Raw genomic sequence first — 144179 nt, forward strand, 5'->3', positions numbered from 1 at the left:
ACCACACAAAACGGCGTGAGGCATGATGTACCAGGTACAGACAGCACCCAAGCAGCCCACAACCAGACACACTGGTTGAGTTCGTTTGTGCCGCCTTACTCAAACTAGGCACACGACAGGGCAACAATGCGGGGTCAAATCTCATTATTCTATGGGAACTGGCCACCAAATTGCTGTCCTGCGGGCAATCTGCAACCCATCTCAAACAGCAGATTAACAAGCTCAAATAAAAAGCTTGGGAAAATACTGAGATCATGTACTTGAAAATACTGCAGTGGAATGTCAACGGCCTGAGGTCAAACGGCCACGAACTCAAAGCCCTAGTTCAGCAAAAGGCACTGACACCCCACGTTATACTAATTCAAGAAGCGAAACTGGGGAAGAGAACAAACTTTAACATGCCTGGCTTCATACAATACCGCAAAGATAGAACGGGGCGGACAGGTGGTGGACTGGTTACTTTTGTCACCGACAATTGCACATCCAGTGTGGTCGTATCAGAGGTGGGAAGCCTTAAAACCCAAGTCATCGCGGTCACGTTGGCAAATAGCAAAGAAACTAAAATCGCAAATGTCTATCACAGGACTGCCGAACCCACCAACATCCATGAGCTTAACAAACTCATCGACCTGGTCGGGCATTCAGGCCTAATCCTCGACGACTTCAACGCCCACAGCCCGCTGTGGGACGAGGGAGCCAAACACTCAGACTGCTTCGGCAGGATGGTGGAGCACTGGGTAGAGTCACGAGGACTCATAATTCTGAATGACGGCTCTCCAACCAGACATTGTCCTATCAGGGGCGGATGGACAGGCCTAGATAATGCGATTGCCACAAACGACCTAGCCCACGATTGCCAATGGCAGGTCCATGATGACCACAAGAAAAAAAATGGTGATTTACAAAAATTTACAAAATGTAAATGTCATATTTACAAACATTTACAACGATTGTAAATTTAGGAAAGATTTTACCACTACTTCTTTCAATTTTGCCATTTCTCCAAAATCCCCATGACTCTGTAAACTTAGTGTTCTTAGTGTTGATATGCATAATGGATCTTGCATGAGACATATTTATTCATGAAAACTGATGGAATAAGCCATATTTTGTATAGTCCATTTGTGCTTTATATCAATGCAACTGCGTCTGGTGCGTGAAGACATGAAAGTTGATGTGTACGGCCAGCATTGATCTATATATCAAATACTTGTGCCTATTAAAACAGATGTCTTCGAGATCATCATCCCAATCTCATTCCAGTGATTTTACCACTCTACTCCAGGGGAACTATATGCATTCTCTAAATAACACCTGTCACTAGACCATTTATGTTGGTGATCATTAACGGTGTTATGCAATTGGTGTATTCACGAAATCTCATAAAGATGTCAATAGGTAATTGGTTGTGTTGTCAGTATGTGTGGATTGGAGCAAATACTCAAATGAATTAACAAATCATTGTGTAACAAGGATTATATAATCATTTACAACAAGTATGTTACAGAATATTTAAATGGTGCGTGCCGGTCTATCATTTGTTTGTTTATGTTCGGCGTACATAAATTTTATCATTCATACATAAAACATAACTTACATAACTGTACACTGTAAATATAAGAAATTCTTAAAGTGCTACACAATCATACATCATCAGTGTCAACAGTGATAGTTCATTTCATACACAACTGATTCGAAAAGATGGGGAAAAACTGTTCCATACTCTGTCATGGTCTTCCTTTCTGCTTGAAGATGTTTTTTGTCTTAAGTCTATGGTTAAGTCGGTGAGCATCCACAATTTTACCATCAAGACACCAAAAGTAATTATCTTACCAATAACATTCTCATAAATGCTCTACATTGATACATGCCAATTAGTTTGTATGTGTGGAATCTTTAGAAGGGGAAAGTCAGATGTAATACACATATATATATATGGTTAAAACATATTTAAACGTGCAGTCGAAATTGGATTGGCAAACAAGCTAGAAGCTTATGTTAATACCTCTCTAATGCACTTTACAAAGGTAAATAAACCAAAATTCTGATACAAGATTATCATATGACAAACCACGAGCTTAATTCTTCAATCATATGTATTATCAAATCTAAAAGAAGCAGTGACGAAGAGGTAGGCAGGTCTTAAGATGGACAGATTATTAAGATCAGATAATTCACTATTTCCGTATAAGATTGTCTTCAAGCATTACCCATGTTTGTCATTCAAATTTATATGCATATGTGACAGCAAATACTGCATTAAAATTTTGTATTGTATGTTGTATGGTACCGGTGTTGATATAAACTGTAAAGCTGTTCACAATCCCATTTCATTTTATCAATGAAAAACAAACACAATAAATAAGCACAAACAATGGAGATGTGTGAATCATTCCCTCTGCTGGTGATAGCTGTGTGGGATTAGTTCAGTCCACTGGCAAAGAGGATACCACTAGTGGGATTATTTGGCTGATTTGGGTTAGTGTTTTGATAACGCTTAGTCTTGATGAAAGATCTATTTCAACAACATGGTCAATTGGTAAACTTCGTGTTAAAGTGACATACCTTTATTTACATGTTTCACAAACCGTTGTGTACACATGCACTGTCCATTGTATTTCTTGTACCAAAGCATACAATAGGAATACTACTAGCTCGTGACATGCGTTAACAAGAATTAATGATGTAGACTCACACGGATATGTATGCTGGTGAATCTAAGCATTTTGAGAAAGGGGTTTTAAGTAGTAACATCCCGGCTGTTAACAGGTAATTCAAGGCAGATGAAATCAGCAGAAAAAAGTATCTGTGTGTCTGTCTGAAATCAGCAGAAAGTTGGAGAAGTTACAGAGAGGAAGAGTAACTCAAGTAATTTGATGACCTCTTGAGATCTAAATAAATATATGAACTACCGATGGGAAAATGCAGCTGATCATTGCACACCAACATACGGACATTTTTGCTGTCGTGAATTTGAGACTTTACATCTACAAAGCCGTTCAGAATGTCTGTCAGCGATATTTCTTCAGAGGGCACATTCAGCTCAGGTGAGTATATTGCAGATGAAGCAAGTATATTATTTGTAAAATCAGTATGGCAATCCTGATGACGCCATGTGTTCCTTCAGCAGCATGGTTGTTGAGAAATCTTACACTCAAGACTACCATATCGTTTAGCAGGGAGCTCAATGCACGTAGAGTCGTAGAGTATCCCTGCCATTCAGTAAGTGTTTAGTATATTGAATCACGATATGAGAACAACAGCCCGACTAATTGCCTGATCAAAGGTTTACTTCATGTCATAAATATCCTTCCTGGGACTTAATCAGGCTATGGGGGTGGAATATATTCCCCAGGTAACACCAGCCTTTTTTTGTGGTTGAGCTGAAGGATTACCTGTTGCATGTAATTTCAATTATATTGTATAATTAGTATAAAACTGATTTTGGACGTATTCTTACAGACGTAAAACGTTCTGTTTTATGTTTTAAGACATAGGTTTCATCAAAAACAACAATGACGGAGCAATACAGACTAATCCCATTATTTATGCATATACGTATTTTGGGTTCCAATATCACACGTCATTATATGGATGGAATAGTGACCTTAATAGATATATCCTTTTCATAATCGCTGAGGCATTTCAAAATCAAATTTAACACAAATATATTTTAAAAACTAAATTGATTGTTTGTTTCTTTGTAAATGTTTGTAACGTTTTCAGACAGGAAATTCTTGTACGATGTTGTATTAGCAGTAATTCGACTTTGTTTAAGACTGTAGTTGTAATACCTGCTAGTCATTTTGTTAGGTTTTTCAAAATGCTAATTGCATTTTTCCCATGAATTTACTTTCACAGACAACTGTGAGGCAGGCTCCACGGAATGCTGAGTCTGTAAGAGGAATGACCCTAAATCCACAACAGATGTAAGAATATAATTTAATATGATTTAAATACAGTAACTGCAAGAGTTTCAATGCATTAAACCATTCAACAAGTAAAACATCTGGTGTTTCAACAATAACCTCGACATGAATTTGTCTTCATTGTGCAATAAATTTTGAATTGTATTTTTTCAGGTTGGAAACAGGACAGAATAAGGACGCTAAGGCAGCTCTCCCTGTTATTCCGCAAGCTGAGTTTCAAGGTATTGCAGTTCTGTTTAATGCTCTGTCCTATATGCATCAGTGCACAGCAAAAAATGAGCACAACCTACTGTCATATAAATAAGAATGCTCATTTCTTGAGCTCCAAACGTGACTTTTGTTGCACAATAAAATTATGCAACAAAATGTGATGTTCAAGGGCGATCTTGTTCAACCGTTTGAATCGGTTGCATATGTTTGGTGACGACTTCTTGTTATAATTCTGTAATCACTCTATAATATACGTCAGTTTTATTGAAACATAAAGTTTCTGTCAGGGTATTGTATCTTGTTTGTTGCAGTGGCTATGACAAGATGTTTGCAGACAAAAAAGGAAAGCGTCTCAAGAAAGAAAAACAACCAAAACAAACACAGTGATGTCATGAGAAAATGTTCCAGAAAAACTACAGTAAGTAAACATGAAAACCAATTTAACTAGCTTTCGGGAATCAAGAATTAGATGAAACTGTTTTAAGAGGATGCACTATGTAACTTAGCTTACCATCAATTAACAAGGAAGAAGGCATGTTAATTGATGAATCTCAACTGAGATGATATCAAGGCATTAGGTCTTGTTAATTAATGAACCCTTACTGGCATTAGCTGCTCATCAATGAACAAGGGATTAGGCCTTGTTATGTGTTGAGGCTTTGTTCAAGGCTGGGAGATACAGTAACAATCACCTCACAGTATTAATCCTAGTCTGTCGTACAGACCCTGAAGTATATATATCCAAGAAAGCCCACGCAAGTCTAGAAAATGTCGCAAGTCTAGATTTCCTTAGCTTCAGAAAATGAAGAAAGTCTCAGGGTTCCATTTCATTATTTTTTTCACTATGAACGTTTTTCACTAAAATATGTTCATTTCAGAGACTAGCTGTTAGTCTATATTATTCCGTGTGATCTTTCAAAGGAGAAAAAAGGTTGTACCATACAACACCTGTGTTCTAATGCACTAAATACGCAAGTATCAATAATACTTGCTATGAGATTATGAGAATAACCATTGATTCTATTTTCACATTGGTTTACCATTCACTTGATGCAAGTATAATCATATTGACTGTTTTCTTCAGAAATCGAGTCGAAGGGATGCGACAGGCAGACCTCCCGAGCCATAAGAAAGCAAAATATGAACCAGTATTAAAGAATGCACAACTACAATGCTACCCCATTGTTTTTTATTGTATATTTGATAATAATGTGTAACATGTTTTCCGTAAATTTGTAAATGGAATGTGTTTGTATGAAATTTAATCTTCCTCTTTCTTGTTGTAATCTGTAAATAAACATCTAGTGTAAGCTTGACACTGTCTATTTGTTTTGGGGTAATTTCATTCGCATGAAAGACATATGTATTATAAAAGTGAAACAAATTCCGCATTATAGAATACTATTTCCATCAACACTGCAGTATTGACCACGGAGCACTAGCAAGCGAACATCAAATTTATTTCAATGTTATGATATGCTAAATTCCTTGTTCACGCGTCATGAAACAAATTCAGCACATTACAACTTTCACCACCTAAACAACCCACTCCTCGGCGCATTAGCGTGATGATGACACTGCAACATGTCAAACCAGCCTACAACTCAGCAGAAACAATTTCAAAATGTTTTTTTATCCAATTTTTTATCCAAGAAAGATGCAGTAGAGTTGCGGGGGAAATGGAAGCAGTGTGACTAGCCACACCTCAAATATGGTTCCTATGCCATATGAATAAAATGACAATGCACAAAGCCGAACGAAGGCCATTCTGTGTATTTTACAGGCACAAGGTGGATAAGAACTTACTAGTATTGATCACGAGATAAAAAAAACCCCCAAAACATATGGAATATCAACATGCCAAATATTCCACCACTATAAGTACTAGTACTAGTAACATATAGTCTGGTTCATAATTATTGAGAATTTTTCTTCTTACTTTGAGCTATCCTAACACCTCAACTGATTCACTGATACTTAAAACTAAGTAATGGTATAAGGGAGGTAACTCATCTTGGCCTACTGAGTATAGTACAATTAGAGTTACCTCCCCTGAATTTGTAGCAGACGTCATTTTCCTCAGCACTGTCAACAATGTCTGCTGAAGATAAAAGAAGGTTGGTTTTTGAGTTGTGTAATCAAGGAATTGATGATGTAAATACATTGGCAGAGAGAACAGGAACTCCTCTTTCTACTGTGTATAGGATTAGGAAGAATTTTAAAGAGGGAAAGGATTTTGGGCACCAGAAAGGAGCAGGGAGACCCAGAAAATTGGACTTCTCAGATCGCGTCCGGCTGGGAATTTTAGCGTCTAAAAAGCAAAGGGCAAGCATCTCCAACATCAGGTATGAAATGATAGAAAGGGGATCAACTGTTGTATCAAAATCTACAGTTAGAAGAAATTTGATTGATCTTGGATGGGAGAAAAAGACTGGAATTCCTTCTCCTCTCATGAAACAAGAACATAAAGACAGGCGTGTTGAGTGGTGTTTGGCACATGAAAACTTTGACTGGGAAAATGTGATTTTTACTGATGAAAGCTCAATATGGGTATATCTCAATAATGTGAAAATATGGACAGTCTGCGTCAGCACCGTTGTATCGACGACCTAAATACAGCCCAAAGTTTCTTGTATGGGTAGGGATATCCTTATTAGGAACGACCCCGCTGTGTGTGTTTGAGGGAAATCTGACAAGTCAACGCTACACTAACATATTAGATAATTTTCTCCTTCCAAGTGCACATGTGTTTTATGGAAATGACTGGATTTTGCAGCAAGATAATGATCCTAAACACACCGCAAAACATGCCAAGCAGTGGTTTCAGGAGAAAAATGTGACTGCATTACCATTTCCTGCATATAGTCCTGACTTAAATCCCATTGAGAACATTTGGGGGATGATGAAGGAATGTGTGAATCAAAAGGGGTTGACAAAAATTGAAGACATGAAGAGAGAAGTGGTCCAATACTGGGACAGCATAACTCACGAGACACTAACCTCTCTGATAGGAAGTATGCCTACCCGTCTTAGACTGTGCCGTGAAGCTCAAGGAGACTTGATAAAATATTAAATTGTTACCTACACAACATGAAAAGGTCAGTTCTCTTTCACAATACATTCAATTTTATCTGATTTGTTCTCGTTTAATAATATGAAATGCTTTAGCTATTCTCAATAATTTTGAACCATACTGTATATTCCATTATATCAGTTCTGCTGTAAATAAATAAAATTACAAGCGTACAATCACGATTCAGAAGTGCAATATGTTGTACCAGGGAGCCTATATAGAGTATTGTAGAGTATCCCTGGTTGTACTTGGACTTACGTCCCTCGTAAGGAAGCCCGCGGGAGACCAAACCCAGTCATAGCTGGTGGATGTGCACTCAAGTGTAACGACGGCAACCGATTGTCTGCTTCATTTGCTGATACGCCGAGCGCTCATAAGGTGGGGCCCATAATGTGCTCAGAAAGATGTATTTGATGGGCATTTTAGAAGTATGGCGAGTCACAAGAAAGTAAGATTCTTTGTGGATATCAACTTTTTGTATTGTATATGATGCATCGTTTCAGTATGGATTGATATACCGTTGTCAAACAAAATCATATACACTATGTTGTTATCCCTATAGAATGTATGTAGAGATGTTGGGTTTTGTAAATCTCTGAATTTGCGTTCGATCCAATCAAAAATCATCTCAGTAGAGATGGTGAACTACTGGAAACTGTCATTCGTCCAAGTACAAAGCAGGACTTGAAACTGACAAGCGTTTGCACCAGTTTCCGTGAGATCCAGTCATCCATGAAAAACGGATGTAGTTTGTTTGCAACCCAGAGACATAAAAAACATGTAATATGTGCAAGTATCACACCTGCTTTATTGCATAATGTGGCTGAGACAGGACTCGGGTGCATGTCATCAATCAATTTATTTTGTTTATGGCGTATAGCCTGATAGGTGTTAAGTTTAAATGGCATGTGGTCAATAATTGAAGCTGTGTATTGCATATTGTCTTTAGCAGACAGGCAGCCATACATATAGGTGTCAATAAACCAGACATTAAGCTTTCTCTGTGATAGAGGCTGCTTACCACAATCAACATGTTTTTTTATGTAACGAGTAGATTATGTACTTGTTTGTGTACACAACCAAGATTAGACTACTGCTCACGACCTCATACTCCGGGCATGCATACTGTTTCAAGCTCTGCGAACCTATTCACTGCGCATGAGTTATGGGCGCAGCGCAGCACAACTGTTGAAACAACTTCTTCCCCCAGCGCTGGGTGAAATTTAGTGAATCGCTTGAACTCCGAATTCGCGGATTTTTTTTCCATCACGGTTTTCTTTCTTTATAGGCTGAATTGGCATTTTCTATGATTTGTTTCGGTAACTGCATACCGAAAGGTATCAGAATCTGCAAAGTTGTGTTTTCCTTTTTTATGTGATCTTTTAGAAAGTTTCGTTCCATGAGATACCCTGTCTAAATAATACAACATATCAATAATGCCCTATGTTCCAGGGTGGGCAGTTCTCTCTGGAGGTCTTGATCTTTCTTTTACTTTGGGACAGTGTCTGGCCAGCACTATGTTGTACCATGTTCAGTTTATTAATTTGCGTTCCCAGTCCAACATGAAATTTATCACCTCGAAAACGTTGGGATGGGTTTTTCGAACAAGTTACTTTAACCTCCCATGCCAGCCTCTTACCTGTTATTTGTCCAGGGCACATTTCTGTCATGGAGTTCTATTCCTGAAGGTTGTTGTTTAATTATGTTAAATATAGCAGTATGTGTTAACTGCAACTAGCCCGTGTACAACAGGTGTAGTCCCACGACGCCTAAAATTATTCAGTTCACTCGGCTTATTGGACTTCATGCCTCAATGAATTTATGGGATTATGGTGGATTGTTGCTTGACTGACCACAGAAAGGAAAAATCAACAGAAACAACAGAAATCAAATATGATTGTAAAGTATTTCAAAAGGTGACCTATCCCATCTGTATCACTGGTACTATTGGTAAAGGTTGGATCGACCACATGATTCATAGCAACATATACTGTCATGTGTTATGTTATCACAACACAATCTCTACCATTTAGCATATTATCACAGGTGACAAGGTGATATTGTTTATGGTATTGTTATTCACTGTTCCCAAACACAAAATAAGGTGGATACTGAGTCAGAATTCTTTTCTAAACAGCTTGCGCATAGTGAAAGAAACACCCATGCATCTTCACTCCACCGAACACTGTGGTAAGAGCATCAGTATCCTACCCGTAACAGAGTGACCACTCTCCACTGAACAGTGGTCTGTCCCACTCTCATTTCACGCCCCAATTATCTCATTAATTATGTCCAGGGGTCAAACTGTAATTAGCCTTTGGGATTTATTAGGTGTGAATTTGAGGCCTTGCGGACCGTTTTACCATCACCCACCAGTTATCTCCCCTTGTGGATCTTTACAAGTTGTAAATGTCTTGTAAACATCATCTTTCCAAGCTTGTAAATGTCTTGTAAACATCATCTTTACAAGAGATTTACAAGCTTGTAAAGGTGGACTTTTTTTCCAGTGGACAGTATGGGAAGTGATCACTATCCGTGCATCACACACCTTGGCACACCTCCTCTATGCGACCACCACGTAAATCCTAGAGAGCGGTGGAACTTCTCCAAAGCAGATTGGTCCCTATTCAGTACGGAATGCAATAAAATCGACCCGTCTGAAATCATCTCTGATGATATTGAAACCTTCTGCCTCAACCTAACGTCAGCTAGATACAAAGTGGCCTGGGCTTCAATACCTCTCACCCAGCCAAAATACGGCTCCCGTGCCGTTCCATGGTGGAATGAGGAAATAGCCAAAGCTAGACGCATTAGGAAAAAGGCTCTAAACAGGTTACAAAGGGACAAATCTGCCGTAGGACAAGTCCGAGAAGCCAGGAAAAAAGATCTCAGTGATCAGGCCAGAGCTGACTGGCAAATGTTCTGTGGATCGCTCAACCACAAAACAAACAGTAAACAAGTCTGGCAAAAGATACATGCTATCAGAGGGAAACGCAAGTCCGCTTGCAATCCCAAGATAACAGGGGCTTCATCCATACCGGAAAAAGCCAGTATCTTAGCCACCCACTTTGCCTCTGTCAGTAGCAGCAACAACTTCTCTGAAGAGTTTACAAAGTCAGAGAAGCCACCGCCACGGCCCAAACAGCCCCCAGGCGAACAGCACGCCTATAATCAATGCTTCAGTGTGGGGGAGTTCAGAACTGCTACACACCACAAAAAAGGTACTAGTCCCGGAGAGGACATGGTCAGCTATGAGATGCTAAAAGGGTTGCCTGACAGCGTAGCCAAAGTCGTCGTACAATTGTACAATCTGATATGGGATAAGGGGGAGGTACCTGCAGCATGGAAACATGCGGCAGTCATACCTCTGCTCAAACCAGGAAAGGAGAAGGCGTCCGCCAACTCATATTGCCCACTATCCCTAACATCAAATCTGTGCATGAGTATGGAGGCAATGGTGAACATACGCCTAAAACATCACCTTGAAACAAACGGACACTTATCTCATGACCAAAGCGGGTATAGATCAAACCGCTCATGTCTTGACCACATTTTCCGGCTGGAAAATGATATAAGATTAGCCCAAGTCAAGAAAGAGTACCTAGCTGCTGTCTTCCTAGACTTCAGCAAAGCGTTTGACGTGGTATGGCACGATCGACTCCTCCTTAAACTAGAGAATGTTGGTGTACGAGGGAAAATGGCAAATTATGTTCAAAGTTTCTTGCAAGAAAGGTCGATATCAGTCCTCCTCGAGGACCACCTGTCTGAGCGACACAGGTTAGATAATGGCACGCCGCAAGGAAGCATTATCAGTCCCACGCTATTCAATATCATGACTGACGATCTATTTGAACACGTCCCATGGGGACAGCTACACCAACACCTCTAAGTTCGTCGATGACGGGGCTGTATGGGTCAGACATCGAGAGCTATCCAAGATCAAGGCTCAACTCAGGGAAGCTCTCGATGGGGTGGAACAATGGTGCGACAAATGGGGTTGCACTATCTCACCTGAGAAAACAGTAGGAGGGTTGCCGTGTAAGCCACACACCCTGTCTAAAACTCAAGGGCAAAGAGGTCAAATTTGAGAAATCAGCCAAGTTTCTCGGGGTAATCTTCGATCAACATCTCACCTGGGCCAAACACATAGACAATATCAACCAGAGTTGTCAGAAGGACCTCAACGCAATGAGAGCTGTATCCGGCAGCTCATGTGGAGCGAATTGCGAAACACTCTTGACCCTCTATAAGTCCCTAATCAGGAGTAAAATAGACTATGGGTGCGAAGCCTACCACAGCGCTTCCCACTCGGCCCTGAGCCGGCTTGAAAACATTCAATACCAAGCTCTTAAACTGGTCACAGGTGCGGCGACCTGTACCTCCCACCAAGCCCAAGCCCTATTAGTGGAAACTGGGGAGCTACCACTCCATCTCAGGCGAGAGAAACTGCCATTGAACTATTGGAGTCGCTGCTCCAATCCACTCGTCACTAGGTTGTGGAAGGAGAAACTGTACTCTGGTAGAACCAAAGCGTGGCTTAAAAAGAGACCCAACACAACGCCAGGTGGGCTCAGGGTCATCCAGCTAAGGCGAGAGCATGGATGCGACCAGGTAGAACCTCCAACCCAACCAATGACAGTGCAATGTCCCCCATGGAGACTCCGGTCCCCAAATGTCGACACCACTCTCACAAATGAACCGCCTAAAAGTGAGAATCCAACGCTACTACGTGTCAGAGCGCTCAGTAGGATTGACACGGTTTACGAGTACTCGGCGCACATATACTGACGGATCAAAAGATCCCGCGAGAAACAGAACCGCCTACGGTATCCTCATCCACACAGCCACCTCCAACCACACAATCTCGGCACGCCTGCCGGACGGTCAATCGGTCTACACTGCAGAGCTGGAAGCCATACACCATGCACTTAGGTATTGTCGCAACCTACATGAGAAAGAGTGGTTATCCTCTCAGACTCTCTCAGTGCAATCCAGTCACGCAACTAAGCACTCCAGTAGTAGACCCGACACCATCTATGAGATCCTGGCTCTCATTCAGAAACTAAGACAGGAAAATGAGGAGGAGGTCATGCTGTGCTGGATACCATCTCACGTTTGTATACCAGGCAATGAGAGAGCAGACAAACTAGCAAGACAGGCGCTAGAATTGAATGTGTCACTGGAACATCCCTATTCAAAGAGCGAAATCCGAAGTATGATCCAGAATTCAATCACTAGCAAGTGGCAGAGGCTATGGGACACCTCAGACAAAGGCAGATGGTTACATCAATTCCGCCCCAGTGTGAAAGGGAAGCTACTAGGCCCCTCACAAAACAGGCGAGTTGATATCATGATCACACGCCGGAGGCTAGGTACCACCAAAACCTCTTATAAAATCTAGATAGACCAAGCTAGATACATTGACAGCAAAGCAGTTGCTGGCTCATACGGAGCACCACTCAATGTATAAGCCACTAGCAAACTTTTATTCTGGACAGTGAACTATGTCAGTATATATAGAGGAATTATATCAATCAGCCAGTCCACCGGTTTGTTACATACACAGGGATATTATTGCACCCAAGCTCCCATCCCCAAAGGTCTCAACCCAACCGCACTATGGCTGGAAATCTCTCCACCCACGCAGTTAACAACCACATGAGTCCCAAGGAGGGACAAAAACAGCACAAGGTAAACACAGGTAACTACAATGGAGAGGCCATATCCACTCCAGAAGCAGGTATGGGAGGGAGTGGCCGTGTCTACTCCCCGGCAGAGAGCGAGGGGAGCGGCCGTGCCCACCCCCAGGGTGAAGTTGGGGAGTAGCCGTGTCTACTCCCCTGCAGATAGCGAGGGGAGCGGCTGTGCCCACTCCCAGGGTGAAATTGGGGAGTAGCCATGTCTACTCCCCTGCGGAAAAAAAAATCCCAAGGTGGGACACGTCCACGAACGCCGGCCCATGCGTCCCAAGGCGGGACACCCCCAGCCACTGGCAGCCACAACCACGTCCACAACCATGCGTCCCATGCGTCCCAAAGAGGGACACCCCACGCATCCCAAGGAGAGATAGGTCTGCCGACATGCCAACCGGCGAAGGCGACCTCAAAAGCACCAAACTGAACGAACGAACGAACGATCAGTAATCAGTCCGTATTATGATCAGCAGCTGGTTGGAGCTTCCTACATTCTGTGTAAGATCAAAACCCTTTCTCCCTCTTACTATGCTTATTTAATAATGAAGTTTTACATAATTTGGGGTTGTAAAGGCCATGCAGGACAGGGTGAGTGTATTCATCGTTGCCGTCATAGTTTCTCCTTGCATCCCGTTTTTCTCTAGAGAACGGCATCGGTTAGGAACGATTAGGAAATTAAATAGAAGTCCCTTGTGCGTTGTTAGCCAGATATTTTGGGGTTTGGGGAGGTTTGCATGCACATTTTTGTTTCATCGCGCATTGCAGTTACTGCAGAATCTAGTCGAGTTGACATCAGATGACATCTTTATACCATTTGTGAGACGTTGTCCCACCTTGTTCTATTGTAGAAGTGAATACGTTTACTGCAAAATCTTGTTAAAGAATATCATTTATGAGATGTTGTGACAGATCGTTGATTTGTGAATTAGATCTACTTCACGACCTAGTCGAGTTGGTATCAGATGTGAGATAGGTTGGCACTTGTGAAACGTCGTCCAAGTTTGTTGTTTTGTAGCAGTGAAATGTGTTTTGCAGAAACTAGTGAAGTTGACATCGCATGTGAGATGTTTATGTTAACTCGTTAGACAGTGATCTTTTTGTACTCCTCGTAATGTATTACAATAATACAAACACTAAGAACCATATCCATCCAGAATAGTGAAGCATTATTGTGTCAAATAAATGGATTTATCTATGTTATGTTATCAGAATGAATATTCTTCGTTAAACTGTTTTGTCTTCAACTGTCGTTCATCCCGCAGCAGAGAATGGAAGGAACCTGTACATCGAGTCTGGCCATTGAAGTTGTCCACTGATAGCTAGACTCCTCATTACAGTTGTATGTGAAGACATTGTACATTTATAACCATAATCAGTATTCCTAACCACCTGTGTAATGGGCAGACATGTTTTACATTATCGTAATTTACTTTATGGTAATTGTGTGTAAAACGATACTGCTGCTCAGACATTCCCTGACGGATCCAGGATCCGGCTAAACACGTGTTTAACAACACCATACACACGCGTAGCGAGATTTCAGTCAGGTTTGGGCAGACATGGATCAGCTAGATACAACAGGGAATGAGATCACACCAGCACACTGCAGATAAATCTGGTGACGCGTGTATTCAACGAGGGAAGTGTGTTCTTTGACACAGAAGATTCAACACTGACGAGGAACCCAAGTGTAAACCCAAGTTCCTACACCTTTTGTACAGTTCGAGGGGTTGTGTGCATAACGTTTCATGTAAGTGGTGACCACAAGGATTAGTTAATGTTCGGGCTATTTCACGGGTACTACAATATAACAATAGAATGATGCCACAAGAATGTTTATTCAATGATGTAAGCATATGGTGCGTGTGTCAGCTCGGGATACACATTAGCAGAGGGAGGTGAGATGCATGCAGTAACTCAGTTTACCATTGGCAATCTCCTGTATTTACCTTGTTTTTTCCGCGGGTGTAATGGAATAGAAGTGAGCCATCTGCATCCATTTGATGAAACTGTTTGATTCTTCACTCTGGCAGTGAGCCGATTTGGTACTAAAGGATCCCACAACATATAAAATATGGTGGAGTATCAAGTTAAGGCTTAATGCAGGCCTAAACAGCCTACAGTATGACGGGAAACCGTGGAACATGTTAAACCCGGATAAAACTGGGAGGCTCCTTACTTCAGTCTTAATATATACTACTCAAAAGAATGAGGAATATTCAATAGACAGGTGTCTTGACTATTAATATATACTACGCAAAGGAATGAGGAATATTCAATAGACAGGTGTCTTGACTATTAATATATACTACTCCAAAGAATGAGGAATATTCAATAGACAGGTGTCTTGACTATTAATATATACTACTCAAAGGAATGAGGAATATTCAATAGACAGGTGTCTTGACTATTAATATATACTACTCCAAAGAATGAGGAATATTCAATAGACAGGTGTCTTGACTATTAATATATACTACTCCAAAGAATGAGGAATATTCAATAGACAGGTGTCTTGACTATTAATATATACTACTCCAAAGAATGAGGAATATTCAATAGACAGGTGTCTTGACTATTAATATATACTACTCCAAAGAATGAGGAATATTCAATAGACAGGTGTCTTGACTATTAATATATACTACTCCAAAGAATGAGGAATATTCAATAGACAGGTGTCTTGACTATTAATATATACTACTCCAAAGAATGAGGAATATTCAATAGACAGGTGTCTTGACTATTAATATATACTACTCAAAGGAATGAGGAATATTCAATAGACAGGTGTCTTGACTATTAATATATACTACTCAAAAGAATGAGGAATATTCAATAGACAGGTGTCTTGACTATTAATATTTAATATTTCGTAATGTGTTGATTCCTAACTTAAAACGAAACGTTTAACTTCGACTCTGTCCAAGAAGGCGCGAGATGTTGAAACCAACAAACAATAAAGGAATGTGACGTTATCAAAAATTGTATTCTAACCTGTCAAAATTCACGAAGTTAACACTAAGGTAGTACAGACAGAGTGGCAGTACACATTCACGGGTATTATGACAGAAGAACGGTAATCAGAGTAATAACGACAATTGTAGTAATATTGACCTCACACTAACAGAAATTAAAGCAATTCCGACAGAGGTGGTAATGTTGACCTAACACTAACTGTAATTACAACAGTGTGAACAATGATAGCAATATTTACCTCCCACAACAACAATTATAGAAATATAGACAATGACTGTAACATTCAACTGACATCCACATAAATTTATTTAGAAACGACAATTCCCCTTTCCGCCAGAATATCGAATATGCAAATGGAAAGATCAATAATAATTCATACACTGGTGATTTTAACTGACAGGTAGGTTTCTTTAATCAGCTGGTGGTGCCACCACAATGATAAACATATGCTGTCACACACTCCGAGGATATTCCCTTGCCTTGCACTGCACAGATTGAGAGAATATCTGTAATGATCTATTATTAGATACTAGTTCAGTGAAGAAATTATTTCACTAACACATCTTCTTTGTTCATACCTTAAATATTTATTAGATTACAACGCCTTACCCTAAAGCACAGATGACTGTACAATACTTACTATGGTATATTACGACATTTCTTGTCTTACCCTAAAGCACAGACGACTGTACAATACTTACTATGGTATATTACGACATTTTTTGTCTTACCCTAAAGCACAGACGACTGTACAATACTTACTATGGTATATTGCGACATTTCTTCCCTTACCCTAAAGCACAGATGACTGTACAATACTTACTATGGTATATTGCGACATTTCTTCCCTTACCCTAAAGCACAGATGACTGTACAATACTTACTATGGTATATTGCGACATTTCTTCCCTTACCCTAAAGCACAGATGACTGTACAATACTTACTATGGTATATTGCGACATTTCTTCTCTTACACTAAAGCACAGATGACTGTACAATACTTACTATGGTATATTGCGACATTTCTTCCCTTACCCTAAAGCACAGATGACTGTACAATACTTACTATGGTATATTGCGACATTTCTTGTCTTACCCTAAAGCACAGATGACTGTACAATACTTACTATGGTATATTGCGACATTTCTTGTCTTACCCTAAAGCACAGATGACTGTACAATACTTACTATGGTATATTGCGACATTTCTTCCCTTACCCTAAAGCACAGATGACTGTACAATACTTACTATGGTATATTGCGACATTTCTTCCCTTACCCTAAAGCACAGATGACTGTACAATACTTACTATGGTATATTGCGACATTTCTTGTCTTACCCTAAAGCACAGATGACTGTACAATACTTACTATGGTATATTGCGACATTTCTTGTCTTACCCTAAAGCACAGACGACTGTACAATACTTACTATGGTATATTGCGACATTTCTTCTCTTACACTAAAGCACAGACGACTGTACAATACTTACTATGGTATATTGCGACATTTCTTCTCTTACACTAAAGCACAGACGACTACAATACTTACTATGGTATATTGCGACATTGTTTGGTACAACACATGACAAGTGATTAAGAATACGGCACCTAGGAATTAGAAATTTAGACTGATAATAGCATAAGTATATCTGTGCGACGTTTACAGATGCTGATATGCGACATCACATTTGTCATATTCCTCGGTGTCTCGGGGATAGCTAACAGCATCTTAAGGAGACTGGGAGGATTAACCCCATGACACTTATCATATTCAACAATATCTAGAACAATTGTAATAATACCCAAGTACAGTTAGAAAGGTAAAATAAATTGATGTATGGCCCGATTAATGAGTAAATCACATTCAAATATCTTCTCTCTTTCCAGAATGTCATTCATGGAACCCTTCCGCATTAAGACTGTAGAACACTTGCCAAACATAACCAGGGAAGAACGATTGAAAATTCTCCATGAAAGCGGTTACAATCCATTCCAGATCAAGGACAGATACGTCACCTTTGACCTGTGGACTGATTCCGGCACGACAGCAATGAGCCAACACCAATGGGCGGCAATGTTAGAAACAAGCGAAGGCTGCATCAATCCAGAAAGCTTCGACACTTTTGCTGATAGCATTAAACGTTTAACAGGATTTCCCCACGTCCTACCCGTTCCCCAGGGCAGAGCAGCAGAACATATTCTCTTCTCGGTTATAGCTAAACCAGGTTTTACTGTATTCAGCAACACAATGTATATCACAGGGCGTACAAATGCCGAGCTCGCCGGAGCCCTAGTTGTTGATGTTCCCTGCAAACAAGTAGAAGGTGGAGACTTCAATGGAGATCTGGACTGTGCTCGACTTCAAGAAGAACTCAGGAGGGTGGATGTCGGTAAGGCTATGGCTGTCTTGACCTTGACCAGTAATTTTCAAGCAGGACAGCCAGTGTCCATGGCAAACATCAAAGATGTTTCTGAAATATGCAAGATGCATGATGTCTCCCTTTTTATGGACGGATGTCGTTTTGCTGAAAATGCATATTTCATCAAAACTCGAACCAAGATGTATCAGGATGTTTCAGCGAGAGATATAGCTCTGGAGATGTTTTCTTACTTCGACGGAATGTATATGTCTGCAAAAAAGGATGGGCTGTGTAACGTTGGTGGGTTTTTCGCCACTCGCCACTCTGATTTATATAGACAATTGAAAAGACGAATGACCTACACTGTGGGCAATCCGAGCTATGGTGGGCTATCTAGCAGGGACCTGGAAGCTGTGGCTGTAGGCCTCTGGGAAGGAACTGATGACAGATATTTGAAGTACAGAATTGAAAGTTTGTCCATGTTTGGTGACATCTTGAAGAAAGCCGGTGTCCCTATAGTTGAGCCAGTAGGAAGCGCCATCTACATCAACGCAGCTAGATGTTTACCCCACATTCCCACAGAGCAATATCCGGCGTGGGCCCTACACTGTGCCCTGTACATAGAGGGCGGTATACGGTGTTCACATCTTCATGATGTCTTGAAAGTCGACAACAAATGTGAGGCTCCACAACAACAGCACTTCATCCGACTCAGTATTCCAAGAAGAACGTACACTTTGTCCCATCTTATTCATATGGGAGATGTCTTCAAGAACGTCCTAGAGAAAAGAGGAAGTATTTCTGGTTTTTGTATCAAGAGTTCTTCTGACCACTATTTCTCAGCTGTTATGGAGCCCGTTAGGAAATGTGTTGTTGGTTAACTTTGTTTTCATTTATGAAGTTAGTAAGTGAATAATGGATCTTACACATTTATGGATACCAAGGTGTTTTGACTGTATAGAACGACGTTTGGTGTTGATTGTTACACCGTTAATGACATCAACCAAGTCATATGTGATAAAGATCAGAAAAACATTAACAAGGCCATGTTATTGAAGTGACATACAGATGGATGGAAGAAGTAATAGCCACACAGAGAACGGACCCTGAAGCTCATCTGCACAAGGGATTACGTAGAAGTACAATATTCACCAGTTTATATGCATAACAATATCTTTCATTTCGTGGATGCGACATTTCGATACATATTCTTGTACAGATGTCAATCCATTTCGATACAGATTTTTATGCAGTAATGCAGTCATCACTGCATGACAATGGCACAAACCAGATTTTACATCGAAACGTAGCGCTGGCTAACGAATATTAACACAGAAGAAAAACAGATTTTGTTAATATTGTACATTAAATGTAATTGAAAATGAGTACCAGTTTTGTTAGTGAGCTTTTACTGCATTGGGATAGGTCATACACATCTGCCGCATTATTACCATACATATCCAAATATACGTGTACATCTTTTCATTAAATGAATACTAATCATACAAATGATATTCGTAAATGCTGTGTGCGTTTGTATACACATCAAAACGTTTGCGACTACATAACAAATTTATAGTTGTGAACGTTACAGGAATGTATCACGAAAGCTGTGGCTGATTTGTGGCTCATTGTTCATGGAAAGCCCAATCATGTCGGAACAAAACTTTGGATATTTATGACATGATTGCTGATGAAAACCTGGACATCCTTGTGATAACTGAATCATTTTACACAGTACAGGAGAGGAAGTCAAGATTTCTGAAATGACCCCTCCATCATATTGTCTAATGCACTGCCCAAGACTTGGCCCCCAGTGTATGGACTTATATGTCATTACACAATTTTAATTTGAAAAAGGTTTACTTTTGGACTTGGCTCATTTGTTTATATCAAATGTTAAAAATTTTTCAATATGATGTTTGACTTTGCCTAGAGTCTTATGCCCAGTAGGCGGTGGCTCATGGGCCATTCTGGTGGATGTGTTATTTATACCTCTTCTGCTGGCGTTTATCATCCGAGTATCCTTGGTGCTGCAAGTTAGAGGCCCACCTGTTTTTAACATTGTCCTTGTGATACTCCGTGGTGGGTGGGGAGCTCGGATGATGAAAATATAAACATTAAACTCGGCTTATGAAACACCAACTAAGAAAACCAAACGTCCTCTTGAAACTGATCCTACTGATGATGACATCCGACCGTCCAATTCAGTTGATTTCTGGGCACGTTTTCTAGTGATTGAAACTATTGACAAGACACCTTTCAAGTTGAACCCTTTTGCAATATCTAAGGGTATTCAGGGTATTGCTGGAGAAGTAAAAAACATAGGAAAGTTACGTTCAGGTGCGCAGTTGTTTGAATGCTCTAAAAGACAGCAATCAGCCAACTTTATGAGTACCGACTCATTCGTTGGCGTTCCAGTTACTGTCTCTGCCCATAAGACCTCAAATACAAGCAAAGGCATCGTCAGAAACCGGACTTACAGTACCTTTGCTACCTACATGGACCCTATTTGGATTTACACCATCCCTTCAGCCGCTGGCGAGTGTACAATATGCTAGCCAAAATTAAAACAACAGGAATACTACGATTAAAAACCCTGGTAGACTTAAATTTACTATGAATGTTTTTGGACTTACGTACCCTCTCAGGAGGAGAATAATTTTACAATATTTCAACCCCCTTTGAGGGTACAGCCACTAACAATTCTAGTTACAAATCCAAACTACCAATTATTAAAATACATCTTTTTACAGAAACATATAGCTCACAATTCAATCAAAAAATGAATTTCTATTAAACAACCAATAATTAAATGAAAACTAACGCTGCTAAAAAGATCCTTCATTGTTTTAACTGTAAAATACATATCACTTGTGAATATGCTTGACCGTGACTCTCTCATCACAAGGGATACAAAACGGAGGATCCTCACCTTTTAACAGGTATGAATGAGTATATCTAGTGTGTCCAATACGACATCGTCTTAAAATTACATCTTCAAATCTCGACTAACAACCCTATAGGGTATAACCAATGTAAGGTTTTATCTCATGTAATTTATTTATACCCACTTGGGTGTCCCACTTCTTCTGCATTAGATCACGGATCTAAGATCTAATGTTAGCTTTATAATCAGTGTATGGAATAAGAAGTGGTGTCACAGATTTGTTGAGTGTTGCCTTGTCAGCAAGATCTGCCATTGCGTTACCAGAAATGCCCACGTGGCTGGGTAACCAACAAAAGACGATGTCGTATTGGCCAGTAGTAAGATTATTATACAATTCAATAATTTCAATTAAAAGTGGATGTTTACAAGAAATATTTTTAATAGACCGAAGGCAAGAAAGAGAGTCGGAATAGATTATATATCGTTTACGTTTAGGGTGTCTTTGGATATATTTAAGAGCTGTTAATATGGCGTTAGCTTCTGCTGTAAAAATAGAACTATCATCTGGTAATCTAGAAGATATTGTTCTGGATCCAATGACAGTGGCACAAGCCACTGCGCCACCGTCCTTGGATCCATCTGTAAATAAGGGTTTGTAATTGCTATATTGATGTTTTAACTGATGATATTCTTGTTTATATTGTAAGTCATTTGTGTCTGAATTTTTAAATGATGTTAATGTTAGGTCAACTTGTCAACTCCTAACCAATTGCCAAGGAGGAGAATAGAGAAGACGGGAAGGCGATATACTTTCCAGCTCAATGCCGGCAGAAGAAATAAATGGTTTAATTCTGTGCCCAAGAGGTGGAACAAGAGAAGACTTTTTGTTATACAAATCCTCATAAAGCGGATTGAACACACAGTGATAGGCAGGGTTAGATTCGTTAGAATATAATTTAGTAATGTATTGTAAAGACAATTTTATACGACGTTGAGTAAGAGATGGTTCATCGGCCTCAACGTGGAGACTATCAATAGGTGAAGTTCTGAAAGACCCAAGACACAGTCTTAGACCTTGATGGTGGACAGAATCAAGAAGTTTAAGGTTGCTTTTACAGGCTCCATCATATACGATGGAGCCATAATCGAGTTTCGAACGGACCAGTGATCGATATAGGTGTAAGAGGGTTGCTTGATCCCCTGTGGCGGCCGGGACTCAACCTTTCAATAAACCTTGTCAGTCTTGTTTTCAGGAAACACTTCTTTTCAATGAATAAATAGCTGTTTATTCATGGGTATAAATATTTTTTCAGCACAATGCTCTTTTTCACTAAGTAGATCCCTCTCAAGCTTAAGGTTTATGTGCATGGACCAGTGTTAGGGCAATAAAAGTATGACCTATGGCTTCAGTGGTAGTCACTGTTATGTAGATATAGTGATGGCTTTATTACTTGGTAATCTGAATAACTCGATGGTTATTAAGATAATAATTTGTGTCTCTGTTCGAAAAGTGCAGTCTATTTATAACTTATAGCGTCAGCTATTATAATTGTAAGGACAAGGGGAACTTTCGGGCTGAATTATCTGCCCTTAGTTTGAGACTGACCTGTAGACTGCCAAAGGCAGAATGACCCAACCTGGATCGCATCATATTTATAGGTGCGAGAAAATGGTCACATGTCAGTTCTAGACCAATCAAATCACGAGATATTACGTCCCGTTACGTCCTTATTCTTTTGAGGGATCTACTTTCACAACATGAAACCAGTGAAATAAAGAGGAAGACGCATTACCTCAGAAGGTAATCTGGTACAAAAATGACCACCATTTTTACCAACCAATTACTTACGCGTAATTAATTCATTAAATGCCCTCCAGTATCATAAGATCAACAATTTCGTCTCTCTACGTCCTGCTACGTCCTTGGTGCCTGCTCAGGGGGTCGCAATAACAACGAGCGACGTCGACTGGGAACAATGATGGACAATTCAAAGGGGAAGATTACAGATGTCAGGAGGCAATTGGAGCTATTCTGACACATACGATGTTTAACAACAAGACTCAGTCGCTCATGCAATTTGACAGTAGCACTGGAAGTCGTATTCATAGAGAACATGTTCATAAATAATAATGCTGAACATCGCGTGTGAATACAACAGTGGGAATCACATAGTTCCCGTTGTCAGAATTAACATCGGCTTTGCAACATGACCTGACATATCATCAAATACAATTCTGGATTATCTGTTCGTAATTCACAAGATTGCGTAAACTTATAATGCAAAACAGTAATCTGAGTCAAAAGTAGCGGTAACCCCTTTGCGACATAGGCTGGCTGTCACAAAGTTAAAATGGCGGGCGTCACAGAAACACGTAGCTCGGCCCAGATCACAAATTCACCAAAGAATAGTTAATTAACAAGTGTCACAGGGATTATGTCACAGTTTGTCGAAGGACAAGGTAAGATTAATCCATATCTGATAGTCAGTTTTCGAAATTGGATGCTTAGAACAAGGAAATATAAAAAAAGTGCGGTCAATTCAAAAGTGCTTGAAAATGTAAACAAAATCGTTTTGATAGGAGACGTTGACATTGACTCTCACAAAGTACAACTGTGTTCTAAACCAATAGCGTAATGTGATGGTAATAGCTTATGATATTTTACGAATGGCAATACATTATAATGCTTGAAACAACATGCTACGATCTTTGACAGATTTCTTACCAAAAAGAGATTTCAAAACACCGAATTACGTGAAAACGAGGTTGCCAATAATATTAGTATATACTCGCAAAACTAATTACATGATAATTATGGTAATAATTTCTGCACTGCCATTAACTATAAAAATTACAGAAGGGAAATACATAAAAAGATATCTCGTAATGACTAATCATTTACAAGCATTTGTATCTTATGAATTTTGCAATTTAACTTGAAAAAATAATTTCTCAATCTTCGTGATGGCCATCACACCCCTCCCCACTTTGAGTTGGAAACAACTTTGAACAAGTCAAGAGCCTTCAGGCATTTAGTTTTAAGAGACTTAATATGAGGCAGAAATGTTAAATGGGAGTCAAAGATTAGGCCCAAGAACTTGGCCTCCTTTACAACTTTGATGGGAGTGCCATCTAGAGATAGTTCAGGGTCCTTATGTGGCTTATATTTTCTGCAAAAATGTATACAATTAGTTTTGGATTTAGAAAATGTAAAGCCGTTTTGAAGACACCATTTATTAATTTTGTTTAAACAAAGCTTCAGTTGCCGTTCAATAGTATGCATATTTTTCCCACGACAAGAAATATTAAAAAACAAATAACGATCCATCAATTGAATCGTTTAAAACTTTTGATAAACTATTTATCTTGATGCTAAAAAGTGTGACAGACAAAATACTGCACTGTGGAACATCCTGATTGTAATGATCAGACAGGGTAAAACCCATTCGAACTTGAAACTGTCTGTTATTTAAATAGTTAGCTATGATTCAGGTAAACGACCTCGCAAGCCGAAGTCATGTGAGTCTCATAAAATACCATATTTCCAGGTTGTGTCATATGCTTTTTCGAGATCAAAAAAGATAGACACAGCATGTTGTTTATTAATTAGTGCATTTTTAACAAATGATTCTAAACGAATTAAGTGATCGACAGTGCTTCTGTTTTTCCGGAAACCACACTGTATATCAGTTATAAGGTTATTTGTTTCCAAGTACCAAACAAGTCGATTATTTATCATGCGTTCCATGGTCTTGCAAACACAGCTTGTTAATGAAATCGGACGATAATTGGACAGATCGGTATGATCACGTCCAGGTTTAGGTATTGGTACTACTATGGCATCACGCCATGAAGAAGGAAATTTCCCGGAAGTCCAAATATCATCAAATATATACAAGAGCGTCTCTGAACAGGATTCTGGTGAGTGCTTCAGGAGTTGATAATATATGTAGCAGTATCATGAGCTTGATCAAGAGCAGTATGGAGCTCATGAATAGAAAAAGTTTCATTATAATCTTCCCCATTATCTGAGTTGAAATTAATAGTTTTCTTTTCTTGTTGTTTTTGATACTGCTGGAATTTAGGTAAATAATTAGAAGAGGAAGAGTGTTTACCGAGGGTTTCGCCCAGTTTATTTGCGATATCTGATTTATCAGTAAGTAACTGATCTCCATGTTTAACATGATGGACAGTAGATTTAGTACCTTTGCCTTTACTTTTTTGGACCATGTTCCATACCTTGGACATGGGTGTCCGAGAATTTATTTTAGATACATAATTTTGCCAAGATTGGCTTTTGTTCTGTTTAAAAGTACGCCGTGCTTTAGCATTTAAAATTTTAAATTTATTTAAAGTATGAACCATAGGATGGCGACGGAAATAATGTTCTGCTTTTTTCCTTGCCTTCCTAGCTTGTTTGCACTCATCGTTGAACCATGGTTTTCTTATGTGTGGAACTGCAGAGGACTTTGGTATACACTCATCAGCTATGGAATTCAGTTCATCAGAAAAGCATTTAATAGCATCGGGAACGTCAATAAAACCTTCAGGTTTAAGTTTTTCAACACACAGTGTTTCATATAAAGCCCAGTTAGCTTTTTTAAAATTCGTCTTGATGATGGAGGAACATCAGATGGAGTTACAGCTTTTAATATAGTAGGAGAATGGTCACTTCCACAGAGGTCATCGTGGACTGACCATTCGAATTCATTAAGTAGTTCTGAATTTGTCAATGACAAGTCAAGAGCAGAATAGGTCCCTGTCCCAGGGTGTAAATATGTGCTGGAACCATCATTATAAATACATAAATCATTGTCAGAACAAAAGTCCTCCAACAACTTACCTTTAGTGTTTGTAGTTACACTACCCCAGAGTGGGTTATGCCCATTTAAATCTCCCATTATAATACAGGGCTTCGGGAGTTGGTCATACAGGGCTTGAAGATCAGTTTTGGCAAATGTCAAAGACGGCGAAATATAGAGTAAGCATAGTGTAAACGCTACATGTAAAGTAATTCTCACAGCAACAGCCTGCATATTAGTATTTAGTGAAACAGAGCTTTGAATAACGTTTTGTCTGACTAGAACGGATGACCCGCCAGTGGCTCTATCACCCGGAGGTGAAAACCAATGATATGCATTAAAATGACGAAGGTCAAATGTATCTGTTTGTTATAAAATATGTCTCTTGGAGACATATCGCTGAAGGTGTAAAATCTTGGACTAATAGCTGTAATTCATGTAAGTTAGTCCTCAATCCTCTAGTTCCACTGTAAAATATTATTGGAATAAACTATCTTTGGGGGGAATTTATTGGGGATCTACCCCGCACTCTTTTGGAGGGCGACAAGCTATGTGCCCTAGAATGGACGTTTTCAGAAATGTCCATGTCTTCAAAAGACCCATACTTATTGTGCAACTGAATTTTATTTTGTGATCCTTTAGGAGCTCTGCCACTTTGTTGTTTTGAAGCATCAGGCTTTGGCTTCGGTTTACTTTTCACCGTTTGTTGACTATCAGCTGTCGATTGAGACTTTGAGTGTAACTGAGATGATGATGATTTGTGATCAGAAGAAGACTTTGATGTACTAGGAAGTGATTCCTCAGTCTGAGATGACATAGCAGGGTATAAAAGCTGTGGAGAATCGCAATTTATCCAAGTCGAGGTAGTTTGGCATCCTGTGGATGATTTTGTTATTTTTGAGGTAGACTCCGATGATGTTTTTGCTACTGTAGCGTAACTTTCTGGAAGATCAGACCTTTTAACCAGTTTTGTTTTGCCTCAGAAAAGGAAATATTTTGAGTAAACTTTATTCTGTTTATCTCCATTTGTTCTTTCCGATTAGGACACTGTTTTGAAAATGAGGAATGGTCGCCTGAGCAGTTGGTGCATTTTTTGACGTTACTGTCACATTCTTCTGTTGTGTGTGTCTTTTCACTGCAGTGAGCACACACAACAGACAATGTGCAAGTATTGACACCGTGGCCGAACTTTTGGCATTTGAAACACCGAAGGGGATTCGGAATGTACTTTTCCACACTGATATTACAGTATCTAACTTTAAGTGATGTTGGAGCAGTAGGTGATGAGAATGAAAACAGATAGGTATTGGTTTAAATAGTTGTGTTGTTTTTATGGTTTGTGAAACGTTTGACAAATAATACACCCTGGTCTTGTATTTCGGAAGCGATATCAAGTTCAGACATGTCTGCCAGGAAGCGATCTCGATGACGTACGATTCCCTTCCTCGTGTTCAGTGTTTTGTGGGCCGTGACAGTAACCGGAGTGCCAACGAAAGTATCAGTGTTCAAAAGGTTCGTTGACTGTTGCCTTTTGGCGCACTCGATCAACAGAGCACCAGAACGTAATTTTCTAATGTTCTTTACATCACCGGCAATACCTTGGATACCCTTAGACACCGCAAAAGAGTTTAACTTTAAAGGTGCATTATCTTTGGTCTCAATGACAATAAAACGTGGCCAGTAGTCAATGTGTTTAGACGGTCTGAGGTCATCAACAGGGTCATTTTCAAGAGGACGTTTGCTCTTTTTAGTGGGGGTTTCATAAGCCATGGTGAGTTATTTGGGTTTCATCATCCGAGCTCCCCACCCACCACGGAGTATCACAAGGACAATGCTAAAGCAAGCGGGCCTCCAGCCTGCAGCACCAAGGATACCCGGATGATATACTCCAGTAGAAGAATTATGAATAATTGATCCACCCGATTGGCCCATGAACCATCGCCTTCTGGGTATAAGACTCTAGGCAAAGTTCTAAACGTCATAATTCAAATCAAACATGTTTATAAAAATATAACGAAGACCAAAATTACATCAATTTCAAATTGTACTTGTGCAATGATAAATATATATAGATTCCATGCACAGGGCTTGGCATGACGAGCCGGTTGGTTGAACCGGGCCCATTCAACCTCCCGTCTAGGTGAAGTAAGGGTCGAAGGGGTGTGTTGAGCAAAGGGAACGCAGTCACAGGTAACCATTGCCCTCAACCCCCAGACTTCCTCCACCGACACAGGGCCGCAACCCACGGCAAACGGGTTGGTGGACCAAATATCACCCCGGGTCCACTACGGGAGTGTCGGCGAGCTTTTGGCGTTACCCAACACCCACCACGAGGAGGTGGCTCGCCACGGGTGCCACGAGCATAATGGAGTGATGGAGGAAATCTGAAGGCCTTGTCTTCAAGCTTTGTCATGTATATCTCACTGATGATAGGTTAGAGACGAAATGGTTAAAATTACCGTGACAAAAGATGTAAGAATTCCCCTCAGAACAAGCTAAATTTAACTCTGAGAAGTCTGATATTTTCAGCAACATTATATTGAACACACAAAGGCAAGACCCCAGAGATTCACAAGAGATGTTTCATGTACAATGCCACTGATTCAAATCTAAACTAATGGGTCACAAATATAATGTCAACTCTTGATGTGAGAGTGAGAAACAGTTATGCAGAATGTAACACAGCGGGCGGTCAGGCAGCGGTTATGTAGGTCAAACGTGGACGGAGATTGGCAGGTTAATTTACTCCTGTTAATCTGTGTGTGTGTTCGTTTACCAACAAAATAACCAGCATTTATATACAAAGTTTTAAGGACTCAGTTTTAAAGCCAAAACTTTAACTTCTTGGTAGAGAAACTTGACTATCATAGGTCTTGGTTGGCCTAGGTACCCCTTCAACCGGTGTGCGGCAAGGATACAGTCACTAGTTTTATCATTGTCACCATCTGTGTTATGTCTCTTCAAGATGTTACACACATATTTCCTACATACAGAGACGTACAGAGACATACAGAGACATACAGAATGACGTTGCAGCGTCTACTGTATTGTTCTTGCTACACTTGCTTGTACTATATGCTGTCTAGTTTATCAGTAACAATGGTTACATTGTCGTTGCTTGGCGACATCACTAGACAATCTAGCCTATCTGCAACTTCGTCAACATCAGCACGTAGAATTTCCTGTCTATATATCAAATCTGCAAGCTCAGAGCTTATGTTTCCTAGCGTGTTAATCATCTTCCTCAAATCAGGTCTCTTATTTCCGAGGTAATATTCTGTTTCATCGTTTGAAATGCTGATAGTATTTCTTCACGAAATGAAACAACGTTATCAACAGGTACTGACCTTAGGTTCGATGTCACCAGATAATATGAGAAGCGCACTTGGGTAGATCTGAGTAAGCACCGGTATTGTTTGTTCACCTTTTCGTTGTTAGATCTGAGATGTGAAATCCTTCATGAACATCCATTGTGAGAATAGATCGCAATATCCCGATAGAGCTGTGTGAATGTACAGCATACCGTCACAAACGTCACACTAACAGTCTTGTGTCCATGTTGGGTGACCATCGGCTGGTGGGGGTGTAGTGGTCACTGTCATGACTGTCACTTCGGCTGGAACTGAGCTTGGGTCGGTGATAAAAAGTCCCAATTCTAGATCTCCTTAGTTCGGTCGAGATACCCATATTCTCGGACTCAGTCGTTCAATCAATTTAGCTACAGAATGAAGCATATATTATTTTTCTTTGACCTAATAAAATCTTGTCTTGTCTATATTGAGGGTAGAAGCGAAGTTATTGATGAATTATCAACATGAAATGCTCAGACCGATGTTTCGCACAACCGCTCACTCAGGGGACGTAACTCAGGGGACATAACTCTACCATGTTATCAACATCAGTATGATCAACATCAGTATAATCAACATCATCATTATCAACGTCAGTTTTACCAGCGTGATCATCAACATGAACAGTATCAATATGTTCATCATTTCCTTGATCACCACCAGCCTGGTTGGCATCACTGTGTTTAACATTAACATGTTCAGGTTGAATAACGTAAACATCAACAGGATCACCATCAATATATTCAACATCATCACTGTAATAAACATCGATTCGTTCAACACTAACTTGTTCAACATAAAATATGTTTAATATCAACATGACAAGTATCATTGTGATCAGCTTCAATGTGTTCATCATTAAGTTGTTAAGACCAGACCACTGCACACACCTATTACCTATTAGTGAAGAATAGGATAGTCTACACTCATTACAGGCACAGAAAGAGAAGGCAACACAATTGATTAGCACTACATATGTTTGTTTGTTTTTTTCATTTTATATGCATTTGTTTGCAAACTGATTCAGCTTAGCACACAGAGTTCACTTAACATGAGTCTCAGCCAAACTTAATCAAAGTCCCGTGGCATCAAGGAAGTCAAGTGATGTGCTGGTACTCTGGTAAAACGTCATGGTAGACCTTCAGTCTCTGGATTCTGGGACCCGTTTCACAAAGCCCAACCTCGTAAAGCAGGTCGTAGACCACCTCTTACTTTTTAACCCGTTTCACAAAGACCTTGTACATTTACACTGTGTCGTAAACAGCCCCAAATTTAGTACCCCGACTGACCTGTCGTAAATGCTTCAGGAGGTCGTAAACACTACTAGTACAAAGATGGCGTCAACGACTATGGTAAAGCAAGTGATTAAAACACGGTAACTGAAAAGGTCTGAGAAGTTTTGAGACAGTTCGAACGTGCTCGACACTCTGGATGATCTTGACATGATGTTTTCTAACTGTGCAGCATGTTCCAAGAGACCAACAATTTTTGACACAATACGAAATGATGATTCACAGCATTATTTGGTGTACAGTATGATTACAAATGCGAAAATCGGATAATTACTATGATTATTTAATTTAAAAAATAACATGCAAACGATCCCTGATATCAGTTTTTCATGTTATTTCCAATGATAAATCTGAAACGCAGCCGATAAACCTAGAATCGGTTGGGATGCTTTTGAAATTATACTAAGTAATTGTCAAAATTTTCCTGCAGCGTGACGCCATAACAGAAGCAAAGTCACGCAGAACAGCGGAATTTATCATATTTCTGGCTTCTTACAGTGAAAACGGTGAAAACATAAAACAACACACAGATAGTCAGAGTCATCCTGATTACTTACATATCATATTTATGCATAAACGATCCCAGAAATGAGGGAAGAGTCCTCGCAAAATCCTGTGTACCCATGTTAGTGAAGCCGCCATTTCGTAAGAAATTGGTCATTGGTTGTGATGTCATACGTCAACTTTGTTGTACATATTAGACAATTTCTAGGAGGTGAAGGTCGGATGGACAAGAGTAAACAAAAAAGTTTCCGATAACACTTTCAGTACTAATGTATGTTTTGCGTATGGTCCAGATATGTTTTCATGAAACTAGTATCTACCTTTAGCCTTGTTCAATATCACATCATACGTGGATATAAGTTACACGGCGTTATTCTTTTAACATTTTTAATTGATTGAATAAATGTTACGAAAGAAGTTGACACATTTAGTGTAACGGACCACTGGTTAATCCTTTACACAACACTAGTGTTATTAGATCAAACGTAGACATAACGGCAACGTGGTTAATGGACAGCGATTAATTCAAACCTTATACTGAAACTGCTAATATTAATGCAACTGATTTATGCATTTTATCATGTAATTTGTTAATGGAATTTAGTGAGACAATAAAATCATTACGATATGATAATCTGTGCTATCAATCTGGTATTGAAACTGTGTTTCTATTTTGAAATACTTCGGGAATAACAGGATACGCAGGTGCCTGTTTGGTCTCTCTGTATGCGTTGCTATGCAACAAAGTACCTCTTAAACGATGTACGACATGGATGTAGGACCCCGTGGTACGACATGGATGTAGGACCCCGTGGTACGACATGGATACAACGTCTTTGTGAAAAGGTCGTAAAGGAGGTGGGAAGAGGGTGGGAAGAGGGTCGTAAACAAGGTCGTATGGGCTTTTGTGAAACGCAGCCCGTTCTCCAATTCCCTGTCCACTCGCTTTCTGGTAGGAGGAGCTGCACAGACGTCCATCTGAGACAGCTTGAATGTAAATATTAAATGCTAACTACAAATATCTTTAATCAAACAAAATGTCTTATGTAGATTGGGCTAGTCCATTATTGTTGCAGGTATGGCAGCAATTAACGCCCAACCTGAATGTATAACAGCAGGCGAATGTAACTAGTGGGAGACAACTTGTGGCAGTGTTGCTCTTAATATCAGCTACATCTTTGCATGGACATGGTACCTACTGGGTTGAATACTGTGCTTGTGGAGTTGCACGTCCTGGGCGTTGTACAGGGGTGCAGACAACTTGTAGGGAATCTCCGGGAAGGTGGGCGATACTTAGGAGATAAACACCATGTGTTGGCCAATTTCCGGGTGTTATTGAGTATTTGAAGCACGGGAATGCATTTGGAACCGACGTTTCAAATGAAATATTCCCGTGCTTCAAATACTCAATAACACCCGGAAATTGGCCAACACATGGTGTTTATCGACATTGTAAACACAAAAGTAAATCAAAGGGTTTTACTGTCTGCACTCGTTTTCATCGAGTAGGGGTACAGCAGTGAAGTGTCATCAGCTGGCCGTTTAAGCTGGTTCCCATGGTAGCATCTGGAGTTGCTCATTTGTGACGTCATTCTAACTTTACGTCACAATATGATTTGAATGACGTCACCACTGTTGACGACGCAACAAAACAATTGTTTGCGAGGTTTCTACGTGTCAGTACGCAGTAAATAGTCTTGCAGTTTCCCGGAATCTAATACCATTTGATCATGTTTTTCAACCAATCAGATTACAGAACACAGTGACTTTTAGTTTACAATCCCGGGTGTAGTTGTTATTGTCCAAGGCGGCGGCCATTTTTGACGTCGCACCGATCACTATCTGGTGTGATAAGCAACTTCCTCATACTCAGGATAGGTATTATATGTTTTAAAACTTTTTTACTGATTAATGCTAGGATTTGAAGTGAAAATATCTCAGAGATTCAAGATGTCTTCACACATGCTCAGTTCTGTCACTGGTATCTACTTCATGTGCTATCTACAGTGTTGCTCCCGACAGAACACCAAGCACCTGGAACGATTTCTATTTTTAGATCCGGCACCAGTTAGAGACATACATTATTACCCATGACGACACCACGTTTGCACGTTTACATAGGCAATTCGAAGAGTAAAACGTGATTCGTTGCTAACGCAAGCCTGTTCCATCGGCGCTGGGTCTAAGGCAAGAGCAGATGTAGCTAAGCGTAGACTTTCATTACGGTTTACCCGTGTCCCAAGATATCGGACCAGCCAAACGACGCCTGGTATTAAGATGAGCAGTCAGCGGGTAGTTGGGTATGGTCTGGGCAGTTACGCCAACCCTAAACAGTTACTCGTTGTCATAAACGATTACAAAACTGACGTAGCCGATTGTCTTCGGCCGTTCTGACCTGGCGCCATCATATGTCGTACACGTTTGATGCTCACTTGTCCTCAGGTTGTAAATTTTCCCTCAGCTGCATCTCATGAGAACTGTTTAGATGTCAAGAATTTTTAATGCATTTTTTTCTGAGCACCTGCAGATTCTGCACACACATGATGGTGACTACGAACATGGAATTGTGGTCATGTGATCCCTCATCTTCACTGACGAGCTTTAATTGCGTAACATGTTTTGGATCACTTATACCTGTGTAAAAAATGAAAGAAGGCTGAGGTATTTCATTGGCATTCCAGAACTAGCGAATCAATAATGAAGCATACACTTTTATGAAATTATAACTTCTTTTTTATTGCTCAGAGAGAGGTTTAGGTGTAGATTCTTACATCGTTATCAAGCTGAAAGTATCCAAAGTAGTTAAGCGTGAAATGTCAAATAGAAATTGTCCCATTGTCCCATACTGGGGTATTAGACTTTTGAATGCATGCACTCGTGAAGCGGTTCATACTCCAAAACGTCGTATACATCACAATAAAGAAATTGACATCCATAAACATTCTTGCCTTTATATATCTGTGATGCATGCTTGACAACATATCATGGAACATCTGAGAACCTGACAACATGTTATGTCATTGCATTATTGTCTTTGATGCGTGTCTATTTTTCATTTCACAACAACCTCCCGTAATATATTCGGTGGTGCTGGTGGGGGTCTAAACAAGTTAGTCCATGTTGAAAAAGCGACTCACTCACTCAGTTTGTTTTGCCTTAGACGAATGAAAAAAAACCCCGTCATTTTGACGGAGACATTACCATACAGACTGAAAAGGAGTTCCAGTGAATGGAGTTCTCAAATCTAGAATTGCTTCATTTCAGGCTATAGCATTACACTATGGGCAGGTTATTGTGGAGGGACTGTGAGAGTGATGAAACGGGTATAATGTGACACACGTATTTGTGCAGTCGTGTATGAAAGTCCTGATGTTAGAGGCATGTCAAATGCATATCAGGCATCGCTCTGCAGCACAGTATCACGACCTCCTTCACGAGAAGCAGCGTCTTCAGTGTTGGCGTCTTGTCTAGGTGATACTGCAGGGATGCTGTCATAGAAGGTACTGTGTTTGTGTAATGTATAGCACCATTGAACTTGGGATAGAGTTATATCGACATAGTGCTGCCTTATTACGCATTTGCAATCTTTACATGCTAACACCGTTTTGAAGCAAGTGGTTACAGTACAGTTGGTGAATAAAATAATATTTATTGATGTTTACATAACATGGTTATCTACATAATACGGAGAATGTCAGAAAATAATAATAAGAAAAGTCAGTAATGTGAGGGACAAGGTGAAAACTGAAGGATGAGTGGTGACTTGATAGCAGGCTCCAGGGAATTGAGAGGAATACACAAAAATATGTGAATATGAACAATGCCAGAGCAAATTAGTATCCCACCAGAAGAAATTACTATCCCCTCGGAATAAATGTCTCAGCCAGTTGTCAAATATAGAGATTGTATGACCCAGCACTCACGACGACATCTCTACCACCCATCGACAGGTAACATTGGCTAGTTTCATCCTCATACTCACAATCAAGCATCATTTTCTCATCATCAGAATCTTGTGCCATGTCTTGTGAACGCCTGCCTCAGTTCGTGCAGTTTGTGTACAGGGGGGTCTCTAGGTCGCACCCAAAGGTGCTCGAATGGGTTCATATGGGGCCTACCTCCTGGTCATGACGATGATGGCGATAAGGTCTAGCGTTGTTATCATGGAATACCGGTCGACGTGTATACTCCCATGGTATTTTATACCATTTGTATTCATTGGTAGAGATTTGGACTCTGCAGGGATCGATATGAACGTCCAGCTTGCCGTCGCGTGCACCCCTGTGTTGGTTTAGGATGGAAGTCTTCCGGGATGACTGTTCCCCTGCCCAAGACACTATTTTGACCAGATAGAGCTAAACCAGGTTTTACTGAATGAATGAATGAATGAATGAATGAATGAATGAATGAATGAATGAATGAATGTCTTTGTTTCTTGCAAAACCTATCCGAAGATTAAGCATTTATAATATCAGTCAGTTACATATTTACATATGATATGTACAAGGCACGGGTATTTACAACACATGGATATTTACAACAATGGTAGTTTAGAAAGTATACATGAAAGGGTCCTTTAAAGAATAGACAGAGTTCGAAAAGTGTAATATGATAGTTTGCAGTGATGTTTCATGAGGGCCAGGGATGTTTCGTGAGGGCCAGGGATCTGAGATTGGCACCACAAAAGAGTACAAGGGCATCTTCATCAACAAGCATTTCAATTAGTATATACACATCTATATTAGTATATATACATCTATATCTAAATATAATATGTCAAGTAGTGTCACATAAAAATGATGTCTTTGGCTCAATACAGATTCACAATGTGAAATAAGGTGGATAACGTGGTCATGGTAGTACAAAAGCATACATTCCTTGGAGAATTTGGCTTTAGAGCCGACTAGTACAGTAAGTTGTATACGGGCTTTATAGTCTGGGTACAAATACATTAGAGTGTAAAGTCTATGTGGACTCAATGTTTGCTGTATTACAGTATTTGTGGACATATCTTCTTTTATGGAGAGTCTCAATTCCCATTGAACTTCTTCATAAGAGAAGATAGAACAACTATTCTGCTCCAAACTGTCTTTGCCAGAATACTACCAGTTTGCACATAAGTTACCACGTATTGCAGTAGATTTTACCCTCATACAGTACATATCAAAGTGTTGCAAATACTGCATGAGTTGTATTTAAATGAACACATCTGTAGTTTTAGTGTATGGCTAAATGTGTCTAAATTACTAACAGCTGAGGGGATGATGTAAATGAAGCTAGGATCCATGCAGGAAGCACATGTACTATAAATCTGCCATAGTCCATCGTACGGTGATCTACCTTGAGTTGTTGGCGATCTATAACCTGTGTACTTTTATCTTGGCGCATTTATGATGATACATACTTCGATACCTCACAATAATCTCTCTGGTTATCAGACTGAGGGTAGGTTTAAAATATAACAGGTATTTGTATTATTGGGTTTATGGAGTTCTTCGAATTTTCTGTATGTACGTACGTGAGGTTCATCGCGCACCATCTCTTTTGATCTTCTCAAACGACTGTTACAATTTCGAGGAATCATGGTTAAAATTCTGTAACTTACACAGAGTACACTAAATCCGTTTGAAGGACAACGATAAAAGTATTACCGATGTTGTAGAAGGCCCTCCACTTACAGAGATATTACATTTCTGTGGGAACGATATTTTCAGCCCCTGCCAGATCTCAACTTGAACATGTCAGGATGTAGGCCTGCAAGATGTTACACTCAGAGAACGCACCCGCCTGTGCCATCCGGTCATAATCGCTACACGCTAACCTCCCCCCCCCCCCCCCCCCCCCCCAAAAAAAAAAAAAAAAAAAAATAGAAAATAAAAAATAAAAACAAAATAAAAAACGTTAAAGTAGTGTGGCGCTGACTGAAAAGACTTTACGTGTGGTGTATTTGGCTGTGATCCAGGAGAGATAATGTGCTATTCTCTTGGAACAGGTAGGACACTTGCGAAGACAAAGGGGCAACTCATCTCCGTTTCTTCACCTCTGAAACATGTCCTTCAGAAGATTTGTCAACACCACATGGCGTAACTAATACTGATAGTATGAGCGAGTGCAGCTAAATAGGGCGTGTTAGTTTTCGTAATACTGTGGTCTTTGTCAGGCTCTTTTGCTGATAAGGATAATGAGGTCATGTGAATGTTGATTTCAGACGTACAAAAAGGAAATGAAAATGAAATCACTCAAACAAGTTATTCACATGATGGAAACGTATGATCACCGTGTGCACAGGTAACATAAACATGCATGAACCCTTTATATACATGCCCCTGAAATTCGATATGATACATAAATATTCAACGTGTGTAAACGTTTGCAAATTTGAAAATTTACGTGTGTTCCCGCACCCAAGTACATTTATATGTAAATTCACCCTCGTAAACTTAGAACGAAATCGGAAATTTCAGCACCCACAGCAATTCAAAGGAATGCAGTGGAAATACTGTATGGTCATGTATTTCCCTGGGTATCTGTTTTGTAATTCATGTTGCAATTCAAAATCCCTGACAGTACGGCCAGGGCAAACATGAACGCGGTGCTTGTGCATGAGCATATGTTTCAAAGGTAATGATTTGTATGAAATATATGCTCGAACTTAGGAAATACCTGCAAACGTGAAAATCCGGTCATAGCGTATATTTCCTACTTGCGTTTATTTCAATGGTGTATTATCCGGCTTTGGTCATGTTAAGAAGACGAGAAGACCTGCAGTAGGGTGCAAACCTGGAATTTCACTTAACACAAACTGTTCACACTAACTTACAAATATATCATACAAAAATGCATTGACCTGCATCAGGTAAACGAATGTAATCAACAGTTGTTAACGTTTGCGTGCAGCTACCTTCTCTCTTTTCAGAATGTCATTCATGGAACCCTTCCGCATTAAGACTGTAGAACACTTGCCAAACACAACCAGGGAAGAACGACTGAAAATTCTCCATGAAAGCGGTTACAATCCATTCCAGATCAAGGACAGATACGTCACCTTTGACCTGTGGACTGATTCCGGCACGACAACAATGAGCCAACACCAGTGGGCTGCAATGTTAGAAACAAGCGAAGACTGCATCAATCCATAAAGCTTCGACACTTTTGCTGATAGCATTAAACGTTTAACAGGATTTCCCCACGTCCTACCCGTTCCCCAGGGCAGAGCAGCAGAACATATTCTCTTCTCGGTTATAGCTAAATCAGGTTTTACTGTATTCACCAACATAATGTATATCACAGGGCGTACAAATGCCGAGCTCGCCGGAGCCCTAGTTGTTGATGCTCCCTGAAAACAAGTAGAAGGTGGAGACTTCAATGGAGATCTGGACTGTGCTCGACTTCAAGAAGAACTCAGGAGGGTGGATGTCGGCAAGGCTATGGTTGTCTTGACCTTGACCAGTACTATTCAAGCAGGACAGCCAGTGTCCATGGCAAACCTCAAACATGCTTCTGAAATATGCAAGATGCATGATGTCTCCCTTTTTATGGACGGGTGTCGTTTTGCAGAAAATACATATTTCATCAAAACACGAACCAAGATGTATCAGGATGTTTCAGCGAGAGATATAGCTCTGGAGATGTTTTCTTACTTCGACGGAATGTATATGTCTGCAAAAAAGGATGGGCTATGTAACGTTGGTGGGTTTTTCGCCACTCGCCACTCTGATTTATATAGACAATTGAAAAGACGAATGACCTACACTGTGGGCAATCCGAGCAATGGTGGGCTATCTAGCAGGGACCTGGAAGCTGTGGCTGTAGGCCTCTGGGAAGGAACGGATGACAGATATTTGAAGTACAGAATTGAAAGTTTGTCCACGTTTGGTGACATCTTGAAGAAAGCCGGTGTCCCTATAGTTGAGCCAGTAGGAAGCGCCATCTACATCAACGCAGCTAGATGTTTACCCCACATTCCCACAGAGCAGTATCCGGCGTGGGCCCTACACTGTGCCCTGTACATAGAGGGCGGTATACGATGTAAAAATCTCCATGATGTCTTGAAAGTCGACAATACGAACGAACGTGAGGATCCTCAACCACACCACTTCATCCGACTCAGTATTCCAAGAAGAACGTACACTTTGTCTCATCTCATACATATAGGGGGCATCTTCAAGAATGTCCTGGAGAAAAGAGGAAGTATTTCTGGTATTTGTATCAAGGGTTCTTCTGACCACTATTTCTCAGCTGTCATGGAGCCCGTGACGACTTCTGGTGCTTGATGAGTTACCTGTTAACATAACAGCAAGTGTCATGTATGTTATTGGTCACAAGCAAAAAGGTCACATTAATCGCCACTGTTCGTCATCTTTCTTGTGAAATTCCTTCATTATTATTTTGTAGCTGCATGTTGAATTTTGTGAATTGTGACTGGGAATTATACTATATGTTGTTTCAGGGTGTCTACCCTAGGCATCTTCTGTCGATACTGCCTGACACAATGTTGAGAAAGATACATGAGAAAAAATACGCTTTCGAAATATATTTAAAGGCAAATACTGTTATAATGCTATCGATTACAAATGTAAATTTGAAGCGTGACATTTTCATGCTCATTGTAACTTGTTGGACAATGTCCGCATGTCTGGTCATCTACATGTGTCACGAGGGTGGCCAAAATGACACGTTGTGTAGCCTCTAATTATGTCTGTCGTGCGTCTAATGTAAACAGTATGTAGCAGAATAACAGTATCATCAGACATGCTTCATCCACATATAGAGTTACAATGTTATACTTTCAAAATTATACTTTTTGTACACCGTTGTATTGGTATTCCATTTCTGATGTATATTGCAGTTTTGTACTACTAATATTTACTATGTTTAGAATAACAATGAAGACATCATACCAAGTAATGAAACCAAGGAAACCAACTATCTCAATGTTTAGTACAGTACAAACTTCTGTTTGACTAGCCTGCAGTGAAATCAGAAAAACAACAGAACACAGCACTGCAGCCACCATTACTACTTAATGTCACCAGCCATGTATATTTGGTCTGCCTCTTCAACAACTCGCGTCCTCCTGTTGTCACTGCACTATTACATTGTTCATTCCTATTCTATTGTTGTTGTTGCTAATCCCTTAGATGTATTCCCTATTGTGGGCTTACATTCATATTGACATCCAACAATTGGTCTCCAAGGGCCATCTGTGGATTTTACTCGCGCTTTATACAACAATTCTGGATGCACGAACTTGGAACGGACACAGATTGTTCCAGAGAGAATCAGCTGACTGAACGGAATTCACATCTAAAAGAGAGGTGGGTAAGCGATTGTGAGAAGAATGCTTTTTTTTATTTATTAAATTATGCATTAAAATGCAAATGTCTGACAGATTCACATGTTCGTAAACTAGAGCCGTGTGCAAACGCAACTGCATTACACCTGTGTAAGTTTAAACAATAGTTTGTGTGAAACTGCACCAAGAAAAGGGGGAAAAACCCCAGCAGAATAGTCGTGCAAGAGCTGACAAATACACACAGTTTACACTTTCAATACCTAATTGCGCATGCTATCAAATTACATATGATTATAATAGTTTAATATACATAAGATCTTTCACAACAGAACAAATTTCACCTTGTTGTTACTACAAGCATGTGAACTTGTCATATCAAACTGACGGACAGATACACACAGACTGAAAACACTAGTAGACATCATCAACCTGACGGACTGATACACACAGACTGAAAACACTAGTAGACATCATCAACCTGACGGACTGATACACACAGACTGAAAACACTAGTAGACATCATCAACCTGACGGACTGATACACACAGACTGAAAACACTAGTAGACATCATCAACCTGACGGACTGATACACACAGACTGAAAACACTAGTAGACATCATCAATCTGACGGACTGATATACACAGACTGAAAACACTAGTAGACATCATCAACCTGACGGACTGATACACACAGACTGAAAACACTAGTAGACATCATCAACCTGACGGACTGATACGCACACACTGAAGGCACCATAATACATTACAGTACATAGTGTCACACACGGCTATCTGGACTGATTTGCAGGCATCAAATATAATTTTACATACATTATTTAGAAATGTCAAATATAGTTTACAGAACTTTTGTTACTAGAGCATCCATTCAGTTTACAAATACTGTACATATTAATACATGTACAAAGCAATATAAGAGCATGGATAGTTAAGATATTAGATGACTGTTTGTCTGTGTGCTGTTTGTCTGTGTCTCATGTAGAGATGATACAGGGTAAACACAACATACAGTTTAACGATGTATGACAGTAGTTTGGCCGACTGACATGCAGCTTCAATTCTGGGCATTGGGCAATAAGTAGGTCACATATTGCTATAGCTGATCATACAAATGAACTGTTGACAAAACTGCTTACAATAAAAGTACGTATGTAAAGTCATAGATACAAATGTAAACAAATATATACGTGAAAACACGAAAGTCACACTGTGGATTCGTGCTTTCTTATGGAATCCTTTTTAAAAGAAAACAAACGAATTTGTTGAGACCCTTGAAATTCGCATCTTTATAATCACGAGTTAATTACATGAATGCCATATTGACACATATTTCTCTGTTTCTCAATATCCGAACGTCTGTAATTTCGCCAACAATTATATCGGCGGACGAGTCCGTAGGATCTACCGACTGTTCTTTAAAAAGCTTCCTTTCTTGTTTAGCGCTTAGCAGACGGACAGAGGACAAGTGAAATTCCACAAGAAGACTAAGCCCTAGGTATTTCTAAACAAAACACTTACTAACACATACTTTTAAAGAAAAGTAATGGAACTTCATTTTCTTAGTTTTCGATTGAAAACATTCGGAGATGTTTCGTATTTAATCGACGTTGACATGATTATAATGAATGTTTTGAGAATACTGTGCTTCCATATGACCATAGTTGTGCGTATCGCTCTTGAGGGATGATAAGTGTGAACCGACAAACTTGCATGTGTATGGTCTTCATTTTCAAACATGAACACGGCTAGAAACAAGCACTAACAGCTGTGTGATGCCTGATGATTGGCAAACATGAACACGGCTAGAAACAAGCACTAACAGCTGTGTGATGCCTGATGATTGGCAAACATGAAAACGGCTAGAAACAAGCACTAACAGCTGTGTGATGCCTGATGATTGGCAAACATGAACACGGCTAGAAACAAGCACTAACAGCTGTGTGATGCCTGATGATTGGCAAACATGAACACGGCTAGAAACAAGCACTAACAGCTGTGTGATACCTGATGATTGGCAAAATTTAACGGTAAGTATTGTTTATCCTGAATATCAGCTAAAGCGCAAATATTAGTCTTTGTCAATCTCTTAGAGATGAAGATTTTCCCTATCCGCTCGTAAAGCGGAATACCAAATTTTACCAGCGTTAGAACCAACTTTAGATCACTGTAGCAACGACGTAAAATATATAGGTAGAATATACACTGGGGTTTTTCCGGTTTTATTTTTGTTTCAGTGATTTTTAATTGGGATTTTCCCGGCACTGAGTAAGATCATCATACACATGAAAACGTGAATGGTTAAGAGTTTTATTGAACCGTTACCGCTCTACAGATAATGAGACGCGATGGATTTGCTCGTCTGAGACGGGCTACATTTCTGATGGATTTCCATACATCTCCAAATTTGAAAAAAAATATTTCTCTGAGAATGATTGTTATAAAAAGGCTGTTATACAGTAGATACATGTCTTTGGTTCATTGAGTTACACATTGCATCTAAAAAATTAGCTATTTTCTTCGGATTGTCTCTTCTGTTTAAATCCATTTTGAAGTTACAAACCCTGATGTCTGATGGGTCTTATTTAATACACCCTTCAGCATTGTTGTTTGTCCGATATCGGGTGTTGGTGGAGTGATTCCAGGCCAACACTCCTTGAAACAAAGTGAAGTTTTGACTGAAGTTAGAAATTTTACTGAATTTGAGAACATGCATTTCCCAGAATGAACTGAAATTGATATTAAACTCATACTCAGACATTTGAGTAAAACGTAAGTGTGTTTCGAGAAATCGGGTTCGGAACTCAGGAAGGTACTGTTGACCTTTAACCCACGTTGCAGTGACGTAGTCCATAAAGGCACGGATCCTGGACCCTGCAGAACTAGACATCAGTCAGGCGTCTACCACGGCGCCAAATACACAGCATGTATTGGAAGACATATCCTCTTATTAGAGTATTGGGGAAAATAACACAGATAGCATTGTTGGCAGCTAGGTCAAAATTTATAAAGATTTTGAGTTCAGGACAAATGTCCCAACACGGGTTTTCTCGGCCATTTTCGTCATTTCCGTAACGATCATGTCTTCACGTGCGCAAACAGGAGTAACGAAGGCGGTTTTCAATCATGGACGCTCAACTAAGTTACGGTACTTTAATGTTTTCTTTGCAACCACCTTTTTTATTCTTTCTCGACAATATCCAACAGAACCAGGTTTGACGCTTTACCGAGTATACTACAGACTGATATGGAGCTTCGCGGGGTTTTCTCAGTGACAAACGGTAAACAGGATTGTCCTATCGTGACTGTTCAGTGAGAACCCTGTATACAAGGGTGTTCCTCATCACGTGTCTCTGCGACTTACATGTACCACGCCCACCTGGACCCCCCACTCACACATAAATTGCAAGTAAGACATATTCAAAAGGAACACGCTCTGTGCTTGACCCATGATACGCGGTATGACGTGTACATTTATGCATATCTGGATGTGGTTAATAAGACTTGTATCGCACGGAGAGATGTAAGGTTTCACCTATTCCTCCAGTACCACACTGGGGATTGGATGGTTGTACTTAGTGGTGGTGGTGCTGTGTCTCTCCCGTGGATGTCCAGTGCATGAACGACACAAGTCTGTCTCGGGTCCACAACTCTTTATTCACATTTACACACACTGTAGGCTACAGAGTCTCGCTCCCTTCTCCCCGACCCTATTGTCAGAGCCGTTATATATGCCCAGGGTTGGTCAGTCTTGGTCTTTGCTCTAGCTCTTCCCCCTTAGCTCCTGGTCAGTGATGGGTTATCGGTAATTATCTTAATTTGGCCCCTAATTACTAATTGGCCAGTATGTGCACTGCAGATGGTGTCTTGACGTGATTGCTTTTGTTTATACCAGGGTGGTTAACGCCTGTAAGGACTTGGTCTTTCTATCTGTGCTATTTTTGGCGGCCAGCACGTGTATGGGGGTGGGGGTTGGGGGGTTGACTTAATGTATGGGGGACCAGCTAGCTTCTTGATAATGTGCTTTGGATACTTGGCATTGCTTGGGGAGGTACAGCCAATCTTTCCTTATTCTTCGCTGAATTGTGATAGTAATACGGCCATGTGTCATAGAGAGTCCTGGTAGGGCCTTAGACCCTGGATTGATTTAGGTCTTATGCATTGAAGGGAGGACAAGGCAGCAGGGAAGTATTGGGGTTCGAGGGCTGTAACACTGACTAAGCAGGTGGCATGAGTTACAGGAGCGAGACACGGGTCTACAAATCTACAGGAATTATCTCCCTTACACCGTTATTCAATGCATTCCAATACGGCGGCGAAACGCGTATCGAAAAGCTCCGTGAACACATGGATTTATGTTTCCAATTACGTTTTTTCAAACTTCTGATAGAATAAGTAACCGATGCCTCATTAATAGAACCATTATTTTGTTTTCTTCGAACAGCTTTTGTGTTAATATTATACTGTTTGTAAGTTGGTTTATCCTGTGTATAACGGCTGTGTTACATCTGCCCGAACACTGGGGTGTACAGATCACAAGTGTATAGAAAACTCATAGCATTCCATTGTTGGGGTGCATTTTATGTGACGCTCTGTTTAGTTCAGAGTATTTTTCATATTTGTATATTGATATTATTGTGCTGGTGGGTGCCCAGTGCATGTTTAACAAAATATGTAAACCGTAATTCCTAAAACGTGTTGGAGAATATGTCCCAGGTGACATTGAGACGGAGATACTAGGAGGGAGACAAGTGCTTTGTTCTCAGTGTGCCTGTGTTGGTGTAACATTCTGAAAAGCTTACGTTTTGGCACAGTAATTTATCTTTAGATTTGAATTGTGAATTATTTTCTTTTCAGAATTACTGATATAGGATTCAAAGAAGATACATCAAGTTTCTGTGTAAACAGGATTTTGGCAACGTGTGCTATTTGGTCTAGTAAAATAACCCTCTGAAATTTTTGCCTTTTGTTAGAAAGTAATTTTAATGAGCACATTCTGTCTTAATGCCTCAGTATTCTTAATGCCTCAGTTTATTGATTTAGTTCTACAGTGACAGTTATAACTGTTGAGTTTCTGACTATGTACGATTTGACGCCCACTGTAGGGTGTGCCCCAAACACGGATGCAAATGTCTGTACACACACTAGCTGCCTCCTGTATAGGGGGGAGGTGTGTGTGTGTGTGTGTGTGTGGGGGGGGGGGGGGGGGGGGGGTTCATTTGCATTCGACAGTGCGCTGGCATTCTAAACATGGAGTAGCCCCATGCCAAAAAACACACGAAGCGCCCGGGGGGTAAAAACATGAAAATATGTAGACAGTCTAAAAACAGTTAACAGTACCATCGACCACACACAGCACGTGGTATTCCTGATCGCGTAAATGTTGGCCGATTAATAAATCACAAAAGAGCGCATTGAATTAGTTCTGATTTGCCTTGATATGATTAGATGAAAAAAAACAAAACACCATTGACCGTTTTCTCATAAATCATCGCATTAAGTCGTCCAGTTTGTCATGTGCATGTACAGAAGTCTCCTGCGGGCAATATTGTTGTGTAACTTAGTTTGATCATGATGAATATAGTATGTTGTAATCAGCGATAGGGGAGAGCACGGGTTTAACTTGTTTGAATAGATCTGTAATAATAGTAGCGTGGAATGACTAATTCCATTTGAAACTGTATCATATATTTACGTATGAGTTTCGAAATATCTTTATTAAAATATGTAGCTGTTTAATGCCCGTCAGGGTTTCATGTCAGTGCCCGGGCCACACTCCAGTCCTGTTATTCAAGTCTACTGATCTGTAAACTGGGTCTGTAATCTTGTCTTATCTAACTGCTGGACAATGAAACCTGTGCGGGGCAGATTAATTGCTCCGGGAGGCAATGCATTTTTTTCTCTGAATCTTCATTAATTATCGTCACAACTACAACATCGTGGTGAATGAACTAATTTATGTTCCCTATTAATGTAATTCGGACTAAAGTTCAACAAAGACGAAGAAAAAAACCCCAACTTTTTATGTTAAAATAAATCTTATCCTCCTCGAATTAGCCAGCGCGCCGTATCGGTGGTACATACAATGGCTGTTGTTGAATGACGACGCTGGCACCTGCAGGAATATTTTCTGCATTTTTTTATCTTTTTTTTTAATCTTTGCTTTTTTTTTTTTTTTTGTTATACTCTATCTGATTTACATTTAGTCACTATTAAACGGCCCATACACATAAAGATACCACCATCGAAGCTTTTATCGCCCGATAATTATCCATAACACAGACGTAAATGTGACTGGGGTGTGCGCCCATGCATTCAGTAGCTGCCAATTAAACACGACTAACGTCCCTGTAGCACATACCACGTACTCGAGGGCTACACGGTCACGCTCATGGATAATCACGTGGATCTTACTTGACTAACGTGCACACTAAAGTTCTTTTGTTTATTTTATTTTCAGATTTCAGTCATCTCTAAACATTTTCGATATGGTCTGTTACTACATGATGACTACATCGATGTCGACTTCATCGTTACAACTTCACGTGTCGTCATGTTTAAGTACTCACATCTACAAACCCCGTTTGATATATTTACTGTTTAGTGTTCGTTAATGTTGCAAAGAGAAGATTCCGTAGAGACACTATTTTTTCTTCTTTTAAACAATTTTCTGTTGATTCTTGTTCTGTATGAAGGAATATGGACAGGAAAGATTAGTCTGAAGAATGACTTTCTCTTCTACCCCGGTCAACCAGCAAGTCTACTTCAGGCTGTCGAGATGGCCTGACAAGATATAGCTGCCTAGTGTTAACAAGTGAGCATCGATCTACAGAAATGCCGGCTTTGTGGAATACTTACAACAATTTAAGTATGGTAAGTACCGCTCAGCAATCAGTGTCTATGTCATTACTACAGTGTCCGATCACACTTGGACTACCTGTCCACTACAGTGTCTGATCACACTGAGACCACATGACTACTACAGTGTCTGATCACACTTAGACTACCTGACTACTACAGTGTCTGATCACACTTAGACTACTTGACTACTGCAGTGTCTGATCACACTTAGACTACCTGACTACTACAGTGTCTGATCACACTGAGACTACCTGACTACTACAGTGTCCGATCACACGTAGATCACTTCACTACTATGGTGTTTAATCAGTGCTGGCTCCCTAGTGCTGAGGGGTGTTGCCACCGGCCTCGATATATAATAAGAAAACAATATGCCAAATGACTTTGTCATAACACATTTACTCCAGTACCAATCAGCAGCTATCATCATGATTGCCGTCTAGAAAACTTAAACCGTATTACATACGTCAGGTTGGAGTGTTCAACAGTCCAGTGCCAGTGCATACTGCATCACTCTATGTAGATGATGATGATGATGATGAACCACAGTTTACACCGCTTAAGGAAAGCGCACCAATAACTAACGGTCGCAGCGGATCTGTGCCGGAATGTACTAGTATTTTGACAGCATGGAACATGTGATATATAGTTATAAGAATGAAACCAGAAACACTTCCGTCTTGAATGCATGCGATGAACACTTTATGTAGAGTTTTTAGATGTAGGCTGGACACGCAGATGTGTTGTATATATAGCGTGTATGAAGGAAGGAAGGATGTTATAACGGCCTCATTGTGCGTAGTCAGTACACATCATCAACATCAGTGGTCTGTCTCCACATGACATGCTACAACACACACTCTGGTAGCGTGTTTATGTACACAACTCAAACGTCAAGCTTTTTGTATAACGTTTATCCCTTGTTGCACTGTGTTTGTTCCTGAATGATATTTTACGGCATGTAAGGATATATACATTATGATGGCTAAAGTCCTGGGGACAGTTCAATGGACATCTGTGAGCGCACTTGTGAGGGCGTCTGTGCCGCCCAGTCGTATGGCTGTGAAGAAGCTGGATTCCACGTTGATGGTGCCTGTGACGTTGAGCAACAATTTGATTGGTTCACATCCAGCCTCGTTCTCGCACTGATCACATGACAATGCCGCGCCATTGTGTTGATCCAAGAGGCTGCTGAGCATCTCTTGTTTCTCGTTGAATAACCTGATGTATTCCTTCTCCAACTCTTCTTTCAACCGTTCTTGTTTTTGCAACTCCTGAAAAATAAAAGATTTATTAATATGTGTAATTGTTACAGGACTGGAGGCGTGAGTGAATGAGTTTAGTTTTCGCCGCACTCGGCAATATTCCACCGATATGGTGACGGTCTGCAAATAATCGAGTACTGTTTGTGTGGTTGTCTGTGTGTTCTGCAACGTCCACGTGAACACAAAGACTCCACATCATGGGCACTCCAAGATTCGGTGTTCATACCATCGACCTCAGGTTTGCATGGCTCAGTAACGAGTAGTCACCGTGAACTCACCAGGATTTTAAACTTCATAAAGAAGTAACACTCACTTCAACAATGTTCAACATTTTGGACTTCGTCTTGAGGCGGTGTTTGCGCGCGGCAATTTTGTTCTGCATTTTCCGTTTCTCGCGTTTCTCTATCTCTGCCGGGGTGAGCTGGAACAACAGACAGAAGTGTCAGTACCGTTAGCATTAGGGCGTCTTCCACGACCAGTGGCCGAATTAAATGACCAGTATTATACCCTTATATACAGTTATATCGTATGAGCCAGTGAGTCTGTAATATGGCAGCTAGTCCCTGCAAGAAAACAGTTCACCTGACCGAAATATCCAAACTGGACAAAAGGAAAGCAGCATCACCCTACCACTGAAATGTTGCAACTGAAGTTATCTGTTGGTGCTTACGTCATATGATTGGGGTTGAGGAAAGTTGACTTGAATGTCTTCCTTTCCCTCGGCAAACCTCTTTGTTAAGATTGACAGACGCAACTCTTCCTTAAGGAGCGGCGTTATTTGTTTGGTCTCCATGGCAACAGACATTGCACGCTCCAGTCTGGGGTCATAGATGTCTCTGAATGTAATCGTCGGTGCCTGGAAGTCGCCATAGTCCTCCGTTCTTTCATCCACAACCTGCATCTGAAACAACGATCATCAGAGATCGGTGATACTACGCCTGTTTGTTTCAGCTACAGAGTTCACAGAGCTATTGGTTCACAGAAAGTAGCTAGGTGTTCAGGGGTAGCTCAGTGTTCACAGAGGGTTAGTTCGGTGTTCACCGAGGGGTTGCTAGGTGTTCATGAGGAAATAAGATTGGTGTATAAAAGAGAGAAAGCCGATGTTAACGTGGGTTGGGGCCGGGGTAGTTAGGTGTTCAGAACGGAAGTTAGGTGTTCACATAGGGGTAGCTAAGTGTTCACAGAGGTATAGTTAGGTGTTCTCAGATGTGTAGCTAGGTGTTTACAGAGGGGTAGATAGATGCTCACGAAGGAAATGATTGGTGTTCACACAGGGAAAGATAGGTGTTCGCAGATGGTAGCTAGGTGTTCACAGGGGTGTAGCTAGGTGTTCCCTGGGGGGTAGCTATATGTTCACAGAGTGGTAACTTGGTGCTAATTGAGAGGTAGCTGTGTGGTCAGAGAGTAGCCATGTGTTGACACGGGTTAGAAAGGTGTTCACAGTGATCTAGCTAGGTTTCACAGAGGAGCAGTGTTGTGTTAATAAATGAGTAGAGAGGAGTTCGCAGAGGGGGTGCTAGTTGTTCACAGAGGGGTAGCTAGATGTTCACACTGGGGTCGTCAGGTGTTCACAGTGAGCTAGCTGAGTTTTTTTTTAACCTTTACTGATCTTCAGTAACCAATGCTTGTCGCAACAGGCGACTAACGGGATCGGCTGGTCAGGCTCGCTGACGTGGTTGACACACGTGATCTATCCCAGTCGCTTGTTCTGATAACGGATAGGGTGAGTGAGTGAGTTTAGTTTTACGCCGCACTCAACAATTTTCCAGCTATATGGCGGCGGTCTGTAAATAATCGAGTCTGGACCAGACAATCCAGTGATCAACAACGAGCATCGATCTGCGCAATAGGGAACCTATGACATATGTCAACCAAGTCAGCGAGTCTGACCACCCGATCCCGTTAGTCGCCTCTTACGACAAGCACAGTCACCTTTTATGGCAAGCATGGTTTGCTGAAGGCCTATTCTACCCCGGGACCTTCATGGGTAGACAACGGATAGGGAGCTTGGTGTTCACTAATGACTGTCAGAGATATTAGGACATGGATGCAGTCATATGAACTGAAATAAAACTGCATTTCCAGATCCACGTGTCTTTGACTTTACTTTTAGAAAATCACGACGGAGTTGTAAAATAGCAGATTGATGTAATGTTGTTGAACACGCCTGACGTCCACTGCCGAGTGTACACATTCACTGTGCGCGTTATCTCCCTTACACCACTCTACAATGACAGCGAGTATCGACAACTGCACGGGATGAACGTTCTGATCGAGGTTCCCTGGGGAGGCCATAGCGGCGTCACACACAAGATCTTCACATTTGCACCTCTTTCCCCACACTCTCTCGTTACGTGTACAATACAGAATGTACATCACTAGCCATGATGATTACTAGGCGGTGACTAAAAGCACGTTTTATGTTATAAATATCACCATGGGAAGTGAACATTGACTAACTGATTAACGTATTTTGACACAATGTTTAGTCTTCTATCGTAAACAATTATAACAAAAGTCATGTAAACGTAATAAACTGTCTTTGATTGGTTTCTTAAGTCAAAATGAAGAGACATGCAAAGATTGATATATTTTAAAGCTAAGTGTACTGATGGTGGTTGAACACGTCCCGCGTAATGTTGACCTCGCATATGGACACATTTATGTCTTCACGAGTCATTAAAACTTGTTAAATATCACCTGGAAATGTTCTTTTACGACAAGTTGGATATAAATAAAATGATTCTGTTTGGATAATATAAAAACAGTTTGGCCACAAAGTTATTACTGCCGTATTATGCCAGTACTGTTACAGGCACATTGCGTGGTGTTTGTAGGAAGTAAGCGGAGGTTGTAATTGGAAGGGGAGGACGCGACTGAATTGTTGCTGCATATTTTTACAATCTGCTGGCACTAAAGTGATGGGATGTGCACATGTCCATCACACCCAGCTCTACTACCCTGACCGTGTCTGGCACCCTCCACCCCCACCCCGACGACCACACCCTACCCCGCAGACTTTACATACGTCAACAGAAACATCAGCAACATTCATTGTCTCTGGTTAAATACAGAAGCCGTCAATCATGGCACTTGTTTCTTATGCAAGGCGAAACTAACAATATGACGGGAAATGTTGTTCATTATGCAGTTGTGGGGAAATTATGTCCTGTCCTCGGATTAATGTAATTCATTCCTCATTTGAGGTAAGTACTATAAATAGTTTATGCATCATCATGACCCATTCCTACAACCGGGCGCCCGGAGAGCTCACACAGGGGCTGTTATACCGTTTTGTATATCTTCATAAAAACCTATATTTGTTTGTTATATATTCTGTTTACTATTGGTCGACAACGTGCTCACATTGTTGTAAGATAAAGCTAGCTGTCGGTTCGACTAATATGCAACAAGAACGGATATGTTCTTTATGTGTGCTATAGAGTGTGTTAAATATTAACAAAATTTTTTTAATACAATTACTAATTCGCATGAAATATTTGATGAAAATGCATGCAATTTTTCGTGTTTCGGGAAACGTGCTCAATTCGTGTAAGGGTACACTCGTACTTGCACGCTGGAGCACCGAACGTGACAGTGTCAGTTAGATTATGTACAGGGTGAGGTAACTCGTCCTATTCGAAAAACGTATAATAGGTTCAGAAACAGTGTTGTCTTAGCAATCCACAATACTAACACAGCATCACCAGGCGCCATGATGCAAACATCAAGGGTGACAACACGGCATGTCAAGCTGCATAATGTTTTAAGAGCTGTGTCTTTGTAATCTGGTACTATCACAGCAATCACATTGCACTGTAAGTAAATGTCTTCAAAAATTCTTTCAATTGATACTTAGTATTTTTTTTAATGCACAAGAAATTGTTGATACCTGGACCAAAATAATAATTTGCATCGTCCGACAAATTAACACTCCCTCGAGAATTACAATATGATACTATTTGCACTTACCTTTCCTTGATTTCTATAAACTTTCGTGCTGTCCAGCATCCGTACAAAGACTAGATGCATGTGACTGGCGAGTTTCTAACTTTAATGTGATAACATGACTGAACATGAAACAAGGGAGGTAATCCTGTGTCTGAATAATCCGCGGGAAAGCGCAAACGCCCCGCCCACCTGAAATACTATTTTACATTTCAAGTTTGAATAACCTTATTTTCGCGTTTCTACATGTGTTTCATTTGTTATTGACATTTGAAATGATCTACGTGGAGTTAACCTTATTGTAACTCGGTGTTCTGATTGTCGGAAATCTGCGGTAATTGACTACCTCGTGCCTGAAGCGTGGGACTGCTGCACTTCCGTTTGACCTGACGCCATGTCTTTAAATAGATGGGGTTTCCCCAGACCGAAACACGTGGAAGAGTAGATGTATAAAAATAGCAATAGCCGAAGCACGGTCCATTCCGTCCACAAATATCCTCACCGCAACTGGCTGCACATCATCCCTCGGTACCCTGTCATTAGATCGGTAATGTACTTCCTTATGGATCCAAGACAGATAGTAATTTTTATGAACCAGCGGTTTTTTTTGGGTTTTTTCGTATACAACCTTGTAAAAATTATGTGTTCATAATTTCTGGATACAATTTGATTTTTCTTAAAATTGTTTCACCACTTAAGTGAAGTGGCGAATATTGCATTAACGTAGTGTCGTGCATACACGCACGTGTGTGTGTGTGCGTTTATGTGTGAGACACAGTATACAGTCTCCGAGCTGACCAGCATTTGCACAATTCCCTCAGTGACGAGGGCCAGGAGGATTGTGACAGTCACCGCTTGGGGCAGTCATGTGTGACTGCATTGTGCCGCACCTCTTGGTAACATTCACCTTCAACTGACCAGTCACTAGCTTACCTACAAAACATTCCATTACACTGAGGTGCAGTAAAACACCGGAATACAAGTAAGGGACCTCTGCGTTTAACAATACAGTTAGTCCATGGGGCACGCCCCTGAAGTGGGGGTGATCGGTACCACTCGGGACTAATTGAAATGGTGTTTTGTTGTATAATAATATCATGCACTATGATAGACTTCTGTGAATTCAGAGTTTTCTTGGAATAAGGTGTGAAGCAGAGGTACCCATTTTTCATCCAAAATGTGATGAAAAACGAAAAACTAACTTCCTGTGATGGAGTTAATTTTTTCACATTCATCAGAGAAGCTTATATTAATCTTGTAAGATACGCCAGTAAAAGACAGCGAAATGAATAAAAATATTTTTTAAAGAAGAAATCGTCAAGTTAGACTATTATGAGATGAGAAGAAGATATAGGTTCAGAAATTACATTTTGAATTGGTGCCTTTGCTTTTCAGGAATATCTAGAGGTTTTATGCTGTTCATGTTTCCAGTATCAGATAATTTATGCGGAGATCGAGCTGAAAACGGATGTGTTTGCTTCTGTGTATCTGAAGAATTGATATTTTCCCTGATGTCCACGATTTCAAGTGTACAGCTTTCACCTTTAGGTAGGTCACTCATGCTGGCTTGCCATTTAGACGCCGAACGCTCATAGTCGTTTTCATCACAATTCGAATATATTTCCAGCGTCACTTAGAGCTTTTTTTTCATTTTCTATAGTGTACATAAGTACATTTTTACGTAAACAGTTTTATCTGCACTGTTGTTACTCAGGGACTCTTTCAAATATACTGACTGACAAACCAAACTTTGCACTAAATTGTAAGACTATAATAACCGAATTTAAAACAATAGAAGTTTGAAGTGTCTTTCTGAAGGGCAGCACAGGCCTATAGTACACATGCAAATGTGATGTTGATGTGAATAATTGCATATATTTACATAACAGAGCTGAAACATCATTTGTCAGCTGACATGGCAAGATTTCGTAATATATATATTGGTTTTTATTGCTATTAGAGATTTTTGTGATATGGACACAGCAGTTGTAGCGGAGGAATGCACAGTGGAAGTCTTTATTTTAAAAAGAATGTCTGAAAAGAAATTCACCAAACTAAACGAACTGAAAGGGTCCTAGAAACTATGTGCAAGTAAAAAATAAACTGGGTGGCTTTAGGTAATATTTCAATCTTGGGCCAAAACTAAATTAAATAATATTTACAGTGAAAACCAACTAAACGAACTGAAGGGACCCAGAAATTAATTTAGCAGGAAATGTATTCACAAAATGCAGTACATTTCAGGCATGTTTGAAATATGCTCAGCTAAGGTTTAAACGTGTTAATAACTAAATTTCTAAATACTAAATGTTCTAACAATTGGGCTCAGTAAACTAACATTCTCCCAATACTATCGATGCAAGTTTTCACAATGAAACTTCAGTCCCAACAACTAAACTGACCACATGTGTTTTTCTCTCCTACGTCCCATTCGGAGCACGTGCCTTTTGTGATGTGTGCCCTTCGGTGAGTTTGGGTGTCGCGTTTAATGATATGTACATGAACAATTTCACACATGGATGCATTTTGGAGAAACCCTTCTGAACATTTCCCCCCTCCATGATAACATACTGTTTATCATGAGATAACTATTTACAGAACTATGCCAACAAAACTATTTTCATTTGAGACTATTTACAGCAAAAGAATGTTCATGAAACTCACTCAGGATTCTTTATTCACCATTCCATTCTAATGGACAGATTTTGGTGATTGGTCTGGTGAACCTCGTCTTTCCCACCTGGACATCCACCACTCACCAACCATTGCTGGTTGGCATGGCGACAGTGCCCTGTCTTTGATCAATCTCTGTTTTAAGCAAAGTACCGTCGTTGTTTTCCAGTATTTGATCAGATGACTTCCTAATAAAAGCATCCAAAAGCTTTACAGCCATCAATACCACAAGTCTCATTCATACTACGTGCTTTCCCGACATGATTTGGCCCCAAACAACGAAAACAGAGTCTTAGTTGTTTGGCCTTAGCCTAACGACTGGCGACATCTAAAGTTTTGAATTTCACACAGTTTTGTGCAGTATGATTCGTGGCCTGGCATATGTGACGACGAAAGGTGACGACCTTTGGGTCAGCACCAAAGAAGGAATCAGATTTTGACAAACCCTTATTCTCAGATCGTGACTTTTCAGAAAATCCATGTTTTGTTTCACTGGCAATTGTGAAAAACTCAAATTCCTGCGGCACCGATTCTCTGAGAGTTTCAACAGACTCTTGTCTTTGTTGTTCAAAAATGAACCTTTGGTACTGCACGAGCATCGATTCAGTCGTCTTTTGCTTTAAAATTACATACAAACAGCCGTGGCTGAGTTCCTCCATTTTGTCATTTCCCCTAAGGTTAACAACCATAACATCTACCATATCAGTTGAAGTTAAGCACCGTCGGGCTCGGACAGTCCTTGGATGGGTGGCCGTGTTTGGTAGTTTGACTCCTGAGAGTTTCTAGGATGTCGGTCCTGCCCCACAACGAAGCACATGTGAAACATGTGGTCTCACTTTAGGCAAGTGAATTTGTTCAAGAATTGCCTCTGTTCACCCAGCAGAAAATGGGTACCCGGTGAGATAAAGTCATGTGGCTATAACCTTCTAGCGCCTAACAGGCAGCTTGGGTTATCTGGGGTAATAATAAAGATGTTCAGTGTATGCGCTTAGAGCATGTCCCTTAGTGATGTGGATGAGGCGCCATATAAGTACTCTTATTATTATCTGCAAATTTCTCAAAGTCTTTAATCTTACCTGGACGTATTGGTCTGAAATTTGCAATATCCTCCAGCTTCAAAGATATCTGCCTACGTTTACCCCCATACTTTCTATCAAGTTTTTCCAGGGCAATATTATAAGCAGATGAACTATGACCTAACTTTGAGACGAGTTCTGCTGCTTCGCCTGACAAATACTGTTTTAATTGGAGGAGTTTGTACTCATTTTTGCAGGTGCACGGTCTACTCATGCCATAAATGCAGCACGCCAACTGTTATACATCCATAAGTCCTGCCCAATCAGTGGACTCTTATTACCAACATCTAATTCTTGGTCTAATTGAACAGGAACAGCGGTTTTCTGGTGAGTTACATTTGTAGGATTTACGTTTGCAATATCTACTTTGCTTAGTAAAGGTTGACTACCTTGCTTTACTTGCATTGGAACTGTTTCATCCTTGAACGAATTTGCAACACCAGAATAGCCACTGTGTGTGGAAACAGTAGAACTAAGAGTGTTGTTTAAAAACACTTGTCCTTTAGTGACCATTTCATCAATAGTCTCTTCAACTGTATCTATCTCTTTGTTTGGTTTCTTAAAGTTTTCAAGATCTCCAGCTGAGTGGTAGACAAGAGCTAGATCACAGATAATGTTTACGACTTTATTTTGTAAGGAACAAACCTGATCTATTGCTCTCCTAACAGTCTTGCGACTGGGATACTCTTGTTCTAACAAGCCTGACAGTTTGTTTGTTGCCTTAGTTAAAGCCGTTTTAACAGCCCTCTTTTTCTTTTTAAGGTCGGCTATCTTCGAATCAGATTCAAGTTTACTAACTGACACTTCTTCTTTAGTGTCCATTTTATCGGTTACATTTATTGAAAACTTCACAAAAAGTGATGATATGATAACGGACTTCAGTTTGACGATTAGGCAGAATTCTGATTTTATGTATTCGGTCACAGACAAATGGCATCGAGTCATTAGTTTTAAACTAAAGATTCAAAATAACACCATCTGAATGGACAAAACAAAGCAGAACATCTTCTACTGAGCATATGGAGATGAGTTGCTCGTGTTCCATTTTATTCGAATTTAACCATTATAGTGGATTTGATTTAAATCGATTTAATTAAAATGACTAATTAAATTCTTAATTTTGAATTTTAAACATGATTACACCAGAGTGAACAGAGTGAATGGAACAAATTATCATGCTTCACATACTGTGTGAGAGTTTTAAGTTTAGGCCCAAGAGATGACGGCACCGTTAACCATAAATTCTTAATGAAAGATTTTCAAAATATGTATAAAAGTGAGACTTGTGTTCTGCTGGTGCAGAGATGAACTCAACTTATTTGGCTAAGTGGGTAGCGATGTATGGCTTCAAAAATCAAAACCAAACGTGACAGGGTCTGAAAAACTTTGAGTCGACCTTGTTTGCAGAACTTTTCAGTATTGATACAAAATGAATTGGCCACTTAACAACAAATGGAAATAACAAGTATGCTTCGACATAAGATAAAGAAGCAAAGATGAATGGGTGAGTATAGTTACATGTCGATCTCAGCAATGTTCCAGCTATGGCGGCGGTCTGTAAGTAATCGAGTCTGGTCCAGATAATCCAGTGATCAACAGCATGAACATCAACGTACGCAATTGAGAAGTGATTATATGTACCATGACAACCCAAACCCATTAGTCGCCCCTAGGAACAAGCATGGGTTACTGAAGATCACTTCTAGTCGGGATCTTCTCGGGTGCAAACGTAACAATTCACACCTACGTGTAGTTGCACCATGAGATATATTTTCCACAGGCATTTGGGGAACATTCTGACACACTGTGATCGAGGGTAAAATAATGCGGCAGCCGATATACTGCACATTAGCCGGTATGTAAGTTCATTATAAAAATAATGCATTTGGGCAAAAACTGGCATTTTTTCCCGAAAATTTAGCAATAAAATAAGAAACAAATATGAAAATGAATAACTCAAACAACATGTGTTGAATATTTACTCAGCAATTCTATGTATTTTGTTTTATGTATTTGTCACTCTCTTCAAGTAATGGTTTCAATTCCATGATTTTTGGTGAGTGTTCAGGTGCATGTGCGCTAACATGACCTACAAGTAAAGGCTGAAGTTTTCAAAAATCTATCATATCAGAATATATTTCTGTAAAGATAAGCTACATAAACAATATAATGACTGTTAGACCCTGAGGTGGTACCGATCACCCTTCCTGGGCCATGGACTATAAGTTACTGATAAGTTACACAACAAATCGCTTTCTAATTATAAAATACACAGAAAAACAATTATCACAAAAATCGTTTAATCAAAGAGTATAACAATCATATCAAAATAATCACCGGATATGTGCCAGCGATATCCATGACCCGCCCATGATATCACAGCAGTCATGTCACTGCGACTGTATAGAGCCACGCCCATATAAATTTAGCAATACGCAACCGAGGTATGTAAACAGTACCTCCCCATCACAACTCGTCAGCTTCAACTCATACAGACACTAGTGCCTGGGTTTCTCCGCTACCCCACCCACACCTCTCCACCCACACATCCAGAACCACATCGGTGCACTGTGTCAAACAACACAACAGTAAACTTATTGTAAGTTTACATTTGACATCATGCGTAGCTGCAGTCGCACGATAAATGTTTATGAGTATAAGACAAGCTTAGATGTTGTCACCAAAAGCCTCACGCTTTCAACAGAACCAGAGCATAATGTGATATAGACACATTGTGTGACAAGACATCATAGCTGATATCACAATGAACACATTTTACACAGTAACAAATAGTCAGTATGTCCATATAATTGTGCATATATTGCCTCAACAGTGGTATCATGTGTCCACGTGACTGCTCAATAAATCTCATTCAGTTGTGAGTTTACTGTACACAACTACTGAATAATGTGAGAAAACATAAATACATTCAAGACTGCATAAATAACTGATATGATCGAACTCACATCACCTAGCTGATATGATCAAACTGATATCACTCAACCGGCATGATCGAACTGATATCACCCACCTAATATCACCTATAACTGATATGTTGACGATACAGCAAGCAGGACACATCCCAGTGAGCTATTACACATTCTCTGTCCAACAATCTGAGCGAGATGACTGGGATCAGTGCCATCTCCAGCAATACTTTCACCTACATCCGCCCATTAGCAACCCAGGGCCGAGGACCTGGCACATACATAAATCACGTGGACTGTAATGGAGGACCACGGAATGCCCACGACCACTGGCTGTGATAAAGGCATCAGATACCTATCACAGTACATTTATCTCCATTCTACCATAAACGAGTTAGTAAGGTCTTAAAACACATACTGTATTGAAAAATCAGGGGTATATAAAGTGATTGTATACCTCCGAATGACTTTGATTAACCAATCACAAGTCCGTATTTACTGAAGTCATGTCAGAATTTCCTTTGAACACATCGTGGTACCTTCAGTAGTTTGGAGTGTGTCAGTTTTGTATTGGGGAATTACACGTATGTAAATAAATAAATACATTAACATGCTAGACCATGAAACTATTTCAAACTTTCGTCTTCCTTCCTTCCTTCCTTCCAAACCAAGCACACGTCTCGACCTGATTGTGAGCAGCAGTGTTGGCACAGTGCGTGGTCACTACCCACACTTACAATGCTCATGACACGTTGTCAATTGCGGTGTGTGGGTAAGTACCTGGAGAGATCTATGTTTGCTGGAATCAGCTGTTCCAGTGAAATGTTGTCCAATGACGGGATACCGATTTCCCCTAAAGGCCTACATTCCGCTTCCTGTTCCACGGGGTCACTGGTCTGGGTCGTGGAGTAACGGCTGACATTGTCGTGCGGACTATATAGGGTGTCTCTGTTGACACCCGCATTGAGCCAAGCGTCATCCCTGAAGATCCCACCCGACGTGATTCTGTCTGTGTGCTGTCTACTGTAGATCTGGGCACGGAAGTCTACTTGGCAACTCGGACGAGCGTCACATCCGTCGACCTTGAGTCCGGGGTATCCAGGCTCGTCCATACTTGATGGGACTCCTACGGAGTAGGGTTCTAGATTCCTTGCTGTGGTCATCCACTGGCTGTCCATCATATCGGTCAGCTGGGGGTCAGGGCAGGGACTACCACAACTGTCGCTTATTGGGCTGTAGGCGTGATGACTGGCCTGTTCCGCTATGTATTGGTCAGGGAGTCCTGCATTGGGAGTGTCTTCGTGGTTGTCAGGACGCTCACCCACGTAGCCGGTCGTACATTGGTCAGTGTGCAGGTGGAGTCCTGGCTGAGAGGCTAACCGCTGACCTTGGCGATAACGGACACACTGGCCAGACATGATGTGGTCTTCTTCAATTCTCTTGAGATTCTCCACAGTCCGTTTGAGTCGCTCTACCTCAGCCTGAAGCGCGGAGTTGGCCTTCATCAAGGTATCCAGTTCCTGAAACAGTTCGCTATAAATAGATTGACTGGGTACTGTGGGGGTACACAAACAGGGGTACACAACGTCCGCGATCTAGACTACCAGTTGTTTTATTGTGGAAACGGGTTGAGCGAGTAGATTTTGTGTGCTGGTGATTAGGTTCCTGACTCAGATGGTGTAGGTTCGAATCCCGAATGTGGCTTAAAAATATGTACTAGAATCTGTACTGCACTAAGAAAGTGTAACCCAAAGTATATCACATGTTGTACTATGGCTTGGATAAACAAGACTGAGGTGCATCGTGATAGAATGTATATATGAGACGGGGAGAGATCATTTGTACGGTTATGTTGCGACGGCTAATCGATTAAACTAGCATTTATTCCAAGAAATAATTACTTAAATTTGAACTACGTTTCGCCAAGAACAAATAGATCGCAGTGATAACATTGCCAGTCTTTAATGAAACATACAACGTTTTGGATTACAACTTCTTGTTTATTGCGGTAAGCGACCTTACGATGTAGAATCAATAAATAAGAAGTTATAATTCATAAAATTGTATGTTTCAGTGTTGACTTACCAACTTCTAGAATTAAACAGTTATGCCAGTCATTGTATACCTGAGCTGGACACATATTATAACTACAGAGAGTGGCTACCTACCGCATCAGTCAAACACAGGCCTCGCTTCTTCTTCAGTCGACTCCTGTGTTGGGCTTCCCTGTTCTGTCTCTTCCTCCGGTCCCTCTTCTCCTCCTCCTCCTCCGTCAGCTGAGGAAACGTCGGTTTGACATTAATAGATAAATGGCACTTGCAACTGTCATGGTTAGGTTGGGAACATAGTAGTGTCTACTACCGAGATTCCAAGATACAGGGCAAGTTTATCACGTGTCGAGGAATATGTGACACTTGTTTACTTGAAATCCAATGAATAATTTCACTGCAGTAAACATATTTCAATCACGCTGGACAGAACGCTACCCATCAACCCCCATCCCCAATATAATACTGTGTAACACCCCCCCCCCCCCCCCCCCCCCCAACAACGACATTCACGATGTCCTTTATGATGTGGTAAGTCCCTCCAGACTCGAACCCACTATCTCTACGGACTCACTATACATGTGCTGTCTAAACATACTGATACTTTAAATTTTACCTCATGTTTTACCGGCGTGGTGAATTCCACTTTGATGTCCCCCTCACCACGGGCTCTCCTGTCACTCATAACCTTGTGTCGTACCGCACAGAGTACGTGAGAGGACAAAGGCACCCGCTGTTCCGTCTGAAGTGACCCCGCCTCCAAGCTGGGCCCGCCCATATGACTGAGGGGAGGAGGGGTTGAATACGGTGATCGTGTCTCCACGCTGGGCTCTCCCATACGAATGAGGGGAGGAGGGGTTGAATACGGTGATCGTGTCTCCACCCTGGACCCGCCCATATCACAGAGGGGAGGAGGGGTAGAATACGGTGAACATGTCTCCACGCTGGGCCCGCCCATATCACAGAGGAGAGGAGGGGTAGAATACGGTGATCGTGTCTCCACGCTGGGCTCGCCCTTATCACAGAGGGGAGGAGGGGTAGAATACGGTGATCGTGTCTCCACGCTGGATCCGCCCATATCACAGAGGGGAGGAGGGGTAGAGTACGGTGAACGTTTCTCCACGCTGGGCCCACCCATATGACAGAGGAGAGGAGGGGTAGAATACGGTGATCGTGTCTTCACGCTGGGCCAGCCCATATCCCTGAGGGGAGGAGGGGTAGAATACGGTGACCGCACCTCCAAACTGGGTCCGCCCATATCGTCGAGGAGAGGTGGGGTCTCTACCTCGCACTTTTGATTTCCCGTCTTCCAGAGAGACTGAGAAGCTGAATGACAATAGTCCAAAGAGGTGGCTCTTAACACACTGTCAAATTTGTTGTCTCGTGCCATGATATTCATCCCTGAAAATAACGAAACAAAACAATGGATATTAGAACTAAGATTCAGTGAATGATATAACATAACGTGTACTAAGATTCAATGAATAGTTTAACATGTGGTGTACTAAGATTCAGTGAATAGTTTAACATGTGGTGTACTAAGATTCAGTGAATAGTTTAATATGGCGTGTACTACAACCTAGACATTTACATCGGTGTATTATAAGAAGCGGCCAAATATAATTAGAAATAATGTACCACAAGAAACAGTCGACAATAAAATATAATAAAACCCAAGTCTAAGAGGCCGTCGGTATATTAAAACCTAATGTATCACAAGAATGGAACAGTATCTGTGGACCATACACATGACGACGCTGTGTTTTGATATGTATTCCCATTGTCTTCATTAATATTCTCAGCCTTCTTGTGTTCATCCACGTCAGACACAACACTCAATATTTCAAATGTCTGAAGAAACTCCGTATATTTCGGTAACTTTAATTTTCATCCAGTTACTTACAAAGGAATATCAGTTTATCTGGCAAACACAACAGCCATCCGGCGTTGTGTGTAGTGGTGTCCTCTCGCTCAGCCAAATTCTGCCAAAACCTTTCTCTCACCTAGTGATTTGACCGACTGGGTTTAGTGTTTTGATAACACTTAGTCCAGATGAGCTATAGTTTGTTTCAATGCTCAGTTAGCGAGATACGCCAGATACACGGACAGTGATAATGGTATTACCTGAGTATCTTTTGGGGATTTGAGGAAATGCTCCGTTGGTAACTTGAGTGACATTTGTATCAAAGTTAGATACATCATTTAACTGATTATATTACTGAAGTGGTTTTAACTAGTCCAAGATTATTTATGCGAAAAAATATCATTCCGAGCACAAACATCTATGCTTTAATCAGTTTTTATATGTTTCCTTGCAGAAGTAAAGCATTTTCGCTGTATGTCTATAGTAATGTATATTCTATCCTAAATGTCATTTATGATACCATGTACTTTTGTAATTATGTTATGAAATGCAAGTCACATACATGTTGTTGTGTCTGGAGAGATATAAATGTTATATTTTGTAAACCGAAATGTATTAATACAGTCATAAAAACGAAGAGGCATTTACATAATAATTATATCTTAAGTCATGTCGCATTGTACATATAGACTATAGCCCGTGCTAATTACCTTGCTCGCATCTCTCACCTCTCCGCTGTCTTAACAAGACCTATATGGTCAGGCTGTGTATAGGTGAGAGTGAACCTGTGTATATGTGAGAGTGAACCTGTGTATAGATGAGAGTAAACCTGCGTGTTTAGGTGAGAGTGAACCCGTGTATAGGTGAGAGTGAACCTGTGTATAGGTGAGAGTAAACCTGCGTGTTTAGGTGAGAGTGAACCCGTGTATAGGTGAGAGTGAACCTGTGTATAGGTGAGAGTAAACCTGCGTGTTTAGGTGAGAGTGAACCCGTGTATAGGTGAGAGTGAACCTGTGTATAGGTGAGAGTGAACCTGCGTGTTTAGGTGAGAGTGAACCTGTGTATAGGTGAGAGTGAACCTGTGTATAGGTGAGAGTGAACCCGTGTATAGGTGAGAGTGAACCCGTGTATAGGTGAGAGTGAACCTGTGCATAGGTGAGAGTGAACCCGTGTATAGGTGAGAGTAAACTCGTGTATAGGTGAGAGTAAACTCGTGTATAGGTGAGAGTGAACCTGCGTGTTTAGGTGAGAGTGAACCTGTGTATAGGTGAGAGTGAACCTGTGTATAGGTGAGAGTGAACCCGTGTATAGGTGAGAGTAAACTCGTGTATAGGTGAGAGTAAACTCGTGTTTAGGTGAGAGTGAACCCGTGTATAGGTGAGAGTGAACTTGTGTATAGGTGAGAGTAAACCTGCGTGTTTAGGTGAGAGTGAACCCGTGTATAGGTGAGAGTGAACCTGTGTATAGGTGAGAGTGAACCTGCGTGTTTAGGTGAGAGTGAACCTGCGTGTTTAGGTGAGAGTGAACCTGTGTATAGGTGAGAGTGAACCCGTGTATAGGTGAGAGTAAACTCGTGTATAGGTGAGAGTGAACCTGTGTATAGGTGAGAGTGAACTCGTGTATAGGTGAGAGTGAACCTGCGTGTTTAGGTGAGAGTGAACCCGTGTATAGGTGAGAGTGAACCTGTGTATAGGTGAGAGTGAACCTGTGTATAGGTGAGAGTGAACCTGCGTGTTTAGGTGAGAGTGAACCTGTGTATAGGCGAGAGTGAACCTGTGTATAGGTGAGAGTGAACCTAGTTCTCTGTTTGTATGTAAACTATGGAGGAAACCGTACAGGTTCATATCGACATATGACGCAGGGATTGACTTGGGCCGCGATATAGCGGTTGCTTTAAAATTGCACTCAAATCTATCTGCAGCGATTTAAAATCGCATCCTGTATGACAGGAAGCTTTTAAATCTGTTTTACTGAGAAAGGATTTGTCGTTATTTTGTCCTGTCAAAGATATTCCCGTTGCTTTCTACCTATTTTTAATCTTCGAAACATAACTTCTGGTATGGAACATCGAACATCGTTACACAGTGCTGCACAAAATGAGCTGCACTGCAAGGAGCATGGCAAACTCTGAACCTCGCAGTACTGTGTTGTTAATGCACTGTGCGACGGTGTACAGAGTTCGCATTCGAAAGTTGTGTTCTGCAACGTCACACAAAGGGCGGCTACTAACGAAACCATCTTATTCGACATAAAAATCTTTAAATTCTTAAAAACTACGAATGAAAAGGAAGAAACAATTTGACCCATTCAACACCGTAGGCCGAAAAATTGGCCAAGACATCGCCAGTCCCCAGGAGCTGTAGGTCGAAAAAACGACCAGTCAGTAGTTGCATCAAAATGATTTGTACTTTTCGGAACCTAACTAACATACGATTCATTTATCAAATCTATCACTCTTCATAATGCCTGTCAACACTTATTACATTTCAGATGGCCATATTTTATCGACAAGGTTAGAATTGTAAACTATTTTCCGCAATGTTATTGAAAAAAAAACTGTTCTCACACACATGCTTCGGCAACGGGTCCACATCCGAGTTCTCAGTGAGCAAATCAACAATGCGTAGAGGATATAATTTAACAAATCACATAAACTGAAGAACAAAATCAACAACAGTATTCATAGAAATTGTCTAATGAACATTATTACTTACTATTTCAAACTTTATTGCGCGATCGTGTCATGTCATTCTTTCTCGTTTGTGGGGGGTGGGGGTGAAACAGTATCCATTGCTGTTATCTGATTGGCTGACTTAGGTCACTTGTCTGATTTTGACCAATCACGATCTTTACTGCCGACTGAGGCTAAAAGGCGTCATTAGAAACCAATGTTTATCCAATAAAACCGCTTCTTACAACAATGAAAATACTCTTGGCAAGGATACAGCCATTTTGTTGATGTTCAGAGCTTTCGAATGATACCTGCCATCAAACGATATCGCCTCACATGTTGTTCATTATCAGACAAAGATTTTAAAACGGTGGTTTTTCACGCTGTTGTATCACGTTACCAAGCGAGTACATATTGCTGCTGAAATCTTTCTAGAATAATTTTCTGATCGTGTATAAATGAACATATGAAAGAGAAAGTGAAGGGGATGTCATGACTTGCTACAAATAGAAGAAAACGCTCCAGGTTTTTCTTCCTCCGTGGTTCATATAGACATATAAATGTCTATGCCTGCACTTTCATTACAAATTAACTTATTTAAGTTGTAGTCGTATTACGTGAAACATATGATAAAAATAACTTTCATATTTATAAACAGTAAGATTAGTCCTTTCAACTGGTGTATGATATGCAGTAGCAATAATGATTTATAAGTTGATATTATCTCTTGATAAACATAAACTTCATCTATGACCTCAGAGTTGCTAGGAACTGGGTGTCATGGCAGTATATGCCGCTGGTTGACTGGTGTTGAAAGAGTTGAGTCGTTGACGTTGATGACAACCAGAATGCAGACACCAATGGTGATACTAGTAGATCTACAGACTATTGATTCATTGTAACTCAGGATGAAGTTGACTTGAAATTGATTATGACAATGTCTTATTTGTCTCGTATTCTTTTTCTTCTGAACAATCATGAACAGTTGAATCTCATAAGATTTGAAACAATCACATGTTTTTGATCCCATGTGAGATTTTATCTCACATGTTTTCTGAGCCAGGTTTATCCCTGATTACGAAACCTTGAACGAGTAAGGTGTAATATTAAAGAACATGTTTAGAAATACATATCAAAGAATATCGAAGGAAAAAATCTACGGATAAAATCACAGACTCACAGACTTTTAATAACGTAATAACGTATACTCCTGTTTAAAGAATACGAAAGCGTTATATTTATTTTATTCTGTCGACAACACAAAATCCACATATGGATGTGGATATGCGTCTACTAGGTTCCAGTAACACGTTTGAACACCAACGACAGATTCAAGGGGTTCATTTTTTTTTTTTTAAAAAAAAAGCCACTTGCCTCAGGGCACGTGACTTGAAGAAAGTAAGGTGTCCTGACTAACTTTCAACTTGCCCTGATTTCATTACATAATCAAGAGTGACAAATAGCAAAGTGACATAACTCTGCTTTATCATTACTGCGAAATTTATTAGCTACATTTTGAGCAGATATTAAATGAAATCCAAGTATATTTGCAGTTTGAAACCGTAAGTGGAAACTATCTAGTAGCCCACGGACAAGAAAGATATCGTTATTTGATCGCCCGAACTGAAAACTGACTTGTCCCGGACATCGGACGATGGGATTTTTTAACCCCTGTCAGATGTGTCATAAATCATACCGAAGATACATCTTACTGTTCCACCTGTCTTTTAAATATATACTACACAACTATATATAAACTAGTCCTATTATTCATTAGTACATCCTCCTGCCCATAAGAATATGCATGTTAAAGTAACATATAATGCGTAGTTCATATTATCGCAGTGAATGTTGAACTGAATATAACAGTATTACAATTGTAACATAATACAATCTTCATATGACTCTGCACCCATACCGCCGAGCCGTTCCTATACTTTCATAGACTTGTATCAAGCAGGCTGTGACACAGGAATACACAAGAACAATGTCTAGCAAGGTTATCATTCATGTGATTGAAATATCATAAACAGTTTACCATGTGGCACGTCAGACAGCTGTCAAACAAAACGTACTGCGTTCTGATTACACAGATCAAAGGTTAATACTTGACAGCCATACACGCTTAACCTGACATCGCCCGTACCATCAGCTGATATTATCACTTCAAGGTATTCCGTGAAAACACAACGTTGCCTAATATCAGTGACGCAACGTAGACTGACATGTTCTGCGCTGAACCGAAATTACAACGTCCCCACTACGCAGTAGGCCAGTCCCCGTCTATTTGGGAGTCGTGCTACAATACAATCACTCGCTGGTAGCCTTTTATGGTCTATCACAAGCGCAGGATCAATAATGAGAAATCGATCTCCGTGGTATGAAATTCTCCTCGGGAATGTTCGATTCAGTGAAAGCGATTCCTGTAGCAGCGGGAGTAATGACCAATCACAGCGCGTGGAATCGGGGCAGGCGCGCTGACCAATCGACCGTGTCTCTGAAAAACTGCACCCGTAGATTCGGGAACATTCGCTGTTGCTGGTTATGGTGAAACCCCGTGATCTGAATGACGGAGGGGTTCTATGACCACCACATGACTTCCGTATGTTTGACAAAACTGACGTGTGTTTAAAAATACCCGTATCATACACGTGACGAGACACTGCCCACCCAGGACTACCGGGAAAGTAGGGGCGCTCTTCTGGAACTCATGGGACAAATGGATATAGCCTCTAGTTATTTTTTTCTGTGATTTTTTTCTGAAACCCGTCGTAAGCAGTGGTGATTACCTAACCTAGTTGAGCCGGGAGGCAAATCCTGTAGTAGTAGTAGTAGTAGTAGTAGTAGTAGTAGTAGTAGTAAGTTTAAACTTCATATCATCATCATCATTATCACTGCTTCTGTTTTTGATATTGATGGAATATTGCTAAAAACGCCCTAAAACCAAATCACTCCCTAACAATATTGTAAGTAAAAATGTGATATTATTTTCATCATTATTATTAAAGACGACAACAAAAATAATTTTTATAATAAAACCAATGGTCGTCAAAGAGGTAATGGTTATTTCAGCAGAAGTTTTCACCGGTTTGTGGGGCCGGTAGGAGACACGACTGAGGAAAATGCTCCAGCGGTGTTATCTACGCATTCTTTTGATTGAAGTCATTCTGTTATGATGACATTACTTCCTGGGTCACTAGCTTGTATCCGTCACCCAACACAAACATGACATGGGGGCAAGATGTGAACGAGAGTTTTTTTCATACAAAAGACCGCACACAATATTCAATGTCTAGGTACATGACAGTCCAGATCAATACAATACACAATTTTTAATGCCCTGAAATATGGAATGTGATAAATAACTTGAACTATTTATAAAACTGTAACTTGTGAACATTTTCAGGAAAAGACTACTAGAGAATCGGCTTCCCAGTTCACACACTGGCTCCATCAACAGACCATAGGCATAAACGTCACGCCCTGAAATAAATGTGTGTATAGTGTTGATTATTCTAATATAATTGCTGAGCTCAGTATCGTGGGATTGTACAACACCTTGCCGTAGACACAGTAATGTAAGGATGTTCCCGACCCCGAGATGAGAGTTTTAGTAACGGTAACGGTATGTACAATATTGGGGTTACGTCAGATGTCCCACCGGGTATATCAGCAATTACTCCTAAAAAGGAGAAACGAAGTACTTATAACTTCTGTCAAACGGTTTTTACTCAGACAGTCTCATGACGAGCTGACGAATCGGCAATGATAAATAACGGAAACAGAAAGTAATAGGATCAGAACTTCAGAGTTATCGTTTAACCAAGAGACACGGGTACGTCGGCGTTAGGCCACTGACTAAACTCAATGTTAACACAGATAATATACATTCTTTAGAAATACAAACATACCCATCACGCTGTAACTTGGCAACACAGAGAATACATGTGGTTCTTACCATGATTCAAGGAACATGTAGATATAGGAATCCAGTATAAACGTCACAAATGATTCGCGTGTCAGGTACGCGGGGCTCCACACTTCAACTGTCACTGCTCCCGTGTTGGCTGTGCGTGCGAATCATCAGGGGAAGTAACTCCGGTGGGTTTGTCAGTGATGATAATATAATGTATGGTTGCATACAAAGAGCTGTATTAAACTTCCTCGTTAAAACGGGGAAGTGTGACACAATTTAACTGACCATAAATGTAACAGTTTCTTAAGTGTTGGGCGCATATAGGCCTTAAAGGTCCAAGGTCGCCCTATAACTTACTTACCTGCCAACTTCAGTCTGGCCACGCCTTGAACAGTCAAACGACAACAAACTCCATGGAAGCATCTGATTTGTGATTCACCACGCGTAGGTCATAATCCAATCGACATTACCTTTCTGGATGCTCTATAACTGTCACAATGTGCAGAATATTTTCCACAAAATTGTTGGTTGACAAAAATGTACGTGTATTTCTGTAACGCTCCTTTGTAACCCGTGAATAACGACTCTAGGAAAAAAGTCCTCGGTCAGATAGTCTTTACCAGTTGAAAAGTGCTTGGTAAAAAGTCCTTTTGTAGTAAAAAACTGATGTAGTTATTTATTTGAAAAGACTGACATCGGAACACCCCCCACCCCCCACCCATGCGTCATTATGTCATAAGACCTTTACTTTTGTTGTATGTGTGATAAAAAAATCATGATTTTTCTATATATTTTTTGGTCAGAAAATGTATAGGGGACTTTTAACGTAAGCATATTTAAGACTTTTTAAGCGGTGTAAACGTCCCTATGGTCCTGGTAACTTCACTTTGCTTATATCTGTCTCTTGATAAAATTGTTTTCTTGTATTCACTTGTCTTCGGATCATTTATCTATACTGGGTGGAAATTAGTGATATGTTGTATTTCATCAGCTCTATATGCGGGCAACCGACGTTGTGTATTCGTCAGTCGTATTTTCATTTGTACATAACCGTCTGTGTTTTACATCACGTCTGGTTTGCATCAATTCTTTTTTTGCATGTCACATACCCGTGCTGTATCTACCCGTTACAACTGTACGTACCCGTGTCGTATAAATCCCTTTAAAGCCCGTGTCAGGTATACATATCTATACATTACATCACAACGTGATCTAGCTGTTTACTGTCAGTCCAAATGAATGGTGTTTTTACGTCTAGAGAGAGACGAGGAGGGCGAGGTGTATTTTCCTTTCGACGAGCGCGTGTTGTCAAAGTGACTGACAGATGACAGTTATTCTGTCCGTTGTTGTATCCAAATGTACACTTGATAACAGATAAACTGGTGACTTACCATTACTAGACATACATGCAAAGCTTCAGTAAATCCCGTCCTGGCTACCGAAATACACTTCCATACAGAGTTTCCGAGTATACAGGCTTTACCGGGGTTTGCGACCATTTAATTCTACAAAACAGGTCCAGACATGACATCACGGGAGATAACTCTTGTCTGATCACTTATATTGTAATCATACATATTGCCTCAAAATGACGAAATCGCCGAATGTGACCTTATTGTGGTCACTCGTTTACTTAAAGTTGTATTTCTTTGAGCTAAGACAAATCGCTCATTTAAATTATACCCACATCATTTTACAAATAAGAACGAGCAGTTGAGACGCAATTTCTCCCCTCGCACGAAATCTCCGTGCGTAATCGAGGCGAGGGACCCGCCAATCACGATCAGTTGTCATGTGGTGTTGTAAATATCAGACTGCCAGTCACCACCTTTACATGTATGTCATATATACTCTGATCGATAGCAGCTGCATGCGATGATATGAACACCTGGCATTTGCATAAGCTTCAGACTCGGGACGTCGCTCACTGGGGCTTTGGTTGACGATGTCCTCATATTTGCTAAACATGGCTGATTATGTAGGTTTCGCAATGAAACCATGATTAAAAGGCAAACATTCTGTCTATATTTCATACGAGCTTAAGTTAAATGCAATGTTTGTGACAGTTTTTCTGGAGTAACTTCAGAGCTGATTATTGTTGTATTGTTCATTTTCACAAGAACAAGGAAGTATTTATATATTTCTGTAAAAACATAAATAGGTTAAATCTAACTTGCAATGCGATAGTTGAGTACACATTTAGACAGCAGTTCAATACATGGTCGTTTAGATCTTTAAGTGATTGAACCTCTGATGTAATACATTTCTTCTTTTTGAAAAGATACGTGATAACATGAAGTCAAGGCGTTTCACGGTTGTATACATGCTACAAAACATCACTGTCATCAGCTGTCAGTGTGTCTCACAGCGTTCTCTATACGTGTGGTGCTCTCGTTGAGAGCCAAATAATTTTGTGTCTACTATTGAAAATTAAGCAAGAAAATATGCACGTGATGTAAATAAGTACACGGACTTCACTTCACAACATCAACTGTAGACTGTCAACTGCCGGTTTCCATATCCTAGAAATCAAGCATAATTTATTAAAAAGATCGAAAGAGTATAAATATGAAATGTCACCCATCACAAGGCACCTATCTAAATCACAAAACAATGTGAATCTCCAAATCTACCTATGCTGATGTACCCAGACAACTGTGGTTATCATTATGAGGATCGGGTTTACCTTGTATACACCAAGTAATGGGATGGTTTGGTTGTCTGAAGGTGTGAGAGACAAATAGTTATCTCTCTATCAATTTACAAATGTTGCTGAAAGTATGTTCTTCCAAACTTTAGACACTACAACATGCTCAAATATAGAATGAACGGAACGTTTCCTAAAATCTGACCAACAAAGTATATTCAAACATTAACATGGATCAAAGCGAAAAAATGCATTTTGAATAAAATCCGGATTGCTAAGACTGAAAATGACAGACAGAGTATTGTACATGCAATGTAGGTGCAGAAGAATACCTTCCCACTGGCGGCTGTAGCAACCCAACTGTGTACAAAACTTTAAACGCCTACGATTTAAAAAAATGAAATTGTTGCTACACGCCTGTCTAAATATTTGTATTGTGCATAGAAGAAACGATAATCGTCGTTTAATTTGGAATGTTAAACTATATCAACTGATATGCCAATGTAACCCATTATGACTGACTGCCGTATATAGCTTTGATTTGTTGTAACAGCGGTAGAAATATCTATGACTTATATCGCTGGCAATGAGACTCAAATGCAGCGTGAATCAATCTCCAGGCTGCTTACACGTTGCGGTCATTTTTTTCGGAATAGATAAGTTCACTGTGTTAGTCCAGGAAGTCTTTTCTGTTACTTTTGAGTAGGGGAATCACCTATACTGACTCCTCGCTGGCTATATTGCATGAGACATTAACCCGATACACGCTGGTATATTTCCTGGAATAAGTAGCACCGCGCAAACATCTGATCAACACAAATACTGCTTCTAAAGATTCTCGGTGTGAGGTTTTCCACAGGTGTGTGTGTGGAGAGGGGGCGGGGTTATTTTATGTAGACGGTGGCGCTTTGGAGGTGGAGGGAGGATGCAGCGAGGTACGAGTGCACCACAGGCGCGTCTGCAACACAGCCACATTAACTTGAGCTCAGTAAATCAATACGTATACGTCCCAGTTACATAGCAAATAACCAGCTAATTGTTTCCACAGACGACCTGGTAGGCTCAGATTTCGCTGTACATGTTATGTACACTAATATTTACTCTAATAGATGGTCAATATAATTTCCTTCATTGTCCACCGTTTTATGTTGCGGAAGTTTTGATCTTCAAAAATTATTCAAATGAAAAACTTGCAAGATTGCTTGTCCACGGTGCTGTGTTTAGCCTATGTGATCCTTGTGTGGGGATGGAGATTCGTAAATTTACGAATTCATGTTGAAACAAATAAATGTAAAATTTCTGACAACATTACTTTGTCTCAGAATTCCAGACGAATGCATATAGTGTATATGTAAATATGTGCGTTAGGGTGATAAAGTAAAGCAAAGGACATGTAGACAATTATAATCTGTATATACTGTGTGTACTACTTCATCACAGCGCCCCGATGGAGACATTGGATTCAGTATATTAAAATATTCATGATTATGTGGGTCTTCCGTATGTCTTCAGTGTCATATATAGCTTCATATATACCGTCACATTCCCTTTCCAGGGTAAGACTATTTCTATCTACTAAATGAAAGACTATAGATAGGCAGATAATATGGCAATCGAATATATGCAATCACAATCAAAATGTAAAACATATTCAGTATTTTAGGATACAGTTTGCATGAAAGATTGCCACTGGAAACACTGTTATGTAATATCTATCATCATTCCTTATGACTGAAACAGACAGCAGATTGAACCTATGGCTATTGGACATGAAAGTTTTGGAGCGACACGAATAGGGCGAAGTGTTTCTGTGTTTACATGCGATCAGTTTTAACTGAAAGACTATCTTTACTCTAATATTATATTGTAAGATCTAGCATGATAAAACTACACACGTTATTTTACACCCATAAACTTCAACGTTTACACTACTAATTGTATTATATCATTAACGGCTCATGCTCATGAAAATTCTATTTGTAGTTTTGAACATATCTGCCCACACAACGCTGCATTTTTTTCTACCGTGCATTATGTTTTCTGATGTGCAATGATCCCCTGTGAACCTCTTGTCCTGCAGGTAGTGCCCAAGATGAAGATCCAGTCATGTGTGGCTACAGGCAATCACTGTCTTCTGGTTGTAAGATCCACTGTGGTGTGGATAAGTATGCTTATCCTGTATGTGTGTGTGTGTTTATACTGTGCGTGTTTCGGCTGAGTTCACAAAGTCTTCCACACTGAACGCGTGGTATATATGCTGTATGGTTATGTATCTTGTCAATGTCTATATGCAGTCCATGTCACTCACTGCCTGACAAACAGTCTCTGTGCGTGTTTCTATACTGACGTAAGGCAGTAGCAGCATTCACTCTGTGAGGAGGGACTGGGCGTGTCCTCGGGGGATGGGGACATAGGGTGGCATTTCTGGAGGAGATGCAATGGGTCGTCTGAGGAAAGTGATGGTGTCTTGGAGTGTATAGGGTGTTTTACGGTCGGTTGATGATGATGTCGTGACATGGTTGGGATTGTTTCAGGAGAAAGTGTCAAAGGAGTACATGTACACTAGTCAAGTGAAGTAGTTTATTTGTATGAATGACATTGACCCATATACACAAAGTATGATTATATCGAGCATTAATTACACACAATGTACATGAATATTTTATATATGTGACAGATTTCAAACATATTGTTCTCTTAAGGTTAAGCTTTGGCAAACATATCTACATACATTATTTAATACATGACTACACTTTGAATTCATTGTAGCCGTCTCAGTTCATGAGTATTTACATTGTGGTGATACGTACATGGTAGATAAGGCTGTCTTACATTGCCATAGTGTTTACATACAAGGATAAAATCATACTCATCTTCGGTTCCATTGTTACACAATTGACATAATCGCTGATTTCTTTTCAATTCAGTTCCCATCCGACCTTCCCTAGTTAACTTTTAATTTTAAAATCCCACATTTAAGTATAGTGTATACAGACCATACAAGAACCTACTAGAACCAGAAAAGTATCCCTCTCTATTAACAAGTACACTAGTCGACATTATCCACACCCTACCGTCGCAGTCTTCGCCAAACTCATTGACATTAACATGGCCAAGTGAGGACATTGGTCCATATGCACGGAGTCCCCAGTCGGCCCCCGTATCTCAGTGATTAAAGCATTAAAATCGACTAACCCATCCCAGCATATCATGTTGATATTAAACTTTGGCATATTATGTGATACACGGTGGGTTCCATCAGTCGTGCTCTCCCACCATCACTCGATCACTGACTTACATGCTGTATAGCTGAAACATCTCCGAGCTGACGTTAATTTTACCTCACGTACTCACTCAATCACCCATGCATCAACTCACTTACTCGATCGCCACTATACACCAACAAGTGTCTAGACATTGATTGACAGACATATTGGGGAAATAAGCATGCCACAGTGAGGGACAATCACATGTTTCGTTGGCAGCTATCCAACTTCCTTGTCGACGTTTACCTGCTAACATTATAAATTATACAGGTACAGGGCCTATCTACGACAAATACAGGCCGGGATTCAGCATGCACTATGACTGCAGAATAGCATCGATTCTGTTTGACTTAATCGTTACTGGCCGACTGTAGATGCATACTGAAGAAAATGGCGTCTACAGTACTCGTCACGCAATCAAGTGGTACAGTTATTATCACTGATGGTGATGGTGCAACAAGGTGTTAGATGTAAACATATCGGACATAGCGCAGCAGTTCAAGTAGGGATGGTTGGGTGTAACTCCACTTTGATGAATGTTTAAATTACGACACAAAGGGTCTGCCTGCTGTATTGGTCGCAGATACAGAGAGACGGGTCAAAGTTCACTAGGTAGTGAATATCAACGATGACACCGACAGATTAAAGAGCATATATGTAACCTACACATATTTAACTAGCACATACATACTTAGTATCTTTTATGAAACACAATCCCTCGGGAAACAGTAAGAAAAGTATTCTGGTCCACAGTTATCGTTACTTGTTGTAGGTATTGAAAGTGGACAGGGCCAAATCCTTACCCGGGTGTCAGACCTTAAGATTCGAAATAAACATTTTGACATTGTGATATGGCGCGAGTGATTGCAGTAAAAAAACATCCACACCTGCACAGGTAACACTGGTAGGACATGAAATCAAAAGTTTTTTCATATATTTCATAGTTATAAATCAATAAATCTGTCTGCACTGATTTTGCGCCAGGCAAGATCGATATACGGCGTCGAACACGTGACTCAGCGACAGTTCCGACTCTGTGGAATAAGTCTGTGTGTACGTCAGATGGGTGTACGTCAAGTTGGAGTAAGGCAGGTGGGTATAGGTCAGATGGATGTACGTCACGTTGGAGTAAGGTAATGGGTGTACGTCATGTGGGAATACATCAGGTTGGTGTATGTATGTACGTCATGTGGGTGTACGTCAGGTGGGAGTACGTCAGGTTGAAGTAAGATAACTGGGTGTACCTCATATGGGTTACCTCAAGTTGGAGTACGATAGCTGGGTGTACCTCATATGGGTTACGTCAGGTTGAAGTAAGATAGCTGGGTGTACCTCATATGGGTTACCTCAGGTTGGAGTAAGATAGCTGGGTGTACCTCATATGGGTTACGTCAGGTTGAAGTAAGATAGCTGGGTGTACCTCATATGGGTTACGTCAGGTTGGAGTAAGATAACTGGGTGTACCTCATATGGGTTACGTCAGGTTGGAGTAAGATAACTGGGTGTACCTCATATGGGTTACGTCAGGTTGGAGTAAGATAACTGGGTGTACGTCGGATGGGTTACGTCAGGTTGGAGTAAGATAACTGGGTGTACGTCGGATGGGTTACGTCAGGTTGGAGTAAGATAGCTGGGTGTATGTCGGATGGGTGTACTCCAGATGAGTGTACGTCAGCTGGGTGGAGTACGGTAGCTCAGTGTACGTCATGTGGGAATATGTCAGGTTGGAGTAAGTCTGTATGTACGTCAGACGGGTGTACGTCAGGTTGGAGTAAGGCAGGTTGATACACGTCAGACGGGTGTACATAAGGTTGGAGTAAGGCAGGTTGATACACGTCAGACGGGTGTACGTCAGGTTGGAGTAAGGCAGGTTGATACACGTCAGACGGGTGTACGTCAGGTTGGAGTAAGGCAGGTTGATACACGTCAGACGGGTGTACGTCAGGTTGGAGTAAGGCAGGTTGATACACGTCAGACGGGTGTACGTCAGGTTGGAGTAAGGCAGGTTGATACACGTCAGACGGGTGTACGTCAGGTTGGAGTAAGACAGGTTGATACACGTCAGACGGGTGTATGTCAGGCTGGATTATAGCAGCTCGGGAGTACATCAGGCTGGAGTACGCGTGTCTGTTGCAGAACGTTGTCATAACGATACTTACTGAAATTCCTTCTTAAATTTCCGGGGGCACAGTTATAGTCTCGCTGCAAAGTGATAGCGTGTTTATAATGGGCTTATGCCATGTGCATGTATTTGTCACAAGAGAATGTGAAGGGGCGTCGAATAGATAGCCAGTAATTTTATTATTTTATAATACCCAACAAGGAAATAACCCAAGGCCATTTGCAATCACGAGCTTTCCTAATTTCTGTGGTCACTGTATAATCCCTGCTTCGTGATGGATACACCATTCGCTGTATTGCTCATTCTGGGACATGTCTATATCGGTCACATTATTCAACCTAGGACATGTCTATATCGGCCACATTATTCAACCTAGGACATGTCTATATCGGTCACATTATTCAACCTAGGACATGTCTATATCGGTCACATTATTCAACCTAGGACATGTCTATATCGGTCACATTATTCAACCTAGGACATGTCTATATCGGTCACATTATTCAACCTAGGACATGTCTATATCGGTCACATTATTCAACCTAGGACATGTCTATATCGGTCACATTATTCAACCTAGGACATGTCTATATCGGTCACATTATTCAACCTAGGACATGTCTATATCGGTCACATTATTCAACCTAGGACATGTCTATATCGGTCAAAGTATTCAAAGTATGTGATATTATATATACACATGAAACAATATTTCGGCCCACTTCGTGTTCGTGGTCTTATGTCCTACTCTGTAGACATTTGTTATGCGAGAGAAAATGTGTATAGTCTCACTTTCTGTGCATAACCATATAATACTAAAATTGTGTTGAATTTTAAAAGTACGGACACTACCCATTAGGCTATGAGAGACTAACAAAACTAGTGAACACATTATTTATGCACAACATGTAGAAACATACGAACATATACTTGTAAAGTTAACTGAAGAGGTAGAGATATGCATACATGCAGACACACACACACACACACACACACACACACACAAACACACTCACGTACATACAAACACATATATACATTTATAGATTAGTTATGCATAAGAAGGGACGCAGCGCAGGTTTTCTAGAGCACAGGTGTCATAGAACAAGGTGATCAGAGTGACCTGGGGAGCGAACAGCTAACTGACTGACAGAGTTAAGTCACATTCGAGATTAATAATTAATAATGAAATGTGATCTGCTATTTTTTTTGCACTAAATTTGACCACCTTTCCAATTTAAATAAGAAGTGTTTGCTATTTGATCGACTGTAGCCGGGGAAACAGAGCAACAGAAGCTTCTCATTGTACTTATGGAGTGTGTGTGGTGTACATGTCAAGTTATCGCTGAAAAACGGTAAACTGTGCATACAGCCACGTTCCGATCGCGTGCTGCGGTTAAACGCACATGAATGTATAAATATTTCCACGGCTTGTACCTTACTCGTTTGGGAATCAGGATAATATTACATCTCTTCTTGCTGATCATAGACGCAGTATTGACATGACGCTAATGCACAACACTATAAAGTCTTGTACGTGTATTGTGTTTTAGAGTTAAAAGTTTTGATAACAGATGAGTGTGTACCCAGAACCCTTCTACAACACTGGGTAGCAGCGCGTTGCGTTCTACACATAGCATTTCTGCAAACAGCGCTTCAAGGAAAATGTTATATGGGCTGTGAGTAGAGGGGAAGTTAGGACCCCGGGTTGACGATGAGCTGACCGTCTTCGACGGTGCAAAGATCACCCGGATCCACTCTGCTGCACTGTACCATCTGCACAACACAATGAAAGAACGGAATGGAACCCAGCTTATTGTATACTGTATTAATATCTGCACATTAGTCTAGACACTACCTGCCTCACCTCAAGTGTTTAACGTGTTCTGTTTACAACCAAACACCCTAAGGCCACCTGTCGCCTGATTTGACTTTATTAAGTGAATGTTTCATAAATTGAAATGATTTTTGTGCAGGTGTAGTTCTATCATATATATGTATGTCCACAACTGTCCAGAACTGACACCTTTACGGTATCCTTGTATGACGGTGTTATCTTGGTATCAACACATCTGCTGTGTCCCGTTGTGGTGAAATACAAACATCGTTGACAGCTTGTAGAGCAATGTACAACAGACTTGAAGCAGAGGATACAAAACACATGAAATACAATATGCAACAAACATGATATACAATACACCACTAATACATTTATCAAATACAATGTACAACAAACATGAAATACAGTATATAAACATGAAATACAATGCGCAACAAGTATAAAATACAATACAAAAAACATGACACGCAAAGTACATAACCCATTAAATACAGTGTACAACAAAGAAGAAATACAGTATACAACAGACATGAAATACACTACACAACAAACAGGAAATACAATGTACAACAAACATGAAATGCAGTATACAACAGACACGAAATACACTACGCAACAAACAGGAAATACAATGTACAACAAACATGAAATGCAGTATACAACAGACATGAAATACACTACACAACAAACAGGAAATACAATGTACAACAAACATGAAATGCAGTATACAACAGACACGAAATACACTACGCAACAAACAGGAAATACAATGTACAACAAACATGAAATGCAGTATACAACAGACATGAAATACACTACACAACAAACAGGAAATACAATGTAAAATAAACATGAAATGCAGTATACAGCAGACATGAAATACACTACACAACAAACAGGAAATACAATGTACAACAAACACGAAATGCAGTATCCAGCAGACATGAAATACACTACACAACAAACAGGAAATACAATGTAAAATAAACATGAAATGCAGTATACAGCAGACATGAAATACAAAAAATGAATATAAAACAAACATGAAACACAATATAAAACAAATATCGAATACAGTGTAGAACAAACATAAACATGCTAACCTAACACCAAGTCAAAGCTTTCTTAACTGATCAATCAAAAGCACTTTGTACTAACTTTTGTTAAAGGTATTTTGATGAAGGTGACAGATCTGCTTTAAATTCGCGCTGATGTCGGTTTTACTTTCATTGTTTGCACAGCATCGTTTCATCCTCGTCGGAAGTGAGAAGTCAAAACAGGCATCTTGAAAGTAGCATTTTATTTCTTTGATATTTTATAACAATTAATGTTTAAACAAACACGCCCCATGTTTGCCTGGAGCCAAGGACAACGCGTCGCAGTGTGGACGACAGGGCGTGGTGCAATATATCAAAATTGAACAATTGCCAAATTCCACATCGACCTTGAATTATCTTTCCTACGAGATTAGTTTAGAAAGTTCCAGATACATTAAGTACAAGATCAGGTGTATTCTGTCTGGTGATATAGCTAAAACCATTACTCATCGTTAAATATAGCTACCCTGGTCTGACGCAAGAGTGGGTTAGTGAAATAGACAAGGTGGTGTTGCAGCATGAATGTCGACACAAGGTCACCCGAACCATACAAACTTGGAATCTGAAAAAAATGATTGAAATACGCATGTCGCACGTCAGTCATCATGTATGCATATAGAAAAGTTGCCTCCACAGTCAGTCTTTTCAGTTTAGTTTAGTTTAGTTTAGTTTAGTTTAGTTTAGTTTAGTAATAAAATCACTGTTTTTGTAGCATAACGTACTATGATTATTGTCACTATTTTATTCTATGACTATTGCTGTTTGTATGCATGTTCAAACTGAACTGACCCGTGGGGCTGTGTACAATCAAACCATGTTGACATACTAGCTGTATAAATAATGTAGAAATTGGTTATATCATGTATTAGATATTGACTAACACCGTATATAAAAGCGATGAGCATTAACGACTGTGATGATAGTAGAGCCTGTGTTGGAGTGACGAAGTGTGTGTGCGTGGAACCAACGTCACGTACATATGTGACGTGGCACAACCTCATAAGGCATAATATAGTTTGAGATTAAAAAGACGGACACGCGCGATGAGCGTGATAGATTATACCAGACGACGGGTTATTTGCTTCAATCACTATCAATAGCCCTTTCCGTATTATTTTGAGCTCCCTATATTGAGCAGATTATGCAACACCAACAATTACCGCTGTACATGGCGCATATCTGGGGTAGCTAAAATATGCTTTGAAGGAGAATAGTGACATTTATCGCCCTTTGTGCTGGGCTCACGGCAGTGACGTCATGTCATACAGTAGAAAGGTGGGTCTGTTTCAGATGCAGGCGACATTAGAAAATCGATTTTGGGAACACAAGACAAGATGACGGCGCCGCTCTATGATGCATGCATAATTAAACAACATTTTGTGTTGTTTTTTTTCTATTGGGAATTCCGCTGATTGTTTACCTTTCGCAACAAAACATTCCTGGACTTTGTATGAAATAATCCATGATTATCTGCTATCAGTTACAGTATGGCTATGTCACATACAACTGATCTGACGTCACAAGCGACGTGACCATCTTGTCACTACACACGAACTGCCACACGATCACACCTGATAGGACGTAGGGCTGACACATGTGTCCAGCTAATATTGTGGATGTGTATGACAGCTGTAACAGACAATACACACCTGGGTATATAGCAATATTTGACTGTCAGTCTCATAGTATTTCCACAAAGCACAATAGCGATCAGCTTCTGAAAATCCACAGAGCCAGAAGTATATAAATACACAGTTTGTAGGCTTGACGCTAGCGGTGTTGTTGATGAGGTTTGTATGTATTGCTTAATAAACATATCACGTTTCTGATGTATTGATGCAAAAAAGATTGACTGTTTTCGTAAAACATGTATATTCCGTTAGATATGAAAATGCGAAACAACTTCACGCTGCTAACTCGCAATGAAGCAGAACAGGAAGTACAATTGTCCAAACACCGTCTCAAACGACCGATTTCAGTCGAAGCCTGAATAACACTGCACACCATCCTAGCAACTGTGGGGGCTAATAACACTGCACACCATCCCAACAACGGCAGGTGCAATAACACTGCATACCATCCCAACAACGGTAGGTGTAATAACACCGTAACGATTTTGAAACCAGGCAACAATACTGAAACTAGGTCGAGGCATTTAAATCTGGCAACGATATTAAAACCAGCCGATGACATTGAAACGCGACATTTCCACCAGGTAAAAATATTAAAGCTACGTAACAATACTGAAACCAGGTAACAATATTGAATCCAGGTAACGATATTGAATCCAGGTAACGATATTAAAACCAGGCAATGGTACTGAAACAGGGTAACGATATTGAAGTTCGGAAGCCAGGTAAAGATATTAGACCCAAGTAACGATATTGAAACCAGGTAACAGTATTTAAACCAGTTAACGATACTGAAACCAGGTAACGAACGATATTGAAACTAGGCAACGGTACTGCCTAGGAAAGCAGGTTAAAATATGGAAGCGTTGTCGTGAAATTGATATCAGGCAACGATATTGACACTAGGTCGCAACATTTACACTAGATAACGACAGACAGACAGACAGGCAGACAGACAGACAGACAGACAGGCAGGCAGGCAGGCAGGCAGGCAGGCAGGCAGGCAGGCAGGCAGGCAGGCAGGCAGGCAGATTTCATTCGGTATATGGCATTTGGCGCAAATGAAAGAGAGATTTAGGGTTACAAAATATCCCTGCGCATTGAACATATTTGTATAAAGTACAACAGCTTGACATAAATATATTATCTCAAATAGATAACGATATTGAAACCAGGTAACCAATATTGAAACCAGGCAACAACATTGGAACCAGGCAACAATATTGGAACCAGGCAACGATGTTGAAACTAGGCAACAATACTGAAACTAGCTCGCGACATTTAAACCAAGTAACGATATTGAAACGGGTAGCAAAACAAAATTCGGAAGCTATTTTCTTACAATAAAACAAGATAATGACATTTAAACCAGGTAGCGATACTGAAATCAGGTAACAATGTTGAAGTTAGGTCGCAACTTTTAATCGAGGTAATAACACTGTAAACACGTACGATACTGAAACTTGGTCGCGACATTTAAACCAGGTAACAATATTGAAAGCAGGGTAAAGAAAATGGCGCCAGGTTATGATATTGGAACCAGGTAGCCAGTCTGAAGGAATCTGCCCACACTGAAGAAATATTAGTGAGTGAGTGAGTGGGTGAGTGGACTATGGCGGTGTGGATGGAATTAAAGGTCACATGCAACCCAAAATTCGAACATAATTAAAACACAATTATCAAATTATAAGCGTACAATCGCGATTCAAAAGTGCAATATTTTGTACTTGGGCTTACTTCTCCCGAAACGAAGACCTCGGGAGACCGAGCCCAGTCAGTGCTCTCAAGTGTAACGATGGCTTCCGATTGGTTGGTTCATTTTCTGATACGCTGAGGGCTCATTGTGTGTACAGAAAGATGATCTGTTTGATGGGCATTTTAGAAGTATGGTGAGTCACAAGAAAGTAAGATTCTTTATGGATAACAACTTCTTTTATTGTACACTGACCCAAAAAAGAAACGCATAGCTGAAATCTCATTTTTAAAGTAGATTTTTTCGGAAAATATGGAATGGAATGACAATTAATGTAAATATTAAGTGTTTTTATAGTCAATACAACCAAAACAGACAAACAAACACAACCTCTGGTGATTATTCGCCACACCACAGCACCTTGAAAACGCTTTGTATAATCTGCACGTGGGAAAATCTGAAAGCATTATGCACGTGCAAATGCAGGATCTCAATCTTGATTATGATGGCTATAAAAGGGGACAGGTCCTGTTGCGATTCATTTTTCGAATTTCTTTCTATGCGACGCGAAAAATGCCAAGGTTAAATGAAGAAAACAGAAATAGAGCCATTGGACGTCTGGAAGCTGGGGAAAGTCAGTCATCAGTTGCCAGACGTCTGAATGTGAGGCAGAGCACGATTTCCCGTCTCTGGCAACGATACACGCAACACAACTCGACCAGAGACCGTCCAAGGAGTGGGAGACCAAGGGTGACAACTCCAGCACAAGACCGCTACATCCGGGTGCTTCATCTGCGTAATCGGGCCGTCACTGCTACGTATACCGCTGATCACGTTCCTGGGCTGCGTAGAGTCTCTCCACAAACCATCAGGAATCGCCTAAGAGAGCATGGAATTCGACCTATGCGACCTCATGCAGGACTTGTTCTGCATCCCCATCACCGTCGTGCACGTCTTCAGTGGTGCAGGAACGTTCGGGCATGGAACCTCTTGAATTGGAGGAGGATCTGGTTCAGCGATGAGTCACGTTTTCTGCTGTACAGACATGATGGAAGGATGCGTGTTTACAGACGTCGAAATGAGAGATATGCTCGACAGTGCGTTCGTGAGGTCAACAGACACGGTGATGGAGGTGTAATGATGTGGGGAGGCATATCTATGAACGGCAGGACACAGTTGGTGCATGTGCAAGGGAATCTCAATGCTGTACGCTACCGGGATGAAATTCTGAACCGTCATGTTGTTCCTACAATTGACGCTAGAAGGGAAATTTTCCAGCACGACAATGCAAGACCGCACACAGCACGCATTACCACGGATTTCCTTGCCAACAACAACATTACAGTTCTTCCATGGCCCTCAAAATCGCCGGATTTGAACCCAATTGAACATTTATGGGACCAATTGGGTAAACGGTTACGACGTCGACAGCCGCAGCCACGTAGACACGTCTACAGTTGGTGAATGCGTTGCGAGATGAGTGGAGAAGAATCCCACAAAGGCGGATACGACGTCTTATACAGTCAATGCCCAGGCGATGCAGAGCAGTGATTGATGCCCGTGGTGGTCACACCAGATACTGACTTTCTCACTATGCCATGGAAAATAGAGACGCTTAATACCACTGTGAATGATTGTATATGTCTTGACACACATTTGTTAATACCCGTGTGAATTATCATTGCTCAAGTTCCATTACTTTTTGTGCAATTTAAGTTAATAAATCATCTCTCATAACATTGGATTTTCACCCATGCGTTTCTTTTTTGGGCCAGTGTACTTGATAAGTCGTTTCAGCGTGGATTCATATACCGTTGTCAAACAAAATCATATACACTAGAAGAAGTTATTGTCCGTAAAGAATGTATATAGAGATGTTTGGTTTTGTAAATACATGTTATGTGAATTTGCGTTCGATCCAATAAAAAAGCATGTCAGTAGAGATGGTAAACTACTGCGTGGCTGGAAACTGTCATACGTCCAAGTACAAAGCCCGACTTGAAAGAGTTTGCACCAGGCCAGTTTGTGTCAGATCCAGTCATCCGAGAAAGATGGATGTAGTTTCTTTGCAACCCACAGACATGCGAACATGTCATGTGTACAAGTATATATCACACCTGCTTAATTACATTATGTGGCAGAAACAGGACTCAGGTGCACGAGTCATAAATCAATATATTTTAGTTTATGGCGTATAGCCTGATAGCTGTTAAGTTCAATGATTGAAGCTGTGTATTGCATACTGCCTTAAGCAGACAGGCAGGCAGACATGTAGGTGTCAATCACCCAGACATTGAGCTTTCTCTGTGACAGAGGCTGCTTATCACAATCAACATTTTTTATGTAACGAGTAGAATATTTGTTGAAACCACTTTTCCCCCCAAGGCTTGGGGGAAATTTAGTGAAACGTTTGAACTTCGATTTCACGGGCTTTTTTCATCGCGTTGTTTTTTGTTTGATGATTTGTTTCGGTAGGTGCATACCGAAAGGTATCAGAATCTGCAAAGTTGTGTTTTACGTTGCATGTGACCTTTAACTTTATCTGGCGCCGCGTCCACTTACTGTGGGAAGAACGCCGGTGGTGTCAAACCTTGGAGTTTTGAGTTCGAATCCGCTACCACTGGAGATAGTTTGAATCCAATGATGCATCTTTGCACAGGGGATTTCCGCGCCTCATGCCACCGTGTCTGGATGAGGATGCTGATGAGAGGCATTTCAAGACACACAACGAAAACGAAGACAAACCCCCACCCAGTACTGTCTATATCAGTTTAGGTGAACGACGCGGGGTGACACAACTGTTGCAGATGTTGCAGCATAAACTGGGAGGGCAGTGCATGGTGCCACCAACGTCAACGTTCAACCAGTTGAGTCTCACTTGAGCACTTATCTATTGTGGACGGCCTCATACAAAAGAAACGACAACAGCAACTCTCTGTATTTTCCAAATTTTATTTTTAATGCTGGTAAGAAAATATTTACCATTTCATAAAATTTAAAACAAAATATGGAAATGAGATATTGATTTGTAAAACATATATAGACAGATTTGTAAAGCTTACACAGATGAAATATACAGCGACAGAGCACTTCGTGAAGACAATATCAACACATTTAGGAAGCAAAATCATTGTGACAAAATACTAGACAATATACAACAAATATCCGGGCACTGCATATATGCATCAGATTGTTGTAAATACATCTGCATATACAAACATTATATCTAAATACATTCACATTCAATTTACATTGCATAAAGATTTTCCATGAAACGAAATCCACATATTCCATTTTGCAAACGGGACTAGTACTACGCGCTACCCTCAGGGCTGTATTCATCACTTGGTGAAATATTTATCACGAATGCTATATGGCATGTATATGTTATTCGTTGTCATTCGCTTTGAAAACACAACATGATATAAACCTCACTAACTTATAATTACAAAGTTTGATTGGTTCTGAAATCGGGAGGAAATGTCCAACATGTTGACGACTAGTAGTTGTGTGGATGATATATGTAAACATGAACACATTTCGTTTTTGAGATCTTAATACATGGAATATTACATTCAACATACGATTTTTTCTCAAAAGACGGTGTTTGGAAACGTGATGTGAAGTTGAATCTATGGCTGAACACATTTCGGGTATCTTCCTGTGTAGTTTACAACATATCGACATCTCACATTACACTGACTAAACAAACTATATACACATACAGGATACATACGATGTATATCGCATATACTTGATGATGATACAGCACTTAACGGCCTACTACAGATGGGGTGGCCTGGGATTGTAATACGCAATTTCTTTCTGACGAGACATATTTGTTCAGAACATCCAAACTTTCAACCGAGCAATTTATTGTTCAAAGGAAGACGAATAAATAAATAAATAAATAAATAAATAAATAAATAAATAAATATCTAAATAAATAAATATCGTTCTTGAACAAAATATTTCTTTAGAAAAGTCCCAATCAATTCGACACCACCCCAGTGTCACGCGGTCTGCTTTATGCATACTGCATTGTTCAGGAAATATGCAGCGCTGAAACTTGACATAGTGTGAATTTTAGTTGGGAATGTTTTTGTGAACTGTTTTGACTGATGGCGATGTAAATTCCGGTTGTTTGGGTCGCGGTGATGTTTTGAACTTGCACAAGTGAAAACCAAGAAATGCTTTGATTTACCTGTATTGCGAAAGTGTGACCCACACGGACTATCAGATCGGATGAGTGATAATTGATTTAGGCGAGAGTGAAAATTGTGAATGGAATGAACATGTCAAAACTGGACGATTTTCAAGGAAATAATATTTACAAAAGCGAGACTTCGCGATATGGGGTTGAGAAGAGCAAAATCTGTTGTTAACTTCTTAATTTTGTTAAATGTCAATTTGATGATGGTTTGAAACTGACAGTTTGAAACAATTGTACGTTACCTTCATGCTACAGTAACTAATCGATTGTTTCAACCCAGAATAACTCGTCTCATGGCCGATAACACCATTCGTGTCTCTCTTGGAAAAACATATGAATCCACTGTGATATATCGTCATAATAAACACGGTAAAGTGTTGTATCACAAATGGGAGTTATCAGCATGGAAGACAGAAGTGGTCTTGAAGTCTGTACCCCGGAAGTGTGTGTATCGGGGAAGTGGCGGACAAGGAGTGTCCCGGCGTCTGGTCGTTCGTTGTTCATTGCGTGGTACTGGTCGTTGTGGTTGCGAAGATTCTCACGGCTCGTTCGGATCTAACGAATTTAGATCCAAGAATGTATCCCCTTGTATGACGAAAGGGTCCTGGGTCCACGTGTCCGTCATCAGATCAAATAGAGTCGCGTCTGTCGTCTTCTTGGCAACAACCTGGTCATTGTCGTAAAACACGTCATCACTGGCCGAGGGATCCATTGCATCGAAGATAGCTTCTGGTAGAGTGTCCGAAGGGGTGACATCATCAGAGGCACCAGACCAGGTTCTAGTCGTTACATTGTCACTGCGCATGTCTGAAATAGCAGAAGCGAACTGGAAGATATCTTGATCTCTTGGTGAAGGAGAAACGGCTTCAAGAAACGTCTCGGAGAACGACGGTAGGGAGTTTACCGGCGGTCCTCCGTTTACAACGGGGAGTGTCTCAACGTTTCCGAAACCCTCAACTGGGAGCACAATAACATCGGCTTTAATGTACGGGTTCAGGGGTTCAGCACATGCAGTCTCGAGTTCCAGTTTGACATGGCGGCAGCAACCAGATGAGATGTGGTCGTTGAGTATATCTTGGAGGCTGGTCTTCTCTTGGCGGAGCTGCTTGACCTGCTCGTGGAGCTGACTGTTCTGGTCAATGATGTTGGAGAAAAACTGCAACACAAAGCACAATATGAAACATCAGTATCGATGAAAAACAATTGTAATAACATTAGTGCATTATTAATACACATGGAAATACTTTAATGAGAATCATTAAATGTAATTTATCGTTGGAAAGGTATTTGAAATGTGTTTGATTATCTGATTCCCACATATCTTATTCGCTTAAAATTGATTATGAACAAATTCACAGATTGTGTTGTCCCATATTGAAATTTAGAAAAGAATAAACCTTCCTGAAAGTGAGAAGTAAAAATCTCACCTGACTTTTCCCGCATTGTTGTAACTTTTTTTTCTCCCGGCATCTACGAGCGGCTCTTCTATTTTGCTCCCTTCGCCTCTCGCGTTTCTGTTTCTCGTAAGGCGTGAGCTGGAAATAAAACAGTTGTTCAAGCAGGCTGCGGCGACACATCAAATATCAGATAAATAAATAAATAAATAAATAAATAAATAAATAAATAAATAAATAAATAAATAAATAAATAAATAAATAAATAAATAAATAAATAAATAAATAAATAAATAAATAAATAAATAAATAAATAAATAAATAGTTGAACTGTTTGAAATTCGAAATAAAATTTCGAAATAAACAATTTAAATTTCAAAAGCTTTATAACAATAAACGAACATTTATCACGTTAATCACCTATCCATCTGTTAAATTGGAAAGGTTGTTCCCCATCTACATTGTAAACAAACAGAGCTCCTACATTTGGTCTTTGCAAATAAATAAATAAATAAATAAATAAATAAATACATAAATAAATAAATAAATAAATAAATAAATACGTTTCTACATGCCCTATTTAGTTTCTAAGATGGTTTCATATCGGAGCCAAAATGAATAAATACTATTTGCTAGTAAGGCGTAATTAATTGAAGGGCGTGGTTTTAAAATCTAAATATATTAAGACTACACGTATATCTATAAAAAGTAATTGGGTAGTCAAAAATGACACGGGGTATATATTTGACGCTTACCTCATGCTTCTCTGCCTCTTTGAATTCAACCTTTATGTCTTCTTGACCACTAGCGTGCCGTTTCTTTATGATTGACAGACGTAACTCCTCCTTGATTAATGGAGTCATCTGGTTTGTCTCCATGGAAACCTGAGTTGCCAATTGCAATCGAGCCTCATCGTCGCGATCGGCGAGCATGTTTCGTTTGATGATCTGGAAATAAACGACAGCCGTGTATGGCTAATGAATGTGCATTGAAAAAAAAATATATAAAATAAAACAATACTTAACTGACAATACCCTTTATCTACAGGGCAGAAAGATAAGCTGATAATTCCATGATTAAAAATGTGTGAAATAATGAAGAGATTACTAATGTGTAGAAATAAATTTACTTAAGAATATTTTATGTACTGTAAGGCTGATGTTACGTAAACTAGCTAGCCCTGAACTTTTGGACAATAAACACATTTACAAACGTAACTTCAACATTTTATAAATACACAAAGAGCGATGACAGGAGTGCAGTATACCTGCCGCAAGGCACTGTAGCGCCTTAATAAGCCGCCTCAACACATGACTAAATTACATCCACAAAAACACAATAATACAAATAATTATAACAAGAATACCAACGAGTTATTGTATTGAAATTAAAAATTATTATCCGACTACTACTACTACTACTACTACTACTACTACTACTACTACTACTACTACTACTACTACTACTACTACTACTACTACCTTTGTTGCTAACTTGAATTAATCAAGAAGTGGTTCCCATATATTGTTCAAAATATTGTTTAGACTTATGTAATGTTTCGGTGGTTCGTTGTGAGGCCACGGCGGTTTGTATCCCCAGATCACCTTCTGTCCACACCATCTGCATCAGCCAGCTGTGCAACCCAAAACCTCTAGATCACCATGGCCGACACATGATTGACAGGGTGTTTACATAGGGCTCCTCCAAACACGAAATCCCGTGCTGTTTTGACTTACAAAACTATGAGTGTCGAGACTGTGTGAGCTCAGAGTTTGATCAGTCTAACACTGATACGGTGGTTCGATACGTATGTCCTCTGTATCTATGCGTCATGTCCAGCGCGGTGATTAGTGGCCATGTGACACAGTTGTGTGAATATGACAGTCGGTCGAACGACGCAGTCAGTGGGTGTGAAAATTAATAAGCAATATTGGCATCATATAAAGAGTCTTCGGATTGTGACAGAGTTCAGACGAATCACGTGACAAGGTGACAGTGTATGTGGGCTCATAAACGTGTAACAGATCAGTACTGTGGGGAATACATGGGCTTTTTCTAATCTATTGATCAAAGTACCACAGATCAAACTCTACGACGATAGTCTTTCTTTCACAGTGACCGTATAAAAAATATGTTCTCTAGACATCTTATGAACTATATGCCTGAAAACCGTTTAAAACAAATCTCTTAATAGCAGTTGCTAAACTTCATCGACAATACCTGACAAAAATCAGCTGATTGTTTGACGAGGGTTGCCTCCCTTCCTACACTGACGGGACAGGCGGACTGACTTGACACACATCGACAAATCAGAAATAAACAACACATGTGGTTGACGCAGTCGCTGACAAACACTCACCGTGGTGTAATGTACAACCGTCCGTGAGAATGAAATATGTCACCGCGAAGGTCTCGATCAGCTGAGCTCGTGCTCGCGTGCTGAAATATACACAGACGGAAACTGCGTGAGGGACCGACTTCACCTGTACTGTGTCTGGCTTTGACAGCAGGGGCAAGCTATTACGAGTATTCATAGTAAAAACACCGCTGCATTGGGGCACGCGGGCACGTGACTTATCATCCAATCGGATTTATCACGTGACAATGCAAATGAGCCTTGGCAACATAACAGTAAAGAGCTGGTACTCGCGAGAAAGCAATTTGATAACGTTGCCTTTAACATTAAAACTATTGGTTGGTACTGAACCTCTGCTCCTGGCGCCAAACAGAGGCTGTCGGGTGACGTATTCATATGGGGCAGATTGCCTAAGTTACTATTTTCGTCTGGTTTTACCAGGTGTGGCACTCGAAATAAGTACCGTATTGTACCTACCAATCTGTGCTATCCAGCTGTGAATTCTGGATATATATATATTTACAACGCTTTGTTTGAGCATGTGTTGTAATATTTTGGTGATTATCACTAAGACCGCATTAAGCGCGTTTTCAGTTTGCCGGCACTAAAATAGGCGCACCACAGCCAACTGCGACGTGAGATCCGCTTCCACGAATCTCGCCTGGAGTTGTTAACAATTCCTGTAAAAATATAAGTAACTACAAGGAAGATTCGTCAAACTGATCACTGGACTGCATGTGAAATACTAGGAATTCCCTGATAAAAAATACCTATCATTCCACTTTACTTTACTTCAACGAAAACCGTTATCATGTTGCCAGGTTTTCATAAATAATACATACCCCCTGATGGCAACACATGGACGGGCTCTGTACTAGATTGTAGATATATTGCAGCGTCAGTGCCTGTATGTTGTCAGTAAACGACCCGCCGTAGTTACACCTATAATTACACATGTAATGCACACGGGTAAATGGCTGATGGTTGTATATCAGGCTTTCTCCGTGTTGGTGGTGAGGGTGAGGTGTTAATGTGTATCAGGCTTTCCCCGTGTTGGTGGTGGGGGTGCTGTGTAAATGTGGCGGATACAAACTGATGTCTCTCGAGCGTTTGATTTACTTTACGAAATTATCAGATCGTTGGAAATAGAACCCCACTCCATTTGTTGTATTGATGTTGTGTTGTGTTGGTACCCTCTCCTTGGTGCGTTGAGTTGACCCGTGCTAGAGCGACCACCCAACTCATATATATCATATAGATATATATGAATTAAATAACTCACTCGGAGATCAAAAGCATGTTTAAGGCATGATTACTGTTCCTTTAAATCTACAGCTATGTACGTTGTATATTGATAGAGTACCTGATGAGCAGGGGACATTTAATTGGTTTAAACATATTTTATTCAGTGAAGGAAGGGTTGGACTGTAGATATAGCGAGGTTGCAATCAACTACATGTTAATTCCATTGCGGTTCCTATATCTGAGTGAAGATAACACGCAAACTGATATTGAAAGTTGCAATGTAGAAAGATCTATCACTGTATTGATTTATGCTACATAATTTGTTTATGTTAAGTTAATTGTTTATGTTAATAAATGCTTATACGACTCCTCACGCTACGAGTGAGCTGTAGGTTTAGTTTATAAACATGACTTTTTGAAGTGTATTTTTAACAGAAAGTTTGTGTTAGAACTATAGTTTTGGGAAAAGCAATAAAATGCTCAGGCTCATTCGTGAAATAAGACACAGGTTATTGGAACTGTTTAAAACTAGTATATTGACAAAGGTCTGGCGCAGGCTCATTTTCGCCATTGTTATAGTGTAAGCGTTATCACTCTGAAAACACTATACGTCTTCCACTTTAGCATGTTATAACTTCTTCTTCTTCTTCTTCTTCTATAACTGCATAACTCCTGTCCACGACTACATGCATCTCATAAAGGGGGACGGAGATGGTGGGGTGGGGCCTGGAGGTGGTGGGGTGTGGAAGGGGCACTGCTACTATACTCAAGTACATCTGGGGCATCCCTCGTGGACCTCGCCCACCATCACAAAACCGCAACATGTGCTCAATTCCGTGACAGTGAAAGGTGTTCTGGAAGTAGGAAAGGAAACAGAAACTGATTTTAATTTGTTTCCGTTCGAGAAGTCGACGAACTCGATATATTAGCATTGGGTGGAGTCCCAAGGAAGAGCACAGTCGTCGATTTTGTTTTTAAAACGTGTGACGTATTCGTTTTAGTAAAGAGACAGTTGGTCATATTCACAACCCTTAAAAAGCACACTTCATTCAGAACATTATTTGTAACAGGTGTGATAGTCCCCTCTTCTGTCTCATCTGCAGTCGTCACGCTTTAACGTAAAACAATTGTTTCGTCAATACACAAACATGCTCGCGTCTTGAGTTAGGGTTCCCTTACTGTCAAATTGTTGTCATGCGTACATATTAATTAGTATTATGTGCTTGGTGTGAGTAACACCAGAGATATTGTAAATATTCGGATATCTGGAGGAAATTATTAGAAAGAAATTCATTCAATCCATCTATTCACTAAAGTCACTCGTAAGTGAAATGCTAATATAATAACTACTGCGAGCAACCTACCCGTATATCTGTGTTATACTATCGCCCATCCAGGGTTTTAAATATGTTTAGTGTATCCTTTACACTATTATTTTGTCCATATTTTTTGTCTAAATATTTTTGCAGATACCAGGTATTAGTCTCTATTATTGATGATACCCATGAATTGAAACAGCACGTTTCAGTTAAAATGGGTTTGTTTTTTACTATCATAATAATTTATATTCTGAGGATGAGCATTAGTCTACAGGACAGACAGCACAGCCTTCATCGACTGATGGTGAGAGGTATGTTTGCCGTACAGATCATATGTCTAACTGTCCAGTGCAACCAATGTATCATACGTCACGAGGTGTCAGCATACGTGTATATATTACAAGGTGAATATGAACACATAAAAGGATGGGTCAGCATTTTGACATTTGTTTAGATCGATTGAACTTGCAACACAGTTGGGAAAATGGCCCCTTGGAGAAACCTGATTTGATGAAATGTAACATTTCAAACCATGATAAAAGCTTGAAACGAAAATTGGAGTGTCTGTTGACACGTTCCTTGTCTTTGATTGAGGAATCACCTACATACACACTCGTCGGCAGACAACAGACATGGCCTTATGAAAATGGTGAGAATATCTGTTGATATTTACACGATTAAGTCTCAACACAGTAGACCAGTTCAGTGAAACACACATAAATCCCCTCCCTTATGTTGTGACACGTCTCATTCATGACAGGCATGTATATTTCAAAGGCGTATTTCATATCTACCCGACAGGGATATAAAACGTTTTGTCACACTGACATTTAGAAAGCAAGTTCTATGTTCCGGGGAACCCCCGCATCTACCCTTATCTAAAATCCTCATTTACGCAGTACAAACAGTTTTTCTATTTGTGTAACACATGGGGCTCGTGGTTGTGCCGTCAATCGTAGTATGTCTATCATATATACAGGAAATGGTTAGATCAGCAAAAGCCAAATTCTATATGTAGAAGATGCATATGTGCAGTTCTCATCATTATTTACACATTAGCATGAATAGATGCAGTCAAGATGATGGTTTGGCTGATCCTGGTCCAGTCAGATTGGTAAGATTCATGATCAGCGCAGAGCCCTAAATCCCTCTACACGCGGCCCCGACTTTCTACGAGGAAGCACTGTCCTGTCGAACCCACCAAGAATACGGACGCTCCCCAACACCGAAGCCTTCTGCATAACCCATAATATAAGAAGGGCTGCATGCGGGTCAAAACCCGGTGTGCTCTCTCAGTGTCAGCCAGGAGATAAGGAGGTACTAAACCTACGACAATGAACTGTATAGTGGCTGTATAAAAGAAAAGGCCATGGTTTGTTGGCTAGGATATGTATATGGACCTATTCCACAGAACTGTATAATGTTCATGTTCGGTCGTACCATGGTTGGAGTCAAACCACAGACATGACGATGAGGGTTATGACAGGAGAAACTGTGCTTGTGCCAAAGCTCGGGGTTGACTGAAATGTTTTCGGCAGTCAGAAGTGATTGTGGGAAGTGATTGGTCTTTAACAAGTTGCAGAAAGTTGTCTGTTTCATGAAAATTCTATGTTAACAGAATTATTACAAATATCAATAAGAGACTCAATAAAATGCAGCCACAACTCTAAATGCCCCAGCTTCATTAAAACCATTTTAGACAATATGGGTATGTCGTATATATGGCAATTTCAGGATGTAGTCTCCTATCCGCGGTTAAAAAAATGCTGTCAAAATTTCAGATTAATCGCTTCAGTTGCTTCATAACACCGTAGCAGCTTCCCCTAAAACTGTTATCTAGGAATATATGCAATCCCATTACGATGTTTCTTTACTAGGAACTAGGAACAAAGCATTGCAATATTTTCATCAAATTTAAAACTGCCAACCATAAATTACCCATACAAACAGGTCGCTGGGTAAATATTCTCCATGGAGATCAACAGGAAGTCTGAGTACAGTGTTAACGTACGTGGGAGACAAGAGGACATGTCAAAACGATATGTCATATGAAAAATACCTTGCTTTTCTGAATCTAGCCAAACACTTCGCTGTCAGAAGGAACAGGCATGGTATATTCAATAGCATACATCTTATCTTGGCTTTGAAAAACTGGACACGATAAAGTTTGTTGATAGGGAAGGGAGTTTTCTTAATAACCTGTATATGGGATTATTCCGAAGGCGTAATATCTGTAAGGTCGTACCAAGGGTTAAGGCCATAGCAATGGTGAAGACAGGTATCCACTGATAACAGAAAAGTCCCGAAAATAAAAAGAAAATCAAGAACATAAAAAATCAGGAGAATAAGAAAATTCAATACACTGTCGACATTTCATGTTAGATTCATATTTTGACGATTGCAGATTGCAGATCTGAGAATGACACAGAATATTACGGACATTGTGAGCAGGACACGTGAGCGGGAGATGTGGGAATCAGGCAAACATTGAACATACCAATAAAACGTTTGCTTTAAAATGAAAGAGAATCTGTTGGAAAATAAAGCTATGAACATATAAAATGTCTTAAAGGCAACCAGTGTCGTTTGCTCTACTGGCACAATAGCCCAGTTTGTGTCTTTGGTATTGTCAGTTTATCAGTTCGGTATCAGAAAAAGTATGACGTAATTACTGCTATATCTAGTAGTGTAGCTGGCACTGGGTCACCTGTGGCGAGCTGTCTTAGTCTGATCTATGTATGTCTCTACATGTACACAGCATATCGTGAGTGCAGGTGCCCGCCACACCGTCGTGGACACCGGTTTCTCATTGGCATACCAGTCAACCTACAGCCGGGAAGAAGGCCAACCATGTCCCCGGACAGTCAAGCAGGAAGCGCTGTCGAAGCCGGTGTTTTAACTCGAAGAGAGTAGATAGGGTATCGTAGTTAGCATCAAATTATGTAATCGTCAGGAATAGAAGGAACTTGTCTTGTCACAGATGTACGCTATGTATGTGTAACATAGACCGCAGACCGCAGACCGCAGACCACAGACCACTGTCTAAAACGTTCTCAATGCAACGCACAGAGAGTATAACGATCACGGATTGACTTCGCGTTTTGAGTGTTTCGCTGGCGTCCCACACACTGGTCGCCTTATAAACCCTTCCCTTTTTTCATCCACTCGCCTTGTTAATCTTCGTCTGTACATCTTCTCACATCATTAGGTCTCCTCTGTTCACCCAGTTAACTTATTAGTATTCCTCTCTTCACCCACTCGCCTCATGAGCCCTCCTCTCTTCTCTCGCCTCATGAGCCGTCCTCTCTTCACTCACTCGCCTCATGAGCCGTCCTCTCTTCACTCACTCGCTTCATAAGTCTTCCTCTCTTCTCTCACTCGCCTCATGAGCCTTCCTCTCTTCTCTCACTCGCCTCATGAGTCGTCCTCTCTTCACCCCCACGCCTCATAAGTCTTCCTCTCTTCACTCACTCGCCTCATGAGCCGTCCTCTCTTCACTCACTCGCCTCATAAGTCTTCCTCTCTTCACCTACTCGCCTCACGAGCCTTCCTCTCTTCTCTCACTCGCCTCATGAGCCGTCCTCTCTTTAACCCCTCGCCTCATAAGTCTTCCTCTCTTCACCCACTCGCCTCGTACGTATTCCTCTCTTCCCTCACTCGCCTCATGAGCCTTCCTCTCTTCATCCATTCACCTCATGAGCCTTCCTCTCTTCACCCACTCGCCTCATGAGCCTTCCTCTCTTCACCCACTAACAATCTCACGTTGTCACAACATTGTCATTGCTTTCGTTATTACATTATTCTGTGTATCCCATCTACGTTGTCACAAAGTTTTGACGTGTCGTCGTTTTTACGTCATACTGTTAAAATTATTCGATATCGTACGTTACGTTGTCTTAACGTTCTTTTTAACGCCAATATTTGAATCGTTTCCCAGCAGTGGATAGTCCATAAGCCACAAAACAGAAATTGAATGTTTATTTGTCAATTTGCGTGTTGTTGGAAAAGATTGAACATGATGTTAACAAGACAAATGGGTTGCATGTTTCAATGCGGCCACTGTGAAGTACAAAGGTTGAAGTGGTGTATTAAAAGACTTTAGGGATTGCACCATTATTATTTACAGATTAGCTGAACGTCTTGAAGAGGGTTTGGGGGATTTCGGTTAGGCTCGTCGTCGGCACAGGCCCCTTGACACCCCCTACACACAGACCAGGCAATGGACTTCTCCGAGGAGGGCTGCCAAGCTGAACTAAATAGATATATTAACAAATATATGTCTTCAGTGATGCTCATAATTCAGAATTATCTATTGGTCCCCGCCAAATATGCTTCAGTATATATAAAACCCAACATAACAACAATGAGTGCCATTGTTAGTGACCGAAACCCAAACCACTTGCCCTGCCCAGGTCGAGTTAGTTAAAGGAGGCCGTTGAATTGTTCTTGTTGGGCATTAAGGTTAGTGGCGACACACTGTATAAGTATAAAACGTAGATAATACGCCTATCAACAAAACCATGCATCTAAGAGAGAAGAAGACGATTTCGGCAGATAGCATATCACTAATTATAATGATGAGTGTAAATAAATCAGTTTGGCAATTACAATGTATCTGCTTAATTTTCTGTTCACCTTTACATCACGCTTGGCAAGTATCTATAATGTAAGCTCAGTGTCGACTTCGTGGAGGAATAAGCAGTAATAATAGCTTTTAAGTTACTATATATAGATTTGAGGGTCGACTATTGACACTATGAACCATGTTCACACGTATGTACATGTGTGTGTGTGTGTGTGTGTGCGTGCGTGCGTGTGTGCGTGTGTGTGTGTGTGTGTGTGCGATATAAGATATTAGAACTATATGCCATCGCCAGAATGCAATGGCCTCTCTCCCGTTCAGTAGTCAGCCTTGATCATGTCTGGTACAAATACGTGTACTTGAAATAACGCATCATCTTTTTAAATAACGCGGTTTTAATTCCTTATAACTTTCCTCTCTGTGGAGGAGAAGAAAGTCGCTTGTTACGGGGACATCCAAACTTCCGTAATTTAGGACGAGACAAAGTCAAATTAAAATATTCCCCAGCCGTTCTATACTTGGGAGGGGATTTCCAGTTGGTTGAACCCTGGAACCCTTGAACAGCGAGTTGCGATGAGTCAGACGTCCAACACGCCTATGCTCTGGAGGAGCTGGACTTAAATGAAGAATGCGTCAAGTGTATAGTGCGATTCACCATACTTGGCAATCCGCGCTCAACATGGATATCGGAGTTCAAACATAATGCTAGGTATTATACATTGCAGGTGACTGGAACAGGCGTCTGTAATCACTTTGGGTTGTGACGTTTAATTGTAGGTCGTCATGCTTTTTATCAACAATGGGCAACATGGTATCTATGTTATCTAAATATGTTAGTACGTTCACGGGACATGTTACTGAAAAGTGTAATGTTCAAGGGAGCTAACCCTTGTCTGCATCAGTTGAGACAGTCGGTGTTGTGTCGTTCCGAGATACCATGCCACAAATCACCTGGTCACACTCAGGTACTGCATTCCACTACAATGCCCATTTCGCACACCTTGGCCCGTTTAGTCACGAGACTTGGTGACTTGAAGGACTGGAAGTAAAAGTAACACGACTGTGAAGGTTTCATTGGAAATGTAAAATCCCCGGATTGGAAAAGCATGACGACCGATTTTCGAGAACTCTTTCCGAGCTTTATCAAAGTTCACAACTGAATGAAAACTTATTCCCTGCCTGTTCCTTTGTCAGTGTAATGGAATTACCCCGAGAATATGCATAAATATTACGTTTACGAATCAGCCATATGACAATGACAATAATCAAATAAATTCAGAACTAATCAACCAGATGATAATCACAATACGTCACCAGCCGAGTTTCCAAAGATCCAACATCGATATTGTCCAAGTACTGACTGTGTTTGTTTATCCCTGGGCCAAATGTTCTTTTAAGCGGCACAAGCGATTCTCTACCAATCGCACTACCGCAGTACCAAAGTCGATCTGCGAAATCTTGTTTTTCAGATTTTCCACCAATCTGCTGTGTGATGATGAACTTACTGTGAGCTGTCCAAATACCAGTAGGAGCAACAAAACGTGGGGAAACTTTCAACGCAGGCAATGTAAGTCGGAATTTAGACAGAAGTTTCTAGATTCAATTCAAATCATAGAATTTTAATGTGAAAACGACCGTGGCTTTTAAGCGGGCAAAAATTAACATATATGCATATTTAAATGTTTATACAGTTCAAATTAAGCAAACTTCCTCACATGAACGTTGTATCTCCCGACAAGCGACCATAGCAGACAATGTTGTTGTGTCAAGATACTGACAATACAGCCGTGACAGGAGGTTCATAGGCAACAGCGTTATATGGGAGTTTGTAACTAAATACTCAGCGGAATTATCAATAGGCGGCGGTTTCCTCCTCCATAGAATACGTTAATATAGAAATGCATGAACAAAAGAGTGAAAGCGACAACACAGAACATAATATCGGCAGCATTATGAAGTTGAGTAAGTTTCACAACCAATACAGGTAAGTGGTTATAGTCACAATGAACACTGGAGAGTTGGAACACCGTCTCAGCGTCAGTACAGTTACAAGCTGAATATATTATGATAGCGGTCGTAACAACAATAACACCTCTACTAATGATATTCACCCAGCTCGAAGTCGTAGTGATCCTTCCAACATACACTCGAGCTGGACATACAGGGTACATACAAGATGTTCATACAAGCCCTGGTTCTGTCCAGTACTAGACGAGGGAGGCATCTGCACGTACACTGTTTACATACAAAGCTCTGGATTAGTCTACAGATGTGAACAAGATTACAGATTATTCTTGGACGTCATCTCTGTTTACCATGCCAGAAAACATACCTAGGGTTTTGTAATTGAATACAAACAAACATACAAAGTGTCTAGAGATATACAAATCGATAACGACATTTCCACCAGCGTCGCGACGACAACATCACCCCAATTTTAACAATTGTCTGTTCAAAGACTTTGTGAAGAGGGAAGGAGCGGAGGTCTGAGTCGAGTATCCCTTCACAACGACCCTCAATCAATCTCGGTAACTACTTCACTAAAACCCTCAATCAATCTCGGTAACTACTTCACTAAAACCCTCAATCACTCTCTGTAACTACTTCACTAAAACCCTCAATCACTCTCTCTAAATACTTCACCAAAACCATCAATCAATGTCTGTAACTACTTCACCAAAACCATCAATCAATCTCTGTAACTACTTCACCAAAACCCTCAATCACTCTCTGTAACTACTTCACTAAAACCCTCAATCACTCTGTAACTACTTCACTAAAACCCTCAAACAAATCCTGTAACTACTTCACTAAAACCCTAAATCACTCTCTGTAACTACTTCATTTACTCACACCCTACTCTCTTCCTTCCTCACTGTCTCATGATCACCGAAGGGGACACTTCTGCACCTGATACGCGTGTATCATATCACATGGCGCTGATCCCGTCCCCAGGTCGGCTTATAGGGTCACGTGACCCATTACTGTATTAACCTTGTCGGGATCTGTTGACACGAAGCGCTGTAGTTTACCCTGTATAATCAGTGTGTGTTAAGAAAGGCAGTCAGTGTCAATAACAGATACACATTTGTCGATTTCATCATGAGATAACTTTAGATACTTGAAGCCATTATCAAAGTCGTGTCAATTTCAGGGTTGAAATGAGCAACGGGACAATGACAGATCCCTCTCCAGATAATATATACGTCATATGTTTGATTACACGTAACCAGCAACACGTCTTTATCACTACAGTGTCGCTACTTACATAAATAGAACCTCGACAAAAATATATAGAGACAAAAAAAATTCCAACAGGCAAGCCTCGTATGTAATTCAAATTAGGAATTGATAAGATACGATTTGATGACAACTGTGCCACACACCTCTGGACCAGGGAAACTGTACAACGTGATAAAGAATGCCTGAACGATAAAATACCTTAAAATATACGCAAAATCCTACCTAATTTGTGATTTTCGCAAATCCAACACTGTTAAAGTTTAGTTTAACCAACGTGGAGCATAGCAATCGAACACAAGGGCTCCCTTCATCGATGGGTTATCCCAGCAATCGGCATTATCTTCAGACACGATCTCACCTGGCAGGTAAATTCATCTCGATATACATCAGGTGTGGTTTGTTTTGAAGATCAATAGTAGTGAGTCAGAAATAATCTTGGAAAAGACAGGTCAGTCCATATGCGATGGTTGCTGTGCGTTAATGGAGGCTCGCTTGTACCTTATTTGTATAACTTAACAATATTTTGACATCAAATTCATTTACACTGCTGATGACTAACACTAAACTGAATGTTGACTTATTAATTTAGTGGTGGTCTCAGTCATATTCGTAGCCGCCGTCGTGGTAGTCGTAATAGTTGTAGTAGTAGCAGTAGTAGTCGTAGTCTGCAACAGAGATCTATTTAAGTCTAGTTCTTTGTAAGCAAATCTCAGCAGTCTGGAACATTTCTGCTCTTTGTGTCCACAGTTTCTAGTGTTCTTTGATCTTGGACGACGTCCCGATTAAGACATTAAAATCCAACCCCCTATCTTTTAGCGCATGCATCCAGTTCAGGAGTAGTCATTCGATAGACTTTCCACTGTTTTGCTCATCAAACATTCATACGATTAAGTCTGCACGTGGCTGTTATTAATTTCTTTATGCAAAAGCAGATAATTTCTTTAATGGTTGAAATAAACGGCGTTTACTAACATCAAAGATCACCTATTAAATATGTATTAATTATGATGCTGAAGAATGATACATTCCCCACGTGTGTCTTCTGTACCCATGCACTGTGCGAGTTAAATCAAATTAAGATATTGTCGGCAAGGCGGCATCAAACAGACAAAACTCATCGTACAATCAACTGTCACGTGAACCGAGGACCGCTGAAACAAGCACTTTCATCTGTGTACACTGTGTGAGGACAACAGTTGATCATCGTTTGTCAATAGGTAATTCAAGTCATCTTTTCAATCAATTTTGTCTTTGTGAGTTGATTCCATTCTTGGGAGGACTAGATGACAATGGTGAAATAACAAATTAGATACTGAATAATTTACCTCAGTCTATTTTAGCAATTACTCAGGTTAATTTCAGAATGCGATAACTCCCAGAAGATATATGAAAAGGCATGGTTGGGAGATTACAACTGTGGGCGAGGCAATACGACAAAAGTACAAATATGTTTATTGACTGATTACATAGAGTTCTTATGTGCAAATGATATTTGATATTTGATATTCTGATCCAACAGTCCCACTGCCCTTGCAGAGCAGACATGTTGAAAACTGTTGTTGCTGTCAATGATGATAATGTTGATGATAATAATGAAAATTTCATAACACAGGTAATCAATAGATGCATTTAAATATTCCCACATATCAGAAGCAGCGTCACCTATCAGAGTTTATTCACACCTGCCTGCATGGACATTCCGAAGACAGGTGTATGAAGTATACACGTGTCTACAAGTCTATTGAATGTCACCAACCTGTGGTTAGATAACACCAAGCGGCGTTCAGTGGGACTATTTCAAGTCTTTTAAAGCATTTAAAACGCTATTTGGCTGCAACACGTGTCTCGCGTCATTGAAGTTGCCGATTTGTTGAAATGACAACAGTCTTGGCCTTTCAAATGCTGCAGTTGTTAGGAATATAAATAAAGCTTACGTTTGTGGGGATTTGATTAGGTCCACGACACAAAGGGAAATCTCTTCCCCGGTCCGCCGATCACGTGCCTGTATTGATGACATACAGCAACGCCCGTTTATATTCAGTGTGTAGGTTGTTGCCTCAACCAAGCGTTCTTATTGGCGAATAAAGGAAGATCTACACATTTTGATGAGGTGATTGTCAGGGCGGGGTCGGGTCCCAGAGGGGTGGAAACGATGGGGCTGGGGGTGAGATAAGGAGGGGGAGGACCTGTATCTGGTGAAGAGGTAACCAGGAAGCGGGGCCTATGTGATATGGAAGGAGAGAGAGAGCTGTACGTGGCACAGACAGGTAGTTTAATCTTGTCTCCTCTCATTACAAAATACAACAACACAACGATACACATATAAAATGCAATGAGTCACTTTATACAGTGTTATGAGATACTATTCAGAAATACACAAAAGGCGTATAAAATACATAAAACAATTTTGATATATTGTTACAACTTAAATAAAGAGTATAAATACGTTTTAAAGCTGTCACAAGATACATACATATATAAAACATTTGTATTGGTACTGGAGTGATAGAGGGAAGATATGCGTAACTGAGGAAGTAGCGGATTAACGCTGCTTTCATGATTGCTGCATTTGAACATCGATGTGTGTGTGTGTGTGTGTGTGTGTGTGTGTGTGTGTGTGTGTGTGTGTGTGTGTGTGTGTGTGTGTGTGTGTGTGACAGGATGATAGGGAAATCGAAGGGGTGGGGGGCTGCCTTGTTTGCTGTTTAAACCATCAGTCGGACATATTCTAGCTATAAGACCACATGCAAGATGTGTAGATTCTAGACCAGACAATCCAGTGATCTAATGAGCCATGCCACGCTGTGATGCATGTTTAAAATGGCAACTCAGTTCTTCCGATACCGTTAGTTAAAGACGACCAACTCTAAACCCGGATCATCGCGGGTTTGTATGGATCCTTTAGACTTTGACGAGAGTGAGTTTTCTGTAATTTGTATTATCATTGATTAAGTGATAGTTATCATTGGGTCACAATGTTTAGAGTTTTGTATGTGAATTGTGGGTCACTTTTCATAATATATGTTCAATGGCAATAGTTAAGTGTCAGGCCTTCTTGATAGCGCTCCAGTTGCCAGCCCTTGACAATCGATTGTTTATTGATTAATTGTAACTTGCTCATTTTTTTGCTGAATAGATTGTTGAATATGTTTGCACTGTCTGTGTTATATTTTGCTGGTTCAAATGGGATGTCTTATACCCTTGGTCACGTTAACCGTAACACGACTGACAGGTAGTCTCAGAAATGAACATAGTTTACAGATAAAACACTTAAGAATGATGAAAAATAATAAAAGTTCTATCCTGATATCACTGACGTTTTCTGTTACTTTTCGCAGGTGACGTTCTTGTTGCAGGTAGTGTCTGCAGGATCGTCTTGATGTTCTCCAAAGTTATTGTGAATCTGGGGATTTGACGGTCAGTATGTCTAAAACTAAAACAATGGTTTTCAGAAAAGGTGGAAAGTTGTCACGTTTTGAAAAATGGACATATCGTGGCAATACTGTGTATGTAGTATCTGATTATAACTTTCGGATCTGGTTCTTACAAGTCAATTAAGCTTTTCACAGGGCAGCAATTTTGTCGCTATATATGCCAAGAAAGCCTCATGTGAAGGTTTAAGAACGGTGTATTCCTATAGGCAGTTTACCGGCAAGGCTTTCTTTACAATATTTGATTCTCAGATCATGCCAATGTTATTATACTTTTCGGAGAATGCAACAATCTCAACATTGTTATAACAGTTCCGAATGTTTTAGGTGTCCACGGGCGAATGTGGCACATTCCCAGTTTATTTGTCTTCTTTGTTGAGATGTGTTAGACTTTGACTTAGCGTTATCCGTATGCCTGGTCATGGGTGTCCACGTAAAGCATATGAAGTGCTGTACTCATTGGATAATGTTGATCGCCATACATGGTCGTCTTCGGTTAAGCAAGTTTTACATAGCGATGGATAGTGTACACATGCTTTTGTGGTGATTTAAGCAAAGTGTTACTGATATCTAAATCAGGAAGGAAAATCTAGCTTGCTTTGTGGCAGTAGATGTGACTCTTATTCTTTCATTCGATTTGAACTTACAACCGGAATTGTATTTAGCTCAGTACATCGTCGTAACTTGACGAAATGGCGTATTGGCATGATCAGATTACAAGTTGAATGTGGGCGATACTATGACGTAATAAGAAGGATGTGACCGTGTAAAGTGTGTTAGTGTTAGACATGATTAAAGACGAATTTAATTTTGTCCAGCATATGAAACCTTACGACCTAAATACTTACAGTTTGTCTGTACATCCTGCGGCATAAAAACTAGTTTCATCAATGTTGTGACATCTAATGATACAAACGTTGTTATTAAGCTACAGTTTTATGTTTAGGATGCACAACGTGTGAGACGTCCTAGTTTGTAACACGCACATTCCTATCAGTTGGTTGTATCATCTCTATGTGGGCGATATTATTACAGCGAAATAAGATCACTGTGACTGTATAAAGTGTGTAGACTAGACATGATTGCATGTGAATTTCATTTTGTTATGATATGCCCATCGTATGAAAGCTTAAATTCTAAATACCTACTGTTTGTCCTATATCCTATAATATGTTTCGTCTAATCATATAAAAGCTATTATTAAACTACAACATTAGTTTCACCGTGCACTTGGTCTGAGACGCTAAAGTTTGCAAATGTCACCATGCCGTATCATCTGTGTGTGGGCCTGAGGTCACACATCCGGAAATAAACAAACTGAACTGAATTGAAAAATATGTACATTGTATGTAATGAAAAGGAGACTTCATTGTCAGAACTGGGGAAATCTAGACTTGTCACATATTCTAGACTTGTCTGGGTTTTCTTGGATATATTGGTTTCAGGGTCTGTATGTCAGGCTATGTAACATATGAATCAGATATATTTGGGATTACACTGACCTTGTGTGCTGGCGATTAGGTGCCTGACTCTTAGGGTGTGGGTTCGAACGCCGGATGGGACTCAACTGAAAAAAGTACTAGAATTTGTACTTTCCTAAGGAAGTGTAGACCGCAGGGCCTACTTGTAATGACTAGAAGCCAAGGAAATCGAGGATCTTGTGATCATTCATTCTTTGCGTTGATATTTTGTACTTCTCTATTCAGAAGAAAACTTTAATAAACCTATAAATGTTACAGTCAGATTGTGAAATCAGTCATTTCGTTAAATGATAAAGAGTGTCAGACATTTTGCGTCATTATGTACAACAATGAACATACTTGAGTGACTTCATGAATATTCATGTCGTCTATATGTGGTGGACAGGGACGTTAGATGTGGTTGCTCTCGACATAGCAAGTGTCAAGGAAACAGGTGAAAATGCTTCAAAACCAAGCTGAAGTATAACAGTCGCTGTCATAACTGTTTTATCTGTTAGTGACAAGACATGGTGTTGAAATTGTGATCCACTTTTTAAGTTAAGTTGTTATGTGAAATTCTATTAAATGATTGAAGTATATTGCTTGTTGTTACACAAAAAGACTTGAAATGACTGACCCTCTTAGCCATTTCATGAGATGACTGAAGGTTTTAGTGAATTCGTGAAATGATTGATTTCACAATCTGACTGAAACATATATAGTACAGGTGATGTGAAATTCATTGCCCGCTAGAGGTGTTATCGTTATTTCCCTGAATCAGTTTCGAACCACGCACGATGAACCCAACATACACTCACAGTTAATTTGATTTACATTTTTAAGTCATGAAATCATTTTGTCAAACCATCGATTGTCGCCTCAAGCTCGGCTGTACTGATCTATACGCAGACAGATATAATCGACATATATCGCAAACAGCCACGTGTTCATGTGGTCATTATAACGAAAACGGGTTTTTTACTACCTTTTTATTTGTCGGAACTGTCAAAATGTAAGAACAACAGTGTATTTGTATATTCAAGGATACGATGTGAAAACTACTTTATACGCTAACGGCGCATTGATTAACTCATCAAATAACATCCTCAGCTCATTCCACCAGTTCATTCTCTTTAACTAACCGCTTCCAGTGATCATCACCTCCACAAATATATTCTATGTAAGACACATTTTATATAATTTTCTGCTGCAGCTCATTTCGTTGCTAGGCATAACCAACACCATAAGGACGATATTTATTGTTCAATCATTTATCTGTTGTTTTGTCTCAGTATTGTTATTTTGTTGCCAAATATTCCAATTATGTATCCAGATACTGGAACAATGAACTGGAGCAGCATTTATGTGAGTCACTAGACCTGTTCGCCTATCCAGGCTTCTGCTTTGACGAAATAAAAATGTGTTGAAACCTTATTAAAGTATCAGAGTTCCACTGAGTTGTCAGTTAGATGAACAGATATTGTATGAACCCGGTACAGTTTTAATTGTTAATAAGTGCTGATGGAGCAGTCTACCTGATGGAGTGGAGAGAGCTAGTAATTAAAAAAAACACTCGGCGGAAACAGGTTGTCTATTGCACGAGTAGTCAAATTGGGAGTAGTCATTATGGGAATGGGGGCTTTGCCGATTGAAATAGAGCGAGGGAGAGCTCTTTCAATTCTGCTATTTTCTTTGCACACATTAGTTGCTTGAAGGTAACGAGATTTCTCTATTTAAGGTATCGTGAAGGAATATAGTTTAGTCTAATATCGTTAAAGTAATTACATCGCAGTAAATAATGGAATTCATCGTCTACTGCTGGGGAGTCCCATAACTTACATGCTCTATGTTCTCTTGTTTTACCCTCCCAGCGACCGGTCTCAATGGTATCTTCCCATTCTGACTACTCCCATTCTGACTACTAATTAAAATACACATATAATGGACCACCCCTGCACTTATAAATGTACTGTACCCGTATAGCTGATTATTCCCAGTTTGGAGATCACTCTTCTACAACCCAAACTAAGGTACTTTGAAAATTTAAAATACAGATTGCTTGTTTTGAAAGTACCCAAACTATGATAATCCTTCCACTCTGACCAAAGACATAGATACTCACGCTTCATCCATACTTTCATTTGTTTTGAAAACCGGACATATTTGGAGATCACTCCTGTACAACCCAAGCTAAGGTAATCCCTCTACTCTGATTACAAAAATAAAACGTTTTAACTACCATATTTATCAACAAGTACATAAGACCCAGTTACACGTATTTTGATTTAGCTATGGCTGGTGTTCAGAGAGCAGAGTTTGTTATATCACAGAGAGGAACCCAAGTGTTGCATGTTGGATTCGGTACAAGTTGAACAAATCTGGAAATGTGTCTGACTACTGGGAATGTGTTGTTCCTAGGTGTAGAAGCAACTTGTCAACAACTGGTGAGTTCATCAGAGCAGTTACTGACGAGCACAATCGCGGACCCGACAATCAAGCCACAGTTGGACTCATGAGCACACTGTGAAAAAGAGCCAGAGATGAGTCAACACCAATGCCCCAAATGTACAATGAAGAGTTCCACCAACTGCCTGTTGCTGCTGCAGCTGTTGCACAACCTCTGTCCAGTGTAAAGTCAGAAGACTTGCCCAGCTGGAGTATGGAGCACCTGCACCACCAGGGAAAAGAATGTACAGAGATTTAGATGCTCGCATCCGTCGCTTGCAGGATCAGCTCCAGAGACAACAGAAGTCGCCCATTGAATTTGTTCGGACAGCAGGCTAGGTTACAAAACAGTTTTCGTAAATACAAATTGTAAACTGAAGAAGAAGAGATGTTGACGCCAGATGTCAATTATTATTCTTAATTCACTTACTATAAGGTGTACATCATGTATAGCTACATATATATCTAAATATAATTACCTAATGTAATGTAATTAGCTGAATATATGTTTATGAACATGTTTATGTGTAAGAGTATGTTGATGAGAAACTTGGAGTAGTCACAATGGGAAGATATCGATGGAACAGTCTACCATTGATGGAGGGGAGACAGCTAGCAATTAAAAACCACTGGACTGGAACAAGTTGTATATTGGACGGGTAGTCAAACTGGGAGTAGTCATAATGGGAACGAAGCGTCTCAGTGGGTAGAAGGGGGTGTTCTCTATTTGCCTACATTCTTAAAACAACACTTCATGGTCCGTTGACGACAGATTGCGCAATGATAAACGAGCATCGCCCGTGTGATCTGAAACTGGACTCTTTTATTTGAAAGAAAATAAAGAGGGACACAGGGGTATAAAATGACTTTATTTATTGATATTAAAATATATTGAATATCTTAAAGGGAACACATATTAGGATCACGATTTCCCCAGAATCATTGGGATGTATACATTAATGCCTAATAGATATACGCAGAGAGTAAATTTGAAGTATTTCCAACACAAGATTACTTAGAATACTAATACTTATTTACATAAGACTGGAGTCAGAAAAACACCATTATGCACATTTTGTAAACAGGCTCGATAGTTTGTATGGCTGATTGTATGCTGTTTGTAAAGGGGTGTGAACAGAATTGTCCTCAAGGCTCGGGATATTTGGGCGAAGGACAAATGAATTAACATTAGAAAATATATTACTTGGTTTTAAGGGGGAAAATAACAACCCTCTAAACATTATCTGCCTAATAGTGAAGATGAATATTCGCACTAGCAGAAAAGAAAAGCTAAAGAAGTTAAACAAAACTTTCACCAGATCAAAAGTGAGAAAAAAAAATACTACAAATCATGTAAATATACTTTGCACAGAGCGACCAAGCTGACATGTATACCAAGCTGACATGTATACCAAACATGTATCTCTTGGAAATAAAAACTAAACTATAAAAGTTGCTTATATTTTGACATTTTATGCCATTTACAAAAATAATCACTACTAAAAGAACGTTCATTCGCCAATGCTTTACATCTAAATCACTAAAAAACAGTCAATCAAAATCACTAGTCAAGCGGTTTCATTATAAAAGTAGGGTGCGTGTTTTCATCCTAATTAGTCAGCCTTGATTTTGTAGGCGAATGGAGATGTAGACGATTAGCGATTAAACCGATAGAAGGTGGTTGGTTGTTCTGAATTTCAGAATTGGCATATAAACATTGGTTGGAATAAAAAGTAACGTTCAAATGTTAAAGAGTCTTTTATAGTCTTATAATAATGATCCTTGGAGCTGTTCTTGATTAAAGACAACCAGCTCTCAGTAAATCGATCTTTTAAAACTAGATCTACCTTCAAGGCCAGCCATTCACTGTTAACACATTCTGGGTTTCTGAAAATATTGCTAAGACCTAAATGACTTAACGTACATTCGACAAAATTTGACCACCTGTCTTGATAGCCATAGTGCCTTTTTGTAGCGTAACAAAGTTTCTACAATGTAGCAACTGGTCTATATTTATTAAAATTAAGGAGATATTATTGCCCTTTATAGATATGATTTCCCACCTTCAGCAGCTGCGTCACATCGCTCAGTGTCTAGCACTGAAACTATTGTTGCTGTTTCTGTGTCAACACATAAGAAATACGTTATCGATACATTAATGTTATCACCACTATTATCATCATTTACTAATGAGTCAGTATTGCTAGTGTGATGTGATACCCAGATCACACCCTCGTGCCAACCACGTATTCAACAACGCCGTGTCAATGTATTAATGTAACTCTATAACCGGCCAGTGTATATTTATGTACAGTAGTTTGTCGACCTTCTCTGCAACACAGGATTGAATGCCGGAACATGCATATCAAGGAATATGAATTCCACAATTGTCCCTGCAAGGCGCCGTCCTGTACATTGACAGTTTGGCTTACAATCCTCATGTGTTTTATAACTTCTACTAAATCATTAATGACATCAAAAGTATCGAACTGGGATGAGGAACGATCCACAATCAATACTTTGGCCGATATGTCGCTTATATTACTGTAATTAAATCTAGTCCGCCATACACGTACTGACACCTACTCATGATAAAACTGCTTTTCCGCAGATCAGATTTGCCCATTAATTATCATCCTCCAGATTAACAGCACAATTCCAATATCTATGACATTTCGAAAACCGATTGAGAAGCGTTGGGTTTCAGCAACCCATACCCTATGTATAAACCTGTTGCCGCATCCTCTCGGCTGTCGCAGCACGCCTCCCCACGTGTGGCTGTCATCACATAAACCCCACAACACAAACCCACAAAGCCCGTTAAGGATGAAATGTTGCCACCGAGAGGTCACAACCCCGCCCAATTATACCGATATTCCCAACCCCTGCAGTGACCAGTTAAAAATGTATACAGCTCCTGAAAATTGAATAACGGATTGGCAACATGTGTCTAATCACAGGTGACAAGGTCAGGGTTGGGACGAGGACTGGATTGTTGGTAGTTGATGCGGTAAGACGGACACCCAGTCCATGAGGTCGTCACAGATAATTATGTGTATTTGCACAGCAGGTCGGTCAGGGGGCCCACGTCGTCAACAAATTATAGATATTTATGTTTCAAGCTTCATAATTGTTTTGTTACCATAATGAATAAAACAACGGGTCGCGACAGAGGGATGGGTACAACTGTTCTATGCGTCGCACAATATTGCACCCTCTAGGTTTGGCAAATAAACATGCATTGTTTGATTGTTTGAATCGGATACGGGAATATGCGGTTTGATACTCGCGTACAATAACAGACTGAAATTGAGATGATGGAAAAAGCAGAGGTTCCTATGTCTGACATACTGATATCTTCAACTCCGTGTTGTAATATGGTCATCTATGTCTGACATACTGATATCTTCAACTCCGTGTTGTAATATGGTCATCTATGTCTGACACACTGATATCTTCAACTCCGTGTTGTAATATGGTCATCTATGTCTGACATACTGATATCTTCAACTCCGTGTTGTAACATGGTCATCTATGTCTGACATACTGATATCTTCAACTCCGTGTTGTAACATGGTCATCTATGTCTGACATACTGATATCTTCAACTCCGTGTTGTAATATGGTCATGTGTAGCATGTTTAATGAGTGACTGCTCCCAGAAATTGTTCGTCAGACCCGAGGGCTTTTATGTATAAATTGTTCTTTTCGGTCAAATGCAAATTAAAAACGTTAAAACAGAGAATAATCCTTGTCGATTATCTATCGAAACATAACCCATGGCGCGTAAAAGGTTTCATTGTGATGTCATTAGGAATGGATTACAGGATTATGAATTCTTTCTGATTATGAATATTCTGTCGAACAGTGACCGCAGCAGGCATTCATGGCACTGACTAATTAGGTCAACAATCTCTGGACATTCCGTTTAGAGTGCCTATGTCACAGGAGAACCGACAGCCAAAGGTTCAAGTTCACATCATACCGGGTACCCATTCGCTGCTGGGTGAACTAAAGCACCGCCCAGATTTATTTGCCTTGGAATACATCAACAGGAAACACCAGAAGCCCCGTTCAGTCATACATGAGACAATCTCAAAACCAAACCAAACTCAACCCAAACAAGCGATAGTAAAGTGTGATTTCCTTTCTAAAGCCAATGAAAATAAGACCTAATAGAATGAACTTCTTGTTAATAAGTAGTTCTGTAGTAGCTGCGGTCGGTGCGACGACGCGTATAAGACAAACAATAGAGGTGGAGTCAAGTGTAGCAGACCTCTACAGTGTGTTCCGTGACAGAAGTTAACTATATGAATCTGTTATTCGTGCAGGGTGATGTTGTGAGGTTTGCGCAGACCGCTCTGTTTCTGTCTACAAAGTACGTAACACAGAAACATAAACATAGAAGAAACACCTGAGTCACCCTGACTAGAACAGTTGAAGCAAGTTCACGACTGACTGTACAGAGATGTTTGATGTCCTCGTGTTTCACAGTGGCCGCTAACGGCGGTATCGCATGGTGTGATCAACACACGTCAATCAAACGTATCGGTTACTGATGCTGAGGCAGTCACCGACCTGTCGTGACCAAGACCAACATCCATTGTTATGAATCTAGTGATATAAACATAGTGAGTGAATGAGTGAGTTTAGTTTTACGCCACACTCCAGCTATATGGCGGCAGTCTGTAAATAATCGAGTCTGGACTAGACAATCCAGTGATCAACAACATGAGCATCGATCTGTGCAATTGGGAATCGATGACATGTGTCAAGCAAGTCAGCGAGCCTGACCACTCAATCCCTTTAGTCGCCTCTTGCAGCAAGCATAGTTGCCTTTTCTGGCAAGCATGGGTTGCTGAAGGCTTATTCTACCCCGGGACCTTCGCGGGTCTGATATAACTATAACAACAATAAATATCAGTAGTATTGTCGTGGAACGCAGGTTTCATGTATTGTATTTTATTATGTCGATAGCGTTGCTTAAAGAGCACGTACATTAAACATTTTTATCAAGCTGTATGGAATTCTGGAGGTGGCGTTTATGAGACTTTACTATAAGCAAACATAGCGTAACCTTGTGCGTGGGCGTATATAAATCGCAACGCTTAACACTACAAGTAGTATTTTCCAACACGACCCTTCTCCACGAATTTATGTGCATATTGACGAAGGATTCCCAACTATTAAGGGGTATTAAATACACATGCAATCAAAACATTTAACACTGTATGTAGCGACTAGTGGAAATATGTTAGTTATATAGTGTAGTGGATACAGATACAGCTGCCGGGAGACAGTCGCCCAGTGATGTCAAAAGATGTAAACATATGGCACTAATGTGTCATACTATGTGGAAGTCACTTTGATGTGTCTCATCTGTAGCACAATCGTTTTAATCACGGAACACATACAAGCTGATGTTTCCCTATAAGTGGTTGAACACCGTCTCTTCTTTAAACATTATCACACCATTATGTTTAGTATTTTCTAAAGTTATATTTGCTATTAACTAACGAATTTACTACAATCAGGTATTTTATGTATTTATATTCCTCTTGGTGTCGCCGTTGCTGTTTTGCCTTACAGGTTGTCCAGCTTGACCAGAGCTACTCTATATATGCATGACCCGGGAGGTCAAATGGCACAAACGACTGGACGCGTTAACTTCACTGAAAAGGGGAACAGAGAAAGTCGTTATTGTTGCGTTCGTGCGAAACATGCATACGTGGACACGTTACAGAACTGGTCCCGGAAAACAACTCTCTCGAAAAAATCCCCAATCATTTCTTGTTTTAATTGAATTGGTATTACAGTCATAAGCTATATAGTTTGGTATGCTAACTTTACAAAGTAAAGTAAATTACTTTCAGAATCTGCTGCCTAAAGCCGAAACATTAAACCATCTGTAGCTAATTGTTTAAAGAAAGTTGACATTGCTGTTAAGACGTTTACTGCCCTTCAGCCAGAAGTATGGGTTCCTGATCCCCTGTTAACCTGGTTGTCTACTGTCTCAGTGTCGGTCTACTCAGTCGTCTACCCGACTGTCGTCTGTGCTCTGTACCCGACTATCTTGGTCGTCTAACTGGTTGTCTAGTGTCTTCCTGGCTATCAACACTGTCCCTGAGACTATACTGCATGGTCCCTGACACAAATCACCGACAGAATGATTAATACGTATATTACATATTCATATGTCTGTTAACAGGTGTACCTCACGTATTACGATTCCAGGCGTGTTGTCGGTTTTATCACATTGGGAGGTTTTGTTGAGGGGAATGTGATGATAATCAAACATCACATGGCTTGCACTTGCATTTGACCAACTCTGCAATTGATATAAATGGCAGATACGTCAATTGGCATTGATAGCAGCTCTCATGAGGATCCTCGAACACAATCACACACAGAACATGGCTGCTGGGATAAACGATTTGCGACTCAGTATTGACTTTTCGGACTTGACTGTTGGCATTTGCATGTGCTGTTGGGATTTGACTGTTGGGACCAGGGGTTCGGGCTTAACTGTTGGGATCTGCTGGTGTTGGGGACTGACTATTAGGACCTGTGATCAGGACTTGCTTGTTGGGACCTGGGATGGGGAGTCACTTTTTGGTACCTGGGGTGGGGCGTGGCTGTTGGGACCTCGACCTGGCTAGGGACCTAGTAATGTTATGACTGGGTCGTTTGTGTGCACACATCACACAGCACACAATCACCAACCAACTCAATCGAATGCAATACAGGGGCAACTGATTACACGACAGCAGATTTCGGGACAGCAGTTGGTGGGTCACAGGGTCAGTGAGGCAGTGTGTCACGGCCAAGATTATTATGATATTAAGTTGCACTAACGGGAGTCTCTATGCACAAGCCGATATCAAGTGGAGATGACATAATTCTGTAATTCGTGCGTCGAGCATCAGGCGATTTAGAACTTCACCGAATCCCAACTATGCAAACAAATATGACACTGCCGTGAAATCATTGCCTCTAGATCATAGATCACCTAATCGACATGTCTGTCCTGTATGTTTTCCGTTCACAGCAGGGGCGCTGGGTTGCCTAGTGGCTAAGGCGTTCGCTCGTCGTGCCGAAGACCCAGGTTCGATTCTCCACTTGGGCGGGCACAATGTATGAATCCCATTCCTGGTGTTCCCCGCCGGGATGTTACTGAATATTGCTAAAAGTGGCGTAATACTAAATTCACCCACTGACCCTTTCCGAGTAGCCGACACACTTACAGATGGACCAGGGCCTCATCTGAGCACAGACGTCATCTCCTAGCAACGACTGTGTATACAAGTACAGGACCCTACTTGAACCCTGGAATCCCCCTGATATCAACATTCCTCGTCATAAAAAAACTATTCACGTCATGTTTTAAGAAGGTTAAACATGGCAGGTTGTTGACGTTCCTGAATAGACCTCCACATTCTTTCTTCAGGGTAGCGTAAGTCAAACACAATGTGAGATTCGACCACCACGTGTCTGTCACACTGCCTCGATACCTGTGTCATTTTACATTACGCCCACCCCTTGCTGTAAAGTCTAGATTTCAATCAGGAATATTCTATCTAAATGGGTTTCTTTTTCAATTTATTTGTTTCTGTGCGTAGAATATTTTACATTTTCAGAGAATGATCATTAATTTCATGCAATGTATTATTAGAGTGGGTATGAAGGTATGTTTATAGCGTTCTCGTCAGTGTATTGTGTATAGTGTATTGCGACAATATATATCTGTACACCTGCAATCCGGCGCCCCTGTCTCTATACTAGCGGATGTCTGTGACGCAATATTGAGTTCACTAACGGTGTACTTGACTTGAGGCGGGTCACGGTGACCTTTGTGTTTTGAGTATCTGGAGCATCGGTCTCCAGTGGTAATCTTTCCAACCATATCACATGACTTTGTTTACCTGCAGTTTTGTCATATCACTGTGTACGTGCTTCAGTGGTGTTCCATGAACGTAAGGCGATAACAGTCATGTTTAACACACACGGCTCGATCGCACGTTAGTCACCACTGTATGTAATCTGATAACTGCTTCAACAGACAACGGTTGCACGTTAGTCTGCACTGTTGATTATCTGGTAACTGCTTCAACAGACAACGGTTGCACGTTAGTCTGCACTGTTGATTATCTGATAACTGCTTCGGTATAATTATATGACCTACACATTAGTCTGCAGTGTTGATGATCTGGCTACTGCTGTCATAGCCATCGGTTACACGCTAGTTAGTTAGCTGTGAAGAATGACTGGTTATGACTAAGACGGATACAGATTGGCGTGTTACTGTTCACATCACCTCCTTCTTACTCTGCCCTGCCCCATGTTTACCATAATACATATGTATGCACATGTTCACGGTTGTTTACACAGTCAAATGATGCTTTAGTCTTCAGATAGAATTGCAGTTAACCATAGAGTGATTGTATTCACATTAGGTCCCCGGCCCGTATTCACTACTTAAACTCCTCCACCATTCCCTGAACACATTGTCTACGACAAACTGCTCTTGATCAACAGCTCTTGATCAACTTGGAATGGTGAGTGTTCAATACAAGACTATTTCCGGGCTGTATGTCATCAGAGTAGCGACACAAACGGGTGCACATTGATATTTTTGTTCAACGCCGCTCTCAGCAACTGTCGTTGTCTGTATTCTGTCCAGGTCTGGACAAGACAATCCAAGAGTTGACGTCATGCATATCGAGCTACGCATTGGGGTTACAATGACGTCACCTGACACAGAGTCTAACCCCTCGATCACGCTAGTCGTCACGTTTGCTGAACACCGATCCTAACCCGAAACTTCACCAGAGGTTGTTGTAAAACTAGGAGTCTATATTCACCACAGAGTGTACAAAACTGCCTGTTTTTTGTAAAAAAAACACTGCTTTCCTTTACCTCCAAAGACGACTGTCTGAACAGTAAAATGGCTAAGATGTTTTTCGCCTTGACCCGTTAGGGACCAGTAGTTATATCTTGAACCGAATCAGTGGATGATACATATTTCTACCATCAGGTTCGTCTAGTTTTGAGACAAAGGTAAATCAAAGCGATTGTATCACGTCTTGCATGTATTCCTTCTTCCCGAACAAACAACACCCTTGTGCTCCTTCACCTCAATCAGTAACAAGCCTATTTGACGTTTGAATCTAAGTGGCCGAGTCTTATTTAGAGGGACACTCTCGTCTCTATCAACTCCTGTACCCGCATTCGTATTGAAACTTATATGTCACTGAACAGCAGGGGTTAAAAAATCCCATCGCCCGACGGACCGGTCAAGTCAGTTTTCATTTCGGACAATCAAATAATGGTATCTTACTTGTCTTACTGGTACTACTAGATAATTTCCACGTATGGTCAAACTGCAAATAGTCTTTGATTTAATTTTATATCTGCTCGTAATCAAGGGCAGTCATAACTCCAGGGCAGGTGGAATATGAGTCGGGGTAAGTTACTATCCTGCAGTCAGTTGCCCTATGACAAGTGGACTTTAGACACATTTTTGAACCCCTGCTGAGCACCATTTAAGGGGACACGTCCACAGTAAACAACATATTGTCTTCCAAATCGGCATAGTTAATGTATCTCGTCCTGACTGGTTGACATCGTTCTCTTGTAGAGTACAGTTATGTTTACAATGCTGCTAATGGCATGAATTATCGAGACTCACTGGGAGGGGCCACGGCGTGCATACAAGCTGTCAACTGTCGCATGGCCAAGTTCATAACGCTGACTGTACAGACTGTCGCATGGCCAAGTTCATAACGCTGACTGTACAGACTGTCGCATGGCCAAGTTCATAACGCTGACTGTACAGACTGTCGCATGGCCAAGTTCATAACGCTGACTGTACAGACTGTCGCATGGCCAAGTTCATAACGCTGACTGTACAGACTGTCGCATGGCCAAGTTCATAACGCTGACTGTACAGACTGTCGTATGGCCAAGTTCATAACGCTGACTGTACAGACTGTCGCATGGCTAAGTTCATAACGCTGACTGTACAGACTGTCGCATGGCTAAGTTCATAACGCTGACTGTACAGACTGTCGCATGGCCAAGTTCATAACACTGACTGTACAGACTGTCGCATGGCTAAGTTCATAACGCTGACTGTACAGACTGTCGCATGGCCAAGTTCATAATGCTGACTGTACAGACTGTCGCATGGCTAAGTTCATAACGCTGACTGTACAGACTGTCGCATGGCTAAGTTCATAACGCTGACTGTACAGACTGTCGCATGGCCAAGTTCATAACGCTGACTGTACAAACTGTCGCACGGCCAAGGTCATAATGCTTACTGACGGCAGTGAATGTTCCTCACAACATACAGCGAAAAGCACTCGTGTAGGGGTGATCATAAAAGGGCTATAGACCTTCCATGGCATTCGTACTACATCTTTGTGAGTGAGTGAGTGAGTTTAGTTTTACGCCGCACTCAGCAATATTACAGCTATATGGCGGCGGTCTGTAAATAATCGAGTCTGGACCAGACAATCCAGTGATCAACAACATGAGCATCGATCTGCGCAACTGGGAACCGATGACACGCGTCAACCAAGATAGCGAGCCTGACCACCCGATCCCGTTAGTCGCCTCTTACGACAAGCTGAGTCGTCTTTTATGGCAAGCATGGGTTGCTGAAGGCCTATTCTACCCCGGGACCTTCACGGGTCACTACATCTTTGTATAGCAGGTGGAACATTGAGCATCTGTCACGTGCTTCGGTAAATAATACAAAATATCGGACGTAATTGGATACCTCAATACTGTATGTTATTTACGATACAAAAGCCCAAAAGACAATAGAGAGCATATTTCGATATACACAATTTTTAATTAAATAATTTGCATGGAATCTTTCCATTTACCCACCATCCGTATCTTTTACTGATCGACTACTTTACCACAAATACATTCAAAACACTGCCTGCGTCTTACCGACCACTCACGTGTATATCTGGACATTCATCCACACATGGATCAACACACCCATCCACATCCGAGCATCGACCCACGCACACATCCACGTGCACATCAATCCATCCACACACACGAACACACACACACACACACGTACACACACACTTTTGCACCCTACTTGCTAGCTACTTACTCTTCTCCCCACCAAGCTAAAACTTAAATACATATACATCCATATCATCATCATCATCATCATCATCATCATCATCATCATCATCATCACAACTACCATCACCATCACCATCACCATCACCATCACCATCACCACCACCACCATCACCACGATGATGAATGGATGCATGGGCTGGTCGTCGTCGTCATCATCATTATCATCCCCACCATCACATCACCATCGCAACCACCACCATCATCACCATCACAACCACCATCACCATCACATCACCAGCACCAGCACCATCATCGTCCTCATCGTCACCAAGACCACCACTGCCGTCGTTGTCATCATTGTCATCTTCATTGTATCTACGTATGAGAAGAGCCTCTCTGTGTCACAGCTTGTCCAGTGTCCCGACCCAGCAGCGAGACTAAATGAGCTCCCCTACCAGCCCGTGTGAGTTACACCCGACTATAACATGGTACGAAGTGTGCTGCTTTGTTGATAAGATTTCACATCGGGCACCTGGGGGTATGACCGGAAAGTCGAAGGATTAGAGCCGCGTGATCGATCGCTGTAATATAGATAATAGACGGACTGAAACTGATATGTACTTACAAAGAACCTTTACATGCATGTAGAATATACAGTATGGTTCAAAATTATTGAGAATAGCTAAAGCATTTCATATTATTAAACGAGAACAAATCAGATAAAATTGAATGTATTGTGAAAGTGAACTGACCTTTTCATGTTGTGTAGGTAACAATTTAATATTTTATCAAGTCTCCTTGAGCTTCACGGCACAGTCTAAGACGGGTAGGCATACTTCCTATCAGAGAGGTTAGTGTCTCGTGAGTTATGCTGTCCCAGTATCGGACCACTTCTCTCTTCATGTCTTTAATTTTTGTCAACCCCTTTTGATTCACACATTCCTTCATCATCCCCCAAATGTTCTCAATGGGATTTAAGTCAGGACTATACGCAGGAAATGGTAATGCAGTCACATTTTTCTCCTGAAACCACTGCTTGGCATGTTTTGCGGTGTGTTTAGGATCATTATCTTGCTGCAAAATCCAGTCATTTCCATAAAACACATGTGCACTTGGAAGGAGAAAATTATCTAATATGTTAGTGTAGCGTTGACTTGTCAGATTTCCCTCAAACACACACAGCGGGGTCGTTCCTAATAAGGATATCCCTCCCCATACATGAAACTTTGGGCTGTATTTAGGTCGTCGATACAACGGTGCTGACGCAGACTTTGTCCATATTTTCACATTATTGGGATATACCCATATTGAGCTTTCATCAGTAAAAATCACATTTTCCCAGTCAAAGTTTTCATGTGCCAAACACCACTCAACACGCCTGTCTTTATGTTCTTGTTTCATGAGAGGAGAAGGAATTCCAGTCTTTTTCTCCCATCCAAGATCAATCAAATTTCTTCTAACTGTAGATTTTGATACAACTGTTGATCCCCTTTCTATCATTTCATACCTGATGTTGGAGATGCTTGCCCTTTGCTTTTTAGACGCTAAAATTCCCAGCCGGAGGCGATCTGAGAAGTCCAATTTTCTGGGTCTCCCTGCTCCTTTCTGGTGCCCAAAATCCTTTCCCTCTTTAAAATTCTTCCTAATCCTATACACAGTAGAAAGAGGAGTTCCTGTTCTCTCTGCCAATGTATTTACATCATCAATTCCTTGCTTACACAACTCAAAAATCAACCTTCTTTTATCCTCAGCAGACATTGTTGACAGTGCTGAGGAAAATAACGTCTGCTACAAATTCAGGGGAGGTAACTCTAATTGTACTATACTCAGTAGGCCAAGATGAGTTACCTCCCTTTTACCATTACTTAGTGTTAAGTATCAGTGAATCAGTTGAGGTGTTAGGATAGCCCAAAGTAAGAAGAAAAATTCTCAATAATTATGAACCAGACTATATGTTGCATTACAAGCCTGTTTGAAAGCGATGTCTCAGTTTGCCAGATAAGTGTTGTCTGGTCGGGGTCGCTGTTGACAGCGCTGCAGGGGACTTCTCCATGCACAGTTGGATCTCAGCTGATCATAGTTTTACCATATAGTTTTGATAAGCTTGATATGCCTCTTTACAAAAGAGTTTATCTCATTACAAAGTAAGTATAGATGTATTGAGAAAAAACATCTATCGTGTGGACACAACGTACCAAGTTATCTGCCACCAAGTTGGATGTCCGTACTTGAAGTTGTCGCTTCAAGGGGATGCAAGGGAAGCTTCATTAACTATTTGTATTCAGCATCTACTCTTCAGGCTGTGAAAACAAAATATCACTCTTTCATAGCTGAAAGTACATAAATGAATGGGTGAACATGCATGTGTACGTGCGTGCATTAGTGCGTCTGTATGCTGTGATGGTAGGTGATCAGGTTGTTCAGGTTTTCATAGACAGTATATTTCTCAGGACGAGTAAGTGCTTTTACTAAATCATAAATCATTGCTGGTGAGGTGTTTTGCTTAATATATAGAACATATATAGAATTCTCGACAAGCTAGGTTGTGCTTGAACTTTATCGTATACCACAGGACGAAGAGGTGCTTGAACTTGATGGTATATCACAAGACGAGGAAGTGCTTGAGTCTGGTGGTGTATCACAGGACGAGGAAGTGCTTGCTGACTAAATGGATTTGTGGATTGTTTGGTGACTACTCTGGGCGGTCTGTCTGGTGACTGAATAGGCAGGGTAGATGTCTGATGATTAAATCAACAAGGTGGATGTCTGGTGACTACATAGGCTGGGTGCATGTCTAATAATTAAATAGACCGGGTGGATGTCTGGTGACTAATTGGACCGGGTGGATGTCTGGTGACTACATAGGCTGGGTGCATGTCTAATAACTAAAAAGACCGGGTGGATGTCTGATGACTAATTGGACCGGGTGGATGTCTCTTAACTAAACAGACTTGGTGGATGTCTGGTGACCAATTGGACCGGGAGGATGTGTGGTAACTAAATACACTGGATAGACGTCTGTTAACTGAATGGACTGGGTGGATGTCTGGTGACTAAATAGGCTGGATGGATGTCTGATGACTACATGGACCGGATGGATGTCTGGTGACTAAATAGGTTGGATGGATGTCTAATGACTAATTGGGCCGGATGGATGTCTATTAACTAAATAGACCGGGTGTCTGACATTCTGTCGTCATTTGGATGGAACATTGCAGACTTATACGTATAACAATATCGTTTCAAATTCAACTAAATTATGGTAATACTCTAAAAGAGTCACATGACTCTTTTCACTCCATCTATTGTTCTTCCCGAAATCACCCAATAATATATTTCTAACCCGCCGTCTATGCATCGTTATGCCAGCAACATATGCCCGCAACATGTGCTACCCATGTGTCGCTACAATCGACTAAAACAACAATTTAAATTACAAAACACAATAACATGTTAAGGCCACACTCAGCTCAACATCGATCTTTCATTAGAAAAGTCTGGCAAATGTTCTATCATTTGGTGACATGTCAATAACCTCAACTTGAGTATAGACCTCAGAACAAACAATGTACTTATAGTTTCCTGACACAGTCCGCCGACTGATTGATTGGCAGATCATGTGTGCATATCACTTGATCAAGGAAGCAAGGTCATGCATTTCATTGTTAAAGAAATAGTTCCACTTGACTCTGACGACTGGAAACGTCTGAGAGTAAGGATGTCGATTGTTCGACAAGAGCGGCGGAGTGAACGTTTGTTTCGATTCTTTGTTTAAGTAGATGCCTGTCTCTTCAAGTATGAAACATACAAACACCGAACAGCATGGCAGTTCCTGTGTAATAGGCATATATACATCTTGATCAAATACGGCATGAACTCGGACAAAAACAGTCTAACCGTGTGATCTCTAGTTTGTATACGGTAGGACAGTTAAGATTGTTCGAAACCGCGACAACCTGGGTGTCACTGTACTAAACAATCATAGAGCTAAGGTAATCTGAACCCCCATCCCTCCACATCGACATCCTTAGGGCATCCCGGTCGAACTATGATGTTGGGATTCGAACCCAGGTCTTAAGCGTGACGAGCAAACCAACTCGAGGTTACCAGACCAGGATCATAGCTATTGTCGTTGGATTCTCAATACAGATTCCTATGTGGGAAGTGAACAAGGGTATCCGGCATGACGAGCGAACTCTCTTACCGCCCTTTAGCTTGCCCAAACCCCGATCCCCCAAATTTGTTTTTCGGTTTCTGTAATACCGTCCTTTATTTATTGATATAATAAAGAACCCCACCGAACAAGAAATATAAACATGAAATAAAACAAGAAATGTAAAGAATTTACTTACATGTTCGACACAATAATCCCACACGTTAGTTTATAAAAACAAGAATGACACGAAAGTTCTATTGTCGAACGCCGAAAACGTGTTACTAGTCACTTTAAGTAAATGCTTAACCTCCACCCTCCCCACAACCTCAGCCGGTCTTTGGGGTATTCGGATAAATCAGGTGATTTAACGTCAAGTGTTTGGAGTAACACGTTGCCAGAAAACAATGTATCATGTAGTCGACAATCTTATGATACAAAACAATGCATCATGTAGTCGACAATCTTATGATACAAAACAATGTATCATGTAGTCGACAATCTAATGATACAAAACAATGTATCATGTAGTCGACAATCTTATGATACAAAACAATGTATCATGTAGTCGACAATCTTATGATACAAAACAATGCATCATGTAGTCGACAATCTTATGATACAAAACAATGTATCATGTAGTCGACAATCTTATGATACAAAACAATGTATCATGTAGTCGACAATCTTATGATACAAAACACCCTACAGAAGAGGGTCCTTTGACAACCGTATACGTTGTCCGGGTCCCGAGAGATCAAGCCATGCCCGCGACTGCATGTCTGTACTGTCTGTGTCTGTGCCTTTGTCTGTAATGTCTGTCTGTGTTGTGTCTGTGCCAGCCTATGGTGTCTATCTGTGTCTGTGGGGCCTGCGTGTGTCTGTCTAAGGTCTCTGTGTGTGCCTGTGTCTGCGGTGTCTTTCGTGCCTGTTTCTGTCTGTGTCATGTTTGTCTGTGTCTGTTTCATCTGTGCCTGTGTCTGTTGTGCTTGTGTCAGTGTTTGTGCGTGCCATGTCTGTGCCTGAGTCTGTCGTGCCTATGTCTGTGTCGTACCTGTGTCTGCGTGTGTCGTGTCGGTGTTGCCCAATAACAGAGACGTGCTAGACTATGACGTACATCATGTCACCTTAGGAGCCTTAGACGACAAATCTCACGTGTTTTATGTAAGTGAAGAAGTATTTTCTGTAAATTGTATTACTGATTAATGATAAGTATTATTGGGTCACAATGTTTAGAGTTTTGAGTGAAAGTTATTATGGGCCATGTTTCGTATCGTAAATGTTTATGGCTGTTAGTAATATAGCTGCAGACCATTAAGGGAGTGCTCTAGAGTTGCCTCCCTTGATTAGTTGTGTTTACTTCCGAGAGACTACAAGGAAATTAATGGCGATGGTGGTAGATGTGCTCGGATATTCAAGAATCAGTGAATGTGTATATAAGGCTGGATGTGTTGACGACACGGAAACACATACGGAGTAACTGGAGTACACAGTTCGGCTATCATCAACGTGCCTGCTTTATTGCATTCAATATAACTCTTTCTCACTCTCAAACCAAGACTTTGGTGAGTTAATATTATATTTGCGACCCATTACATTAGATTTGACTCAGTTGCATTGTACATGAAACCTTTATTGTGAATCATCTTGCTGTCTGTGCAATAGAAATGCTGCATATTTTAGGCTTGCCAGGGTTATATTTTCCTGGTTCTGAGGGGATTTCTTATACCTTTTGTCACGGCAATTTTTAACCGTAACAAAATATACTACAAACAAAATGTATGGGAACACCCTAAAATGTGATAGTCATCTATATAGTAAACATGGGTAAATCATTGATTATCTAAGGTCAATGAAACTTTTGTGTGTTCTTAATGGGCACTTCAAAAGATATGTCAGGGCATGTAGTGAAGCAACTGATTCAATATTCGTTGTGTTTCAGTTAAATGAAACATCGTAAAACGGCGAATAACAAGGGTGCTGAAACACACCAGCACCATGTTTAATCCAGTCACCCAATAAAACAACCTAGTGCACGTGGAAGGCAGACTTCCCATGCAGTCTGTGGAAACGTTTCCTTTAAAGAAGCAACACACAGTACTGATGCGTCTTCAGAACTTCTCCACACTGCAAACCGGTAAGCGCCTACTACAGAAGAAAGGTAATTGCATGGTCACAAGGTGGGGGAGCCATAAGAAGTGTTGCTCGCCGTCTTCAGGAGTCTCTCTCTCTCTCTCTCTCTCTCTATCTCTCTCTCTCTCTCTCTCCCTCTCTCTCTCTCTCTCTCTCTCTCTCTCTCTCACTTACCAACTGAGGGACAGGTTCCAGGCCGCTGGAGTACAGGATAGACTTCGCTCTGGAAGATCCAGAGGCAGATGACCAGAGATTCAGATTCAGATAAATCTAGACTTCCTTCATTTAAGGTTATAGCATTGCAGGGAGGGATCGATAGTAGTGTAAATAATGTGGTTCAAGAACTGTGAGACAGACTACATGCACTCGGATGTTATGTCTTGGCATTTGATTTGCTGAAACACTCCAGCAACCTTGTTTTTCGCTGTTTTTTCAACAATGCTTCACTTCACTCAAACGCAACGAATACTGATTCTGTTACTTCACTGCATGTTTTGACATGGCGTTTAAAAAGGCCATTAAGCACACAAAAAGTTTCATTTACATTAAAGTATAAATTACCTCACCACGTTCTATAGGGTGTCCTCATACCTTTTTGTGGTATATGTATCCAAACGCCTAACATATCTTCCTGCTAATGTAAATCTGGTTTGTGTTCTGAATATTGATGAACTGGAAATGTTGCTATTTACTTGAAACAAGTGTTTGTTTCTTTACTTGAAACAAGTGCTTATTTCGTGTCAATTATAACACTGGCCCGTTAAAAAGCCGAACTTAAATTACAATTGTAGTATTAGGCTATACGGTCAAAATGCTGAATAAATGCTGTTCCGATCTGTAAAGCTGAGGCCATGGTTGATAATATACGTTCGTTCAATCCCAAATTTTAGATGATTCAATTCACATGTCAACACTGCAATTTATTACTAGTTTTCACTTTCACACACATCTTCCATGATCAGAGTGATGAACAGGACACCAGCACTGGTGAATGTGTTTAAGCAAACAAGCAGAACACTCCAGTCGAAATAACTCGCAGTGGTTTACCGCAGTAGTACATACTCCTATGACATTGTCAAAAACAGATTCTAGTTTCTCGAGTGATTCAGTGCATTAAATTATTACGACCCTAGTTTCCGGTGCAACATGAACCGATCCGTTGACCATGTATAAATCACAGGCTGCACGCATCCTTTCATCAGATAAACCGTCTGTCTTCTTCAGAGCTCAGGGAGCCGTGTTCTGTCTCCTTGTATGACAAGACTTTCTATGGTTGACAGCGTGCATTCAGTCGCGGAGGTTAACTACCGGAAAACACCCATAAACCGTCAACTGGGTGTAGGTTTCCTTACCTGGAGATAGGTAATTTGATCTCAATAATAAGTCCGTGTATAACAGACAGGCACCCAAGGTGGTTAAAATGGGCATTCACGCCCTGGTGTGTCAGCACCCACCTAATGGGTGAAATGTCCGTTGTACGGGAACTGTGTTATGAAGGACTGTCTGGGCTTGTGTAACATAACACACAAGAGACAACAACCTTATCAATGCTGGACATCCCATGTGTGATTATTCTGCTGATAAGAACATGGCAATATTTTTGCTACCAAAGGTTTTCCATCCACCCATCCCAGGCAAAGGATGGCACAGTCTCCTGAGGTGGTGCAGTTGGCTAGGTGGAGTTCCCTCACCATACTGGGGATAGATGAACGTTGGTCCAATTCCTCCTGATTATGGCTCCTTCTTGGTCAGGAGCTATACCCATGCTCGAGGGTGTCACCCGTATCACTTCAGTTCGGTTCTACAAAAAATAAAACCAACTAAGATACGATTTTGCACACCCGCTGTAAGTGCACTCTCACTGACTCCATGCTGGTGTCAAACTGTCAGTTACAATATATGATCATTAGATACATCGTTGAGAGTGTCATGTGGGAGCGCTTGGAAGTTCTGCTTATGATTCGGCAGGCTGTATTCTGGACATTTTGTGATTTTGAAAGCAGTTTCTGAGAAATACCAAGAAAGAGGCTGTAATACAATAATCAGTTCTTGACAACACAAGTCCCTGAACCAGACCATGCGCTGCATGGCGACTGATAAGATGACGTATTGTGCCAGTGGCTGGCTCTCAGATCAAAGAAGCGTATCCTGCAGAGCTGATTAACATGGATGTCAGTCGCCAGTCAGGTGTAACTCCGAGGTCTTCAACAGGCTCCACTGCTTGTATTGCTGCATCAGCTACCCGAACAGTACTGGTGGTAATTAGTTTTTGCATTTGCCTGGATCTGACAACCATCACGTCAGTTTGGTCATCATTTAACTTTAGCATGCTGCTTGTCGTCCATGACTTCATACCTTTGGTACAGTTTGTTATTTTATGAAGACCAGTGTGGAAGTCCTTGGTGGTTGAGTCTGGGTGTCACCTGCAAACTAATGATGGGAAATGCCATGTTTGTTAATCACCACTGCAATATCGGTAGTGTATGCTAAAAAAAAAGTGGACCGAGTACCGATCCCTGGGGCACATCAAAGCGAACCAAGGAGGTTCGTGATTGGATGTTATCTAACAGAACAGTCTGACTTTTGTTTTCAAGATATGATTTCAACCAGATTGAAATAATCTTGCCATTCCGTCTTTCTGGTTTATGAAATCAACCGGACTGGAACCGATCCGCAGCGGATATTAATCAAACTGTTTCTATCATGTATTTCATGTCTGCAGGAATCTCAAGCTGTAAAAGGCACTCTGCGCGGGCTACACGAGACACAAAACAAACATAAATGTTTTCTGCTGTGACAGCTTCCATGATGGTGTTACAGCAATCAACACGTCCAGTGCCACCACTTGCCCACAGCAGGGGGCACGTCCTCCATAACGCTGTGCGTCTTCCAGTGAATGTGCCTCTGTGTCGTGTACTTTTCAATCAGTCATGATTTGTCACATGCCAAGGCACCCCGACGATCATATATTGTTGATTTATATTCAACGCACAGGAATCCAAAGTTTGAATTTTGTACGAAGGTCCTTGAGACCCACGGGCTGTTGTGACTGCACACTTCAGGCCCTGACTGAACTCTTCAAATCCTGACTGAACTCTGACTGAACTCTTCAAATCCTGACTGAACTCTTCAAATCCTGACTGAGCACTGATCCACTGTCAGGTTATCGTTCATAACCGTAAAAGAAACATTGTTTTCAGAAAGACGGTTTCTAAATTATCTTTATACAATCTGGCACCAAAAGGAGCCTAGAGACGTTCTTCCCGTTTTGAAAGTGCGGTAATGCAGACATGTCATCTACTGCAGACTTTCACGGTCTGTATTTTGGTCTGTGTAACATGTTACGACAAAGAGTATCCTACCAAGTAGCAAGTGTGATGATTTCACTCTTTACCAGTAAGTCTGGAGAACCCACCATGCTGCACGACTTATCTGTGTGGAATAGTGCCCGCCCCAGATGTCTCCCCCGGCGGCCATTGACTGGAAGCCACCTCAAGCCCATTCTCCTCAAGGATTAAACATAACGAGAAATCCGTGTTCATGGTCAGCGGGTGCTTCAAATGTCTGGTACGCTAAAACACTGTCAACGTTGAACATACCCTCCCCACTTGTTCTCCCCCACCCCATCCACCCGCACTTAATCCACCCGCAATCCCTCAGTACGTACCGTTCATTTTTGGTTGAACGTACCACGATAAAGTTAAATTATTTAGTTGCTCCTTACAAATCTGTACCTCCGACCGACATGTGGGGTCGCAGACGTAGATATGTGGCTCATAATCGTGGGTAGGGAATGACTTTTAGGACTGGGGATCACAGTCGTGAGTGGAGGATGCCATTTATGGGCTGGTGTGGGGTGTGGGGTCACATGCATGTGTGGTGGATCCCATATGTGGGTGGATAACTCTAGCATCCCGCGACTCACGAGGAAATCTTATATGTATTGATCTCAGTATAATACATTTGACTCGTTGTTGCAGTTGTGACCTCCGAGCTGTGATCTTACACCATGTGAAAGGTGTGGTCACATTTCAGTCCAAGTTTTCCTCAAATTGTGACCCAGTTGTGAAACACCAGTTCCTCGGACACATGTCAACTAAACTGACGTTCAAAATAAAGTGCACACCTTCACAACGACACGGTGGTTAATAATTTCTGAAAAATGTCTTGACTGTGAATTACAAGTACAACATCGATTACATCGACCTTGCTGATATAACTTGCATAATCTCGATGTCAGCTACGTTGCAGAGGACTGTTTTAACTCTCTAAATTCCTTATGTATGCTAAAAGTACAATCAGTATAAAATCGTGGTATTAATTTGCTATAAACCTGTCGAGTAAAAGAAAATATATACCCATGGTTAGGCTCAGAATAAAATATGTTACTACTGGTCGTGTTTCTAAGTATGAAGGAGCTGCGTTGAACACGGTATACCACAGGATTGTCATTATCATCCTTGGTTTGACTGCTGGTCTTGTGGAGATCATTCATTACCTATTGCTCACTGAGACTGCAGGGCTTTTATTCTCGAAATGTTCGAAGCCCTAAGAATTCCGAACTTTGATCGGAGCCAGTGTGGTATGAGTGGGCTTAAAGACGTTCGTAGGGCCACTAACGGCTCTCTAGAATGGGTAGCGTGACCCACTCACTTAGCCCCACACATCATGGGTGTCCTGGTAACCGATGTCGGCAGATACAGTATACTACCATGTGACAGTGGTAATCGTTGGTGACAGCGGTAATCGTTGGTGACAGCGGTAATCGTTGGTGACAGTGGTAATCGTTGGTGACAGCGGTAATCGTTGGTGACAGTGGTTCAGGTGTACTCAGTGTCCGTTGATAATCAGTAGGGGAAAGAGGGAGTGGGGGTTTGGGGAAGACAAGGACGCAGAGGTGTGTTATATTCAGGTTGGGGGAAGACAAGGACGCAGGGGTGTCCTATATTCAGACTTGTGACAAAGATACACTGGGAGCTCTGAAATTAACTACAACACTTAACCATATGGGCATTCCCAGAATTAACTAGCCCTCAATATTATGGAAACTTTCAGAACAGCGATCCTATACATAAGGAGCACTACATCACTTGACAAGACGCCCATCACTTGTGGTAGGATCACTTTTCACCCTGATACTCAGTCTGGACTTTCACTGGAAGCTTGGGCTTGGAGAATGTTACCAACACTCCCGTCAGTGTATGATCACTGTTTGTATGTTACACTGCCTTAGAATGTACAATGTAAGTGTACACACTGTGTTAATTTGCATTCTTTTGAATATGTCAATGAGAGAGCGAGAGAGACTGGCGGGTTTGGAGAGCTATCAGCTGTAAAACACAACATCAGCAAAACTATAGTAACGACGCGTTGACAAGAAATACTAAATAAACATGTGCATCGCCAGTAGGATAATTATGATTTAAACCCAGCGCGCGGTCTTCCATAACGTTTGACGCCTTCTTCACAGGACACATTTATCTTTATAAGTCTTATTTTGTGCAGATGGCATGTTGTTCAGGCGTTCGTTCACTTTTACATTTGAAAGACAAATCTGGCCATATTCAATATCCGATCATCTGATGAGCGTGGCTGGAGTAACGCACTTGTGTGCAATAGACATGTCACGTGTTTTGTTGTTTCAAATACAATAAAACTGTATTGCGCATCCCAACGATGCATGTTTACTTGCAATATTAAGGTTTATTTCATAATATGTAAATGAGAAGTTAAAGAAGGCAGATTGTCGCGATTAGTTTGTCGCTTTAGAAAGGACACGTCAGATGTAAAAATATCCTGAAGGTCAAGGACGTATTCGGAGTTGATCACGACCCCTGTCTGCAGACCCCAGCCACGCAACTGTCGGCTGAGGGCCATGCTACTACTTTGTCCTGTGTGCCGACCCGTAGGGCAGCAGAGATCAATGCATATGTATTATAACTGAATCACGATTGGTAGAAATGTTTCGGGACCTTTGACGATGGAGAAATGTGACCTGTTTTGGCAGTTGACACCGCGTATAGGGGGATCACAGTCTGGGATGATGCAGTGTTTCACCAGGGCCGTGAACTTCCTTATGTATAATCTCACTGTCATTAGCGGTGACGCCAGAACATTTTATGTAACGGCAAGTCCACTTCCCTCAACTCACACACACTTTCCCTGTGTGATATTTTCAAGGACAACCTTTGTGTTAAGCCTAAAGCCACATTAAACGTTGGATTGTCCTTTCCGGTTTCGAGTTGTTTACAAACAAAGACGTACAGCTGTAATGCTGCATACTGTATAATGCACTTATACCCTCATCATTTCGTTACAACTGTACAATCGTCTCTGCCTTTGGCAGATATGTTTACTGTATGTGGAAAGGGTTTCGTTGATTACCTTCATCTTGGTGAATGAGTGTCCGTTTATAGTGGGAGGGAAGTCCGGAGTACAGCATGCCTGATATGTACATGTTTCTACTGGGGATTGGCATGTACATTGTAAACAGATTATACATGTAAGTTAGCTCGTGACGCTCACTACACGTGTTCATCCATCCTGTATTTCTGCCTACACTGCCTTTCTGTCTGCATACAACGTATACGGAAGGGTTTACTACATAAACAGGACTACAGGAGGATAGTGTATCAGTGGATATGAATGAAATACTAGAAAATGCAAAACATGGCATAAAATTGTAATGCTAAATGTAAAGCTGTCTCAAGTACTGTTGCTAATCTGTAAATCAAATGATGGTATTTTACCTAGAATACAGCAATATTTTTAAACCATGAAACTTAGGATAAACGTGTCTTCCAATGCTGCTATTACAACTTCTTTATCACGGGAGTACAAGTAATATATGATAATATATATAATGATCTAAACACCCTTAGTTGAGTAAACTGTATTACAAGCAGTCATTCGGTCTGCTGGATCGGCAGTTATGCAAGTCTCGCAAAAAGCAGAATTACAGTCAGGCCACCCGATACGCTGATAGACAGGCGGTAAAACAATCTACGTATTTCTTTGACGCCATTATTGAAACATGTTCCCTCTCAAGTCATTCTACCCGGTTGATTGGCCGTCATAGAGCGATGCTTTTTGTACAGAGAGGGCAGCTTGCCTCTGCTTTGACTGGCTTTATTATACTTGCGATGTGAGCTTTGATCAGGACATAATTCGTTTGTAATAAATGGATAAGAGACTCACAGGTCACCACCGTAACACAACATATAATGCATTGGGAGCAGGGTATGAGCTAGGGTCGTGTACTAGGCCCTATCCAGTTTGTGGCTAATGCAGAATTATCATGTTTGGTTGAATATATAGAGTGGGTTTGTTGTTGCCAAATGTTATTAAGAATACGTTTGAAAAAAAAACGTAATTCAGTTTGACTCACTTTGGTCAAGGAATTTCACAGATGAATGGCTATCAGGTACTAGCAGTGTCGTTATCTAAAGTTAATTGGAGCACTTCGGAAATTCAAGTTCATACTAAATAGAACAACATTAATGAAAATATATGTTGTATTTGTAAGACCACATTTTGAGTAAACATGTGCGGTATGGGATGGATGTTTGTTTGAACAAGCTATTAGATTAGAAAAAAATCCAGGTTGAAGCAGCTCGTGGTCTAAAAGCTACTGGTGTTCCAGGAGATGCATCTTCCGGTTAGATGTATGATGAAACGGGATGGAATTTACTTTACGCGCAGAAAAGAAGATGCAATTAACATTATTTCATAAATTTCAAAAGGGTCTTGCACCAGCTTTTCTTCAGAATTTACAGTTAAGAAACTCTGATAATGTTAGCCTGGCATGTACGAGACTGAGGTACACAACGCCGTCTTCTATTCTGTTCGTTACTAAGTTAAATCTGTAAACCAAGCAATCGTTATGGTGGTTGGGTAAACTGCCAGTTTTCGTATTAAGGTACATAGGGGAGTTAGAGATTTAGGTTTGACTCTGATGTTGTAAACAGCATATTCTTATGCCAATAACGGTTGTCTCCCCTTTGGTTTTATTAATTGAAAAAAAAAACAAAAAAAAAAAGAAACAGAAGAAATTATAGAAAAGAAAAGAAAAGAAATGATATAATACCCGCATTAACTCCCGCCATCATAAGTGCATGGCCGTGCGACACAAGCCAATCAAGTGCCTCTACAGGGAAGTTACTGGCGTTAAATAAAGAATGCGTATAGAGTTGCTAAGACGTAATGTCAACAGTTTGGGGCAATGTGGACTTTACAAAATGAAATGTGTATTGTCAAAACACTGATAATAAAAGAGTCGGATTGTGTAATGTCAGTAACGCGTTGCTCCCCCTTGCGCGTCAGTAAGGGCGATAATCCGGTTTGACATGCTGTTAATGAGTTTGTTGATATATTGTAAGACCACCGCTTCCAACGTATCATCAATGATGTCTCCAAATCGTCTATATTTGATGGAGGAGGGTCCATTTTCCTTATTTGACGGTCCATACAGTCCCACATCTGCTCGATGGGATTAATGGGTATAGTCTGTTCCCTCGTCAGGAAATCATCAACTGTTCGAGCACGATGAGGACGACCATTAACACATACACACAAGTACAGATCCACCTGCACCCTGAATGAAACCATCAACACAGTCATCCCTGAACCTTTCTCCTTTTACTCGACGTACTCACGCCAGTCTATCGATCCTGTGTCGCAAGAAAGGTGAAGTGACGCCAAAGGTGCAGTTTGATGTTCCTGTTCTGCAGTCAGGAACGGTCGACGCACTGGTCTTCTAGCTCTGTAGCCTCTTTCAAGCAGTCAGATGTTCACAGTTTGACGGCTAAGTCGGACGTTAATAAGGTGACCCCATCTGTCCCTCAGTGACTATGAAGACAAATGGCGGATGCGATGTACCAAAAGGAAGAGAACACAGTCATCACGTTGCGTGGATTTCCTTGGAGTTACAGACTGTTGTGTTCGAGGGAGTTTCTTAATTCACTGAACACTTCTTTTGCATACGTTAAGTTGCAGACTGATCATGCGATATGTGTGTATCGAATCACGCACAGGTATCATTTTATAAAAAGTACGTGCTTTACATGCTACTGGGTTGACAAGTTGTATTTGAGTGAATGTTCGAGTTTATGAATGTTCCAGTTTATACATGCATGTGCAAAACTTTGGAGCATTTCGTAGCTGGTCCATCTCCTCGGCAATTTCTGACTTTTTGCTGGGGTGTGACAAGCATTACTGGCATGAGTACATCAGTGTTTCAGAGAGACGGACGCCGCGTCTTGGAATACATTGAATACATTGAATTAAGTGAACAGCACGAATCAAATCCTAAGCTTTGTTTACGTCAGAAATGTGTTGTCTCATCTTCGAATCAGGAGACGTAGCCATGCAGACAATGATGCTTTAATGGCAGTTTCGACGTCTACGAGGAATTCTGATTCTGCCGTTCATGTAGACTGAATGATTAGGAATTCTGATTTTGCCTTTCTGGTAGACTGACTGATTAGGAATTCTGATTCTGCCGTTCTGGTAGACTGACTGATTAGGAATTCTGATTTTGCCGTTCAGGTAGACTGAATGATTAGGAATTCTGATTCTGCTGCTCTGGTAGACTGAACGATTAGGAATTCTGATTCTGCCATTCAGGTAGACTGAATGATTAGGAATTCACTTTACAACAGCCTAAGTGTCTATTATTATTGAGAATGGTTGAGTAATTTGTCATCAAACTGCAAGACTCCTGGTTGTACTGACAGCAATGTAAATATATAAAAACTTTGTTAAATCAGCCTACGTATCTCAACTGATCATATGCCATGTTCTATATCAGCGCTAATGAATGGCTGGAGCTACTTGGTGCGTCGTGTACTCGCTAACCATTACAGTGGACCTCGTTTTCAATACATACGGCCAACGTCCAAAGTCATGCAGTTTTATTGATGAAAGCATTTATGGCGCTCTCGGCGGAGTTGATGAAGATTCAGGTAGGCTAAAGTTAATGTTTTGCCACAGCATGCCACCTGATGAAGACTTGTTCCAGTTTGGCCTCGTGAATTCTGGCCAGTACGGCCTGACAAACGCTTTCGCTATAATCCTGTTCATGAAGCATTGTTATCGTCCCCGTCGTCAGACATCCACGTTGTCAGCCTTCCGCATAGCACTTACCAACCAGTTATCGACATGAATTAGAAAGGTGGTGGCAATAAATATACAGATTAATCATCACATTTATAACAAATATGACCAAAAACTGAATGCCTTTCATGTATTTCTTCTTTTCTGATGGCTGCAATATATGGGTTTATTCCCTCGTTAGCTGTAGGTAATAAAAGCAACCAAACCATTCCATAACCCTGAGTATATCTGATGAAATAGAATCCATTGTAGCGAGTGCATCAGTAGAACGTATACAACATTACGGGCGATGTACCTTCTGGCTTGTAATACTGCAGCTGTGAGTACAATATATAGACCAGGGTCAATGACGCCATTGTCGATGACATCAGATCTGAGTGTTCAAGTTGCTATATGATTTAACGGTCTCCCGTGACAGCACTGAAAGAGTCTGCACACAAAGCTGACTCCAACGTTTTTGCAACCGGTCACAGGTGTGCTCGATCCCATCACCACAAGTTCGCTGGATCCCTGGCCTGGCGCCTTAGCCAGCATGGCCGATAATGCCAAATGAAGATAGGCTTCTTGGCAAAACTATTTATTTCACTGCTCCTTTGACAAGCCTTAGTTACTGATGAGATAATTCTCGTTCGCTCTCCTGACACAGGTAACGTTTTCAGAACGAGTAGCAACAGAAAGTGACGGCTATAAAGAAAACTAGCACCTGAAATATTTAAAACTGTAACTGATGAGTGGAAAAGGATTTGCTGTAAGGAAACGAAATAGTATTTAATAAAGAAATAGTGTCATTCACAACAAACAGACCATGTGGTGTACTCGTGTGTGCTGCCCCGAATAATTCAAAAAAGCTTTGTTGAAGCACTGCTGCTGAGACCTCCTCGCATCCTCGTGAAACACAATCATGTACACCATGACAAGTTGTTTCCAAGTATTACTCACCGCACATCCAAGTCACAATCAGGACAATGTGCACATGTAGCATGTTTGGCTTGTTGGACACAGCGGTGACAAGACACTCAGCGGCAGTGACATTACTGTGGTCATCTACATCCCGGCCTTTACACAGCGTGTTTCCGTGCAATAACTATACATTCATCTGGTATCAGTCCTTGAATGAAGGTAATGTGATATAAATATAAGTGTGATATAATTAACATCTGTTAATTACCTCACACATAGAATGATTACGCAGGTCTGCAAGTCAGTTCGTCTCTGAATTCTGGCCTCCCGTTATATTATGTACATAGCGGGGTGGGTACAAGTGTGACGGGGTTCAGCACTGTTGCACTTCTTTTAGTTGTGTCATCGCCTCCGGATGGGCGTCCACCTGGGCGTCCACCTGGGCGTCCATCCTTTCGGATGACTGTGCTTAAGCCATGGTAGGAGTTGGAAAGGCGGTGGCAAAAGCGCGCACAATCAGTATCAGATCTGTAAGATATATGATCCAAACCAGGACACACACACACACACACACACACACACACACACACACACACACACACACACACACATACATACATACACACACACACACATTCCCCCTTCAGCCCTCCTCACCCGTCCGAGTGGTGTTATTGATGTGACCGTATACATGCGTACACACAGTCGTGTCACTCACGTGACAGACAGGGTTTAAAATCTACACCTGTTATGACACAGATATGGGGTTTGGAATTCCATTGAATGATACATCCTGGAAACACGTGTGTGAATGTGACAGGTGACATCAGATTTTAATATATTTCACTGTGTACCAGGTCGATTTCAAGCTTAATACTTTTCTATTTAAAAAACATATTTATTGATTAGTCAGCAGCTGTTAATTTCGTGTCTCGTCAGTTCCATGTCAAACCACTAGCTGGACATGTCCACGTGCGAACAGTCAGTGTGCCAATGCATGAAATGTTTGCTTGCGGTGAATGTTATTTTTCACATTCACATTCACATTCCATTCCATAAATAAACCGTAAGGTCAATATTAGATATCGGACTTCACAATAAAACCAGGGTGACAGGTCGTTATTATTTACTATTCACCTGTAGAGTAACGAATGAAGAGACGAAAGCATTTGAAACTAATGAGGTATGAAGAAATCTGGAGGTGACGAAAAATATTGATGAAATGTAGAAAAGACTGGAAAAGTAGAAGCAGCTTAGATAGGACATGCTCTTTTACCTCTTAAACCATTAGAATGCAGAAACAATTTTACGTACACAAGGAACGGCATTCATGTTCAGTGTCTTGTCCTGTTCCAAATAGTCCTTGATGTAACTCCAGTTATCACCTTCAGCAGACAAAGACGCCCCTAGGTATTGCTGCAAACATCGGATATTTTCGTAAATTTAAATGGCGGTCCTTACTGTTTGCACAGACTGGCACATAGATAATTTCATAGTACGGCCTCCGATTGAATGTATTTCCACAAAGTCTCTGAGAAGGCTCTACACTGTGACAGAACTGCACGCTGGTTTGTGTTGCGCAAGGTCACTTTGTGTGACCTTAGTCTACCGAGGATGTGTTACTCACAACACGCCATGTATCAACAACAGACAAGAGAACTGGCTCAGGTCATACAACATATATACGACCAATGCCGAGTGAATATGTCCAGCACAGTACCTCGTAATTCAAGATTGAATCAATAAATGAAAGTGAATGTATTTTACTTTTATGATGGCGTCATGGATGCGAAGGCCGCGAACGCTTGACTGTATCACGTCCACCAGTTAATATGTGCTAACACTGGTCAACACGAGTTCTGTTGGGTTTTGGGGTTGTATTTTTTGTAAATTTGTAAATTGAGAGCAAGACGTACATAATGAAATGTGACATCATTCAGGTTTCAGAGTTCACTGCTGGTGCAACACATCAACTCTACCACAGTCGTTCAGCAATATCAGCTACACTGGGGCATGGGGGTGTGGGTGTTCCGACACTTGACAGTCTTGTCACGGCTACCTCCTGTTGTGATAAGGGTGTACAACCCAAAGATGTAAAATATCTAGACAATATGTAAAAAGCTAACCCAATATATAAAAGTTTAAAGCAAAAAGATGTAAAGCATTTTCGCAGTGTGTAAAAGATGTATTTAACGCAACACGACCAACACATAACGCAAAATGTCAAATCCAGTTTTAGGTTTATATATTAGGGATTGCAATTGAAATCTCTTCATCACAAATTTGGAAACAGCGACTTCTTTATAACAAAACTCAGACTTCGCAATGTTTGTGACAACATGCACTTCATATTGCCCTCTGAATTTCAGTCGTCACGACTTATAAACAAACAATAACGCTGCATTTTACACATTTCCTTAATCTGTTACAAATTGCGTTAACAAATTTATTTACACTTGCGTTTGGTTTTTAGAGACTGCTTTCAGGACGTCTTTTTCACATTTGGCGTTAATTCTTCACACGTTAAGTTATTGTTCTACGTTTTGAGTTAGGTTGTAAACGCTGTCTTGATTTTACATATTGGGGTTGTACAAATGGTACTCAATGACTCAGACCTCTTCGCCCGTACCATTCACACCTCGCGTTTCACAAACTCCATGGTAAAGACCGACACATTTCCCCGACCTCTTCACCCGTACCATTCACACCTCGTGTTTCACAAGCTCCATGGTAAAGACTGACACATTTCCCAGACCTCTGTACCCGTACCATTCACACCTCGTGTTTCACAAACTCCATGGTAAAGACTGACACATTTCCCAGACCTCTTCACCCGTACCATTCACACCTCGTGTTTCACATACTCCATTGTAAAGAGTGACACCGCGTTCGTCCGATACCTCATCTGATAACAATCTGGGAGGTCCTGCTTCATGTCGACTTGGTTATTACTATTGCATACGTTACAAGTATCAGTAATGTATCAATGCATGTGATGCTAAATTAAAGAAGGACAGTAACGAACCGAACAACCTGGGCTTGGCAATAAAGTTTATTCACACGCGTATAGATTATTGTGTATCTATCATCAGGATAATTCAATGGAACATCGATCGGTTGTTCATTTAATCAGTAAAATATCGAATGCGCCCGTACGCTTAATAATTAACAAATGATTGCAATGTGTGTTTTGTAATATATACAACCTTACACAACAGCTGTTATTACGGTACAACCTTACACAACAGCTGTTATTACGGTACAACCTTACACAACAGCTGTCATAACGATGCAACCTCAAACAACAGCTTTTATAACGGTACAACCTTTCACAACAGCTGTGTTATAACGGTACAACCTTACACAACAGCTGTTATTACGGTACAACCTTACACAACAGCTGTGTTATAACGGTACAACCTTTCACAACAGCTGTGTTATAACGGTACAACCTTACACAACAGCTGTTATTACGGTACAACCTTACACAACAGCTGTTATTACGGTACAACCTTACACAACAGCTGTCATAACGATGCAACCTCAAACAACAGCTTTTATAACGGTACAACCTTTCACAACAGCTGTGTTATAACGGTACAACCTTACACAACAGCTGTTATAACGCTATAACCTCACACCACAGCTGTTATAACGGTGCAGCCTTAAACAACAGCTTTCATAAGCAGAGCTGATACAAGGGTAAAACTTAAGCGACAGCTACAACAACTGTGCAGCATAACGTGTTTTGCGTTACAGATATTCCACAGCCAGATTTGTATCTATACAAGATGAACGTTCAGTTTTTCACTGAAAGTAAACATAACATGCAGCAGACCAACCAGCCAGACTATTACAGAGTATTATCAGATAATATATTGTGCATGTTACCTTGCAGCTGCTACAGGCGCTTGGCGCCGCCCCAAGTACAATTGATCGCCCCGAGGTACGATAAGGTAAGTTTCTAATTTTAGCATTATCCTGCCCATTGTCTATTGGTGGAGTGACCATATCTTATGTCGCCAGGGACAACACAGGAAAAGGCATTCGTGTTTCAAAATAAAATCACAAAATGTTATGCTCAATTTTTTTGAAAATGACTCATGTGCTCAGTAACATTCCTGAAAATACTGTTCAGAATAAGTTCTTTATATTCAGAAAAGGGGATACCCAATACTTTCATAATATCATAAAACATATTTATTATAAATCACAAGATTTATTGCGTGATTGTAGACATTGACGCATGTTATGAAAAGTATGTATATATTATATACGATTATGTAATGTTTTACAATGTACGTATTTTGAATTTTTGTTATAAACATTGAAAATCAATATGTCTTTGGCAGTGGGTGAAAATGATATTTTATGCTCAGCATTCTTGCAATAGTGTTTGAGAGTACAAACAGCGGTTACTTTCAGTTCTTACACAATAAGCCAGATCCTACACATTATTCGTAAGTCTTGAAGGACAAGGCACAATTAAACGTTTGTCAGAATAAAGATGTGACCTAAAAGAGTTTGAAACGACACATCATGACTATTAACATCTGGCAATGAACATCTTAAGTCTATGCATCCTGCGGCTGTACAGGTTGTCACAATACCTTGACACTGACACAACAACATGAAACCTTATTAGCGGTAGGAAATGCGCTTATATGATTCACTCTGGGTACACAATCTCAGATGATCACAATTCTCAAGGCTGGAACAGGCAGGACTTGTGGATGCACGTTTTCGTTACCTAATTCAAATTTCAACCTTTCTTTGATTTGATTGTCCAGAAATTGACTGTTCTGGAAACTCATCTTTCATCAGTTCCATGGATCCAACCTGCATCTGTTCTGGTGCAGCACCCTTCATCTGTTCTGTTACTGCATCCTTCGCCTGTTCTTGTGCTGCACCTGTTATCTGTTCTGTTACTGCATCCTTCATTTGTTCTGGTTCTGCATCTTTTATCTGTTCTAGTGATGCATCCTTCATCTGGTCTAGTGATGCATCTTTTATCTGTTCTGGTGCTATGAGGCACATCCTACTGTACAGTCCGTTTGAATCAGAAACGGACCGATGAATTTTAAATTTTATCATTGTAAATATCAACACATAAATATAAATAGTACACATGTTTATCATCTACTAATGCACAATAGCTTTCTTATATTTCAACATGTTCCGGACTCCACTAAAAAGTTGTCTAAGAAACTATCATCAGTGAAAACGCAAAAGTTGTTATCTGTTGCGGCGAGGTGAAACCGCAGAAACGGAATAGCCACACTATCTTGTCGTGCACGGGATGCATATGCCTGATGAAAAATGAAGTTGAATGTTGACGTTAAACAACTGATGATTAAGGTGCACGATTGTTTTTATTTTTTCCGTGCTAAAGCTGAAAGGGGCAAACTATTTTATGCCATTAATATATTCCGTATGCGGGCATCAAAAGCTTTAGGAGTAACAAGGGCACTGACAAATGTTCTGGAACATGAGGGTGATGCGAAGCAGGTAGGTGTCGTGTCAAAATCACACAAATTATAACATTTGGACAACTTTCAAAAGAACCTTGTAAGGCGGTCTGTCAACAAACTTTATTCTGAAAACAAATACATGTCGCTGACAATTTACAAAAAGGCATTTGAGTCAAGAACACAACCTCAGAGTAACAAAGTACACACTCTGGCGACTCTTTCACTCTTTCGGGAGTCGTTATTAGAAAATTTCAGGGGAGAATAGGTCAGTACTCTGTGAACGCCCTGATGTCGTTCGCTTGAGAAATCATTTTCTCAGGGTAATAAAGAAGAAGCGCGAGGAAGGGTTCGAACCAGTGTACTTGGACGAGACCTAGGTCAATGTCTTGCACACTGCCAGCAGTCAGTGGGTACCCGATGGGGGTGGTAGGGGGCACGTAGAAAGCTGCCTCAAGGGAAGGAAAGAGACTAATCATTCTCCATGCTGGTTGCTCCAGCAAAGGCTTTCTCCCAGGCTGCGACTTGGTATTCAGGGCAAAGTCCACAGATAAGAGAGACTACCATACCACGATGAATGGTGCGGTTTTCCTCGATTGAGTTAAAAACACCAGCTGTACCAACTCTACGAGAGAAGTCTTTTATTGCAATGTACAATGCCCAATACCAC

General features: G+C 40.6%; 5 protein-coding genes and 1 pseudogene across 6 annotated transcripts; 2 read left to right on the plus strand and 4 right to left on the minus strand.

The window, feature by feature from the left end:
- Window positions 1-17776: 17776 nt before the first annotated feature.
- LOC137294276 (tryptophanase-like) lies at window positions 17777-19129 on the plus strand. Its single transcript, XM_067825282.1, has one exon. It carries the CDS (start codon window positions 17777-17779, stop codon window positions 19127-19129), a length of 1353 nt encoding a protein of 450 aa, XP_067681383.1.
- Window positions 19130-38003: 18874 nt separating this feature from the next.
- Window positions 38004-39359, plus strand: LOC137294277 (tryptophanase-like; annotated as a pseudogene).
- Window positions 39360-47637: 8278 nt separating this feature from the next.
- Window positions 47638-52641, minus strand: LOC137294870 (uncharacterized). The gene is made up of 4 exons (XM_067826015.1): window positions 52496-52641; window positions 49194-49424; window positions 48837-48944; window positions 47638-48532 (listed from the first exon to the last, which is right to left on the minus strand). Exons 1-4 carry the CDS (start codon window positions 52553-52555, stop codon window positions 48263-48265), a joined length of 669 nt encoding a protein of 222 aa, XP_067682116.1. The 5' UTR covers window positions 52556-52641; the 3' UTR covers window positions 47638-48262.
- A 5862-nt stretch (window positions 52642-58503) lies between these two features.
- Window positions 58504-71204, minus strand: LOC137294523 (uncharacterized). The gene is made up of 4 exons (XM_067825557.1): window positions 71038-71204; window positions 61812-62596; window positions 61316-61423; window positions 58504-60667 (listed from the first exon to the last, which is right to left on the minus strand). Exons 1-4 carry the CDS (start codon window positions 71048-71050, stop codon window positions 59903-59905), a joined length of 1671 nt encoding a protein of 556 aa, XP_067681658.1. The 5' UTR covers window positions 71051-71204; the 3' UTR covers window positions 58504-59902.
- A 5961-nt stretch (window positions 71205-77165) lies between these two features.
- On the minus strand, window positions 77166-86656 carry LOC137294278 (uncharacterized protein slr1819-like). The gene is made up of 2 exons (XM_067825283.1): window positions 86505-86656; window positions 77166-77640 (listed from the first exon to the last, which is right to left on the minus strand). Exons 1-2 carry the CDS (start codon window positions 86654-86656, stop codon window positions 77166-77168), a joined length of 627 nt encoding a protein of 208 aa, XP_067681384.1.
- A 1480-nt stretch (window positions 86657-88136) lies between these two features.
- On the minus strand, window positions 88137-92098 carry LOC137294164 (uncharacterized). Of its 2 annotated transcripts, XM_067825150.1 has the most exons (4): window positions 91909-92098; window positions 90305-90496; window positions 89583-89690; window positions 88137-89311 (listed from the first exon to the last, which is right to left on the minus strand). In XM_067825150.1, the coding sequence occupies exons 2-4, from the start codon at window positions 90479-90481 to the stop codon at window positions 88694-88696; spliced, it is 903 nt and encodes a 300-aa protein (XP_067681251.1). In that variant the 5' UTR covers window positions 90482-90496; window positions 91909-92098; the 3' UTR covers window positions 88137-88693. The 2 variants fall into 2 exon arrangements, with proteins under 2 accessions (XP_067681251.1, XP_067681252.1); XM_067825151.1 differs by lacking the exon at window positions 91909-92098 and having other exon boundaries at window positions 88636-89311; window positions 90305-90520.
- Window positions 92099-144179: the final 52081 nt, after the last annotated feature.

This window comes from Haliotis asinina, chromosome 8 (assembly GCF_037392515.1).
Source record: "Haliotis asinina isolate JCU_RB_2024 chromosome 8, JCU_Hal_asi_v2, whole genome shotgun sequence".
Classification (NCBI taxonomy): domain Eukaryota; kingdom Metazoa; phylum Mollusca; class Gastropoda; order Lepetellida; family Haliotidae; genus Haliotis; species Haliotis asinina.

What these genes read in the sequence shown, in the direction of transcription:
- LOC137294164 (XM_067825150.1), bottom strand. Translation starts at nt 90,481, where the DNA reads ATGCTCGCCGATCGCGACGATGAGGCTCGATTGCAATTGGCAACTCAG. An exon ending in AAGAGGCAGAGAAGCATGAG is followed by an intron (nt 89,691 to 90,304) that starts GTAAGCGTCAAA and finishes TTTTATTTCCAG; the next exon opens with CTCACGCCTTACGAGAAACA. An exon ending in AACAATGCGGGAAAAGTCAG is followed by an intron (nt 89,312 to 89,582) that starts GTGAGATTTTTA and finishes TTTGTGTTGCAG; the next exon opens with TTTTTCTCCAACATCATTGA.
- LOC137294870 (XM_067826015.1), bottom strand. Translation starts at nt 52,555, where the DNA reads ATGCATCTAGTCTTTGTACGGATGCTGGACAGCACGAAAGTTTATAGA. An exon ending in TTTATAGAAATCAAGGAAAG is followed by an intron (nt 49,425 to 52,495) that starts GTAAGTGCAAAT and finishes TCGTTGTTTCAG; the next exon opens with ATGCAGGTTGTGGATGAAAG. An exon ending in AAATGTTGAACATTGTTGAA is followed by an intron (nt 48,533 to 48,836) that starts GTGAGTGTTACT and finishes TTTATTTTTCAG; the next exon opens with GAGTTGCAAAAACAAGAACG.
- LOC137294523 (XM_067825557.1), bottom strand. An exon ending in CCACGCCGGTAAAACATGAG is followed by an intron (nt 61,424 to 61,811) that starts GTAAAATTTAAA and finishes ACGTTTCCTCAG; the next exon opens with CTGACGGAGGAGGAGGAGGA. An exon ending in GCCTGTGTTTGACTGATGCG is followed by an intron (nt 60,668 to 61,315) that starts GTAGGTAGCCAC and finishes GAACTGTTTCAG; the next exon opens with GAACTGGATACCTTGATGAA.
- LOC137294278 (XM_067825283.1), bottom strand. Translation starts at nt 86,656, where the DNA reads ATGCCTCTCATCAGCATCCTCATCCAGACACGGTGGCATGAGGCGCGG. An exon ending in CCACCGGCGTTCTTCCCACA is followed by an intron (nt 77,641 to 86,504) that starts GTAAGTGGACGC and finishes GCTATAATCCAG; the next exon opens with CCTGACATACACCCGTCTGA.
- LOC137294276 (XM_067825282.1), top strand. Translation starts at nt 17,777, where the DNA reads ATGTCATTCATGGAACCCTTCCGCATTAAGACTGTAGAACACTTGCCA.